General features: G+C 41.6%; 3 protein-coding genes across 5 annotated transcripts; 1 reads left to right on the top strand and 2 right to left on the bottom strand.

Moving 5' to 3' along the window:
- Positions 1 to 30,701: 30,701 nt before the first annotated feature.
- On the bottom strand, positions 30,702 to 43,758 carry FAM76B (family with sequence similarity 76 member B). 2 transcript variants are annotated; one of them, XM_039380039.1, is made up of 9 exons: positions 43,589 to 43,758; positions 43,424 to 43,488; positions 42,839 to 42,893; positions 41,161 to 41,316; positions 40,060 to 40,256; positions 38,025 to 38,072; positions 36,943 to 37,075; positions 33,919 to 34,020; positions 30,702 to 33,270 (listed from the first exon to the last, which is right to left on the bottom strand). In XM_039380039.1, exons 1-9 carry the CDS (start codon positions 43,691 to 43,693, stop codon positions 33,181 to 33,183), a joined length of 951 nt encoding a protein of 316 aa, XP_039235973.1. In that variant the 5' UTR covers positions 43,694 to 43,758; the 3' UTR covers positions 30,702 to 33,180. The 2 variants fall into 2 exon arrangements, with proteins under 2 accessions (XP_039235973.1, XP_039235972.1); XM_039380038.1 differs by lacking the exon at positions 38,025 to 38,072 and adding an exon at positions 37,745 to 37,825.
- A 357-nt stretch (positions 43,759 to 44,115) lies between these two features.
- CEP57 (centrosomal protein 57) lies at positions 44,116 to 68,110 on the top strand. Of its 2 annotated transcripts, XM_027735625.2 has the most exons (11): positions 44,116 to 44,444; positions 49,601 to 49,757; positions 52,794 to 52,973; positions 53,288 to 53,409; positions 54,300 to 54,416; positions 59,840 to 59,917; positions 61,043 to 61,147; positions 61,304 to 61,384; positions 61,746 to 61,990; positions 65,369 to 65,513; positions 66,899 to 68,110. In XM_027735625.2, the coding sequence occupies exons 1-11, from the start codon at positions 44,334 to 44,336 to the stop codon at positions 67,133 to 67,135; spliced, it is 1,578 nt and encodes a 525-aa protein (XP_027591426.1). In that variant the 5' UTR covers positions 44,116 to 44,333; the 3' UTR covers positions 67,136 to 68,110. The 2 variants fall into 2 exon arrangements, with proteins under 2 accessions (XP_027591426.1, XP_027591427.1); XM_027735626.2 differs by lacking the exon at positions 54,300 to 54,416.
- Positions 68,111 to 69,530: 1,420 nt separating this feature from the next.
- On the bottom strand, positions 69,531 to 134,057 carry MTMR2 (myotubularin related protein 2). Its single transcript, XM_027735624.2, has 15 exons — positions 133,896 to 134,057; positions 111,466 to 111,571; positions 95,661 to 95,736; positions 92,318 to 92,412; positions 92,030 to 92,140; positions 89,857 to 89,958; positions 89,075 to 89,158; positions 81,840 to 81,989; positions 80,865 to 81,053; positions 78,504 to 78,689; positions 77,417 to 77,623; positions 75,755 to 75,847; positions 74,099 to 74,212; positions 72,528 to 72,704; positions 69,531 to 71,544 (listed from the first exon to the last, which is right to left on the bottom strand). The coding sequence occupies exons 1-15, from the start codon at positions 133,976 to 133,978 to the stop codon at positions 71,383 to 71,385; spliced, it is 1,935 nt and encodes a 644-aa protein (XP_027591425.2). The 5' UTR covers positions 133,979 to 134,057; the 3' UTR covers positions 69,531 to 71,382.
- Between the last annotated feature and the right edge of the window lie 10,122 nt (positions 134,058 to 144,179).

The raw sequence follows: 144,179 nt of genomic DNA, 5'->3' as shown, positions 1-144,179 counted from the left end.
GAGAATGGAGAAACAGCTCCTGGAGGTGGGTGCAGGCCTGATGGGATAAAGGACTGTCCTGTAACCCAGGTGAGGCCCTGGTCTTAAAGAACCACCACTGGTGTCCCCTTGCCATTTGGTCAGTCCCAAAACCTCCCAGATTCCAAAGATTCCAAAGGAGACTGGAGCATCCCCCAGCCCCCCCCCCCATCTGTCAGTGGGCAGCCTGGGTACAATGGGGTGTGGGTGGAAATCTGCAGCCTCCAACCTGTGCTTGCCACCTATGGGGTCAATGTCTCAAATGTCAGTCCAGCAGCAGAAGGATGGGGTCCAACTCCAGACCAATGAGAGAGGTGGGGTCCAGCCTCTTCACCCTGATCCTTCTAGAAGGAATGACCCAGGAGAGAAGCTGCAAAGACCAAAGGAAAAGGGGGTGTGTGGCTGGAGCACGTCTAGAGGTTCAGGTTTTGCAGATGACTCAGGCAAGGGAATATCTAATGTGATGGTCTTAATGTAATTACAAATTCCTTGGTGCCCAACTGAGGCATATCCCACATATGAAAAAAAGTCCTGTGTAGATGCATAAATTAATTTATATTTTCTCTTTCATCCTAGAACACTTAAAGATACATACTACACAGCAGATTGGCCATTATCTTCTGGAGAAGAATTAGAAATCCAGAAGAGGACTCAGAGTTCGTTTAGACTCTATTTTTCCAAACACAAAGGTTAGCTGTAAGCTTTGAGTTCGATCTGCAGTTGCTATCAATTGGCACAATTCTATTTACTTGATGTTATATCAGCAGAGGATGACAATCTTCACCTCATGAGGACAAGAACTCTAGGTACAAGAGTATGGGATGATCCTCCTGCTCATTGCAAGGCCCAACTAAACCCACTACGAAGTGGTGACTCTCTCCGATACGCTTGTAGAAACACGAGGAAGAGGAAAACCAAAACATACCCTGCAAAGGCACAACACTATCAGTTCTAAGACACAATCCAGGTACCATTTTCCCTCACTGCAAAGGCTATCAGTGCTTAGTACCCAAAGACTTACACTTACATGGGGGTGGGAGTTGAACGAGCTTCTTCTTCCCCTTCCTGATGCTGAGGTAGCTCTCCTAGGCCTTTAGTGAACCTGCCTCCCTGAGGAGAGGAGCATCATTATAATGGAGGTATAGTGAGGAAATGGGCAGACACGTCTTCACATCCTGATCAGAGCACTCTGAAGTTTGATAAACAGTTTTAATTTTAAGCATTTTGCTTTGTATTCTGCTTTTGGCTCAGCTATTGTGTTGGTAAAGTAATTAGTGGATTACCTCACTCTTGGCTCTCAGCCTTGTGTTATCATGCTGAGCAAATCTTTGGGAACATCTTTAGTAGGGTAGCTTTTTACAGCTTCACTAGAGTTGGAGCATTCTGTGGGAGATCATTTTTGCACTCTGAGACCACCTCTTCCTTCTATGCTTGTTGCTGTACAGCAAGGAAGCTCTTATGGAGAATTATTTAGAGGAAGAGGGAAAAAGGTGCACACTGGCTAGAAACCAAAGAGACAAAAGCATGAGAAGGATGGATGCAAAAGACAAAGTAGTGCCCAGTTTCTTGTAGGAACATGGGAGACACACAGTTATAGTCTGGCCAGAGGGAAGGTAGCACGTACATATAAAAAATCATTAAATCATTTTAATGATGTTTACTGCTTTTTAGAACACACTGTACTGGTTTGCAAAACTTGGCTTTCCTGTCTCAGAACTCTCACTATCTCTTTGTTCAAAAACAACTCTACAACCTGCCTCCGTGTGCTCATTCAGGCAAGGCTGCCAGGCTGCTGCTGCTGTTTGCTTTGCACACTGCTGCCCAGAGGGACCTCAGTACTGGCTCCTGCCTCAGTATATTGTTGGAATTGCACCTCTGGTAGACGATAGCATCCCACAAGCCTGCCAGAGAGGATTTTATGATGGAGAATAACTCCTGGCTCTGGATCACTTCACATTCTACCATAGTTTTCCTGGTTACCAGTAGTATAGCATAACAGTCATCTTTCATTTAAACAGTAATGAGATCGTGCTGTCAAAAGCAGACAGGCATCTGTGATCAGTACAAAGTGCAGCACTCGCTCATAAATCAGAGTTGCATACTGACCACACATGAAAGCATGCTGCAGGATCTTGACTGGCTGCCTGGCTCATGAGAGGGTGGTATTTCAAGGTGTGGTTGTTAATATGAATCCCAAAATGCCTGAAGAGATGACATCTTCTTATGCCACACTGCTGCAACTTTGACAGACCAGGGTATGTGAACAAGAGGTACCTTAATACACACATGTGTGAGTCCCTGGCAGGTATTTCCTGCAGGTTTTGATTACAAATAGCTAAAAAATAAATTAAAAAAATGGTAGAGATTTTATTGTATATTAGATAGCCAAAAAAACCCAACTGAGTCATTTCAAATATGCTGGCATATCCAGAATAAATCCATGGCAATCAATACTTGAGTGGAATTTGGGCTTTTCCTTATCAGTTGTGCCTTTGTAACTTTATTATCAGTGATAATATTGATATCCTGCTACATAGCAGGATTTGTCTGACAGTGCTCTCAGGTTTTGTAACAATGAGGTATTACACTGTACTTTTAAAAAAAAAAGAATTTGGATCCTAATCTCAGAAGCACAGATGAACTTTTATCTGGGCTTTGCTTTGACATTACAGTGCAGGTCACAGTCTGGCCCCAGCATCGCTTCTGCTATAGGTATTTCTTCATTGATCAGAGGGAAAAATGCAGGTTAGGAGGGACCCCTGCAGATATTCCGGTCCCACCTCCTGACTAAGTCAGGGCCAGCTTCAGAGTCTGGACTGTGCTGTGCTCATGTGGCAACCACTGAGATGCTTGAGATGGGCTCCAAGGAAGAGACCAGCAGTGTTTAAGAGGAACTCAAGGGAATACAAAATATTGTCCTGAGTTCCCTATCCACTGAGGAGACAGGCTGATGGGGAGAGAGCTGGTATTGGGGATAGGTCTCTGTTTGTACCTCATGTAAAAGTCGTTCAAGGTAAATGTCTGTGGCAGCAATAAAGCTTTAAGCATCCAAGTGATATCTAGAGCTGACATAGGCACCCCAGTTTATGAATGTATATTTATGACTCTTCCCTATACATGAAAGGGAGATGCTAAAGCTCAGCAGCTCCAGAGTTGACACATTGAGCAGAGATTCAGGCCATCACCACTGCTGAGGAGTGGGTTGTCTCTGAAATCTCACCTTTCCTTGGGTTCAGATTTGTTGATGAGGCTGAGACTCTTAATTTCATACATTCCCTGTGAGGGCATGGAGACAGGCATCTTTCACAGTATGGGTTACAAAACATGCCCAGGAAGCAGGTGACATAAACTCTAGGCTTCCTGAGGACTTTGAACCCACAGCTTCCCCATCTTATGGCACACTGACTGCTGGGGAAAGGCAACCCAGGGTGCTCGGGCCAGACTGGGATTAAACAAGAGGGAACCCAAGACAGCAGACCAGCAATGGACTGGACAGAAGTGGGGTTTCTCATGAGAAGAGAGTCCAGGAGCTTCTTCTTAGTCAGAATTAAAGAGCCTGTGCATAAGCAGTGCCTGGAAACTGGATGGAGGACAGTCATGGTGCTTGCCATGGTGGTGCTGCTTTTCCTGTTGCAACGCTGCCTGCGGAGAGCTCTGCTGCTGGGGACAAGCTATTAGCTCCTCCTGGCACCTGCTTCACCTTGACCAGAGGTGGCTGGAGGATTCTGCCCCAGGCTGACCTTTGCTACATGCACACAACCCTGCAGACTAACTCTGCGTTGTGTCTCTGGAACATGGGAGACCGTACATAGACAGCGGGGGGGATTTCCAGGACAGTGCAGTAAATAAAGCCAAGTGAAACTTATTTTACCCACCAAAAGCAAGTAGGTAAGCACAAAAGGTTTATGTGAGTGCTAATAGGACAACTGTTGAGCAAACATTGAAACATGTTGACAGATATAGAGAGTTTATCTGAAACATCTGTGACAAGAGCATCCCCATCCTAGGGCAAGCTGGGTCACCCTTCATGGTATGTTCACTTTTAATGAGCTGCTACTGGTGTTTTTTTACAAAGACTAGCAGTCCAATAGGTTACCTATAGCAATGGCTTGCATCTATCTATAATACTATCTGTAATATATGTAACATGTTTAACATATCCCTGCATGTTTATAACAGACAATAATCATCAGATAAGCTTCTATAAACTACCCGTGCACAGAGCCCTAAAATGAAGCATGACGGCAAACTGTTCCAGCACAGCCTAACGTGGAGTGCCTATGATCAATTTAAGTCATGTTCACACTTCTCAAGTGTGTCATCCATATTAGGGATCAGGTCTTCAGGGCTTCAGTCCTCACAAGGCAAAAGAAATGTCTAATTTTCTGAGGTTTTAAAGATTAAATAAAGGGTCACCTTGGCTTCTCTGCAGAGACTGCATCCCATTATTCCTGTATCTGTTTTGAATTAAGTTTCTTGTTCTGTGGGGAGGAAACTCACACAAAGAAAAAAGGTCTTATAAAATGTCTATGCAGGGAAACACAGGTGCATTTATTGATAATGTTGTTGTAGCCTTCATAGCTTAAGGACCTAGACAAGATGTGCTTTATAGGTAGAGGCAATACTTACTTATTGGGTCAACTTCCTTGTCTTTACATCTTTTTCTGCAGTTGGAAAAGTGAATCAGTTTGCAGACACAAAAACCTTTCTCCGGGTCCCTGTTTGCTTTGCTCCTCTGGGTCAGGACACATCAGGGACTGCTGCCAGGCACCTGGGTTCACACTGCAGTCATGTCTGCAGCACAGCATTGGTTTTCACCCACACCTGCTCAGCAAGCTCACAAGGAATTATCCTTGTGTTTTAAAAAAGGATATGGCAGAGTGTGCCCACCAGACTGCACTTTGACAGGTGAGGGCAGGTGAGCTGAGGGTCCAGGGTGATGGTGAGGGACAGGGCAGTGCCCTCCCCAACATGGCACTATCCTACAGTGCCCAGCAAGAAGAGCAGAGCAGGGACAGGGATGGTGGCCAGTTGGGCACAGCCCAGCAATGTCTGTCCCCAGCTGCGTGATGCTGGTGGAAATACGACCACAACTCCTGTTCCTGTTTGTCAGTGGGTGACTTCCCATCACAGTTTGCTGTCAGCTCATGTAATGCTGAGTCTGATCATGCAGAGGTGCTTTGACAGGTCTGTACAATGTTATTTTTCAGCTCATTATTCAATGCTGCAGCTGAATCCATCAAACCAAAGGTGATTTTACTGCCTTTTGGATAAGCAAGTCAGTGTTTATTCAAAAGGCAGGCTCTTCAGTACGGCTGCTATCAGCCTTTTCACTTAGACTCAAAAATGAAATGCTTCTTCTCAGCAAAGACAGTATTTCCCCCGAGGATCTAGAGCTCAGCTCCAGGAGTTTGCTTCATTATGGTACTGCAAACAGATTCCAAGGCACGCATGTCTGTGTGTGTGCGCCTGCCTGTATGCCCACACACACAGATCAAATTTTGCTTTTATCCTTCCAATACACTTGATAAACAAAATGAGTATTTAGGGAACAGTTCTTCCACACTTTTTGAAAATTTCAGCCTAGGTATACAAAGCAACCAGCGAGTCAAAATACCCACCTGTTCTCACCTCTTCATTACATTACTGTTCTCTTTGCCAGGCTGTCAGAAGCAGCACTAATAACAATCTCCTGCCTTGTGGCTGGGCTGGGGCAGGCTTTTGTTAGATTAGTTTGTAAGAAAATGCCTTGAATAGTGGATGATCTAAAAGACAAAATAGGAATGAAAGGTCCCCTATTTTCCAGATGTTCAGCTGTGGTTTAGATACACAGAAAGTAAAATTCTATCTGTGCCAAAATTAATGCTGAAGCCTCAGGATGACTGCAGGTTTTATCCCAGCTGCTGAAACAAAACATTAAAAAATACTGAGGACCTGAACACTTTTCTCCTTAAAAAGTTTGAAGGAAATCTGCACAGAGGCAGACACTGAACATGTTTCTTGGATCCCACATTTGTATCTTACACCCCTGAATACTTTTTGGTTACTAACTCCCAATGCTAAAAATATAAGGGGCAAAAAACCAGTGGCCATGACATTGGGTTGAGCAGCGAAATGAAAAAAGCCTAGTTGCTGGTTCGTTGGTAAACTGTTCTGAGCAAGTAACAAATGCCTGGTCTTTACAAAGGAGAGTAGTACCTCTTGCTGTGCTGTGATGAAATGTCTGCAAGCCCTGTACCATTTCAATGCTTTTCATATCCTTGTCTATGAATCCATTGCTTTCAGAGTGCTGTGGCTGGTACCTTCTCTCTCCTTTCTCTAGATGGCTGCAGGAGTCAGTCGTTTCAGCTTCCTTGAGAGTTGATGCAGAAGGATAGGCACTACTGAGGCACAGTACATCTCATCCAAAAGTTGGCAGTGCAAGTGAGAGGTTTGCATGACAGTGAGCTGGAAGAACATAAGGCTTAGAGTTTGGAATGAAGTAAAAGTAAAGGAGGCACAGGATGAAGACTAGGGGGAAGGACTTGACTTAGCCATGACAAGATTCACAAGGCACCAACTGGATCTCTTCCAGCTCCTGTTCTCTCCTCATGAAGAGAGCTGTATAAACTATCTCACACACACACATAATGAATGCTCCTTCATATAAGCCAGCTGCAAATGTCTTGCCTGCATTTGGATTATTTTTTGAGGGCTGCTTTAAAGGAAGGCTGTATGTGAAAGAGGACGCTTGGAAATGGTTTGACCTTTCACCAGAGTCCAGCCCCAACATAGAATGGAAGGACTGCCATTTGATGACTGTCTAATTGTTTTCAGGAGATAAAATGAGGCAAAACCTATCAGCAATAAAAAAAGAGAAAGGCAGAAGGGAAGGTGCTTGCCAGCTGGACTAGGGAGAGGCAGCTGTTGGTTGTAAAATGGCTGCTTTGGGTCTGGAAATGTTTCATCTTGCCAAACTCGGAGAAAAATTGAAAAGTGTGCAGGGAAAATAGTCTCATACTTCAAATAATGAAGTAGAAAGTACTCTCAGGTTATGATCTTCTTTAGAGTGTGCTTTCTGCAATTTTACAACTGAAAAAATCTGCAAATTTACAACTGAAGTATGCTGCCTAGAAGTGGAAAGGTAAAATTAAACCTTTCTCCAAAATTATTCATGGCTGCTGATTTTTTGGTTGCATTAGCTTCAACATTGATAACACAGATAAATCCATCACAGTACATCAAGAAGATCATTGTTTACCTCTGGCCTATCCTCAATCAATCTCTTCAGTTTATCAACCATGAGACTGGATTCCCAGTTTTAAGATCTATTACAAACTATTACCCTACCTCCTGCAAGTTTCTATTTTAATAAAGCTCCACATAAGTCCAGCAATAACAGCAACATTCTCAATTCTAACTTTGAGATAAATCCAAAAGTCACCACTAAAAACACAAACTGCAATTTAGTCCCCCCCCAAAAATCTAAAAAATCCAGTTCAAGTCCTACTGTATAACATGTCAAAGCCTCAAAGAATATCCTGTTCCCCATATTAAAACAAAACAAAACAAACAAACAAACAAAACCTATCAAGCAGGACAATTTAATTTTTTTTGTATGATGCTCACTGCTGGAGAAAATTTTATCGGGAATCTGTAGTATCCTAAATTCATTTTCACCACTCAAGTCCATAGTTTTTTATTGCATATGACATGCTGACTCAAGATATCTCACTGTTCAACATAAAGCTTGCTCTGTCTTATTAGCTACTCAGCCCATAGGGAAAGCATTCAGTGTGATGGGCACCATGTGGCACAGAAATGTCTCGAATGAACAGAAACATCAGGAGGTGCATTCTTCTGCTCAGAATGAGTCTGAACAACAGCTGTTCACAGTTTTATGACAAACTTCTTCCAGTTTTGGGCAATTATAGCACCCCTTCCCTCCCACACGCACTTTTGTGTTGTTATCTGTTGCTGTCTACTCAGAAGCTGTGAGTAGTGAACTTAACACAGTTTGTCTTTAAAATATATGTTTGATGGGAGCATGTATTAAATTAAAACCAATGTGAACTAGTTATTGATTTTGAGGGGGGAGGGCAGGAGAAAGCACTCAAATACATCTTCTTATTTGTAGTTCTCTACCAGAGTCAACTAAATCAAAATTTGACACAAGTCAGAATGCCCGCACACCTGGGTTATAAAAGAAAACAATACCAGAAATGCAGATAATTGCTTTTGATCTTGGGTAGAAAAAAAGTTTAAAATCTCTGTGGTATGAAATCTGAACTAAGGCTTTTGAATACCATGTATTCCAGTAGGAGAGAATTCATTGCAGAAAAGTCTTAGAGAAAAACAACTCAACTTCCACCACCATCAGCTCTAAGACTCTCTATTAATGTGCATCTAACAAGGTCACAATGATGAAGGCATTTTTGCTCTAGGGAATGTTACCTGTTACCTCTTCATAGACAAGTCATAGTACATTTGATGACTCAGTGTAGACTTTAGTGAGAAAAGTGCTGTTCATTTTCTGTGGCCCTCTACGATGTTATTAATTCTCTATCCTTGCACTGGTTCATATACATATGAATTTGAGATTTGTGCACTGAATGTGAAAGCAACATTGTTTTCACATGGAGTACAGTTGTGGGGACATTTAAACAAGAACAGGCTGCTCTAAACAGAAAACATACTGAAAGAATCAGCTCTAAAACCAATATGAGACAGAAAAGTGCATCTTAATATAAAGGGACATTGTTTATAATTTGTATGGCTAAAAAGAGAATGGAGAGCAACATCTGTGTCCTCTTTGCTAATTTTGTTTTACAAATGCACTCCAGCAGCACACACCACAAAAGAGTCTTATGGAATAAGAACTGCTGCAGATTAAAAAAAGAATAAACACTCTTCTATAATTGCAAGGTAGAAGGAAGGTAGTAAACAGGTAAGTTCTTCCCTATAATTATCCCTAAGGTTTCTGTCATTTCAACAATGCTATTTATTGCTGATATACATGTTATTTACACAGGAAAAGACATCAGATATATTTCACAAGAGTCAGTAAAGGCTGACTTGGATTCTACTAACACTGCTTCAGAGCAGCAGTACCTCTGCTTAACTGTGTGGACCTGCATGGCAAGGGCCAGGAGCTCTCCCTAAGATGGTCAAGGATCAGGGTGATGTCATAGGACCATCCTGCTTGAGAAAACTATGTGGCCTGATGGTAATGGCTCAAGTTGCTCAGTGCTAGTTGGCATATTAATATACTTATAAAAACATATGAAGAGTCCTAATGAAGTAGATGGGAGGCTTATCTAGCTAAGTTTCCTGTCCTTGAGATTGCTCAGGACCAAACAGAGAGGGATGAATTAAAACACTGGGGGAGTAAAGGCGGCCACTGCCTCACCAGAACCTCCCCACTCCTGGCACTCAAACCAGGCAAGAAGGCCATGGCAAGAAGGGCTCAGGATTATCTTTCCCAGATGGGGGACTATCATAAAACAAGAGAAGTAAGAGCTTCAGGGGAGGATGCACTGCTGGAAACTAGGTGATTGCTCATGGCCTGTTTCTGGTGCTGAGTGGCACCCACAGAGACTGGCAGCCAGTTGCAGCCAGTGGTACAGCCAGTACTACAACAGTGGACTTCAGTTCCCCATTGGGATTGTCCTGGCTGATCTCACTCCTTTGTGATTATGGCTTGGCACATCCATAAGGGATAGACAGAAAGGGAAAATTCAGATGAAATGGGTTGATGGTACAGTCAAGCTGCCCAGCCCCAGTACCCAGTATGCTAATCCTAATCAGACACACCTACTTCACAACTAAACAAAAGATGGCTTCCACATCTGAAACCAGCCTTCATCCAGTTCTGTGATGTTGCATGGTTCAACAACAAAACTAAACGTGAAGTCTCACACTCTCCCTGATCCTATACTTTTCTCTCTGTGTTAACTCCAGTCTTCATTACAGTCTTAATGGTCTTCCAAACCCGGAACAATTACTTAACAGCCTCTACTTTTTCCTTGTGCATCTTCTAGGACTAGGTAGCAAACATGCTCTTTTGCCCCTTTGTCCCAAACCTTCATCCTAACCCAGTACAGAGGACCAGATCTCAACCACAGTGTCCAGAAGCTGTTTTTGTTTACCAACACAAGCTCCAACTTAGCCCTCTGATCCTTGAGGGACCTCATTATAAAGGTGGATCTCCTTTCTCTCCCAAACTGTAGCACTTCTCCCCGCCTCAGTCACACCACTATCACACTTCAACAAGTCCCTTCAGCCATCATGGACTCAAATAAACCCATCTCTTTAGCTCTGCTGGTGCCATACCCACCCCTGCTGACATATTCCAGAAGCAAACTAAGTCTCCAGCCACCCTATTCTGGTAACTCACCTAACCTTCAACCTGGAGACCCAGCCCAGTGTGAAGCCTGAGCCAGCAACCGCCACTGACTGCCCAGTGACCTCGGCTGCGCCGCTCTCCTGAGCCGAGGGATGGATGGGCATTGCAGTCCGCATAGGGAAGTCTGCTACGCTCTGCACCACAGGGAAATTGCACGCCATGTCTGCGTGTGTGTACAAGCTCTGTGAGCACAGAAGGGAGATCTGAACACCATTGATCCCCTTTACTGACTTCTCTTCATAGCTACGACAAGTTAGCAACGTGCTTAACTGGAAGCCAAAGGACTTCTCCCTCCATCCTGCCCAATATTAACAAATAGCTCGTGGCATCAAAGTTAAACAAAAGGTTTGCATTTACTTTCTCTGTTATTGCAGTAAATCACGCTGTCTTGTTGCCATAGAAACAGCAGCTACCACAAACAGTACTACACAGTGGCATCAGACCAGCTCCAACAGCCAGGTCTTCTATTTTCATTCTGATGCCAGTCCTCCCTTCCCTCATCCAGCCCTGTGTTTTCAACTCTTCTACAACATGCTGCAATTTTTTATGAAAAAATAAAAATCAAAGTTCTATCCTTTTTAGTGGAAAGTTTTATCAGAGAGGATTAATTGTAAAAACCTACACTTTTGTTAGCTCTGAAATACCCAGGCAGAGTTGAACAACTGACTATGGAGAGTTGAGACTTTGGTGATACAAACTCTTAAGTCTAGTCAGATTTGAAAAAGACAGTGAAGAGCAAACAAATCAATCACAAGCTGATTTGAAATACTCTGTAAACAGCTTTAGCAGAAAAGATAGAGGGTTTTTTCCTCAAATATTTATGAATCTAAAGATACAGATGGGTAGTGGGTGAGATTTTTAAGAGCCGTGTTATGCTAATTTATATTCACCAAGGATTTTGGAATTTTCTGTAGCAGAATTGCAAAACATTAGAACCTTCCCCTCTGATCCTCAAGCTCCTCCTTGGACAAATATCCATTACTTTCACAGAAAACCTAGTATAATCTCAGTATTACACACATAAAGGGCACAGGAGGAATCCTTTAACTAAAATGAGCAGGTTGCTCTGCTCTAGTGTAATGAAGAGTATCTGCTGGGATAGATTTGAAATCTCACCCGTTTTCACTGACAAGAAAGGTTTGCAGCCAATTCAATATGTGTTTCATGCACTGAGTAGAAAAGACAATTTTAACATTTTTTTTTCAGGGAGCAGTAACATGAGTTTTCAAAGACTGGGTTCTTTATTATTAAAATGCCTGTCTTTTATTTCATTTATTCTGCTTTTGCTAGCCACATGGTTAAAGTTAGGAAAACAAACAGCAGATACTTTCCAGTCAGGACTGTTTACATTAGGTCTAGCTTATCTGTGCAAAGAATAATCTATGAACTCTCTCTGGCCTTTTGGATAAGCAAACGTAAACCTCATTTCCCTTTATTGTCCACTCCACATAATAACTAGCCTTTCCAAAAGGCTTCACAGAGGTTATTCCATTCAGGGTGGCTCCTGGGGATTTCCCTTAATTGAAGGGATCACTGTATGTGTTATTGAGTAGTAATATTGGAGTTGTGATGGTCTAAGGATAAAGCAGGCAAGTTTGTAGAGAGAGGTATCACCTTATCTCAAACTAATCAATAGAGCTGGAAAAAGAGAAGCCTTCAAGGAGTCTTTTCTCATATCTCTGAAGGCAAACTGATGTGCCTCACAGGTTCATGCAAGCAACCACACAGTCCTGTCTCTTTTTTGCGAGCATCTGTACAAATCCTCTGTGAGCTAAACCAGCTCAGTAAACTAGTAGAGGACTAATCCAGCAAAAACCAGTGGATTTTTGGGGGTGGTCAAGAGTTTCACTTGGCCCCTTGCAAGGTCACAGTTGGTGCCATAGATGCCAGGAGCAAGGGAGAAGAGGAAAAGAGGCAGGGTCCCCTTTCTGGTGACCATGAGATGTATTATTGTTGCAGTTCTCTGGTGGTGCGTAGGCTCTGGTTTGGACCTTTCAAAGGGCTTCTTTAATTCTGCTCACTTGAAATGCTTCAAAAAACAGCAATCAGACTAACCATCATAAGGGTAGACTTGAACTTTCAATAGCAGTCAAGTGGCAGACGATGCTGTTAACATCTTTCATTAGAGGCTTTGCAGCACTTCCCACAGCCCCTGCTCTTTTTGGCAGGTAGGCACTTAGACTGTGGCTTTCTCAAGGCACTCACGTAGCTGGTGCCAACATGAGGCTGAGTAAGACCCCTTGTTACTGATCATGCCTTTATCTCTATAAAGACACAAAAGATTAAACAGCTTGAGCATCATATGCTTGCTGAAAGGACCTCTTCTTTAGCATGTCGAAGTTATTGAAAGTGCTCTCACTAATTTCAGTGAGATTTGGATTTGGTCACATACAGGCTGGCAATTCCAAGTATGCTGAGAAATTTTGTCCTGCTGTAGAGATTATAGGATCTAAAAGGCAAGGTAAAGCTACCAAGTCTAAGCTGCAAGCTAAAACATGGCAAAGGGCTTTATTTATTATTTATTTATTATAGATTGTGGTATAAATCTTCATTGGCGTAATTAGATAATTTGTTTCAAGGAGATGTACAGTTCTGATACAAAAAATACAAAAAAGAAGAATTGCCACACTTATTCACATTCAGTTAGTGACCCAAACTGCAAAAAATTATAAATATATTTTTTCTTAAATTTGTGCAAAATAGTAATGTATATTTTGAAAAAGCCAGTTTGTAATCATGTGCTTTAAAAAAGAAATACCTTTGAAGGAAATAAAGTTATGAGATAAGAGACTTAGAGTCCATGTGTAGTTCTGAGGGCTCCTGTTTTATTCAGTCCATAAAACCCCACCATGTTTTATGGTCTCCTACATGAATACAACCTGTACATGAGCTGACAGAAGTTCTTGACTGTGTTATGAACACAAAATGCCTCACCCTTATCTCATTTTTTGGCTCCTTTCACCTGCTGCAAACTTCATGGTGGTTCCTTTAAAGCTGCTCTGTTCCAGTGACTCACTTGGAAATTATGGGTTTTCGTGCCTAAATGTTGTTATGAAAGAGAGGAAAATAAAGATGCTTCACTGTTTTCTCATTTAAGTAGATTTACACAGCTACTATCAGCAGTTGAGATTGTTTTTCAGTAAAGGCACTACTCTGGGGCTTTACCTTCATCTTTCTCCGTCAGAAACCTTCCAGAAAAATCTCTTCCTTATGAAACCTTTTTTTGTTCACTCAGGTTTCCAACGTGAGCTTTGTACTACAGCAAGACAGGTTGCTGTCTTCCTGGGCAAGAAGAAGCTATGAAGATGTTCAGGAAGAAGTAGCAGCAGCCCAAGTTTCTCACGTGGCGTGTGCACAGATCACCCACGTGGCCCGTTACAGAGCTCAGCTCTATGTGGTGGCTCTTATATCGGTGTAATCAGACCAGACCGATCCATCAATCACGGATGCTGCATGCCCCCACGCTATAGGACACTTCTACCAAATTTTAGTCCTAGTGGAAGATCAAAAGCTGCCACTGTAATGGTCATAGTAAAGCAGCAGGAGAAATGAATGGCAGGATCAATATGCTGTGTCCCTCCCAAGGCAGGGGTATGTTACATAAAAATCAGGCCAGCCCTATGAAGCGAACAATGCCTCACACGACAAAGAAAAGCAACTCTTCTCCACCCAGTCATTGCCAATCTGGGCTGAAAGAAAATTCCTGATCCCAAATCATAATATTGCACAAGTAGCAAAACCAGGCTCTTGACATACAGCAAAATACCTGCACTGAAACACAGCACCAAACCATCACCGATATCCAGGGAAGGAAAACCCTGCTCCCTACTCTTCCTGGAGACATATTAAACACTAAGAAGAGAAAAGATACTCTCTGGAGGGCTTGCTCTACATGAAGGAAATCTTCACCATAATTGGCAGCAACTGGGAAGGAATTTTCAGATGCCTAGAGTCGAACTAAGTCAATCAGGGTCGCAGATTGGCTGGCTTACCTTGGCCCCAATTCGTTAGCATACTCAGTTTTTCAGACCTTTCAAATTTTATTCTGATCCAATCCAGAAAGCCAAACCGTCATGTCTTGGGGAAGGTCTGTGTTGGGTCAATGTTTTGGAGGGACATCATAGCAGAAGTGTGCTCTGTGTCTCCTAAATAAAAGTATACACTTTTCCAGCTTCAGTGAATCACCACACCAATCTCTGGTACAGACCTCCCCAGCACTCCTAAATCTGAACACAGTATGGGGAAGGTTGAATGTCACCTTAGAAGATCTCTTGGAATTAGCACTCTTGTATCAGAGAATTTAAAAATTACTTTTTCCTAGTTTTAATGCCTAATTCTGCACCTTTGCTGAATTATACAATTTAAACTCTTCTTGAACATCTTCTTCATTATTTCTGTGACTGAAAGCTGCTTAGTTACCTCTATCGCCAGACCTTTTGTACATAATTTACCCACATTTTCTACAAGAATATAATTTAAAGAACTATAGGGAAAAGTGATGCTTCCTAGGTAATAAAATACAGAAATCCCATAATTTATTTCTTGTCCACAGATTCCCTTTAGGGTCTGCAGGCACTCATAACACCAAGAGAGTCATTGCATTGCCTTCCATAAACACGCTACCAAGTACTGCCACCATTCCTATCACACCACCACATATTGCTCTAGGCAACCACCACCACAGAAAAGTAGCTGCTGGGATTCAGCGTCTGTAATAATTATAAAATTACTTCTTTTTTTTCTCCTGCATTTGAGGTTTGCACTTGCTTGCCTTAGTTTGCATGCCCAGGGGATTCCTGTTTCCATTTGTTATTTTGGGGACGATAATATTCTCAATGACACTGCACTACTTTCCTTCTATTGATTTCTTTCCCATGCACTGGGGAACATAATCTTAGGATGAGCATTTTGCATATGCCATTCACTTAGAGCATTGGTTGTTGAAGCAAAGATCAATGATGGACAAAAATATCTGTGTTCCTCCGCAGAGCACTGAAACATGTAGTCTGAGATAGAGGAATGGTCCCAAGAATCATAGAATCATAGAATCATAGCTCATTTGGAAAAGAAAATACTCCATATTGGTACATTAATGACTGTCTAATAGTCAAATTCTTTGCATATTATTGTTCTAATTTTACCCAGCAAGACACAGAAATTGCTTGGCAAAGCAAGCATCAACGCACATAAGCATATGTCCTGAATAGATGCTTTAAGTTAGTCATATGGTCAAGTACTTTGCTGAACTGGGAGCTCTACGTTATACAGGGGCTGCTTCCAGAAGTCTGGCCCACTAAAAAGTACAGACTAACAGACAAGGAAGCATAAGGCTGACAAAAGGAAAAGCAAACTTGAAATTAAATGATGACTACTTCTGCTTCAGATAATACATGATCTTAGTGACATAATGAAGCATGAATTAAAATAAAAAATAAAATTATTTTACTAGTCAAGACCTATCCACATCCTTGTCCTCAGCCCATAATTGTGGAAGGACATCTATGAAAAACAGGCAGAGGCCACATGGATAGAAAGAGTGTAGGGACAGGCAAAGGTGATTTTTAGGAGATGAGGACAAACGACATGTCAAAGCTGATGCCACTGGCAAACCATAAAGGACTGTTGCTGTAAAAAGATGAGAGGCCTGGATGAAGCAGAAGTACAATACTGGAAGAAATAGAAGCTTTAAGTGATACAGAGTGAAACAGTAAAGACCTACACGCAAGACTTCTGATTTGACCTGCTATAAGCATGGTTTGACATAAATATGCTGTCATCATAGCAGTCAATGAGAGAAATCTGTCTCCATCCCATTCCACAATTCATCACCTTAACATAATCATCTCTACATGGTTTGTGAACATCTATGAATAGGCATTTTGCTTCATTTCCATACACACATGTACTTTTTAATTCTGTTCTGTGCATTGTTCAAAACTGATTCTTTAGCCTACCAGCCTAGCCTGAAATGCTATTATCACAACAGTTTTTGAAGTGTTTTTCCAGATAAAAGATAGACACAGACTTCTAGAAACACTTTAAGGACTATAGTTCCATGAAACCTGAAGTCTTAAGATAACAAAGTGATAAGGCACTGATCAGAATATTCTTCTGCACTTTCTGATAGGGAGTGTCAGAAAGAACTTAGTTCTAAAATAGCTTTTAATGCCAATGTACTTTCCAAGAAAACAAACATTGTTTTCCACACAAAGTTCAAGGTATGCAGGTTTGTAGTGGAAGTCAACTTTTTGTTAGCATGCAAACAAAGAACTTAGTAAATATCAGCATCTAATCATGCTATTTTACAATAAGAAAATTCCTGCTATTATGGCTCCCCTGACAGAGATGCATTATGAGAAAGAAATAAATTGGAGACAAATTATCATCTCCAAAAAAACATAATAAAAAGAGACAGGACTGCTTTTGTTCAAATGAATTTTCTGTTTTGGGATGCATGAGTTATTAATCCACTGCACAGGGAAGTGACTTCTTCCACTCCAAGAAATGAAGACTAAAGTTAAAACAAGGTGGGTCAAGATTTTTATCCTAAACACAGGAATCAAACAGGAAGGTGTCTCCTCTGCCTTAGCATAGTCTTTCTGTATTTAAACAGGTATAAATGAGATCAGAATATGATAACCTTTCAGATACCTACAGGGAAAACACTCAAACAGCAAAACACCATTTCTAGACAGTTTCAGTAAATGCATTGCGCTGGTAATTTAATGACTAATTGCGAAATCTGTTATCTTGGAGATGAAAAGATTTTTGAAGATTTAAGATCAGATTTCAAGTTCAAGAAAAGCAGGAAACAAAAAAGGAATGATAAACTAAATACTGGAAAACGCATGCATGACTCAAAGTCCTACAATAGAAACTGCTGTAAATTCCATACACATTAATATGATTAAAAACAATTACACAATATGCTTTGTATCGAACGTGAATTAGAAAATTTCAGAGAACTATTGAAATGAAAAGGACAAAGAAGCATGAATCTTGCTTTGCCAAAACTAATCAGCAAATGACTAGGAGGCCAGAACAGTAATGCTTACCAGGCAAGACACAACACCTGGACAAAGCTTAGGAGGTCACCATCTTCAAAAGCCAACCATTAAAACTGCCAGGTGTACGAAGCATCTGAGGCATTGAAATGTCTAAGGCAACTTATTCAGCAGCGTACAGCTAAAGAAAGAGGGGCACAACAACCCAGAAAAATGTGGAGAGCAAAATCTTTTGTTAGATATGAAGGAGCTTCTAAATATTGTTACAAGGACCTGGCTGTCTGAGCCTCACTATGGTTACATAGCGAGACAAGACAATTACTCTCACCGGATAAAATTAGCCTCTGTAGGAAAGGTCAGTTTTGAAGACTCAAGTGGGACATAAGTAATGCAAAAACCTTATGATGACTCCTCTCAATGGACCCTTCCTAGAAGGAGAAATAGAATATTTGGGGCAAGAAAAATAGGGCTGAGTTAATTAAGAGTTGTTTTTCACATAAGCTTCTGGACCAGAGTCTGGCGTTGGACACGATGATCCTTGTGGGTCCCTTCCAACTCAGGAGATTCTGTGATTCTAGATTTCATGCATATTTTGGTAAGTTTTGGATTATTTTCCCTGTCTTTTATCTCAGTCCCTGAAATGAAAACAATCTTCAATTTTCAAAACTATACTTCAGAGCTTCAAGTGCACAGAAGGCATAGAAACAGGCAAATCCTTGGCTAACCTGGGAAAAAGAGAGTACTGAGAGTAGTCAGTGAAGTGCTGGAAACTATGAGCCATTAGTTGGTGTAGACAGACATAATGTAAACTGACAGCACAAACTCAAAACATTAATTGCCAAGCAAAACGAACTCTGCATACTTGTACGTACAAGAAAATGCTAAGTAACTGCTTTGCAAAGAATGGTAAAATATGGTGCAATGGAGAAAAGCAAATGATAAACACTTTAAAGGAAAGAAAAGTTATGAGACGAATCTTTTGGTGCTTCCATTTTCTTCTGATCTTGTTGACCTGCTTCTAGCCATGTACACATTTTATATACACAGCTTATGTACACAGCTTATCCCCTGTAATATATCACTGCATTAACTTAAGTAATGCAAGTGCTTTGGAATGAGAAAATCAAGGTTGACAGCAGATCAGTTGTGTAGTACTGATAAGCAAGTGGAGGTTGCATACCAGCTAATTCAAGAAGATCACAGGGATCTGGCACAAGGAAAGTACATCTGACTTTGAATCAGGACATGAAGCAGATTCCACAACCACTCTTACTTACATCACTACCAGTGGGAGACAAATTTCAGACAGGACCAACATTTACACATACACAGATAATAAAAACAGGAAAGATCTGCACGTGCAAATCTTACCTCTATGTAATAGACTCCAGGGCATGACATCAGTCATCCTTGCAGTAAACTCTAATCATTCACGGCTATAATTAGACAATAAGGCGAAGGTTGGCCAACTATGCTTTTTAAGAAAATCAAACCCAATCTTTCAATCATTCAGGTCAACAGGAGCCAGGGTGGGAGGCAGTGGGAAGGGAAGAAATGAGACTGTAGGGCAGAGGTGCACTGAGAAATCCGTGTGCAGAAAAAGAGAATGGGGGACCCTCAATACCCCTCACTCCTATGTAGTCACTGACATGTGCTGGAAAGCATAAGATTCTTTCTGCTTCTTATCTTCTTTCTACCCCAGCCCCTTTGTAACCATCTAATGCCTCCCCAGCCATAATCCCACCTCCATAGGACCGTACACCTACTATCTTGCTCTCAGAGGCTTCTTGGAAACGCCTCCTCCCACATGCACCGTGAGCGAGGAGGGGACAGGCATCCTCCTCTTACTCTCCACAATAGACAGGAGAAAACCAGAAGGAAAAGAAGAACATAAAATAAGTGCAAGCATCTCTAGTCTAAACAGAAAAAGGGACCATGGGAAGAATCTGTAGAAAGGAAACTAAAAGGAGAGGCAAAGTCCAGAGAAGGTTGGCAGAACCAGAAGAGCAATCCATCTCTCCTAAAACTGATGTAGTATCAAGCTCAAATCTTCCTTGCATTACTTTAGATTGAATACAAGGAAATTTAGTATATGTCTAATAACCAGCATTCAGCAGATAGTTCAGCCATGTTTTAAAAGCGTCTATAATTTCCTATCTTTATCAGATTTCCTACCTCTAATGTCAGATACTTACTGAGACCTACTCCTTCTCCTTGCTATGCTTCTCTGTCCATGTATCTATCATGTATAAGAAACTGCATTTTACTAAAATATCTGTATTTCCTGTATTTTTTTCCAATATCGTCTGTTCTCTTTAACTTATCCTTGTCCTTCATTATGTGAAAGCAGAAACAAAATTAATGTCCACAGACAAACTGAGGTGCAATTCATGGATACAAACTGAGAGAAGGATAAGCAGAAACCCCCTCTGCTGTCATGCATGACATTCATTCCTCCCTTAATTAATGCCTCTTATTCCCTTGGTATTGCTTTGTCCATTGATAATTTCTCAAAACAGCTCATTATTTTAGCTAACTGATTATATTCTTTCTTTATAAAATGCATTTATTATTCGCCATTTTAAGAATTATTTCTACAGCCTCAGTTTAGAGACAAGATGTTTTGCTTTCGTTCTTTGTCAAAGGCTTGTATTTTAATCGTCACAGCATAATTACAGTATTTTACATAAATATCAACATAAAATCTGGATCTTAACTACAATATTCTCCATTTAGCTAGTTAAGTGCTTCTGTGTTCCCCATTACTTTTGTGTTTGACCATCTCATGTTGCTTAATGTGTTTTCATAGGGCCCAGATATTTGTCTGGATAGAGAACTGAAGAAAGGATGGAAAGTTTGGGGCACGGCTTCATCAAAAGAATAAACAGATCCAGATCTGCACTACTGATGGGGATGTTGGGTTTGTCTGCCCACATGCCCAGCCCAGCACGCTCTCAGGCTCCTTGTACAGGCACCAGCTCTGACACAGCAGTGCAGTCAGCCAGGCTCATCAGCCAGAATTACAGCTGCTTTTCTCTGGGCATCAGGGCTGTGTACTTCTGCCTAATAAAACCTTTCATTGCATAAAACATGGATGGGGTTTTAAGCAAACTGACATACTGAAAGGTGTCCCTCCCTTCCCATGGCAGGTGACTGGAATTAGGTGATCTTTAAGGTCCTCTTCCAACCCAAGCCATTCTCTGACTCTATGAAAACAGCTTCTAAAATGAGGTCTTGTGAAGTGGTTGTAATTTGACAAGGAGTAATTTTTTTCCCATAGAATTTAATTCAACCTGCAAGATATGGCATGCAACAACATTCCTCCTCTACAACTGTGCAGGGTGCTCTACTGAGGAAGCCTGCCAACTCATTTTAGATATTGGCAACAAGCTGGACCTTTCTCTCAATGCCAGGACACAGATCAAACAGGAAGCGCAAGCAGCAATAGACTTCCTCTTTGTCATGAACAGGTACTATAAATCCTTAATCAAGTTACTAAGCCTCTTTGCACTCTTTGACATAACCAGTTGTGGACTTCACTATTTATTCTATTGCCAGAAGTGGGAAAGAGAAGCAGGATTACACAGCAGTGATTTCATCCTGTTCTCTCAGGATACCCCAGGACAGCAGTTCTGATTATGTAGCTGGCATGTCGGCCTTCTGCAATCTCATCACTACAGGAACAGTAGTGGAAGAGTTTATGCAGCTGCATAGACTGTCAGGAATAGATCAACTATTACAAAATGGTATAGGTTGAAAGAATAGGGAAATTATAAAAAAGTAATTTAGAGTGAAAGAAAGTTCTTTTAAAAAGCTTCATGCTATCAAACTGTGAGGGAGAAAAGATCCTTAAATACCTAAGATGGTCTGCAGCCTGACATTTTTCACTGCTCTGGGATTTCCAGATAGTTGTGATTAAGGAAAGAGTACCTTGGCTATCAGTACCTGATCCCTCTTCTGGGATCCTGTCTTGGCTAGAAGTAAGACAACCTTCCAAGATGTGTTCTCCCTTCCCAAATACAATGAATTTTTGTTCTAAGACTAATATCATCCCCATTTCATCCCTATTTCAGGATAAAACTGCCCATTTCTAAGTGTTGTTTGGAATCCCGGGAAGCCATCTGTTCAGGAGACATAGGCTTCCCAAAGTACCCCAACCTGGCATTTAACTTCACCTCAGACTCATAGACAAGATCACAATAGACAATCAATTTTGGTTCCAGCTGGTGATGGGAGGGGAGGCGTAAGTACACCTTTGAATATTATGTGATTTTGATAAGTATTAACCTAGCAATAGCATGAAGGGTCATGAAGGGTTTTATTAAAAATACAGGGGAAGTAAAAGAGTTATCAAATTGTGTTGGTTTGGAGTATTCCTGTGATGTTATTTCAGCTCTAACAATAATAAATTTGTTATTTTTTTCATACTAGCATGTTTTCATTTACTTGGCAAAACTGATGACAAAAAAATGTATCAAAATGTCACTGTATCATATGAGAAAGTAAGTACTTACAACAATGGTTTGGTTAAATTATCTCCTCTGGCCTCCTTGGAGGTAAATTGGGATTACTGGGCTCTAATCTTGTGAAAAAGAGCCTTCGCAGAATACCATAGGGGTAAAAACATAATGAGCTTTACTAAAGTTCAGCAGAAGGTGTATGTTTGTATGCAGTGACTAAGCATATGCAAGTAGGAGGCAATTACAGATGGCTGGAAATATGCTACTACTGCAAAACACATATGATGTTTTGTATCCCAGAGAAGAGAGCAGAAATGCTCTAAAGTACCAAGCTTGGCTACTAGCTAATACAGTGATGCTGAATTTGTGTTATTTGGGGCCACAGCATCACACACAGCACCTGCAGATCAGCAACGAAAGGTTGCTCATTTCTGTCTCTTAAATTGAAAACAAGTTAATGCAATCACGAAGAATATGCAGAGATAAGAGGAATGTACCAAGTGGAAAACAATATCCAGATACATCCAGTAAAAGCTCCATTAAAAACAAAAGTATGAGTAAACTGTGACACAGTCATGCTTAGGGCATACAGGAAATAAAATCTCTTAACTACATGAGCCAGAGAGGTTAGCCTGCCTTCTCTCCTCCATTAGGGGTTGTCTTATCTACTTCTTTGCTATTCTACTGTTCTCAGATTGTTGTGGGCTGCTGCTGACTGTAAAACATTAATTTGAAGTGTATTAATTCTCTTAGATATACTTTACATGTGTATTTGTGACTTTACCTAAGCAGTCACTGATACACTGAGACATCAGCCTTCACAAGACTTACCAATTTGCATCTTAACTGGGCAGGTGTCCTGGAGAGGCTTATCAAGGAATGGCTTTGGAGGTGTTGAGTGGGAACTGTCATTAATGTGAGGTTTGTTGGAGAGGTCAGGGAAATAAACAAGTCACAGTCACTTCCCGCCTACGAGAAGGAACAGAGACCTGGCATTGGATGACAGGTTTGTATTTGGAAAAGAGATGTTTACAAAATAAACCCAAACCAACAACTTCAAAACCAAACCACAAACCACTCCCTATTCCACCCATTTAGATTTCAAACCAAAGAATGATCCTACTGATGTCTACCAACTGACTTGAGGTGGGCTAACTGGAAAGAGACACCCTGATTTTAAGAGAAAACAAGTCTATAAAAGGATAGAATGCATGACTAGGATTCACGCTACTAATCCCATCAGCTTTGCACTAGGTGAGAGAAAAGACAGGTAACCAGGCATTTTATATAGATATAAAAATATATTTATATTATACAATAATATATATACATATATTATTATATTACATATATACATATATATATTATAATATTATACAATAATATATATACAATAATACTATACAATAAATCATGTTGTATATTATAGTACATGATACATAATTATGTTTTATATAAATTATATGTATAATTTATATAAATTAGAGCTACTCATTACTTTCTTCTTTATTTTTTTCCCTTCTAATGTCTGTTCAGCAACCTTATTGCAGGGTCAGCAGGGCATAGAATTCTGCCTTTAAGCCTTGAAATTGCATCAACGAGTGCAATTGCATTTTGAAAGACTGGAAAAAAGAAAAGAAGCAAGGATTTCCTGCTTGAATACAGGAGGTAATACACATTAGTACACCCTGGCCAGAATTTGCATGTGCAGCAAAGCTCTAAGAAATAAGTCAAACTGAGGCCTCTTTTGCTAAGAGCATTCATACTTCCTCTGTTAGGAAGTTAAGACCCATATACAATGATGCGAAATAGGCTCATTGAGAGGACAAAAATGAGTGTTCATTTTTTTACTCTAAATTGTCCACTCATGACTTAACAGGAAACCTAGACTGACTATCCTTGTAGGGAGTGTGAATGGCCCTAAGAACGTGCTAGAGATGTTTAGTCTATTCTGGTGGAACTGGTCACTGAAAACATCTCAACTTGATCTTAAACAAGGTAACAAAGGTGTAATTTGAACAAGTTCTGCTCTCACCCTCAGGGGTCTACCATGTTCATTGCCTCTTCCTTCTCCAATGAGCCTCATGTATTTGCTTCCTCAAAGTTTCCATCTTCAGACTATCAGTAAAGGTTGCTGTTAGGTTGACAGTATGCCTTTTAACACCCTTTCAAAGGGACTGAGAGAGAAAATCCTCACCAGGATAAGTACCCAGCAATTCTAACTCCCTCTCCCATGCTTAAGAAAACAGAGCTCTTATTGACGCAGTATTTCAAATTTTCTGGACTTTGCAGTACTGTCAATCATTAAGACCTATACTCCACTGTGAAGTAAAATGTGGTGGCTTGATGTGCACAACCCCTGCTGGCCTCTTGGGGAATGACTGTAGGTGGACGTGGGCTGGACCTCAGCCATTCCAGTGGGTGGAATGAATTGGAGAGTAGAGTCACTCCAGGAAGGGCCAGAAGAGCTTTTTCACTAGCTCCAGCACCCAAAACTGGGCATTTTTACTGTTGGTAAAAAATAGCTCTAGAACAACAGGTGGAAGTGTACTTACATTAAGAAGCTGATGGTCCCTTTTTTCCATTATTTTTCAGATGCACAATGGCTAACCAATTGACGCCTGTAAGAACAAATCTTACCACAAAGAGGAAAAGTCAATGATGCTAATTAGCAACACAGTAGTTTAATTGAATAAAAATGTTAGGACAATCTCTGAATACACTTATCCTTGAGGGCAGAGTCACAGCCTTTAAATTCTAAGCCAATTACTGTATTAAGAAAGAAAGAACCATCATGGAAGTTGTGATAAAATTGACTGATTTTTGCCAGAAAATACAACTAAGATTACAAAGTTAGTAAGATTTAAGAAACAGAACTTAGGCTACAGAAAGCTCCCAATGGGGTTAAAAAGAAAACTTATCTGTCAAGAGGTTGTTTTCCATAAACTAACAAAAAAAATTCTTTCATGTTCTACCAAGTAGCAGAGATATTTTTAGACTACATAAATTACTAGTTTTATAAGCTCCAATGCTATTTTGGTAAATAATATATCAATATCTGTATTCCTAATTATAGTCCAAGAATGAAAAGCATGTTTTTTTGCTGTTTTGTAAAACATACTCATTTTTTGATAAAGCATGTTTATCAGCCTGATAGCAATCTTGACAGTAGAACCAAGTTTATGAGTGCACTCTGAATCACTATAAAATTCCTATTTTTTGCTTTTCAAAAGTTCCTCAATTACTCATCTTTCCCCCCCCCCCACTATCACCTAGTTTACTCAACCTAAAACGTTAACTATGACAGCATTATGAATGGATTAAGATGCCATTTGACTCCTGTATGCCTCAGGATCAATGTTCTGGGAGTTGTTGCAAGGGTACTTTTCAGACAAAAAAATGCATCTGTCCACATGACAGCAACAAAATATAGAGGAAATTATATTCCTTATTCAACAGCAGGACTCTATTGTCCTGACACAAGGAAAGACGTGAAAACCACATTGTACTTTGAGTTTGGTTTTTTAACTGAATTCATAAACTAAAAATACATATTATATAAATATTGTACAAAAAAACTTAATAAATCCCAACAGTTTCAAAATACTGCTTTTCTGACTCTTGACTTAACAGTTTTGATACACATCCAAAACCTCTTTTAAGAAAACAGAAGTTGTTTTAAAAGTACAGTGCTTGGGCCTTTACTGAAAATGAGATACATACTGAATGTGATATAAAACTGTACTTCAACCATAGCTATTTAACAAAAGGGAAGACATATCTATGGATAAAGGGAGAACACAACACTACAAATGTTCTTGAGGTCCTACACACTTCAGACCAAACTTAGTTAGAATGCTGTCACTAAACATAAAACAAAATAATGCAAAAGGGCTTTAAAGATTTGGCCAGCAAGATAAGTACTCTTGGGAACTTTGCTATTTTCAAACAGACTTGTTTCTGATTGTGCATAGTATAAGAATTATATCATGCTGGCAACAGATTAATAGGAAAGAAATAGATGGGAAGTTACTCCTGCTCTGCTTACTTGAAATTTGCTACCAAAACCAGCTTTTAGAAATGCTTCTTCATGCAAAATTATTTATTTTACAAGCTCACTAAACTATCTTGGTGCTTATGTAACAATCATTCACACAGTCTGAAATGTTTCCCTAAAGCAGCACGTTGCCTAACAGGAGAATTGCTATTATAAAAAATGTTGTGGTTTTTTTTTTCAGTTCCATTCAAATGAACCCCCTCACAGCGAGGGAAAAACTGAACACAGCAAAACATTGCTTATCTAATTTTTTGTAACAAAATACTGCATTTTAATAGATGAAGAAAAAAAAAATTATTGACTTGTTTAGGTTTTAGAGTTACAGGACACCTGAGGTTAGAAGTGGCTTCTGTAGGTCATCTGGTGCAATCCCCATTGCTCATGCATGGCCACCTGGAGCCAGTTGCCCAGAACTATGTCCTTTGAGCTTTTGACTTCCTCCAAGGATGGAGTCTCTACTACCAACCTAAGCAACCTGTGCCAGTGCACAGTCATCCTTAGAGTAGAAAAAGTATTTCCTGGTGATCAGAGGAAACCCCCTGTGTTTCGGTTTGTGCCTATTGCCCCTGGTTCTGGCAGTGAACACCACTGAAAAGAGCCTGGATCTGTCCTCTATGCACCTCCTTTCACGTATTTGTATTGGTGAGATCCCTCCAAGTGTTCTCTTCTCCCAGCTAAACAGTACCAGCTCTCTCAGACTTCCCACACAGGAGAGATGTTCTAGTCCCTTCATGATCCTTGCGCCACTCCATTGGACTCCATCCAGTATGTCCACGACTCTCTTGTACTAAGGAGCTGACTGGCCTATAGTTCCCCGTGTCTTTCTCTTTAAGATTGCTTATAGAATATATAAATACAATACACAACACGACTATAGAGTATACAAATGAAAACACTTTCCCCTTCTACTACAATTACATCTTTTTGAATCCAAGACTTGTTAAAAACAGCCTGGACTTTTTAAATGTTGATGAGAACTCTCTCTTTCACTATAAAGTCACAAGATTTCAAATACATCTACTAACAGAATCAGACAGGGAAAAATCTGAATTAGAAGTATATCAGACTCAAAGAAAGCAGAACACTAAGTCTTAAGCCTTATTGTTCCAAGTCAAAGTATAATCTCACCTTTGTATTCTTTTCTATACTATGAAGAAATCAGTTACATTTAATAATTGTTTCTAAGGTATAGGTGAAAAGTCAGCCAACTAATGCTACAGATTCACTACACATCTATGGTAACCGAATAAAACTTTAACTTATTCATAGCAACTCTCTTCAAAGGGAAAAGATAGTCAGTTTCCACACTGTCTGGGGAGTCCCGGATTCTGCTTTGAATTCTACCATTGTGTTTTGTGTGGCAGCATTTAAGCTGCATTGTTTCATGGATCAGCCTCCTGACTTGTAAAATGGAGATTTTTCTTTCTTAAGCTAAAACAATCAGAGAAAACACAATACAGTTCCATTTTTTTTTCTATATTTAACTATATTAAATATGCTTAATACCACTGGGGGGGTTGGAAGTAGATGAGCTTTAAGTTCCCTTCCAACCCAGACCATCCTATGATTCTATGATCCTATGTCAAATTTTCCAAAATAAATTTCCAATTTTTAAAAATATATTACAAAGTACTATATTTCAGTATTTAGGACATTGTCATTTTAGCATCAGTGTTGCATTTGAACAGGAACAGCTATCCACTGTGGGTGCTGGCTGGTGCACAGAAAGCACACACAACCACATACAGTGGGGTTTAAGCAGCATCTAGTGGCTAGCCTTATGTAGGCAGCCATCCTATTTAGCTCTATTTTCTCTTACTGTATTTAGCATTCAGGAAGGGAAAAGGTGCATTCCATCCGTTTCGGTAAACATGGTCCAAAGAATCTTTACATGTCACTACCTTTAAGGCAAAATAAGAGGAAAAAAAGCACTGTAGACTACTAATCACACCCTAAAAACTGGACCATATTTATCATTGGAGAAAGACTGAACTATCTTCAACCAAAGAATGCAGAAATTAAGTTTCAAATTCACCTTGCACAGTAATTTGTTTTTTATGCAAAATAGCAACATGCCATTCAAGTAATAGGAGGTACTGAGTGCTCACTCCACTCTTGCAGATGTTATAAGACAGTTGGAGGCTGTCTTGAGCACGGTGATCATGAAATTTACCTCAGTGATGGAGAAGGTCATAGAGCAGATCATTCTGTGTCCTATCAGATGGCACATGCTGGACGACCAGGGGACCAGGCCCAGCCAGCATGGGTTTATGAAAGGCAGGTTCTACTTGACCAACCTGATCTCCTTCTATGACAACATGACCCACTTAGTAGATGAGGGAAAAGCTGTGGATGTTGTCTACCTGGACTTTAGTAAAGTCTTTGACACTGTTTTCCACAGCATTCACCTGGTAAAACTAGCTGTTCATGGTGTGGACAGGTGCCCTCTTTGCTGGGTCAAGTCCAGAGAGTGGTGGTGAACGGAGTCACATCCAGTTGGTAGCTGTTCACGAGGGCTGTTCCCCAGGGCTCAGTACTGGGGCCAGTTCTGTTTAATATCTTTATTCATGACCTAAGAGAGGGGATCGAGTGCACCTTCAGTCAATTTGCAGATGACACTAAGTTGGGTGGGAGTGTTTATCTGTTGGAGAGCAGGAAGGCTGGATTGATGGGCTGAGGCCAATTGTATGAGGTGCAACAAGGTCAAGTACCAGATCCTGCACTTGTGTCACAGCAGAAAAGGACCTGGGGGTGCTGGTCAACAGCAGCTGAACATGAGCCAGCAGTGTGCCCAGGTAGCTAAGAAGGCCAATGGCATTCTGGTCTGTATCAGCAATAGTGTGGCCAGCAGGACCAGGGCTGTGATTGTCCTTCTGTACTTGGCACTGGCAAGGCCCTGTCTCAAATCCTGTATCCAGTTTTGGATCCCTCACTTCAGGAAAGGCATTGAGACACTGTAACACTGTAACCCAATGGAGCTGTTGGAGGGTTTGGAACATTATGAGGAGCGGCTGAGGGAGCTGGAGATATTTAGCTTGGAGAAAAGGAGGATCGGGGAAGCAATATTACTTTCTACAACTACCTGAAAGAAGGTTGTAGCCAGGTGGAGGTCAGCCTCTTCTGCCAAATAACAAGCAATAGGATGAGAGGAAACGGCCTCAAATTGCACCAGGGGAGGTTTATGTTGGATGTTAGGAAACATTTCTTCATGGAGAGTCTTGACAAGCATTGGAACAGGCAAAACAAAAGACTCCCTTAAGCAATGCTGCATTTCACACACATGAAAAATATGTAACTTTAAAAAAACCCCAACCGTGTGATTCAGTACATCACACAAGTAACATGGTATCTCAGAGGTCTCTGTTCCCCATTAGCCCTCTCATCTCCATTACCCTCCTTCTTTCCCAAGGAGCACCACAAACATTTCCTCCTTCCACCTCTAAAATCCCCTTGTCTGATAGCCCTGACTTCTTCTGTGGGATTCAACAGAAGTAATTCCATATATCTGTACCTCTTCCATGAGGACAGCTAGAGCAATTGCACATAATATATGAGAAAATGTATCTTCTATTGCAGTATCAATGTTTAGTAACTCATTTGAAGGAATAAAAACAAATGAACAGGTTTTACTCCATTTCAAAAAGTTAAAGATTATAGTTTCTCATCATAAACATCACTGTTTTCAAAAAAATCAGTGTTGGATTCAAAGCTTTTGAAGCTACTGAAGACCATTAAGAACTGCCTGAATGCCCACACAAAAGTTATGTAAATTTAAATTTTCTTTAAAGAAATTTGCTTCAAATGATGCAAACCTCTTTTCAGGATTCAGTCAGTTGCATGGCCAGTTACACACATTTGCATGTGTCACATGAAAGCCATGCCTAAACTAGGTACCACACATGGTTTTGACTTGCACTCAGCTTTAGAAATAAGTGGCTTCAAAGTTGCTGTTTCAAGTTTGCATTAAAACGAGGCTAAGAACAATCCAATATTAGACTAGCATATTGTTCATTACTATAACTACTATAAAATAATAACTGTTTCAAGACGCTTTGAAACAAAGATTCCCCCTTTCTAGACCAAATAGATACAGAATCTTACTCTCTTATTGGTATGGGGATTTTTTTTTTAATTATTTTTTACTTTCAACTTTAATTCCTGAATGAGAAGTATTCTTCTGGCTTGTGGAAAGATGAAGATTGATCGTTGAGGAAAATTTAAAATGAGACCTACAAATTGCAGCACAATTTGTGCTGCACTAGAAGCCACTGTGACTGACAGCCAGCAGGGTGTTGCTTTGGGCACCTAACTCCTCCTGACACAAGAAAGGGAACACACAAAGAAATTACAAATGTCGTTTCAAATCTCAGAATCATCCAACTCGTACAGCGAATGTAAAGGAAGAACAACTTTATAGTTAACAGAATAAGACTGAAATTCAGGTACTTTTAAACACAAATGCTGATGCTAATCAGTATGCAAAAAGCTTGTTGAAGGCATTTCAGTCAAACCTTCACGTTTTTTTCTTCTTCTCTACAAGAAAATATTTCTATGTATTATATATAATTCTGTTGTAGAAAACAAAAATATTTTCATGAGACAAAGTAATCCGAAGCCTAATTTGTTACAAGTTGTAGACAATCCAAGATGTCTAATCTTCACAGAAACCTAAATATTAAATTCTGCCCCTTTTTTGGCCACAGATTTTTAGTGAGTGACATAGCATGAAAGATTAACACAAAATATGGATTTATGAATAATTTTAAAGGGAGAGATCAATGTTTTGACAAGATTTTATTGTGAAACATTGGATTTAGAAAAGGTACAAAATGTCAACGGTCAGATGTGTGCCAGTACAGTATTTCAATAGTCTATACATGTGGACAGCTGAATAGCTTCACTGCAGAACAAGTATTTAGACATACTATCTAAAAGGGGGTCGCAATATTCACAGGCTTAAAATACATAAATAACCTGACCCAAAATGGCCATTACTGGTCAATGCTAATCAACATCTGGAAACAGGCTAAAAAGCACAATACAGTACAACAATCTCCTTGCAGATCCACGTTTCAAGAACATCTGTTTATTATGTCAGTAATCTACAGCTCCAGGACATGATTCTCAGGACCAGGATTCACTTGGCTAGTTAACAACTTTAAAAAATTAATGTTAAAAATTAGATTATGGAAGAATACCCACAGGTATTTAATAAGAACTAAACACTGTGAAGCTCCTAAAAATTTTTCTGAGATTTATGAAGTCGATTACTTCTAATACAGAACTTCAGTTTGTTTATTTAAAATGTCCTGACTGCGGCTTGAACTGATATCATTAAGTAACCTTAATTCGAACATTTCATTTTGCTATGCATTTTTGTATTTTAAAACCAATTTCATCAAACCTGGGTCACCACTCAACTGGAAAAAAATGACCCAAATACTAATTCTGAATTAATAAAAGTCATAAATTTGTATATTTAAAAAATTAATAACAACCCCAAAGAATAGTAGCATTCTCTACCCTAGTTCAGTAAGTTTAAAGAAGAGCATTTATAAACATACAAAGTTGATTTTAGGGTATAAAAATACACATATACCATATGAAACAAGGTAGCTTGAGTTTTTCATATTTTTCAGTAGTCTGTCACTGCTGGAACTCATTTAAGCTATTGAAAAGGTGTTCATAGTTCAGTACCTGGGTGAAAAGCCAAAGGACTATAGATTTTAGTTCTTTAATTAAAAATGTGTAGCTGCTTTTACACAATTAAGCTTACTGAAATATCAACAGCTACCCTGTTACCAGCCAGTACCCAGAGCTGACCTAAACCTTCACCCACCTAAGTCTACTTCCCTTTATGCTGATTCATAACTTACCTTCCTGAACAGAGACCTTGGGGTATACTAAATTATTGTTTAATAGAAATTTCTGAATATGACTAATGTCCGTTGGGAGCAGAGCTAAATTTAAATTGATATAATTTAGAATCAAAATCCACCCAAAACATTAGAACAACCCACCCTTTGACGCTACGTCCACTCAATTAATTTAAAGGCCACTGGTTTTGGCTACTCTTTTCTCATTGTGTATCTTTACTGGCAGATGTGAACCTTGCAATTTATTAAGGAGAATCACCATAAGTTACAACTAAGTACATTAACTCAGACAACAATGGGAAATAAACGTTTTTAAAACTTTGAGTGTATATCCCTAGTTAAGGATGTAACATTGGGAGTACAATGCCTGCTGTGGAATTAAAATTGGTGCTGTGCCAAATGGGGAAAATTTATAAACAAAACACAAAATTCCAGCGTGGAAAAAAAAATAATTTGGTTTTTTTGTTCAGGAAATGTTCGGCATGAGCAGCACTAACAAAATTCTACACCTCACAGACACAAGCTACGACAGTTATCTAAAGCCAAATTCACTGTCCATCAATTAGCTAGCTAGCTCTTAATGCTGCTTTGAGCACTGCACTAGCCACTTTGATCTTTGTTTCAGATTCCTCTGTACACACATTTATATTTACATAAAACATTTATTAAACATGATTTTAAAACATAAAAACCTTATGTACAAAATACCAACATTCCTATAAATAAACAGTTGGAGAAAGGCACTTGCAAGAAAAATCTACAGTAAATCTTACAAAAACCACACTGCCTCTGTTACTGTACAATAGATAATCTTTCTGTCAATCCCTATCACAAGAATGTAAAACACTAATTACTTGTTATAACTAAGAATATAACCATTACAGTCGTATTTACACATACATAAATGCCTCTTTTGAGTTTGAGAGCACCATGATTTCCATTCTAAATTTATATTTTGATACAAAGTAAAAGAACAGTTGCCAGAAACCAGTGTTCAGTGTCACTGCAGATTCATAAACGTTTGGCTGACATCAGTGTAGTTTAAAAGACTCAGTTGCTACTTTGTAAAAAGTACACCTAGTTTGTTATTGCATGTTGTCCTTTTAGAGAAAGCACTGCAATGTTCTCTATGCAATTGTTTAATACTATTGCTGGCAGAAAGTTTCCAATATCAAAAAAATAAAAACATTCTTCAATCCAGTTGAAGTATTTCATCTGAACAGGAACTAAAAAAAGCTGCATATTAATTATAAAAACATGTAGGAAACATGCCAACTAATCTGGTGTGCAAAAATATTTTTTCCACTACACAGGATTTTAAGGGCTTCACAGAATTACTCAAATGTACATTGAGCAGCAAACCCCACGAATAACCAGTTCCTCAAGGAGATGTAAGGATACTTCCACTTTTATCAAACTTTTTACCCTTTGACAATGCTGCAACCTGTTTGAGCAGTTCTCTGTTTTTGGCCTGCAATACAGACAAAAAAAAGTATGAATTACTGAAACATTTCCTATAGTAGTGTCATGTACCGATTTTCTATTGCATTTATGAACAAATTCTCAAAATGTACATGCTGAGAATATTCAAAAAAGGTAATGATCACTCTCCAAAGATCTGTATATGTTTTTTGATATGCATATTCCATCTTTAACAGAAAAAGTAACTACATTTTCTGTACTGCAAAATTTAGTATATCCAGTATTGCATCAAGTCAGTGATTTATCAGGCAACTAATTCAGACTTTCTTCTTGGTAAGGTATGCTCTACCAACAGACATCTAACTGTCAATGTGTTAATGCTGAGCCCTTAATTTGGATCCATAGCCCAACGACAACTGATAAATTGTCAGAGAAAAAAATAACATAACCTTTGAGAAAGCCTTTACCTCTTGAAGTGAAAAAGAGATTCCTAGAATGAGTTTAATTCATATGGACATTGTCTTTTGACTGCAGAACTGCTGTACAATGCATCCAAAGTTAAACATGGCAACGACCACTCAAGTACTTGGAACTACTGTATTGTAGTGAAAAATGCCGAGTGAACAAGCTGACTGAACAGCTTGAATATATAACTCCACATGAAGTATTTCTCAAGTATTGATAAGCAATTACTCACCTGCAACTGTTCCACAGTTTCCTTGTGAGCTTTCTCCATACTGTTCATCTTTGTCCTCAAGTTAGACTCTTGGTACTGGAAGTCTGCCTTCAGTTCTGTCAACTGAAAACACAAATGCTATGAAGATTCCTTGAACTGCTACAGTACATGGCTTCTGATCAGTCTGTGAAATATTTATGGAAGCCTCAGGAATCTCAGGAAACACTGTATTTATTTACTATTGCAGTATTAACAGCTCAACACTTCAGAAGCACTTTGAAAAGTATCTATATATATTTTAAATGAAGAAAACAACTGTACTTATGTAACCATGCTATTTGCTCAAGATTTTGTATACAGAAGGCTAAACCTCAGCAAAATCTTCAGTTACGTGTCTCATTTATATGGTATGGTAACATAGGAAAAATCTTCCATACAAAGACAGTATAAAGGATTCTTTTGTGTCATTTTATGCTACAATGTGTCCTAGACAGAAGTTTACATTCCCAAGTTTCACTGCTTCTCGATCCATAACAATGAATTAAACTGCATTATTGGTAACATGTAATTTCAACTTAACTTTTGTGTACGATGTAGTATGGCTGCCACTGGGTCTCTGCTGAGAGAGACAGAGATTCAGGTGACATACACTGAGGCATGTGTTTCTAAAGTGTGATATATGCTTCTATCCAAGTGCTGAATGCTTCTTCTAGAAGCACGTGCAGCTGGGTGAACTACTAACAGTTTGCTGTATATGGACTTAGAAGTTTTAGGAATCACTTCTTTAAAAAGTTTAGTTCTTCAAAGCATCCCAACTCACGGGGCTCTTCTGAACCTCTCTGGTCAATTTGGATTTATCAGGAAATGAAGCCTCTTTGCTAGCAAAGATGCATGCCATAACAAACCAGAGTATGCACTCCTGAACTAATGCACTGAGACTGCTATTACCAACCTCAGTACCTGTCAAACCACATATAGTGAAACAAGGTATTCAAAAGAACTGTCAATCAAATGGTCAAGTGCAGGTATGTTGATAGAATGGTATATTATAGCTCCCTGTACCCAGACTGCTGCTCTAGGTATGCACTTTATGGCTGTTGTAAATTGCAGGGGATCCAATGCAAAGCCACACACCACACACTACATATCAAAAAAACCTAGTGGTAGTGTTGCACCACAGCAAAGTATGCAACCAGATGAGTAAGCACACTACCTGTGAACATTCAGCAAACTGTAATCTTTTCCTAATAATCAAGTCTCAGGGCTCCATGGTAATGCTTTGTTGTCTCACTAACATTTTGTGCAGAAAGACAAACAAGGCTAGTACTGCAAACAATAAGCACCGATAATGACATGGCTGACATCCTGACTCATAACAAAAAATGATGAATGAGGATTGTCTGCAAAGCTGGTGTACGGAGTTGTTTTTGTTGCTACGTTATACATTTCAGAAGTTTTCCTTTTGGAGCATTCCAAACCGTTCAAATGCTGTCCCTAAACAAATCTTGAAACACAACCTTAACAGGAATCTCCCACAGGTCTGGCTCAGGCTTTTACACAGTACATGTCTCCAAACTGAACCTGCACTGCATTCATTTGTTGTAAATTTTTCAGCTACGCAAACATTGTACAATATGTTCAGCTTTTCTCCTCCTCGTAGCAGCTGCAGAAAGTGACATTTTAAAAGTGAGGAACTCATGCCTGAAGGAGTCTTTAAGTTCAAAGAACTCCGAGGTGAAATAAACAGTTTTAGCAGTGGGGATATTAAAATTATTAGATGCTCTCCCTATGGGAACAGCACAAAACAAGTCACTGCAGTGGTTATGCAGAAGCTGGTTACATTTTCTTACCTATCCTTTTTGTTAGCTTTGCCCCATAGATTAAAACTAAAAAGAGACAACTGAATTTCCTACTGACTCATGATCTTCTCCTGGCTTTATAAGAAACAGATCAGGGCCTAACGTCTGTCCTTTGAAGAAAATATGTAAAGAGAACCCATGACAGACTGCTCAGCTCTTTCACGTTAAACAGTTAAAGACTTGAAATAGCAAGTACTTCCAACCCTAGGTATACTGCAAGTGATATAAACGAAAATAGGTTCAATATCCTTTACAAAACACATCTAAGCGTAGAAATGAAGATACTGAACTATGGTTTAAAAGTGGAAGCACTTTTCCTTTCAGGAGGCTTTCCTAACCATCAATGTCTTGACAGGCCACCACGCCCTGAAAATCAAAATTTTATCTGAAAATATAGTAAATTTATTTTTAATACAATTCCATAACCTACTCAATCCTGAACAGATATTCTAGAGCCACTGTTACAGCGTCTTAAAAGCATCTAGTTATTCAGATGGCAGAGAAATAAGCACTAAGAAGCGCAAAGCAAAGTGCACATTTGTAGTTATTTCTCTTTTCTTGTTAGTCATTAGTTTGTTTGAAGGGTGAATCTTTTCTAAGAGTTTCACTGCAGCCATTTGGGCCTGACTATTTCACTTAACTTTTGTTGACTGACATCTATTTAATCCAAGCTTTTCTTTTAGTCTCCGACCACCACAAAGACTGGACATCCTACACTACATATGCTATCACTGTTATAAAAACAAAACATTTAATATTAATACAATACAATGTAAATTTGGACATTGACTTGCTGTGGCTATAGTTGCTTTAGTTTAAAACTAAATAAAAACTATGCTAAACTCAGAATGGTCACTGCTTTTTGTCATGACTCAGTTTAGAACATGTAAAGCAGGCAAACCACTGTCTGGCATTTTATCCATCGCCTATGGCATGCAGCTTGAGAAACAGGCAAACTTCTGGGTGGCTGAAGTGAGGCAAGATGAATTCCTCTTTGACTTAGAGCTAAAATATATTCATGACACAGAAGTCTCAAACTTGTTCTTTAAATGGTAAGATCTGATTAGCTGCTATACAGAACAACTGCATCTGATTTTTGGTTTATGTCACTGTTTTGACATTGTTAGGAGTCTACAAAATAGAAAACAAAATTATGAAGTTCTTATTAAGCAGGTGCAACTTTTACCTTTTTATCTTTCTCTAAAATAGTCTGATCTCTTTGCTGCAGAAGACGTTTAAGTGACATTACTTCTTCTTTCAGCTGACTTATGAGGACAAAGTTGTCAGTCCCTCCACTGTCTGCAGACTGATTTATAGAGCTATCAAAAGTAAAAGACAATAGTTACTTACAACATCAATAGCAAAAGAACCCAGTTTATTTTTTTTTATTTCAAATTGGATAATTAATAATTCCACAAACATCCTTAAGGACTAATGCAAAAAAAGTATGTACCTGACAGAAATGGATGCAACTGGCAAATTACCTTACTAATGGCACACATTACATACACCTGCAGAAATATAATTCAGTATTAGCTTTGAGGGGGACAAACACTTTTTGACTGAAGCAGCCACTTTTATTCCAACTATTTGGTCAGAGACAGAATGAAGATTCAGTCTCCCACATTAAGGTCCAAAAGAATTCCCTAGATACTGGGTCAGCTTAAAGCAGCAGGTTCAACCCTGCCATCTAATTGACAAAACACTGATGTCAAGGAATACCATTTGGTTGATAACTGTTGCCTTGTATACAAACTTTGTTTAATTTTGCTCCAAACAGCTTAAAAGCAGGAAAACAGTGCTAGTTTTCTGCTAATAAAGTAATTTAATTGACTGACAGCACTCAGATGCCACCCAATAATCCATCTGGCTAGACAATAGTTTCACCTCCCTCATTCTTCAGACAAAAAAAAAAAAAAAGGCAACTGGCCACAAATCAGTGCTTTATTTGGTAGAAATGGCTCAGCTTTACAAAAATATAACTTTACCTATCTCCATTTGATGGCTTGGATTCCAGTTTGGGTTTTTTCTTTGGAGTTTCATTCTGAATAGCTGCAGAGGATTTATGGCTGAAATCAAACAAAATGTAAACCTAAAGCCTCATACTATGTAACTCTCTAATATCACCATTTGGTACATATAAAATAACTAACTCATGCTCCTAGCTGGAATGCTAGAGACTAGCCAGAAATGCAAGAAAAAAGAAATTCTTTAAATGAAAACTGCAAGATAAATGAAAAGAAAATTAATAAATAATATCATATTTACCTCTGTTTCCATAGTCCCTGATCTTGTTCTGGACTCAGATTGCTGATTCTGAAATATGTGAAATGTACTTGGTAACTGACCAAACATGCCATTATTTCTACGTTTATGTGAATGGTATCTGTACTTGAGAAAAAACCTCCCACCTTTTTTTTCCTAATAAAGAAGTGAACATTTATGAATTTTCAGCTAGACATTGATACTATCTGTCGTATTCCTGATCACGCTTTACTACGTCAGGATGTTATGAAGGTATTTCTTGGCTAAATATCTATACTATTGTAAGTCACAAGGGGTACACTTCAACACTGATGGCTAAACTTTTTTGCTGATACCTCCTGATTCTTGTGAACTCTGTATTGCTAATGTCATACTCGGCAAGCCAGTCTAAAGCAGCACTCCTGGGATTTCCATACTGCCATATGAACACTGCACGAAGCAGCGCTCGTGTGGTGGCGTAAGAGCAAAATTAAGTTTTGGATCCCTGAAAATAACTACTTCTCATGTGTAACAATTTGCTTTCAATCATCTCAAAAGCAACTAATGAAGAGCATTGATATAGGAATGTAGAAGATTGCACTGAGTGAAACAGTTCAAAGAATCTGTATTTCTACCTCACTGTCTCTATTGCCTGAAATTAGCAATAACTGAAACGGACAGGGAAAAAGAGTCATATTGACTGGACCAGAAGCAATAGACCCATGGCAGCCTACAGAAAAAAAAAAGGTGGGAAGCCAGGAACATTATGATCTGTATAGAGATATGCTTACTGTTACAACTCTTGAGTATATCAGAAGCTCTATTCTGTAGTAAAGAGCTAACTATTTTTTTATTTAATCCTTACTATACCTCTGCCACATGCATTAAACTAGATTTAACTTGCTATAACTTAATTTTCAGCAGATTTGAAAGAACAGGAACAGTACAATAACTCTCTGCATGACAAGAATAATTTTCATCTTCAAATTCCTAAAAACCCAAATCACATTTTTCTCTTTTTTAAAGTGAAAGTATATGCATTTCCCTTTTCCTCATTCCAAATATGATTCCAGTTTATTTTGCTTCTATCTTTAAGTCACACTTAGGCAAGTTTCAGTCAAGATGAAAAACTATAAGCACTGGAAACATGGAGTTTAGAAGCAAAGTCTGTGTGTCTGAGGTTAGGGTCATTACCATTGCAGCCACTGCATTTACTGTCCAGCACAAAAAATAAGTAGTTCTAAAGTTATGCTGTCATAAGCCTACCAATGAAAATAAGAATTGTGACTACTACTATGGCAGTATAAAACCAAAAATGAATTCTAGGGTTTACAGCTAAATAAATTGGTTATGTAGGTTAAGGTTGGTATGCTGTTGATGCCATGGCCACAGATGACATATTGAGAAAAGATGCAGAAGATGGGACAATACTACATCAAAGGTTATCAGAGTGACACTAACTGAACTAACAGTCTTATGACCCTATGTCATTATCACAGCCACCCACAAACTGCCTATTCCAGCAAGATTTGATTATAAAAACTAGCAAAGAGATACAAACTGGTCCCAGACTGAAGATAATCCCACAGTACTGCTTCTGCTTCTCCATTTACCTGCGAGTATTTGTGCACAAATCAGTCAGGGTGAAGTAAGTCAGGGTGGGCATTCTGAATGAAGCAGCTGTACTGTACTTACTGCAAATACACACCTTTTATCCCATGGTAAATGCGTGCAAAATAGCAGTTATCACACAGCAGTTACTGCTTAGAAAACTAAATCCAGTCTACCACTAAGTAACTTGTTTCTGTAGCCATTCCGTGAGCTTTTTTCTAGACTTGCTACCAATTTTAACCAATTTTCAACTGCTTTTTGCTAAACTCCCTTCACTCAAACGGTAAGAATACAAGGATTTTGACAGGCCACGGAAGAGCAACATTCCGCTACTGCTTTTGACACCATGTTTCAAACAGCTTTTTATACTAACTTTGATTTTATCTCAGTACAAACAGAACACAGATGAAGAGCTACCAACAGCTACTTTAACTTTTGAAATACTTACTTATGATGACTGCTGCTGTGGCGATGATGATGGTGGTGATGGTGGTGGTGTTTTGAATGATGCTGGTCTTTCTCAGTAAGAGATGAGGATGAGGAGTTAGAATGTGAAGATCCTAGGCTCTTCCTCTGTTCTTTCGTCTTCTGCAGCACTCTCTTGTAGGACAGCGTGCAGAGCCAGCACAACAACTTTCCATCAACCTTTTGGGAAATAATTCATAGAGGGGTTTATTTCCAAGTACACTTGCACTAGACATGTGCTCAATATTTGCAAGAAAAAATTGTTTCATCTGTTATCTTTGGGAAAAACACAGACATCTTTTTGGTATGAAACATCACTACTATACCTCCAATGTCTGCAAGTTATCTTTTAGTAAAGATTCTACTGAATCTTACCCCATTTCTGTTTGTCATTTAAAGTTATGCTACAAAGAGTCCTAGCAAATATTGGACTTGCTCTATGTCGCATAAATGACAGTAACTTTTTAAAAGGACAAATCTTTTTTAGACACCATGCACCTTCTCTCAACCCATCGTACTGTAGGCAGAAACAAGATGTCCAGCCAACGTTTGACAGGTACCAAGTAAACTCTTCTGTAAAAGCAGTATTATCCTTGAGTTCAGTCAAGAGGCTTTTGAGGTCATTTCCTCAGCACCTTCTGGAATGAGAAAGTGGCACTCACCAAAGCTATTTAACAAAACAGAACACAAAGGGCTACTCAGAGCAGTCTACGCCTCTGGTGCTGTACTTTAAGGCAAGGCAAGCAAATCAGAAGAGGTAAAGAGACAGATTCAAGTTATGGACATAGATAAGATCCAATGGCTGAGAAAATAAAAATAAAATAAATATCAAAGCATCAGGAACTGTTCAGCCACTTAATTTCTGTTCCCCAGCTACAACTGTCTGCTTACACTTAAGCCTATTTTTAGAAAGTGATTTAATTTAAAGTAAGTTAGCTCAGTACCTCACATAACAATTGCCAAGATATGAAATTTAAATCTAATATTAGAGAACTTAAATACATTCCTGTTAGTCTTTCCCTTACGAACCAGAAATACTGTCTATTGTCAGCCTAAGCCACTACAAATGTGGAACAAAGCCTACCTTCCTTCTTCCCTCCTCTTTTCGATCAAAAGCACACTGCTGTTTGCACTGCTCACATGTCTGAGGTGGGCCATACTTCTTCTCCGAGTTGGTGCAACGCTGACATTTTGTGCCAATAAATGCTGCAATAATGTTACAATACTGACAAGGCTTGGGCTGAAAAAAAGATAAGTTGAACTGAAATCAATACATTTGCATTTTCTGTAATGAAGACAGGTATTTCAAACCACAAAATGATGCTTTGAAACTACTAAGGCTTCATATAACCTATCTTAAAGAACTTTTTTCCTACCATTTCTATCTTCAGTACTAAACCTTTCCCCTAAAATGATGCTTCTTCAGTGGTTAAAACCAGTCTGGACTTTTCATGAAAATCCAGATGCATACTAAATAAAAGAAACACACACAACTATCTGATTACTCACCTCTACACCTGATGTTTTATTTTTTTAAATACGATGACATTTCCTCTCAGCTTTACTACATTCCTAGAGAAATTACTTACAGAAACTTTAAAAGAAGAGTAATCAAGTCATTTTTTTAGACTGGAAGTTTCTGAAGGCATCCCTCTCCCTTTCACACTCAGGGATTCAATAACACTACAGTTCCAAGATTAGTATCCTGATCCCTGCAATTCTGCAGGAAACTTAAAAAAACAAAACAAACAAAAAACCACCAACAACAATCAAAAACCAACTTCAGATACCACCAGGTCAGGTTATCAACTTTTATATCATATGTTCAACTAGACTAATATGCTGCTGGAAAATGAAATTGCTGTCAGTTTTCATAGGTTAGAAATGGCTGATTATCCTCAATGCAGTTCTGTTTTTTTGACGAACTACTGAAAAAATCATTGTTGGATCTGTCCTGCAATTCATTTTGCTACACTTTAAGCTTTTCCAAAGTATTTCTTTGTTCAGTTTACATATATATTCACAAAGTGCCTGACTACATAACAACAGCTGTTACATTTCTCAAATAAGTTGAATTTCATCTATTATGGTTTATGTCAAGCCTGGAGAAATTACGCCCTTTTGTTCCACAACAAGATTATCTTGATACCTCCTACAAACTCGTATCTGCAGGGTGGCTCAGATACAATGTGGGTATTCACATAACAGAAAAATTCATTTTTCCAGCAGAACTGAAGTTGAAATTCAACATGAGAAACCACAAAGTAACATGAATGCAGATAATACTCAAAATCTTTTCTACTTAATAGCTTAACACGATTAACATGCCTTTTTTCAAGACTTACACAATATAAAGTATGCAGCATTACTCGATTTTCACATTTACATCCCCTTAAGGACAGAGAGGGCTAACGGTCTCCCTGTCATCAAGCATGTGCTTATGAGAATACACAGGGAATAACTTCACATGTGTGAGGTGAAATAACTTTGCTTTGTTACAAGTCGCTACATTGAAATTATTCCTAATCTTTAAGCTACATATAACCCCAATGGATTTCAAGTTGAAAAAAGGAACTGTAACCCACAGAGGAAATCAAGAGACAGAAATGACATTTCCATCACCTTTCTGAATGGCAATCTCTGGGTTTATTTTTTTTTCCCAGAAGAAAATAAGAAGATTAGTTGCATGAGAACTTTTTTTTTTTTTCAGTTTAAAGCACAAATGAATTAACTTCAGTACTTAGAACCGAGAACCTACTTACCGTTCCAAACTGCTTCACATTTTGGGCACATTTCTTGCATATTGTGTTGGTTTTGCTAAAAAGATGAAACGGTACAAAGGTGAATGTGGCAACAAACACACAAACCTTAACATTCTTTTCCACGCAATTACCAGCAAACAGAACCACGTAACGGTTTGGGTTGGAAGGGACAGAATCATAGAATAGTTCGGGTTGGAAGGGACCTCTGGAGATCATCCAGTCCAACCCCCCCAGCCAAGGCGGGGTCACCTGGAGCAGGTGACACAGGAACGTGTCCTCGCGGGTTTTGAATGTCTCCAGAGAGGGATACTCCATGACCTCCCCGGGCAGCCTGTTCCAGTGCTGTGCCACCCTTAGTGTAAAGAAGTTCTACGTCGTGTTGAGATGAAACTTCTTGTGGTTTAGTTTACGGCCGTTGCTCCCTGTCCTGTCGCCGGACAGCACTGAAAAGTGTCTGGCACCACCCTCCTGACACCCGCCTCTCAGATATCGGTGTGCATTGACGAGATCCCCTCTCGGTCTTCTCTGCTCCCAACAGGCCCAGCTCCCGCAAACTCGCTCGCACACCGCCTGACCCCGCCGTACCTCTCCTGCTGGAACTCGGAGCGGCAGTAGGTGCACTTCACGATGGGGTGGGCGATGCGACACTCCTGCGGAGGAAAGAGCCGCGTTACTGCCCGGCCGGGCCGGCCCCGCACCGCCCCCGCCCGCCGCCCCGAACAGCCCCGGCCGGGCCGCTCCACCCCGAACCTTGCACAGCTGCTGGCCCTGCGAGAGCTCCTCGAACGGGTACCGCTGGTTGCACTTGGTGCACGCATAAAGCGCCGGGGCGGCCGCCGCGCCCGCCGCCGCCATCCGGCGGGGCGGACACGGGCGGGCCGAGGGAGGGGAATGGGGAGGTGCCGCCGGAGCGAGGGACGGAGCGGCCGCAGGGGCCGCCGAGGAGGAGCCGCCGCCCCCGCCCCGCTCCCGGTGCCGGTGCCGCGCTGGGCCCCGCGCGCCGCCCGCGTCCCCCTTGTGTCGGCGGCGGCGTCACCCCGCGCGCGCCCCCCGCCCTTCCCTCCCTCCGCCCGCCCCGGGCCCGGGCTCGCGCTGCGCCCGCGCAGCCAATCGCCGCCCCGCGCCAAACCTGCCTTCGAACGCCGCCGCCCAATCACCGCCCCCGCCGGCCCCGCCGCCGCCAATCGCGCCGCGGGCGCCCCGCACTGCGCCGGGCGGAGGCGCGGCCCCGTGCTCTGATTGGTCGGGCCGCGGGGGCTCCCCTGACAAAGACCGGCCTCTTCCGCCCGCCCCCCTCCGCGCGGGCCCACGCGCCGCCCCCCTGCCCCAGAGACTGAGTGCGGGGGTAGCACCGCCCTCATCGGCTTCTACTCTTCCATTGGCTGAACAGTGCCCTTGCTCTTTTCTTATTGGGCAACTGACACATCACTCATTTCTGAGCGGATGGTGGGGCGGGGCTTACCCCCTGCTTCTCCGTTCTCATTGGCAGACTGGGATGTCAATCAAGCGAGGCGCCGCGCGGGTGCCGTGCCTTAAAGGGACATGGGCTAGCGCGGGCTCACTTACGGCCGACATGGCGGCGGCGGCGCACGGCCACCAGCGCACGGTGAAGCTCGGGGGGAGCACTGGATCGGGGGGAGGCCCGCGGGGAGGGGCAGAACGGGCCGCTTGGGGGTTCTGGGGGGAGCAGCCGGGCCGTGCGGGACTGGCGGCTTGCCCAACCGCGGCGTGCCGGGAGCCGTAAGGGCGGTGGAAGCTGGCTTGTCTGTTAAAGACTATATATGTATGTGTGTATATATACATATATGTATATGTATATATGTGTATGTTTACGTATATATATGTGTATATTTATCTATGTGTATGTATATGTGTGTGCATGGTATATGCGCGTACGTTTTCTAAACAGACAAATACTCTGCTATTGAAACCAGCCTTCTTGCTGTCCCCGTACCAGTGTCTGGAGGTGCTGTCTGTAAGTGAATGGGAATAAAATTTTGAATTCGGTTTATTCTTAGTAATAGCTTGGGATCATGCCTTTGAAAACTCCTGTTCCAAGGCCAGGCGGGGCTCAGTTAAACCCGTGGTGGTGCAGCCCTCGGTCAGCCGGGTGAGCACAGCGAGCCCAGGTTTCCCAGCAGAAAGCTGGGAGAGCTGGATTGAGCCTCTGGTGGTTTCTCTTTGTAAGTCGAAAACGTTACCTGAAGCCGAGGCTCAGCTTTGGTGTGTTCTGTGCCCTCAGGCGCATGTGGGAGCACCTGGCAGCTTGGGAGGTGACGTGCAGGTGGTTGCACACAGGGGACCGGAATTTCTTCGTCCGTATCCCTCTGAAGATGCGGAGTGTAGAGGAGCAGTGGCAAAATTTGTGAGAAGCTGTGTCTTTATACGTGCTTTGGAGGAGCAGAGATGGTGAAAAGGGTGCAGCATGATGGCGTGTGAGGCTGTCTTATGAGGACTCACAGTTTGGGGGTCTCACTGCCTGCGTGGTGAGCTCCCGTCTCGGGTTTCTCTGTTGTGTGTCTCCTCTCCTGCGCTGGGAGCCTGCAGTTACACCTGTACCAGCAAGAGTAATTTGAGGGCTGCTGTGTTCCTTCCTGACTGGTATTTTTTTCTAGGATGCCTAGAGGAGGATGTCAGAAGACTAATTTTAGTATTCAGTAGGTAAATGTAGGCCTTTTAATTAATTTAGTTAGCAAAACAAAACTTTTGGGGAAAAAAAACTTGCCCACTGCAGACTTCTTGGATGTGTTGAAAAAAAAGAAGCAGAAACAAATTTAATGTTTTCCAAACTTGGAAAACAGTTGCTTTTAATACATCTGGCACTCTACAGCAGACACTTTACAAAAAATGCTGTGTTGTGCCAACATTTCCCCCCCATTTGATGTAATTGCTTAACCAAGTGAACTTTTTTATGTCTGCATTTAACTAGAGATGTTATTAAAATGTAGAGTGCTCCTGACTCCGTCTGTGTCAGGGAGGCACAGACAGCACTTAAGTTGGCCTCTGGGTGATAGGGCCTGTCCTTCCTTCTTCACTTTCCTAGTTATGTAGTACTAAGGGAAGATGGCAGGCGGTTAATTGAAATTGCCTCTCCAAAATGACTACTTTGAAAGTTCTAATAACGGGGTTCTTAGATATTTTATGCTTAGTAAACTTGGTACCTTGTTATTCTTTTTTTTTTCTAAATCCCTACATAGTTTTCCTGGATTTGCTTTTTTTTTTTTTTTTTTTTAGCCAAGTGTGTCATTTAAGGCATTACCAAGCATCAGTCTCTTTTTCTCTTTATTTTTTTTTTTTTGGGTTCTGAGCACCCACAGAAAAACTTGCTATTGCCACTCTAATTTAGTCCCTTTTTCCAGTGGCAGTGGTGCTGACTTTGTGCCTTCGTGCTTCCTTGCTGCAGTTATTGCCTGAAAGATGTTGTGTCCTTCTCTCTTGAGTTCTACAGTTTGTTTATAAAGCATTGTTATTTTTACTGCCCATGGATCTAGTAAATTTGTGTAAGATAACAAGAAAAACAGGTGGTTTTTTCCTTACTGAAAAGATTGATACACCACTGCCTTCTGCATAGTTTTTTGTGGTGTGTTATATCTCTTTATTGTGGCAGGAAAGTAACAACATTATGGTGGGTCATTTTTACTATCTATACAAGTTGTTTGCTTTGAAAAGTGTCCCCCCCAGTCCCAAATTGCTGATTCTTTTTGGAAAACTTTCCATATGAGGTTGTGTCCTTTTTTTTTTTTCCCTATTGTGTTCAACCTTTGAGAGCTTGAGGAGGTTGCTGTGTGCTGGTGGTGTGTTCAGCTATCGCTGCTCTGTGTTTTTAATGTTCCCTTCTGCATGCTTGAGTAGGCAGTTGATAGGCAGTCGTAGAAGCAATGAATTTTGGAAGGTTATGTCTGCAGGCCTGTGGAGATTAAATGTGCTCAGCTCACTACTGTTATGTAATACTGGTGCACTTGGCTCCTTCTGGGACTGTTAAGCCTCTTCATTTACTATTCTGAGGCTTTAGCGTGGCATAAGGAAGGAAAGACTATAGGGAGTACCCTGAAAGAGGGAGAGGAGATGTAGTGAGCAAATGTGGCCTAGCTGAGATTCAGAGCAAATTATATAGAGTTTCCTGAATTATGTGTTGTTTTTTTTTTTAATGTTTCATGATCTTCCTGAGCACTGGAGCATGATGCTCCCCCATGAGATTTTCCAAGAGCAGGAACAGACTTGGAGGATTTTTAATGACTTGAGAAAAACCAGAGAGAAGAGCAGAGAATTGCTGTGATGTTGGAGTTTGAACTTTCTGATGGGGAAATTCCTTGATGCTGTTTCATAAACTTTCCCAAAGTATTCAGTCGACTTATTTAAAGTCCCTTTTTGTGAAACTGAATATAAGATAGTCTTTTGCTTAAATATATAAGGAAAATATATTTGGTAGCAAATGCTTATTTAGACTGAAGTAAAGAATGATTGCCTGTACAATATATCATATTCCAGCAAAATTTTTTCAGTATTTATTTCAAGCAGATATCTGTACTATTACACTATTCGAATTAGTGCCTGTTCCCTGCATCCAGGTGGATTTTGGAAGACATACAACTAGTCAAAAGCCTCTTTTTTCTTTGCTTTGTGTGACTTGGTGTTCAAGTGTTCTGAGTATGCCAGCTTTTTCTTTCAAATTGGTCTGCTGTTGGCTAGGAAAATGTTACTTGTGCCAATTAAAAACAAACAAAGGAACTCATGTAGTTTGGTGGTTTTATGTAGTTGTATTTAATAAGACTTTACCTATAAAGACATAAAAGATGGTAGAGACATCTAGGAAGATTGTGATGCTGTCAGCCCTACTTTGGTTTCAGATTCCCCTTTTTCTTTTGACTGTTTCATGGGATACCTTTGATTTGAATCCATAGCAGACAGTATATTGATATTTGAATCAATTGTGACTGTTGTTTGGGTTGTTGAGGCTTATGTCGCTGCTGTTCTTTTATTGCCTGCTGCAAGTACTGTGTTTTGCTTTTCATTTTTAATTCATCATTTGGTCAGTATTCTGTGTTCATCAGTGCAATTTCCTGTAACACTGATGGTATTTTTGCAGGAGTGAGATTTAGGTCTTCATGTTAGCACCTAACAAGCTTTCAGTCTTAAATTCACATGTTCTGATTGGACCAGTGAGGCTGCTGAGCATAAAACACTGTGTATTTGCATGCATACAACACTTCTTCAAAATATTTGTAATAAGATATTCTTAATTAGGGATTAGTGTTTTAATTGATTTTCTGTGGTAGCAAAACTTCTTGTGCAAATGCGGTTATTTTGAGAAAAGTCATTATGTTGCGTAGGAAAATATTATAAACACAAACTGCAAAACATTCATAAAACTGTGCTTAGAAACACCAATTGATGCATTCGGAGTTCTTAAGATCCTAATTTCTTGTCCATGACAAATCACTTTCTTTATAAGTGGAAATTAGCTGTGTATGGGTTTTAAGTAACTTACAAATTTTCTTATATTTTTTTCCTGTATTATTTTTCCTCCTCATAGTGCATTTTGGGCTGTTGTCTAATTTGTTATGAGATACTTAATACTTTCTGTATTTTAATTTAGGTCATGATATGCTCCCAATGATTGGTATTTGCAAAAGCTTAAATCAGCCTGCCAAGATCAGTAGTTCCTCAGTTGACATACTAGTGGAGGGGGAAAGCAGTAGGAGCTTCACATCTGCCTGCATCCCACTTCTCTTCTAGGCTGCCTTCAGATTCTGCCACTGACATGTTTAGTGTTGGGCACAGTGGAGAGGAATTACTCTTGCACATTAAAAACAAGCATTCATCTTCCATTTAATTCATGTACACAGATCAGAAAGCTTAGGCCAGGTAGCCAGTTTGAGTCAAACCCATAAACATGGTAATCCAAGTGCTGTGTCCCATTTGCTTAGAAGAATCACGTTAGAAAGCACATGGCTTAATGGTATTCCGTCTGCATAGAGTCTTCACATCCAGGGGGTCCCCTCTGGTCATTGCAACATCCAAAACACAGCAGTTGTTTGGAGAGTTGGTGTAGACTGCTTGGAAGACCGTGGTCTCTGTGGTCATGTTTTTGAGAGCAGTCTCAAGCTGATCAAAGGGCGTATTGCTGCTTAGAGGCAGGAGTACCTTCCTGGCCGTGATCTGCTCTGCTTTTCCTGAGCTGATTTCACTAACCAGGTGTCGCGTAAAGTCATCTGAATGTGTCTTGGGAGGTTCAGTATATTAATGGAAAGATAGAAAAGATGAATTGAAGCCAGTGGAAGAGAGGGGTTGGGACTCTGCAGTTGAGAGGGTGAGGTGAGAGTGTCCTGTGCCCCATCTGCAGTCAGTGAGCTGTTGTGTTGGATGAGGGGATGTATAACTGTGGTCCTGGGTGTGCCTTGTCAGCTTTGGCCACCTTAGTGCAGTACCTCATGTGCAGTGAATACAAGCAGTAATTAACAAGGCAGTTGTTTTCCAACTTACTGTATTGCCTTCTCCCAGTAAGTGACAGTATCAGTAAATGCAAAATAAAAGTGGAAATCGGAAACTCGTACGAGAGACATTTTTCTTTTAGATAGTGTTTTTAATTGAGGGGGAGTTGGATGTAAAAATGACACAGCCTAAGAAAGGAAATACAGCTTTTGTGGTATAAGAGTCTCCTGCAGTAGTACTTCCACACATCATCTGATAGAATTCTGCTTTTCTTTATTTTTGTTATTGTGACAAGGAAAAATGTGAATAACATCTTTTTTTTATTTTCAGGATGATCTGCACAAAGCTCATAACTCTACATCAGTCACAGATGGACTCTCTGCAACTTCATTTATAGAATATCCAAATTACAAACCATTTATTAATTCTGATTTGCAGCGCTCCCCATGGAAACCAGTAATTCCATATCCTGAAAGTCATAGCAGAGGTAATAGTTCATCAAAGTTGTTTTCTTCCTGTTTCCAAATCATGTGGTAAAATAAATACATGTATGTCCTCCACATCTACAAAGGTTGCAGTCTTTTTATCCTTTTATCACTTCCCAGTGATGTCCAGGTCACCTGTTTTGTAGGCCCTTTGCTCTTCTCTTTCTGAAGAACACCTGATGAGAAAGGTCATCTTATAGCTGGAGAAAGATGCTGCTCTTTGGTAGTAGAGAACTGTAAAAGTGTCTGAGTGCTTTCTGAAGTTGTACTGACGTGTTTTCTTTGCCCCTTCTTCAGTCCTCCTCTCTTTTAATCTTTCCTCTCCCGATTTCACAGCTGAGTTAGAAATAAGGAGACTTAAGTCCTCAGAATGGTTTGGACCAAAGGAAGAGGTTTGGTCTGACAGAAATCGTAAGGCTTGTCGTGGTCAAAGGGTGTGTCAAGTATTTATCATGTCAGCGAAGATTTAGAGGATACAGAGAGGAGCACAATGCTGAACTGAGAGCTCAGCACACCAAAAAGGGAGGCAATTTTTCTCCCATTTATTCTTTCTTGTTTCTAGGCTATTTTTTCTCCCTCCTTTCCCACTCTGGTCCTGGTGTTTATCTCCAGATAAACAGATACGTCTTACCTGACAGGACAAAAACCATTCTTGTTTAGTTTTCTGTTATTTTAGTGAATTGGCTTGTCATGCAGTGAGATGTATTCCAAAGCTGCCTTGTGGGGGGTAGGTACAGGAGGCAGCATAAAGAGTTGGGAGACTGGAGCAGGACTGATCCTTTGATAAGATGTTTGGCTCGGGTTCATTGCAATAATGTTCCTTTGAGGCTGGAGTGGCATGGAGGCTTAAAGTTATGAACAACTTTGTATTTTTTCCTTATAGGGGAAAAAAGTGAGAAATACTTACGATGAATCCGAATATTACTTAAACTAAGTAAAAAATCAGAATGATACCCTTAAGTCCCTGTTCCAATAACACAGTTCACGTCTGAATTACTAGAGACTTATATGTTAGTTACCTAGTAGGTGAAATCTTAATTCTTGAAGTGCTATTTAAATTCCAGTATATACTCTCAATGCCATCAGTTCTGAGAGTGCTGTTGACAGAAAACTGAAAGAATCTTGTAACAGATGAAAAAGTGGATGTGCAGAAAAGAGCTTCCTTATGAATTACTGATGTAGATGTATTTTTGTAGATTGTGTAGGTTGCATTAGCAACAAACCTTTGACTCTTAAGTTTCCACTTGGCAACTTAGTTTCAAACAGGGAATCTACCAACTGGAAAGTAAGTACAGATGATGGAAGACAATTGGATAAATTATATCCCTTTTTAAAAATTAACAAATATTTTTATTTTCAAAAAATGTTGAAGTGTAAGTAAATATGAATACACACTGAAAATCAAATCGAGCCTGGATATGATCCAATGTATTTCTCTTTTTGCATAGCCTATAAAAATACAGAAATGATCTGGAGTGTATACTTTAGTAAGTGTAAGAATATGGTAATTAACTTCAAATGGGAAAATTGATTTGATTGTTATTGAGGGTCCTTATTGCTCCTTCCACCCTCCCATGTTAAAAAAAATCATATTGAAAAATCCTGAAATTGAGTATGGTAAATTCTGTTTATTCTGGTTTTAATTTCTTTGTGTTGTATCTGTGTGTGTCTCAGCGTGCATAGTTGGCTTTAATACTCTAATAGAAATGGCTGAATGATACTTGCCATCTTCTTGGGTTTCACCTTTATCTATTCATTGCTTGAGTTGCTTTATTGCTGTATTTTGTTAGTCATTGTTGTGAATATACAGGGGTTTCAATTTAGCTTTTAAGGATAATAGTAACAAATATGTTTATAGTTTCAGCTATGCCCATTTCAACTGAATTCTAGGAACAGTATTATAAAGAGAGAACAGGGTGCAGTTGGTGACTGATATAGCAAATAGGGCCAAATTATTAATAACTTCCCCTTAACTGTGACTGCTGTCACTACTTATGTACTTAACAGTTACCTTAAAGCAGGTAGTTCTTACTGATGTGATACTCTCATGCTATTCTGCATTTCAAGATTTGATAAATTTTTACTCCGGAAAACTTGTTCTGATAAATATTTTTCCCCCCTTTTTTTTATTTTTGGTAATCTGATGCAATCCCAACTTCTGTAGTGCTCATGCATTCTGTAAAAAAGGTATATTCTTTCTCTGGAGTGGATTTAAGCACAAAGGAGTGGGCTAATGCTACCTTGCAGATTAGTCTGCTATATGAGCTGTATGTACAGATGTTCTTGTGTTTTACTTTAGCACACCTATATAGGGGAAGGGACTTATGGTTATGGATCCCTTTACAGAATGAAACAATACAGCTGAGAGACGCAATGCCTCAGGTTACCAGCAGATGGTCTAATTGCAAGGTGATGTGAATTCTATTACATCTGCTTTTCTTTTTGTGGTGATAAATATATAAAGGCTTTGTTTAGTAATTGCTAAAGCTGGGAATGCAACAGAAAGGGAAGGTGGTTCAGCACAAAGGAGATGCATGTTTTTGGGGAGAGGAGGGAAACACGAGCAAAACCAGAAGAATTAAAAAAAGAATTCCACTTATAAATAAACACTTCTATAGCCCTTCTGATAGCTAACCTTTATTATACTCTGTGGCTATGAGTAATTATACAGAGAATTGCCACTATTTTGACTATCTAGTTGTAACTTTTTTTTCCTTTCGATAAAGAGTCAGGGCATGCACTGTTTGCACTTAACCAACATAATATTTACATGCCTTGTTCTGGGATATAGTTGTATATTTCCTAAACGTATCAGGTGAAAGGTGTGCACCAAGGGCATCTATTTGTTTGAGACTAGTTTTAGAATCAGTTATGGTTTAAAGGGAAGCAGGTCTTAACTCCTGGAAGGAGTGTTGGATGCTTGTAAGGAACATTCTGGCTTTGTTACATAACATGCTTTTATAAAAACATTTCAAGTTCAATGTTGCCTTGAAGTGGCGATTTAATGATATCTAACAAAGAGTACTTGTTCATTACAGCCATATTTTCTGCTCTGAAGAATCTCCAGGAAAAAATTCATCGGCTGGAGTTGGAAAGGTTTCAGGCGGAGGAGAATGTAAAACACCTCAGCAGGGAAACAGCAGACTATAAAAAAGTACTGAGTGAACAAATGGAACATAAAGAGCATGACAAGACTGAAGTGTCAAAGAAAAATCAAGGTTGTTTGCAAAACTTTGTATAGATACTACAGAACACTGATGTGGATGAAACCTTATTTCTATTGATACGTGAAGTAATTTCAGTTTACTTTCAGCATCTCTTAATTTGCAATGACACGTGGAGTTATAAAAAATAATTTAAAAACATACTTTGTTTTAAGGATTTATGTGCATACGGAAGTTAATTAGGCATAATATGTGAGTTTGTTGAGATGGTCCTTTTCTTGTTTGTTTTGGAACTGTCTTGAAAACAGAAAAAAATCCCAGAACCAAACAGTACATGATTTCAGTTTTCTGCCTTCTGTTATCTTCAGAACTGGCTTCTCAGCTGGCAGCTGCAGAGTCTCGGTGCAGTCTTCTAGAGAAACAGCTGGACTACATGAGAAAAATGATCCAGCATGCAGAAAATGAGAAGTCTCATCTCTTGGAGAAACAGGTGTGTTCTCAAAATTATCTCAGAGCTAAATCATAATCATTAACTATGTCATGATTTTTCATAGTTTCTGTAATATTCATACTTTGAAGTGTGGATGTCTATTTCAGCTGGCCTTTATATACTTATAAAGTTGTGGATAGTTTCCCTACTTACATGTCCTAGTCTTCTCATTACCCTGGTATTTTCTTTGTGCACCTGTTTCTAAGGCAGTATCAGGCTCTGGTATTAATAAGAATTGTTTGCTTCTGTATGATTGGCTTACTGCCATAGCTCATACTTATCCCTCAGTGTTATACCCATGTACCACTGGAAAAAAACTCCCTTTTGTGTTCACACTCTTCAGATCTTTGGGGGTATTCTTTGCTAGCACTGCTTTTGATAACCTAGTGGTGAAATACTCATTATGTAGAAATAGCAGTAAAATTTGTTTCCCACCATGAGTGACTAGGATTTGGCCTATATCTAAAATGAACTTGAATTTTATAAGTGTATGGATCACCTAGAATTCTCTGTTCATTGGTCTCTATGGCTGTTCTACTTCTGTCTGTTAAATATTTGCTAAAGGAAAAAAAAAAATATAAGAAAGCTATCTCTAGTAGCTGCATAATGAATTTGGTTTTGTTTTTTTACCAAACCTTGGTTTGGAGGAAGGAGAGACTGCAGAATCTTCTCTCATCAGACTGTGGTTGAGTATGCAGTTCCCCAGCATTGGTGGGGCAGTAGTGGAGTTTTCTCCCTGATTGTAGCACCATCTAAAATTGCACAGAGGAAGTAGAAGTTCCTTTGCACTGTTTATGGGCCTCCTTTGTGCTCCAGACACAAGGCTTACTATAGATGGTCTTATATTATTGTACTTATAAATTGTTTTCCTTTTCAATTCTCCCTTCAAGGGTTCATTGGAGAGAGATCGGCTTCTTAATCAGTCACATGTTCAGTCTAAATTGGAAAAGCTGGATATGCTGGAAAAAGAGTATAGGAGACTTACTACGATGCAGTCCATAGCAGAGGTCTGTCATTTGTGTTGGATACTATATCAGATTTGTCTTGTTTGTTGTAATCAGCACTTGATAGCTATATGTCAATTAAAGAGCTGAGCAAAACTTTGTGCTGTAGAGAAAGACAGTGACTAAAGTTCTTTTTAAAGCTGAAGTGTTGTAAAAATTTAAAGTTATTGCTGAAAGTCTACATGGCTAGATGGGCTCTGGGTCACTGTATACTGCAAGAGTTGGTGTTTTGTTAAGCCTTAACAGTATCTGTTCCTGTTCCTCTTTTGTGCTTAGTTGGTGCCTAGGCACGTAACTTTGCAGGCATTCCTAAGATCTCAACTTCTGAGTTGCCTTGCTACTGAATGATTTGCAGTTACTTTCTGTTATGACCCAGATTTAACTTGATTTGTGTGAATTTGGTGTGTGTGTTTTGTTTTTTTTTTTTCTTTTAGCCCTCTTTCTTAAGAAACACAATTATTGCTAGTTACTTTGCGTGCAGGTTTCTGGAGTGTGACATTGCAGGGCCTCTAGCACGGGATGGCTGTCAGTGGGTTTGAACCAGGCTGCCATTTCAGGACTCCTTTTGAATCAGTAGCTTTTACGAGTTCAACATGATTCTGTTTGGTCATATGCTGTTGTGGTGGGTTGACTCTTGAATTTTTATAATTTTTGTAATTTTATAATGAGAAATAAAACCAAATCTCACCATGGGCTGCAGTAGAATCTCTGCTTTGGCACCTGGAGTATCTCCTCTGTCTCATTCATTGACTTTGGGGTCTGCAGGGCCGTTGCTTTCACATATCCTCTGTCCTCTCTTCTGGCTGCTGCTCCCCAGCAGGTTTTCTTCTGCTTCTTACCTCTTTTATTCTAGAGGTGCTGCCCCCTGCTGTTGGGCTCAGCCTTTGGCCAGTGGTGGGTCTGTCTTGGTTTCAGACAGAGGAAAGGCTTCCAGCAGCTCCTCACAGAAGCCACCCCTGTAGCTCCTCACTACCAAAACTTTGCCACGCAAACTGTGCTTTTGGCTTTTGAGGTCCCGTGCACTTACCTCTTTCTGCTGCTGTAGAGACCACAGGTCTCCCAAGCCTGGAAACTACAGAGAACTTAACCAGGGAGAGGCTTCCACCTGCAAGTTTCTTCCCTGCTCCCCCAAAAGGACCAGATAGTACGTGATTAGATGGTGGTATTGAGGATGGTAGGTCCGGGTCCTGTCAAAATCACAGGTTTGCCACCCTGCATACCAGCATTTACCAGGTGCTGAAGTAGATGGTATATCTCCAGGAGTATGTAAGGAGATGTTTGGTAGTAAATCTTTAGCTACTTGGTTTGCTGCAGGACCTTTAGACATCACAACTATTCTTGGAAGTCCCTGAGCCAAGGCAGCTGTAATAAGCTGTTTAAGATCCTGACACCCCATTGTGGTGAGCTGCAGTTGTGGAGTACAAGTGTCTCCATTGTTGACTTTGGCCAAACACTTGTGCAAAGAAATGTGTCTTCTGGGTCTTGTTCAGTGAAAGAAGCAGTAGTTTCCTCCAGGGTCAAAGTTGTAATAACTGGTTCAGCAACTAGAATTCCCTCTGAAGGGCTTTTACCAAGTTTTTGTCTGGTAGCAACTGAAGTTTAGTAAGGCTGGGTTGTTTGCCTTTTTGTGTGCGGCTAGTGAAAATTATTTCAGCCTTATTTGTTTTTTTTTCTGGATTTAGCTAGATGTCTTTGCTTCTTTATCTTTATGAATTAGCAGCTGTTGCAGTTAAATCTGTTTTAGTGGAATCAGGTGTTCACACAATTTTGAAGCAATTCTGGGAACTGAAAAAGATATGGATCTAGCTATGACTAAAGGTCATTTTCCTTGTGATGATGAGCCATTTTCTGGTTCACAGGTCTGTCTGCGTCTCTGGTTATGGGATATGTTCCTATGTGAGCATCTGTGTGCTAGGTGTTACCTTATAGTCCTGAAGGAGTGACTGTACTCCCTGATCAGAACAGTTGCATCTGTTTCATCTTTGATCTGTAGTTATGACCATGGGACCACAGGACTGTTTTCAAGTTGAATTTGAAGCAAGAAATAAAGACTGTTTCATACATGGTGCATTGAAATGGATGGAAAGTGGTGAGGTGACTGCTCATGAGCAAGCACTGATTTAACTGCCTCGGATTTCAGGCACTGCCAGAGCACAAGTTGTGGGTTGGTCTTACTGAGAGCATTTCATCTCTGCAGAGCCACTATCTGGCCCTATAAGTGTATTATCTTCAAGCAATTTGCTAATGTTAATATTGCCTGTGGAAAAGGAAAAGCTGAGATTCCTGTTTCTGTGAAGTACCTGTAATAGGAGTACTTACCCTAGAAATGCTTTCGAGGCATGTTTATTGCAACTGTAGTCCTGCAGTGCAGTCTCTGGATAGCTGGCTGAAAAGATCTGAACATATCTCTGTCTGAGAATGGAGTAAGGACAGGGTTGTTTCCTAAAAATGCAGTTTGGGCTTTGGTCTTGTATGTAGACAAGTGACCAGAATTTGAATGTATGTGTGGATGATGCTTTTTGAACAACTGTGGTTCACAGTAATTGATTTTAATGCTAACAATGAAACTTAATAAACCCCCACCATTTCTGCAAACAGAAGTGATGAAACTTCACATCCTGTTGTGGCTGTACACTACCCACACCTCTAGCTTTTCCTCTGCCCTCTCATTGCCAGGTGGTGAGAAGCAGCAGCTTCCCTGTTTCAGCTGGGTGACACTGACTGCTCAGCTGCCCAGCAGATGCTAATTTGCAAGGCAGCGAAGCACAGAGGTAAAAGCTGTCTTTAGTCTGGAGACATTTCCTCTCTGGTGGAACTAATTTGGATGCTTATCCCAGCAGCCAATTTTATGACATTTAGGTGTTCTTTGTCTGTGAGGTCTCATAACTTTCTGTCTTTGGTTGAAGTTTTTTGAGGGATGGAATGCCATCCAGAGGGTCCTGGACAAGCTCAGGAAGCCTGCCCACAGGAACCTCATGAGGGTCAATGAGGCCAAGTGCAAGGTGCTACTTGTGGGTCAGGGCAACTTCCCCCCAGGCTGGAGAGTAAAAGGATTGAGAACAGCCCTGACAAGAAGGACTTGTGGGCTCTTGTGCATAAAAAACTGGACATGAGCCAACAGTGTGCACTCACAGCCCAGAATGCCCACCATATCCTGGGCTGCATCAGGAGCAGTGTGCCAACAGGCCAAGGGAGGTGATTGTCCCCCCTCTACTATGCCCTTGTGAGACTCTGCCTGGAGTGCTGCATCCAGCTATGGGGTCCCCAGAACAGGAAAAACATGGACCTCTTGGATCAGGTCCAGAGGAGGCCTCAAAAATGGTCAGAGGGCTGGAACATCTCTCCTATGAAGACAGGCTGAGAGGGTTGGGGTTGTTTAGCCTGGAGAAAAGAAGGCTGCAGGGAGATCTTGTTGTGGCCTTTCAGTACTTAAAGTTCTTAAAGGGGCTTATGAGAAAAATGGGGACAGATGTTTTAGCAGGGCCTGTAGCAGTAGGACAAGGGGCAATAGTTTTAAACTGGAAGAGGATAGACTTAGACTAAATACAAGGAAGAAATGTTTTACAATGAGGGTGGCAAAATGCTGGAACAGGTTGTCCAGAGAGGTTGTAGATGCCCCCATTCCTGGAAATATTCAAAATCAGGTTGGACAGGGCTCTGAGAAACATGGTCTAGTGGAAGGTGTTCCTGCCCATGGCAGGGGGCTTGGGCTTAAGTGACCTTTAAGGATCCCTTTAAAACCAAACCATCCTATGATTCTGTGATTCTCTGAGTGAGGTGATTGCATGAGACTTAATATCTATTTTTGCCCGTTTTCTAAGAGAAATTGAAATACTTTGTTTCTATGTTTTTCATTTAAATTCTTTGCAGTGGCTACTGGTGATCAAGCAGACTGTTTAGGCAGCCAGCTTGCTTTGTAGTGCCATCTTAGATGATGGGCAGTACTAGCAGGGAGGGTCTGTTTGCTTGCCTCTGTGGCCTCTCTTTATTGAAGATAGTTGAGTGATCTGTGCAATACTTCTTCTATAAACAAGAAAACAAAATTATTTTAGGAATCTAACTTGAGTATATAATTTCTAATAGGGTCTATCACGGATGATACAGTAAGATATACACTTGCTGTGCAGCTGGACAGCTAGCTGAGGGAATACTTATTCATTTCAGAATAAAAGCCTTGGCCCAGCTTCATGACGATCTTCACTTTAAACAGAATATTTTTCATACTGAAAATTCTGTCAAGACTTCACAGGTTAATAAAAGATCCTTATAGACTGAACACGAGGAAATCAAGAGCTATGCCAGTAAGTGGGCACAAGGTCAGAAAACAGATTACCTGGAGTACATCTGTTTTGAATGGAAAAAACAATCATCAGGAGGGTTCTTGTATTCAACAGGAAAAGTTGATTCCTTTATATAGTGCCTTTGTCCTGAACGTTTGTCCAGGCTTTTGCCTTTTAACACCTTTGTATAACAGCTTGTTACATTATTCTTGCAGTTAATGCTTAAGAAGAACTGAAATTATTGTTCAGTGTAGTGCATTTATAAACAGAAGTGTACAAATACAGCTGTTGCTCTGTATTTCATGCTTTTCTGCCTTAAGTTTCATTAGTGGCTTTGAGTTATCAGTCTTTGTGGGGAGAGAGGGGAAGTTGTTTTGTGTACTGGAGCTCAGGATTATTTTTTCTCTCTACTGTATAAAGTCAGCTATTTGATAACTTTCACATTGGGAATTTCAGTGTATCCTGAAATTTAAACAAGGTTTTCATCTTGTTGGAGGGTTTACAAAGAAATGTGTGGTTTTGCCCTTAAACCTTTTCTTTGAAAAGGGGTTTCAGAAGAGTTCTTACATGCTTTTGCAATGAAAACATGAAATTACTTCAGTTTTGTTTAAAGGCATCATACAAACTTTCCTCCCTCTTCTTTATTAGGATGGTGGCTAGATGTTCAAAAATTCTTTTCTTGTAAGACTGTAAGTTACAGATTTTAGCAAAAATACCATTAGTGATCTAAGTGAAGCATGTCTTCTCTCGCCTTAGGATGACACATGATATGTCTTTGTTAGCTCTTTTGTAGTGCAGAATCTTGGAGGATAATGTACACAAAGCAACTTACTTTCTAGAGTGTTTTTACAGCTGGAGAGGAAGATAGCTTTGTGTATTGCTGTCAGCTGTGACTTAAATTCAGATATCAATTATGGAAGTAACAATAGAAAAATCAAGTTTTAAGCATAAGATTTTTGACTGCTGTATTTATGCCTATACAGACAAAGCATCAGCAATTGTTCTAATGCTAAATTACCTTTGTTTCACTTACCTCTAAGTCATAAGCTGAACTCATAGTTTTGCTCAAGCTCTTAGTATTGTAGACTTCAAGATGAAAAAATGGTTTCATTAGTAATGCTATTATTTTTATTCAACTTTGACTAGAAAAAAATGAAAGAGCTGGAACAGAAGCTTTGGGAGGAAGAACATGCAAGGAAGCTTGTTCAGGAAAAAGCAGCTGAGGTAACCAACAGGAAATTTCTTTTGCACTGCTATGCACTGTAATTAGCTCTTCCTTTTTATCAGATTTTCAGCTAAGCTTACTGAAAGTGCTTCCCATGTGCATCAAAGAATAATGAAATCCTGGGTTTAGTCTTTTTTTTTTCCCTTATTTCTTTTTCCTCCTGTTTGGGGTACCAAATGTTCTGAAGTTCTCTGAGCTTTTTCTAACAGCACCTGTGCACTGAAGCTTTGATTTCTCCACTAAATAAGTTAGTTGGAAAAGAGGAGTAAAAATTCAGACTAATTAAGAATTGAGCGTGCATGAGGATCTCTAAGTAGATCAAGGTCAACAAGTGTGCTCCCTGTTCATAATTGTAATTAAAATAGAAGAAGGCAAAAAAGAGATGATGCACTCTTGGTTATGAGCCCATAAGGATGCTGGTCTTCTCCTAACCTGGATGTGCAGTGTTTGTTAAATGCTTATTGTTTGCTGAAGAATTATGGAGGTAATGTGTTAGGCTCTAACCTTTGCCATGAGTTTGCTGTGATGGGGAAAGGGGTATCTCAAATTCATCATGGAAAACTGTGCTGTGAATGCTTCTAGATGAGATTGGTTATGACATGATTTGTAAAGCCATGCCATGTGTTGGCAACATGCTGTTAATCAAGCCAACAGCAAAGCATAAAGGATTCACTGTCAACAGAGAGTTCTAAACTTAACTCTTTCAAAAGATGGTTTGGTGGTTGGGTGTTTATTGTGTTTGTTTGGAGTTCTGTCAATAAAACAGAAGTAGTTGCCTGTTAACTATATGCCATGGGATCAATTGAGCAGGGTTGGGTGGCTTGGATTTCCCTACTACTTTGTCAAGTATAAAGCACAGCCGATGTTTTGGCACTTGCCTGTGTGGGGCTAATGCAGTAAGGCTAATTCTCTAATTTACTAGGATTACTGATGAGTAGTGCTACCAGAGGAAGTATTTAATGTTTAAATGGACCTTGGAAAGAAAAGGTATCCTAAAAATTTACAGCCCTTGCTTTCAGAGAGCCTGTATTTTAAAAACTCTTGATTTGCAATTCTCTGCTTATTCTCTCTCTGATTATTTATTAATATAATTTCAGTAACTCCTCTTATTCCCTCAATTAAAGCTTCAGACAGGCCTGGAAACCAACAGACTACTGATTCAAGCAGCATCACCATTGCTTTCTCCAAAAGCAAAACAACCCAGGAAAAAAGCTAAGCAGACAGAGAAGGTAAGATGGGGAGAAGAGAAAGGCAGTTACTGAGGACTTAAGTAAGGATGTGTGCATGTGATCAAGAAGCAGGTTTCTTCCTTTATTACATAGTAAAGGGAAAATGGGTTTGCTGTAGTCTAATCTTTGCTAAATATTTCTCTTCTTCCTTTCCAGAAATGCCCTATTGGAAGCCGTTCCACTGTGCAGCCCCATTACAGACTGTGTCTGGGTGATGTACCCTTTGTGGCTGGGAAGGTGAGCTGATAAGCTTAATGCTCAGTAGCTGCAGCTCCTTAAGTGACTTTGATTGGTGCACTCCTGACACCCAGTGGTCACATAATTTAATTTTCTTTGATGCTTTTGTTCAGTTAGTCTTCAAAATACTTGTTGGATATTGATAACTTGCTGAGCTGGCATTTCCAAAAACAGGTCTGCATTATGCTGCTTGACAAGCTGTCCTTGTTAGTGCTTATTAATTCAAACAAATGTTAATTCAAACAAAAAATACATTCTTGGCAGTAAAACAAAAGTGTTACTGTTTTTCAATATTCTTCGCTGTTATCAATTATCATTATCAGTGCCATTTAAAAGAAGTCTCTTTCACTTTTCCTTCCAGTCTACCAGTCCCAGTCATTCAGTTGCTGCCAATGTGCAACACGTGCTACACCTGATGAAACAACATACAAAAGCTTTGTGTAACAGACATGTGGTAAATGATACTCCACTGGCAAAACCCATCAGCACTGCTTGTCCTGCCAGCAAAAGCAGAAGGCCATCCCTGCCAATGGAATCGTCTTCATCTCAGGAAGAGCTCTCAGAAGTGTTGCTGACTTTACAAGATGAATTTGGACAGATGAGTTTGTGAGTTTGATATATTCTCCACTGCAGATTATGAATATGTTTTATATTTTGCTGGAGAAAGGTGTTAGTTTAGGAAATCTTTGTTCTGCTGGCTACAGAGGCTGTCATTTCTTCTTGCAGTTAGAGAGAGATTCTGCTAAACAATCTGGACACCATGCCTGTGTTTATATGCAGCAATATTGAATTCAGAAGAGTCAGTGAAGTGTGGCAGCAGCCCTGATGTAGTGGATTATTGTGGTTTAAACCCAGACAGCAGCTAAGTACCACACAGCCACTTACTCTCCCCTCCCCACACCCCCATCCCCTCCACCCTGTTGGGATGGGCACTATACACCCTTATACTGTATCATTTATGTCCTGCCCAAGCTACACACTCTCCAATACATCCAAGTTAACCACCATCACCTTTTCAGTCTTTTGATGCGTGCACACACACATATCATCCCCACAGTCTGCGGACCATTCCTGTACTAGTCTATCAAGTTCATTTAGTCCATGACTTTGGACTCATCTGTCAGAAGTCTTTCGGGGCAGGAAAAGGTAGTGTATGGATAGCTGCATGCTGAAGTCACTTGGAGGTTGTGGTGGATGAGAGGGTGGACATGAGCTGGCAGTGTGCATTTGCAGCCCAGAAAGCTAACCCTATCCTGGGCTACATCAAAAGCAGCATGGCCAGCAGGTTGAGGGAGTGAATTTTGCCCCTCTACCCTGCACTGGTGAGACCTCACCTGGAGTGCTGTGTCCAGCTCTGGCACTCTGTTTGAGTAGGTCCAGAGGAGACTACAAAGATGATCAGAGAGCTGGAGCACCTCTCCTGTGAAGACAGACTGAAAGAGCTGGGGTTGTTCAGCTTGGAGAAAAGAAGGCTCCAGGGAGACCTCATTGTGGCCTTTTAGTGCTCAAAGGAGGCTATAAGAGAGCTAGAGAGGGACTTTTTACAATGATGAGGGTGTAATGGCTTCAAACTGAAAGAGAGCAGGTTTAGGTTAGATATTAGGAAGAAATTCTTTACTGTGAGGATGATGAGGCACTAGAACAGGTTGTCCAGAGAAGATGTGGGTGCCCCATTCCTGGAAATATTCAAGGTCAGGCTTAATGGGGCTCTGAGCAACTTAGTCTAGTGGAAAGTGTCTCTGCCTGTGGTAGGGGGTTTGGAACTAGGTGATCTTTTAAGGTCCCTTCCAACCCAAATCATTCTATTACCTGTTGTTCTTTGACCTTCCTCAACAGAAGGGTACTCCTGAGAGACCGGGCAGGGTAGAGAGCTGCTTCATTTCCTTTGTCTCCAAGGCAGCTATACTGAAAGCCCACCAGTAGCCTTTTGGGTCCTTAAAATGCCCCCTTCTGAGACGGTCTGTTCCAAGGGTGCACAGAGCCTCTGGGCCAGTTGCACTGGGGTGCTTTTGCCAATCACTCTGGCTGATTTCAGCCTCCAAGACTGTCAGCTGTTGGGATCCCCCTGTCACTCCAGAAATACAAATGGGTTCTGCCCCTGTACAGCTTGATGGCATTAGATGCACTGTGGACCAGGGTCTACTAGTACTCCCATGGGGCTGATGTGCCAGGCCATCTGATCCACACAGTCCAGTAAAGCCGTTTGTCCCTCTCCTGCACTGGCTGGAGACAAGGCTTCTCTAATATCGGTCCTAGGATTCTCCATTTCTGTAAAAACAAATTAGAATTCCTTTTCACAGGATCAGGAATAAGATCAGCCCTGCCACTCTGTCTGGGGAACTGGCCACTGGAGACTTAAACACAAATGGGGATTCTTCAGGAAAGTTGCTGTTTGTTTTTTCCCTGCCTCTATGATTGAGATAGTTATTCCATGCCACTTCCTCATGTCCTCCTTATGGTCCCACAACTAAAAGTCAGGGTTCCCTATGGTGTGTATTCTCCATATACTGTCTTTTGTGCAAAAGGAAGCTTACTGTTTGTGGGGTTTAAACAGCAACTCAGTCCCACTCAGCTCACTGCTCCCAGAGACACACCCTCCCCTGATCTGAACCACATTCAGCACCATGCTGCTTCCTAGCAGTAAGACTGTGCTGGTTTTAACATCTTAAGGATATTTAGAGTTCTCAAGCACTGTTGTAATTATCCTGGAGAAGAAGCGGAAGGCGTGGGAGGATATCTCCTCCGCAGGTTGGCTCTCCAAGGAGCAAAGGTGAAAGGTGTAATTACAAAAATTCCCCAGTAGGAGGCTCCCGCAGTGCGGAGGGACGGCGGTGCTGAGGACACACCACCCCGCCCCTTGCGAGGAATTTCACGGCAGGGGTTCCATCGTACTATAAATCAGCATTGTGACCAGCCACTATCAAGCCAATACAATGAATGTCTATAAAAAAAAAAAAATCTGTTTTCACACACTCTGGTCAGATCTGTCATTACCTCAACCTCTTGTGCCCCACACTGGGTGCCAAAAAGGAGTGTCGAAGTTTAATCCCAGCCAGTAGCTAAGTACCATGCAGCTGCTTGCTCATTCCACTGTGGTGGGATGGGGAGGAAAACTGGGAAAAGGTAAAACCCATTGGTATAAATAAGGGCAGTTTAATAATTGAAATGAAGTAAAATGTAATGATAATAGTTATCAAAAAGGAAGAGAAGAATAAAACCCAAGGAGAAAAACTATGCAGTGCACAGTACAATTGCTCACCACCTTTTGATTGATGCCCAGCCTGTCCCCAGCAGCAATGGGCCCCTCCTAGCCAGCTCCCCCCAGCTTACATATTGAGGATGATGTTCTGTGGTATGGAATCCCTTTGGCCAATATGGATCGGCTGTCCCGGCTATCCCCCCTCCCCAGCTTCTTGTCTACCTCCTCACTGGCAGAGCAGGAGATGCTGAAAAGCCCATGGCACTGCTCAGCAATAACGAAAACGTCAGGGTGTTACCAACATTATTTTCATATCAAATCCAAAGCACAGCACTGTACCAGCTACTACAGAGAAAATTGACTCTGTCCTAGCCAAAACCAGGATGTGGACAGATACTCCATTAAAGGACAGCTTTACTAGGCGTTTTGCTTGTCCTGGTGAACAGACCATAATTGATACTGTACTGGACGACTGCAGTAGGTACAGATACACAAAACTGAATGAGTGCTGAGATCATGCTCTCAAAGGGTTATTTGGTCACTTTGAATGTGTGATTTGAAGTTGGAAACTACTTATGTTATTAAGACTTAACATTGGAGCAGCCTGCCACCAGGATGTGCTACAAACCAGCAAAACTGTTCTTACTGGTTTGTTACGGTGTGTCGGTCATATCTGGCTGTTGATGCTCTGGTTTCCTAAAAATGTTATTTCTGAACTGGGAGTGCAAACAGTAGAAGCCAAGGGAGCTTAATGTAAGCCTTGTTCTGTCTGAATTCTATGCTAGTGATCACCAGCAGCTGTCAAAGCTCATCCAGGAAGCCCCCACCACTGCAGTCAAGGAAGATCTGGAGAGGGAACTTGAGGCACTGGTGGGAAAGATGGAAGCAAAGGCAGACCAGATCAGCAAAGTTCAGAGGCATCGGTTGCAGGTGAGTTTCTTTTGACTGTGTTCATTCTCATGTAGAGTTGCTGACTTAAGTGGCTTTTTTAGTGTTAAATACTAATCTAGCAGCAGTTGAATAAAGCAGAAATAACTACTTTGGAGTAGTATTGCATAGCTCTAGCTTTGACGTCCCAAAGTTAGTCTGCATACTTCCATCCTTCTGTCCCAGTATTTTTGCAGAAATATCCTTTCTGTCACCCTTGTGCCCACTCTTCATCCTTTCCTGGGCAGAGCTTTCATGTATGTTCTCGCATTGCATTTTACACCTCTTGTCTCTTGAACATCGTTTAACAGTTTTCCTTTACTTTGAGTAAATGACCTATTTATGTTTTGATTTGCATTTTAAAAGACCCCAAATGCCTGTTTTGCTTATTTTATAACTTTCAAAATGTTTTGAATAGTGTAGCTTGTTTGTTCAAAACTATAAAACGTATTTTCTGTTTTCTTTCATCTTCATCAATTTTAGTGAATTCCTTTCAAAGAGCTTAACCCCATGTGTTTAATCTGGTTCAGTTCATATGAACAGAGACTTGCCCTTACCTGACATAACTGATACATAAAATATGCGCTGAGAGCTCTGCTGCTGACGTCCAGAATGGACATATGAAATGTTTGCATTACTCACTTTTGATCTCTTATCTTCAGAGGAACTGCTGCAGAGAAGCAGATGTGCTGTAGTTCCCAGTAGTCATGATGCTGCATATGCTATTGGCAAAAGTTTAGGAGCCAGGATTTAGGAAAACTGCTGCAAGCTGTAAAATGGGAGGAGGAAGCACCTCTGCCTGAAGAGAGGGGAGCTATAGAAGCCACCTGTGTTGCAGTTTGGGCATATGAATGTGTCTGCACCTCAGACTGCCCAGTTCCCCACTCAGCCTTGTGCCAGCTCAATCTTTGCTGGGGAGTATGGAGTCTTATTTACAGTGCTGTGTGTGGATACTGCCTCTTCACTCCAGCAGGGTGCTGGTATTCTTTATAAAGCTACATCTCTGACAGTGAATAGCTATTAAAATCACTAGTATGTATGTAGAAAAACTTTTTCTACCTTTTTTTTTTTTTGATCACTAGTTGGTAACAGTGACAAGTCAACTTTTCTCATCTGTAACTTTTACATTCCTGATAGAGATATTTCCCCATAATGAACTTGTCAGTTTTTAAAGAGATAACCTAGTAGTTCAGACTATAAGCTAACCGTAGGTGTAAATATAACAATGCTTTGTTAGGAAAATATTTATTATTCAGGGTGACTTGGAAGCATCCATTTGCTTAGCTGGGTGAAATAAGTGGTGGGATATTTCAGCTGTTTGGAAGAATTGCCGAATATAAAATGAAACAAGGTCACTCCTTAATAGTTTTTTTGGGCTTCTCTTTCAGCTAGAGAGACTTAAGAGAGAATGCAAGTCCAAAAAGACTTCTGCTAAACCAATGAAAGACAGCAGGTTCCCTGTTAGTGAGGTTAAAGTAACAACTACAGTAACCACAAAAGGAAAGAATGCTGGTCCCATCAAAGTGAAACCTGGAGAGAAGAGTCGCAAGAATCTTCAGTTGTTGAGAGACATGCAGACCATACAGACTTCACTACAGAAAGATGATATCAGCTGGGACTACTGACTGTTCTGCAGAGGTGTTCTTGAACTGTCCCAAACTGGCCAAACTTTCTCACATTCTGGATATAAAGCAGCTGCCTTTCTTGCTGTGTGGAAGAGACTACCATACGCTAAGCGCACTTTTGAAATACAGGCTCTTAGTTCTCCATCACTGCATTTGATTGTATATATTATGGTCTAGCTTAAAACACATTCCATTTTTAAGCACCCAGCCACTGAGTCGAATAGTAGGGTCCCTTATGTTATGATTCCAGCATTCCCTCCATTTTCCTTCAGCACACCAAGCACCGCACATTTATGCGGGTTGGTGTGTGTGTGATGTGCCAGTGCGATTTCACACTGCTGTTGAACTGGGAGGCTGCTCAGGATGAATCTTCTTTGAAATCGATGCTGCAGCCCTGAGTCTTAAGGGCTTTTTGTCAGTTCTGTGTGCAGCTGCAGTGACTCCATCTCTCGGAGAACATCTTTTAAAGGTGTTCTGTGGAGCTTTCTTCAAAATGCTTTCCTAGTTCCCCATCTGCTACATTGCATTAGTCAGCATGAATGGCAGAGGATGTTTGAGTACTCAAAAAAGGAGCAGAATAATTTATGAATTATGTTGCTTAATGATCAAAGGATATTTTTCTACAGAAATCCTACTTTAGGGAAAAGGTATAGGATAGGGGATAACACCCTGTTTCTCGTTCACAGCTTTGTGTGGTAAAGGAGTGAGATAAACCACAGGTATTTTAAACTGCAAGTGCCTCAATCATGCCTTTCAGTCCTGGCATCTTGCTTTTAACTTGAAATATGTGCTTTGATGAGCTATCTACTTTGGTAGTGGTGCAATTAATTTTGTGCTCTGACTTGCACAGCTGAGTAAATTTTATTTATTATGTTAATAATTTAAAGAATTTCCTATTAATGGAATGTACAGAAGACCTAGATTACTTGTATATACAGTGGAAAAATAATAAAGCCAGCTTGCCTGTTGAGTGAATTGTGGGAAACCTGCACTTCCTCTACATTAGCTTGGTGTTTGCTGCAGCACTGCGCCTCATCCAGTGCCCTTTTTGTGGTGAGCTGACTTCTCCCTGGTCAGGGTAACACAAGTAAGGTGAGGGTCACAGTTGTCCACCCTTGCCTGGAGCTGAACAGGGAGGGAGCTCTACAGAGTCAACACAGGTACAAGGGATTTGAGTTTTAGTTATGTGTAGGTGATCCACCCTGCTTGTCTCCTTGCACTGAAGGCACAGAAAGTGTTAGCTGTGATGGGAGAAGTCAGATGCTGTTAGCCAAGTATAGTGGGAGTAACCACTTGGAGAGCAGTTCATCCCAGAGGTCTTGAAAAATCAGTAGCTGAAACTTACACTTGGTCATTTTGCTTAGGAAGGACCTCTGGAGATCAGCTTGCTCAGCTGATCGCTGTGGTTAACTTCAGCACAACCTCAGGCTGTCCTCGTGCAGCTCCTTACTGATGGAGGGCTTAGGAGTATTTTAGGCTCCATATGTGCTGCCTACAGTGTATGAGATACCCAAGTTGGAAGCCTGCTAGGTGTGAGAGCATCAGGGAGCATCCAGAGTAGATCCCAAATCATCTCAGTGAATTTGGGTTTGCATAAGTTACATACAAAAATGCGAATGCTCCTTTTACACAGAAGTTACTCTGCCAATGCACTCTAAAGTGCAGAAATGGTGGAGGTTTTTTTAGTTCTGAAAGTATTTCAGAATACTTTGTGTGAAATACTTTCACAATTAAAAAATCAATTTCTGCACTTCACAGTGTATTAGGACAGTAGGTTCTGAGAGAGTTGGAGTTGTTCAGGCTGGGGAAGAGGAGGCTCTGGGGAGATCTTACAGCACCTTCCAGTACCTAAAAGCTGTAGCGGGCATGTAGTGATAGGACAAGAGGAAGTGGCTTTCAAGTGAAAGAGGGCAGGTTTAGATTAGGTATTAGGAAGAAATTGATTACTGTGAGGGTTGTGAGGCACTAGCACAGGTTGCTCAGAGAAGTTGTGGATGCCCCATCCCTGGAAGTGTTTAAGTCATGTTGGATGGGGCTCTGCGCAACATGGTCTAGTGGAAAGTGTCTCTGCCCATGGCAGAGGGTTAGAAACTAGATGGTCTTTAAAGGTCCCTTCCAGCCCAAACCATTCTGTGATTCTATTTTTATAATAGTGAGCAGCTAAGCACTGTATCTGTATTAATGCTGGTCTGTGTCGGATAATCTTGTCCAAAGATTAATTTTGTTTTCCTGTCATTCTAGATTTTAGAGTTTGAAAATTAGCATCTTGCAAGACCACCTGCAGAAAAATGAGGGAGATTTGGATTTCACATACTAAACTTGCAATGCTATTTTGTTTGCATGTTCTTCAAGTCCTTTGGAGGACCACACTGTTGAAAGTAAGAGCACAGGAACGTTACCCTTTTATCAGTTTTTATTAGTGTTAACGAAACCAAACAGCCTTCATCAAGAAACAAAATATACACACATAGTCAGTTTGCTAATATGGAAGAATGCTATGAACCATCTTGTATAGTGATTGTACGTAAGAGCAGATCTGCCCTTTTACCTTAAAAACAAATCCAAGTCCTTCAGAAGTATTTTGTGTGGATTCTTTTGCACTATTGAACCATAATGTCTCAGGCCACCCTATAACAAATGTGCTGATGCTGTACAGCTGTTTTCATCTTGTCAAAAGGTGGCTGTGGATTTCTCTGTAAAGCATGGAGATGGTGATTGCAGTAGTATAGCAGGCAAAAGTGGAGGCTGCAGGGGGAAATTACTGTTACTGCCTGGGAAGGAATGTGGCTTTTGAAAGGCAGTATCTTATGTGGAAATTGGTCCACTCTTGTACTCTCTTGGAAAGTCCCTCTCTATAGTGGAAGAGCAGCTGAGTGAAGCAGCATGCTGACAGGTGACCACAGGATAGGATCCTGTCATAAAAGAGCAACACAAGAACCCCCACCAAGCAGTGCCCTCCTCCTTAGCATGGAAGTGAGAAGCAGCCTTGCACATAGCTAAGTGCCTTCCCTGTAAGCCCAATCTTCTACAGCCCTGTGTTTACCTGTTTGGAAGAACAATGGGGAAGTCATGGTTTTACCAAGTGTGTATTTTATCCCCCGTTTTGCAGTAAAATTTTATATTAAAACTGAATTTCAACTTGAGTTTAGTCAAGTGATGCTAATTCTTGAAGCAGACTATGCTGAAAAAGGCCTAAATGTAGAGCTCAGAAACTGGCTAAGATGTTAGGTCTGCCAGAATAACCTTAAGCAGCAGTTGGAATGCAGGCAAGAAGGCGTCTTTGGTTGATGTACAGTTGTTTTCATTAGTTAACAACACCAAAATACTGTAAGTACACCACTATGATCCTGCACAGAAGCATTAAAGTCACTAATTATGCTTACCCAAGCAAAATGTAATGGCTGATCCCAGCAGTTCACACATGCCCTGTGGAATTCCACTACCGTTTCCCCTGGTGACTATTAGGCACAGGAGGCCAGAGGAGCTGTGGAAAGCACGTTGTGCTCCTCCCTCCCAAAGAAATAAAGGTGCTTAAGTTGCATCCTGGCACACCCACTGTAAACTGTGAGATTCTAGAGTTGCAGGGATGGAAGTAAACATCCTACAAAATCAGGTCCTGTAGGTTTCTCCTCTACCATTGTGTTTATTGGGAGGAGCTGCCCTTTCTTTAAGTAAGGCATCATTTGCATGGCTTCCTATGATCTAGATCAAGGTGAAGGGAGTGATGTGTTTCAGACACTATCACTGCTTGTCTCCAAGTGTGCTGGCAAATGCCCTCATTCACACTGCTGTGCAGACATTAATAGCAGAGGGTTTGTGCTGTTACAGCTGCATTTCAGGCTCCAACACAAAGTCAGATTTAGTCTTTCCTTTTAGCAAAGGGGAGACCTTTCAAACTTCTGAGCTGATGTTTTTCCTCCTTAGTACTTCATTCTAGTGCAGTGTCTCTCTTTAAAGCCAAGTGATTTCCAGCACATCAGTGAGCAAAGAGCAAGCTCTAGTTTTCTTTTAGGTGGCAAGTGCAATTGGCTTGTATTATAAGCTAGCCACTGAGAAGATTAATTGCATAGGGGGCCTTGTCTGTTGTTTTTTGCTTAAACTTTCTCTAGTGCTACAGTACTAATAAATTACCCTGGAGAGAAATAAATAAATAGGTTGGCATCCCCCAGGTACCATGCTGGAAATCCAGAGGGCTTCAGAAAAGTTGCCCCCATAGTCCTGGGAAGGTACTCAGCAAGAAGTCCATATTATACAACTGTCTGTACAGGAGCAACACACTGTGCAGGAGAGCCGGCTCTCTCTGAGGATGAGGTGGAACGGTTGGTGATTTCTCTCTGCAGTTCCTCTACTTTCTTCTGCAGCTCGGCCCGCTTGGCCAGAAGCTCCTTGTAGCGATTATGGACAGGTTCCTGTAAGAAAACGTGTAGCTGAGTGCTGGGAGGTAAGTGTGGAAGTGGAAGCCTGAACCACAAAACACTGTTGCTGACCTTACACACAGCTCAGAGAAGGGGGGGTCATACACGAGTATTATGAGTCGCACGCCTGGGGTACAGCGTAGTTGCTCTGGCTTTGAGATGCTCATTTTAATCCAATGTGCATAGTGCAATGGTGGCTAAACAAAACAGTGTATATTTTGAAAGATGACAATTGCCAAATTGACGTTTCTGGGGGATGCTGGCCATGGCATATTGGCCTGAACATTATTTCAGAGTTTTAGGGGGAAAAAAAAAATACAGATTCATCGAAATGTTTTTGCATGGTTCTGACTGTAAAGTGGTTGTTTGGTTCCTGTATCTAACACCCCAGAATTGCAAAGCTGTCAACTGCAGTTGGGCACAGAGGCAATCTGGGAAATTTTGTCCCTTCCTCCTAAAAAGTGATGTCAGCCTTCAGGGCCATGCTCAGTGTGCTTGTTTGAGGTGCCTGCCCTGGGGTGAGCCAGTGTCCCTGCTGGCTGGGGTCAGGGGTGTAACAGGGCTGCAGCCAGACCCCTGTGCCTCAGGCAGCCAAAGCAAAGCACCAGGCTCTTGTTGCTAGTAGTCTAAATAGAGTCCCAAAAATCCTATCTAGAACCCTACATCCAAGGAAGTCTTGGGATTCTTTTGCTCTTTTGTGAAGAGAATTCAGAGGTTTTTCCCACATTCTAAGTGAGAAATTTTCCAAATTGCTGAGTATATCTAGCTCCTGCAGATTTCACAAGCTGAGCACCTACACCAGCCAGCTGTAGGTGCTGCTCACTCCTGCTGGCATTTGAATTTAGGCTTTTGTTTTCAAATTTAAGCAGTGGCAGCATAAGTTTGTGCATCTCGTGCTTCAAAGATCTTGAACTCCAAAATAACAATATCAGTACTAGCACAGAGGGGAACAGATGTAGGATTCGTGGAAGACACACCTGAGGCTTCATCCTGGGGTTCCAGCGGATGTAGTAGCCGACCCACAGCTCGAGGTGGCGCATGCTGGCCACAGGATACAGGACATGGTTGGAGTAGCTCACGTACAGGGGGTTAGTAAAGTCTTCCAGTTGGCTGTTGATGTAAGACCAAAGTGATACGGTCTTTTTTGGAAGGCTCTGTAAGGGAAGGGGGTGGAGGAAGCTTTATTTGCCATACAAATTCCAGTTATCTACAAACTGTAGCAGCATAGACATATGCCTGTCATTAATACAGAGCTGGTTGCTTTTTTGTAGCTTAAAAACCCCCAAAACTGTTCTTCTGATGTGGTTATTGTACTAAAAGCACATGGATGCAGGCAGGCATACACATGCCCTGGCACAGAACAACCACTCTTACCCACCTAGCTGCCAACACAGACCAGGAATTGCCATTGGCCATAGCAAGGGGACACTGGCGTGTGAACCCTCAATGCTTTAGTTAAACTTCACTTCTTTAAAGTGCTCCTCAAGGACTTGCTGGAGTATTTAATTGCAAAGGAAATAAAGAAAACATTTGACTTAAGCTCTGATCGAGTGGAATAATTAGACCTGTGAATAGCCCCACTGAAACCACTGTTGAAGTACCTCCTAGATTAAGTACTTCACTAGGCTGAGGCCTTTAAAAAAAAAAAAGCCACATGCAAACAGCATGGAAATTACAATTATTCAATCACTGCTGATTTCAGAGAAACAGGGATCCTGATTTCACTACAGTAAAATGCTATCATTTTTATATTACAGTTAGGTTTTATTGTTTGGGTTTTTTTAACAGAAGTGCTATCAAATATGATCATATCAGGTCCACACAGCACTGCCCTAACATACCTCTGTGCTGTTAGGCTGCAGCACTTTGGTGACAGAATGCCTCATCTCTAGGTAGGTGAGACTGAATGAGTGTCACGGCTTTTCCTTCTGATTCCAGACTGGGTCTGAATGTACACATCTATATGCTCCTCCCTTGGCAAATAAACCTCAACCAGACTGCAGGGCAGAGCTGACTTGTGGCAGGACATAGAGGCACATCCTTACTAATACTAGGAGCATTGTCATCTCCAGGAAAAATGCAAGCACGGCAAAGACACACATTAAGACCAGTTATGTGCAGTTATGTGTGCAGAATGACAGCACACTCTTTGTAGTTAAAAGCACCTGAAAGGAACCACTTCAAGGAAAAGAAGACGACAAAAAGGTACCAGTTTCCACAGAAAAGGCTACATTAAACTAAAGTTCAAAGCAAAAGTGCATTTCCACTACCTGGGAGACACTAGGAGCTCTTCAACCATAGTGAGCAACTGAAAGTGGAAGCACTGTGCAGAAGGGAGATGGTGTTGCTCTGAAATGTGAAGTTTCCAACAGACAGCAGGCTGTGCAAACAGGAAAACCCCAGGTCCCAGCTGTTGAGACAGGGCTTGGCATTTCCCAGACCCACATCTACCACTATCTTTGAGTGAGGAACCAACTTCCCTAGCAATATGTGGTGAGCTAAAGCCATCCCAGGAACAGGCTTTCACCTTGGAGAAAAGCCGTCTTACCTCTTTCACTCTCTGCTGCTCACTGCTGCACAGGAAGGTCCCAAACAAACAGCTGTACAGGTGATCCAGGATGGTGATTAGGAAGTACTCATTGAATTCAAATGCTGTAGGAAACTTCAGTCAGAAACAGAAAATTAGGTTGGGATTTTAAAACAGAAAAATAAACTTTTTTCCCACTCTGTAGTCTTGGTAAGGAGTTGGCCTCTTGATTTGTCCCTGTTCCCTGCCTGGCTGGATATTCAGGGTCATATTTGCTCCTTCTAGAAGCAAGAGTTTCTCTCTTGGAAAGCTGCTTTGCAGTTGCAGAGAGGAATTTTGAGCAAAAGCCAGAGGTCTGAAGGGTTAGACCATTGTGTTTATACACACTCAAATTGAAGCTTGCCCTGCTACGTCTGCCCCTCATGACAGACCATGCAACCAGACTGTGAATGAAAGGCACATGTCAAATAACGCATTAAAAAAGTGGAAATTTCCCAGGGCCAAAGGGAAATAACTCGTGTGTGTAACGCAGCACTTCCCAGAGGGAACAGCAGGGAGGAATCTTGCAATACAGGTCAGCAGGAATAACAGGTGTATGAGCACAGGCCATGTTGTTGAAGTTCCATGCAGAAACAATCAGACCCGAGACAGGGAGAACTGAAGCTCCACAAAGGGTCACTAAGAATACATGCACTGAACTGCAAACACATGCTGGGGCAATGAAGAGGAGAGAAGGAGGCCGCCTTCTCTCACAACCATCCTCTTCCCAGGCCGCCCCAGTTGCAACATCCTGACCTCACCAGCTGCAGGTCAGGATGCCTGCTTTTAGGAGCAATGAAGAAGAGCAGGATGAAAGTGACTTCAATGATGGTAAAGCCTCTTTTTCTCTCTGTGTGCGTATGATATGCTTCATATATAGTGGCATCCTTCTTTCCTATTTCTCCTGGTTTAATCCACGATAAGCCTAATTTTTTTTCACTAAACTGCCTGACCACAGCTGACATTTGTGCCACAGAAGACACAAAAAACCTTCCAGGTCCCATATACCTGGGGAAAAACCTCCCAAACATAGGAGAACTCTCCTGGACTGTACCTTTGCCACACCCAGCCTGAAGTGAGGCACTCAGCTCTGTACATCATGTATGAATTGGGAGCAGTACGTCTGCCTTCAGAGGAAGCTAAAATAGAGCATGTATTGCTGCAGGTTTGGTTATGGGATCAGCTTGAGCAGAGGCAACAGGGATCTGTCTGCACCCACCCTGCTCAGGACTTATATTAGCAAGACAAGTCACTTATGCTTCTGAAGGCACAGTGGGCTACTGAGGATGGCTGGGATGTCTGTTCCTGCCTATGCTAAGTGTGAGGCAGCTGTCACCTTTTTCAGGATGATGCAAGCCTCTCCCAAGCTCACATTTATTCTAGCAGCATGTGGGTAAGCAGCACCCACTGACAAAGTCATATGATGCAAGCCAACATTGTGGTCTTCCAGTGCACTTGTGCATTCAGGCCCTTTGCTAAACAGACTCCCAAAAAACTTGTTGCCAGAGTCAAAACAAGAGTACAAGTCCAGGAAGGAGAGCCTGTAATGGTCAGTTTGGAAATCATTCCTGTGTCCAGACACCGTGCCATGTCTTGGTACACTGGCTTTGTAGACACATGTGCCACCCAGCAATTTACCTGTCTTGTCATTTGCCAGACACAGTCGATGAACTGGAGGAAGACAGGAGAGCGATCAGCGTCTGCATGATTCTTATCTCCATGGCCAACCCTCTGAAACAGAGCAGGACAAAGAACAGGAGTTGCACAGGGCTTCACAGGGAAGCTGCTGGGATCTCCTGCCAGTCACCCAAACCTTTACCAACATCTTTAAAAAGCTTCAAACAAGTCTTGATTTTGCTTTGTCCATATCAGTGAGTAAAGGAGGAAAGGACAACTACTCCCTTCATCTCTGAAGTGAAAATTCTTTATGGGGATATTTTCATGCTAAATTAAAACAAGAGCTGTTTGAGTAGAGGCTCCAGATGCTGTGCTGGCACTGATTTCAGTTAAAAGCTAAAGTTCAGAAGGAAAAAAAATGAGAATGCTTTTTGCTTCAGTTGCAGCTGTCGTCCTGGCTACTTCAGTAGTACATTGTGCTCGATCTAAACACTACCTACAGGCACGGCATGTGGCGATAACTGTCACGCAACACCTCGCAGCTTCCAAGTGCTGTACAAACACTAGCCCAGCCCATCTCCAGCCACCTCGAGAGAGGCAGTGATGACACTATTCCCAGAAGTAGGCCTCCAACCCTGACCATGCTGTGTGGCCAAGACGTGAGGCAGGATTCCTCATAACTACTATAGTACATTAATGGTTATGTATTACCAGGAGCCCCAAGTACCGTACAAAGAACAAGAACATGTATGTAACAGAGATCTCTACCTCTTCCTTAATGCTGTTCGCCCCTCACCAAAGGAAATCACTATCATTATCTTCCTTGTCTAGACAGGGAAGAAGCTAAAACAGTTGTTCAAACATCAGATAACAAGTTTTGCTGCAGCAGAACCTCAGTTGCTTTAGTGCCTCAGTTTCCCCACCTTCCTCAGAGCATTTGACAATGCAACTCATCACTGCAAGTGCTGTAAAAAGACCTTGCTCTAGCCCTTGCCAAAATTAAACAACCACTAGAAAACAGCTACAAGCAAAACACAATAGGAACAAAGACTGAAAGAATACTACTGAAAGGCTCTCTCAGTTCCCATCAGTGCAAACCATAACAAATTGCTGTGTCACAAGCCCACAAAGCTGCCTCTCTGCCAGCTACAGGGACACAACCACAAGCTACTCTTGGTCCAGGCTCAAACTGCTGATCAAACCTAGGCAATTAGAAGCCTCCACAAAAATAAAGTGTGCCTGAAGAAAACGTGAGGTCAAGGTCATAACCAAATTCTCCAAACTCTTCAATACCAAGGCGTTTCTGATGACAGTGGCCTAACAGTCTCAAAAAATGGAATGAACTGTAAAGGAGGAAAAAAATACCCCAGTGGTCTCAGCCAACTCCCAGCAGAAATGCCAACCCTGCACCCAAAGCACACTGTTAGCTCAAGCCTAATCATGGAAACATGACATGTCAGTCAAGACACCCGAGAGATTTAATACCTCCTGTGCCTCCTACCTAACCAATGCAGTCCCCAAGGAAGTTAAAAGATTACTGGAATTATAGGCAGAAAACAGCAGCAGCATCTTTCACCTGTCTTCAGCCAGGAAACTTTTCACAAGAACGGCTAAACTCCTTTGAAATCCTTCAAGGGGGACAATAACTTTCCATATAGTGCCTTCCAAGGGCTAGTGACTCACCATCTGAAATCTGTGGCCAAAGCTTAGCCACTCCTTCTCCACCAGGACTTCAAAGCCCCTGATAGTTCGGTAGTAGCCATCCAACATGAGCAGAGAGAGAGAGGTGAGCTGGGCTGTCCGGTCCCAACCATCACTGCAATGTACAACCACAGATGTCTTCCCTGACTCTACTTTGTCAGCAATCCGGAGGGCTCCAGCAAGAATGAGCTAGGACAAGGAAAAAAACAAATTACAAAACCTCTTTGGAACAGAAACTATGAATGAAAAATGCCTAGTGACAACACAGGACAAACCAAGGGCTCTGTTTGCCTCAAGCAGAATGGTAAATCAGTTCCAACTACTTTGTAACTAGGACAGCAAACTGTGAACACATGTTTTAGTCAAACAAGATGACAACACAACTATACTGTAGTTTAAGCACAACTCTAGAAGAGCCTTTGCTTAAGCTCAGTCCTTGGACAGGTCAGGATTTAAACATAGGAGTATTCTGTGTGTGACATGAATACAAAATGGCCATCACCTTGCAGCTGCTCCAGGAGCAGATCTGCCCCTGTCTGCTTTAGCAGAGCAACAATGTAAACTGGACATTTTTAGAAGAGAAAGAACTTAATTTGAAAACCAACATCTGCAGAAGCTGAAACATTTTGCCTCCTCATTCTGACTCTGCTTGGATTCCTGAAAGGTTGACAGGGCACAAACTCCCAGCATTTGCTGGTCTGGACCAGGCAGTAACACTAGGATGACAAGGATCCCTGAGTCAAGACCTTGGAAACTCTGGGACTCCTGAGCTCTAACCAAAATTTTCACAGGAACACACTACCCAGGAACACTTCATTTTGGAATACTTCATTTCCAAAACACCATCTTTCAGTATTTCAGGCCCCTCTCTTGTCCCTATTCCATTCTCAAGATTCCTCACTCCAAGAAACTATGGTTTTAGTTGTTCACAAATAGAAAACAAATTCTAAGTCTTTAAATTTACCATGAATTGAAAATCCTGGAGTTAGCTCTGGATATCTTTCCAGTGAGCAGACTGGTAAGGACTTGTGGTTTCTCAGCCACATGCACTGGATGCAGACATGCATACCTTGATATGCTCTAGCCAGTGAGTTGACTCTAAATTAGACAGCCAGTGAGTCTCCTCGATATTGGGATACACAATTTCTTTCAGTTTTCTCAGCGACTCTCTCATAACATGAATATTGTGAATGTCCAGGAACACTAATTCTGCATTCTGATAGGCATCCTCGCTCTCATAGCCCCCTCCTTTAGCCTGAAGAACAAAATCCACAGACAAATCATTAAGCAAAAAAATATTTTATACTTTATCCCGGTCATTTGTCCTGAGCAAACAGCAGCTGACAAAATACCACAGGCTACCTAAAGCAGGCAGAAAACACTGGCTTTATCTTACAACTGGGACCAAACATGTACACGTGCACACTTTGTGTCTCTTTCCTGCAATAGCTAATGAATGCTATAATTTTTACCAAGGAATACCACATTACAAGCCTTCTTTTCCTCTGTAATTATCATTTATCTCCATTCAAGTTGCTAGCTCATTACATTCGTTATTCTATCATTTAAAAATTTAACATACTATTATAGAGGAGTATAACCCACACACTAATTGCCTTTCCTAAGCAGTGGGAAAGGCAGATTTAAAAAAAAAAAAAAGAGAAAAAATGAGCTTTAGTGCAACAAAGCAGTTCTACCATTAATACAGAGCTTAAAGTGATGGCATGAAACACAATTTTTAAAAGGGTAGAAAGATGGACCCTGAAACTACTGACCTGTCCGCCTCACCTCTGTGCCTGGCAAGATCATGGAACAGATCCTCCTGGAAGCTATGCTATAACACATGGAGGACCAGGGGGTGATTTGAGACAGCCAGCACAGCTTCAGCAAGGGCAAGTCCTGCGTGGCCAACAGTTGGGTGGATGAGGAATTGGATGGTCACAGCCAGAGGGTAGTCGTCAATGGCTCAATGTCCAGTGAGTGACAAGTGGTGTCCCTGAGGGGACATCACTGGTATGTGGACCAGTGTTATTTAATACCTTCATCAATGACGTAGACAAAGGGATCAAGTGCACGTCTCAGGAATTTTGCAGATGACACCAATATGAGTGGTGACGTTGACATAACTGAAGGATAGGATGCCATCCAGAGGGACCTGGAGAGGCTCGAGAAGTGGGTCCATGGGAACCTCATGAGGTTTAACAAGTCCAGGTGCAAGGTGTCACCTGTGTCAGGGCAGCCCCTGGTATCAACACAGGCTGGCGGATGAGCAAAATGAGAGCAGCCCTGCAGAGAAGGACTGAGGGGTGCTGCTGGATGAGAGGCTGGGCATGAGCTGGCAATGTGTGCTTGCAGCCCAGGAAGCCAATTGTATCCTGGGCTGCATAAAAACCCAAATGGCCAGCAGGTGATTGTGCTCTGAGGGTGGTGATTCTGCCCCTCTACTGTGCCCTTGTGAGACCTCACCTGGTGTACTGCATTCAGCTCTGGAGTCCTCAGCACAGGAAAGACATGGCATTGTTGGAGTGAGTCCAGAGGAGGATCACAAAAATGACCAGAGAGCTTAAGCACCTCTCCTATGAGAAAGGTTGAGAAGTCTCCGGGGAGACCTTATGGCAGCCTTCCAGTGCTTAAAGGGGGCTTACAAGAAAGATGGGGACAGATGTTTTAGTAGGGCCTGGTGTGACAGGACAAGGGCTAATGGTTTAAAACTAAAAGAGGGTAGATTCAGACTAGATATAAAGAAGTTTTTTACACTGAGGGTGCTAAAACACTAAAGGAGGTTTCCCAGAACAGTGGCAGATGCCTCATTCCTGGAAGCATTCAAGGTCAGGAAGGACAAGGCTCTGAGCAACCTGGTCTAGTGGAAGATGCCCTTGCCCATGGCAGGGGAGGGTTGGACTAGATGACCTTTAAAGGTTTTTTCCAACCCAAGGAATTCTATGATTCTACAACAGCAGAAGGAACAGAGGAACATTCCTAGACATTAGCTATCCCCAGCTATATTTTGAAATAAAAATCATGATGCCTGATTTTCAGAAGTACTGAGTATCCCCTGCTCCCATCACAGTTAACAGGGACAGAGTGCTGGTGCTTTTAAGAGGAAGCAGTCTTCCAACCACGTGAAGTGGAAAATGGTGATACACAAGATCCAGAGGGTTAGTTTGACCTCAGTATTACTTCATTTTTTGTCCCCCTTGCAATTTCATTTCCCATCCAAGATTAATATAATGGATCTTTAGTAGTCACATTGATATCTTACAAATACCAGTGCAGGTATAAAAGTCTGTCTAGAGAATCAGCTCATTGCATGCAGATTTGCCCAAGGGAAAACCCTCTTGTGATCCTTAAGAATAATATGAGGTTGAGGTGGGAAACGTGCTCTAAATTATTATATTCCCAGTTTTAGACAGAGGAAAAAGCACCCGACCTTATTGGCTACAGCATTCACACTAGGCCTTGCATCAAATATGAAGATTTTATGAGACTGAGCATTAGAATCCATGATGGCTTGAAGGTACTTTTCATCTTCCTTGCTTCGCTTGCCGCTCACTCCCACCATTGGCTGGCTACAGCGAGTGATCGTCGCTTGACTTTCTGGGTGAATCCATGACAAGACCTTTGAAAACAAATGGGAAATAAATGAAGGAAAAATGGGACTCATTAAACTAGTGAAGTGTTTCACCTGTAATGGCTTGGTCTGGGATCCCATCATGTATTAGCTGGTTCCAGAAGGCTGGATTCTACTAAATCACGACTGAATGAAAGAACGAACTCTTCTGTCCTTATTCATTCTTGTGGCATTCCCAAAGTTTGAACAAACAAAAGGTGACCAAATAATTTAAGTTTGACTTTTAAATATGATGCAAACTGTTTTTCTGGCTGTTGTGTGAGTCACTGTGTGGGCTATGTCTTACTTTATGTTATACCATGTCAAAGTTAAGTACTTTAGGAACAGATAGAATTTTCTACAAACTTTAGAAGTAAACCAGTACATTTTCAGTTACTGCTGAAATAATCATCATAATAACGTATTTTGTCTTAATTTCATTTAACAAGCATTCTCATCAAGAGTATCACTAAGTATTCCTCTATCCGGCCAGACAGTTGTAAGGAGCCCAATAGGGCTGCTTTGTGTTCCTCAGGAATTGAACGGAGATTTGGTCTGAGTTGAGCTAAATTATCTTATCTTCTCATTTTGGTTTAGTCTACATCTCTTTCACAACAGTAGTTCCAGCAGATACTGCTGCTTTTCTAAGTCCTCAAACGTGTTGCTGCGACTTTTATTATCCACTGACCATTTACTGGCTCCCTGCAATCTACAAAGCCTGATCTTGGTATTATTTATTGCCCAAAGGTATGTGTAACAAAACCATATCAAAGTGGCTTCCTTTGTCCCACTCACTGGTATGCGTCCTCTTGATCTGAAAGATGCTACTCTCTTTAATTCTTCATCGGGAATGTTTACAGGCACAGCTAGAATGGCAGGGTACGTATCACAAAGCTCATAGCGCTCATTAATCTTGGTCAGCCTCCAGCTTTCATTGGGAATTCCCTAAAGAGGAAACAACAGCACGTTAGCAAATGAATTGCTCTGAGACCTTAGCACAGTCAAATCCCCAGACCTGAAATTCAAGGCAATTTTTGTTAATGAAGGACATTTAGGGCTGGCACCTGGGAATGCATTATCTCGGTAACTTGCATTTCATGCCTCTTCCCAGAGAGGTGGATTATTTTGCTCAGGTCACTGAAGAACAGGGAAACTAGAATACTCCAGGCTGGGTCACCTTGGCAAAAGATCTGTGGAGGTTACAGATGTAGCAACACAGGTGATCCCCCTGAGTGTATCTTTAAGATACCTCCTGGTCTCACCATGGGCTCACAGGAGAGCCAGGAGCAGGACAGAATGTGTGACCAATTTACCTCTCTCTTGGCACTTAGCTCAAACGTGGTGGGTGGAAACTGGGGATGCAAAATGGAGATACCAGATAGGATGGAGGGGAGGGGAAGAAGGGAGAACAGACAGTAAAACACTCCCAAAAAATCAGTCTGGTTTGGGCCTTGTTGAGTGTTTGTGGCACAACTGTGGAATCCTCTAAAAACACCAAAAACTTAATAATTTTATGTCTCTGGCTGCATGACTGTATGTGATGTGCAAGTCCCATGTTTCTGTCAGACTAAGTTCTCCTTTTGTACTAGTATGGCTTGGGCTGGGAGAGCAGGGAAGCTACGTACACACACATATCACTGAGCTCAGTGTGCCCTGATGAGGAAGCCACTCAACAGCTTCCCAGACAACAACCTTCAGGTAACATCTGAAGCACAATGGGGAGGATCCTGACAACCTGCAGACTTGGTTTGGCTGATGCTGGAAATGAACAGATCAACATGGAGTGGCTGGTACAGCGTGCCTGCAAGGAGAGATTTAAACAGACACTTGCTGCAGCAGGGGTGAGCACCGACACAAAGCATCTCTGTGGGGAAGACACATCTGCTCTCTGAACATGGCCAGACTGTTAAGCACAGAGTGTGTTTTAGGGGAACATCAACTCTTAAAACAATACATGCTTCTGTTCTAATAAACAGTACTTCATTTTAAGGAGGGTGGTGGGACAGTGATTACCACTGTCGTGGCTCGCACAGGAAATAAATGACAAATCTAACACAAGTCAGACGAGCTGTGGTAATTATGGCTGACCCACACAGACTGCAGCCGGTTCACCATCACAGCAGTGAGTCATGCTGTCAAAAGAGGTCATGGTTAAAAATCTGAAGGGAGGACAGACCTTCTGTCTAATACCAGTCACACACCCTGCTTGTGAACTACCCCTCTGCTGGGGCCCTCCCAGGGAAGGAAATGTTACTACAAGGAATCAGCAGAGCTGCCAGGATCATGAATACCCCAAAACCCTAAAGGAAAGCTATTTTTGGCAGCCTGAAGCCAAAGAATTGGCAGAAACAGGCATCAAGCAATGTGTATACACAGTCCAAGCTTATTGACGGGTGGAACATGCTCAGTCTACCTGCTGGGTCCACCAGCTCTGCTGTCAACCAGGGAATAAATAGCAAGACTCTTGCTCTTAGCTGTGCATCAGCTGTAAACAAGCCGGTTACTACCTGGAAGTGGACTAATGGCAAATTAGTTTCCAGTCCTGTCCTAGTAAGTACATGCAACAGATCCATCAGCAAGACTTAGGGATTTCACCTCCCCCAAATCTGAATGAAAAGTACACTGTCAGCACAGTCTTGGCAAGGAAAATGGGAGCTGACAAGCAGCTACATGGAAAAAAGGCTCCTTTTCATTCTGCCCCGCAACTCTACCAGTGCTCACAGAGAAGATTAAGCAGTGGGCACTGCAAAGCACCCTCTGCACAGTGCTGGGCAGAATAGCTTCAGCACACAGTGCTTGGGCCAGAACTGAGCTCTAAAGCTCTCCAAAGCTCTAAGACTTTCATCTGTCACACTGACAAATTTGCAGGAAATCTTTCCTCTGCAATAGCCCAGACCAGAAAAATCCATGACAAGCCCCCAAAGAAAGAAAAAGACGCCATGTGTCAGCATTCAGATTTCCTTTGAATCATGGGGAATGTCTGTTTTCCCCCAGCACAGGAGCCTTGAATCACAGCACCACCCAAAACACTTTGGATTCGGATCGTGACTTTCTCTAAGGATTGGAAGCAAACAGAAATAAGCCAAGTAGGCTAGAAGAGAAGCTGAATTTGCATGTTCCCAGGACGTTTGCCATAATGCAGAGTAGCTTCTGCATTTATTCGTGCTCCTTCAGATTTGCCCTTTCTCCAGCTGGAATCAATAGAGACAGATAAACGTGATATAAAGCACACTAGTATTTCCTCATCTAAGATGCATTTCACTGCTTCCTGGTAAGTTTTAAGCACCCAAAAGCCTACTATCAAACCACACTGTTACAGATATAACTCAAGAAGCCTCTGCAGGCTAAGGAATGGCTCTGGGAGCTGCTTGCCTGTGCACCTGCAGGAGGAACCCAGGTGTGCCTCGCTAACAGCAGGTTGTGATCATTCTGAAGCTGCCAGGGCACACGGCTGTTGGGTGTCCACATTAGTGACCAAAGGCCGCTGCAAAAGGTCTGTCTTCCTCAGGTAAAATAATGCTGCTAGCAGACCCTGATTTTAGGGGAATTCACATGTTTGGTGGCTGCGAGAGGGCACACCAAGGAAGGCAGCACAGCCACATCCACAGTCATAAATTAAACGTCCCACGAACATTCTCACTGAGACCAGCTGAAACAATGCACCTCACACCCGTGCTATTCAACTCATTTATTCCCCAAACAGGATATAGTTTGTCCAAACTGCCTCCTGGTGATCTTCGGCTTGTGTCAGCCTCTGACACATGGCTAGGTTTAAGAGCAGGCTTTGCAGCCCTCCCTCTTGGCTTGCCTGGCCAGGAAAGTCTCTACAGAAGCATTCTCTGAGGCAGTGAGCACTAATGTTCAGCCTAGTAGCTAGTTAAATCTCAGCTATCTTTTTTTCTGTGTTAGTCAGTAAATAACTGGTTTGTACTCTCGATTTGCATACATTTTGCTGGAAGAGTATCTTTGTGCATGGCTAAAGGTGCTCAAACACACCCAGTCAAAAGAGGGATGGTAACAGCCTGGACTGAAGCTATGCGTGGAACTTGCAATGAAGGTGCCCAAGTGCTTGGGAACACTCCTTACAACTGTATCATCTAACCATAAAGACACAGCCCTTGTGTCATCTCCACACACAAACTAGACTTAGTTTCCCTCTGGATAGTCATTCGTGCCTTACTTTAATGACCTGTGCTCAGTTATCACTTAATTTACACACATTGTAGAAGATGGAGTGTCTTCGTTTGCAGGGAAAAACTGCTGAAGCCACATCGGCATGGCACTGAAACCACTACCTTGCAAAGCACATGTTTAAGGTTAAGCACATGAGGATCTTCCACTGACAGGAAAAAAAATTATTTCCTTGCTGGAATTACACACAGTCACATCTCTCTATGGGATCCAGCAGATCAACTCTGAGTTTAGCAATGTAGGTGCACCTTGATCTGCAGCAGGCAAGGCAGGAAGGGGCCTGAGTTACACACCAGCAGTGTCTCTCTCAAACCAGGAAGCTGAGCACATTGGCTGAGGCGCATCCCTACACCAACACAGGACATAGCTGCACAGCCAAGCTGGTCCCTCTGCCATGTACTCAGCCCATGTTGTGTCCACTTAGCACAAGAGAGCTCTGCAGTAGGGACATACCTAGCATAAGCAAGACCTCAGTTAGACCATGGGACATTTAATAGTTCAATTCTCACTTTACTCCGCTATGTTACACCCAGCAATCCTCTGTAGGATGCTGTTCTCATGCTCTACCTTTCCCACTCTGCTTGTATACTAATGCTGGGCATTTCTTTTACCCTCAAAATAGGTCAGTTCTTCTGAATTACTAGTTTCTACATGTTTTCTCTGAAAGCAGCAATCACAAGCCTATACTGTGGTTACCTGGTAGATATGACCAGAGCATAGGATTGGACCAGAATGACTTCTGTAGGGAAACGTTACATACTTCCTGCCTCACAACCCCTTGTAATATTTTCCAAATGCTCCCCACCTTGTTAAGGAAAATAAAGCTTTAAGTTACTCCAAAGGCATCTCAAGGCCTTTTGGTTTCAACTGCGTCTTATTCACTTTGCAATTCTGTTTTAAACTCTGCCAGCCTGCATGTAATAAAAATCAGGGAGCAATTTCAGTTTTAAATTTCATTTGCCACATGTGATTCTATTTACCAACTAAATCTCAAACCTCTCCAAGTTCCTTTTGTTCTCTACAGGTTGTTTATTACTCCTCATAGTTTTACACAATCACGGATTTTTAATAAGTTACATATTTCCATCTTTCCCAAGAATGCTAACAGAGAAGTCAGGAGTTTACTGAGTATCTTCCCTAATTGCTACAGTTGCTATCATATCAACACACTTCTATTAATCTTAATGAAAATTATAATAAATAAATCATACCACACACAAGCTTGCCACATGTACCAGTGTAGACCACAGATCCTAGTATATATGTCTTTTCTGAATGGCTGGTAGTTGGAGTTTACTTTTGATCCACTCCCCTCTCTCTATGACCCTGCTTCCACAGGAAAAGACTGACCTGGCCTAAGATATACCAAGTTAACATCTGGCCATACTGCTGGGCTGCTTATGCCCTAGGCCAGCTCTTCTGTAACAGTTTTTAAACCAATTCCAAAAAGTCCTGCTGACTGTGCATATGTCCTGCTTTTCTATTTCTGATCACAATTCACAGAGTCAGTGACATTATCTGATTTGATGATGCCAGTTTTGTTTCACTGTTAATGAACGCCTGCTGCCATTTCAGGACATAATCCTGATTTACTGTAGTATTTGTTATTGCTTTAGCAGAATCTGGTTGGATTAAGAAAAAAGGCTAAGACATTCACACAGATAAATTGAACATCCATAGTTATAAATGCTAGAATTAAATAAACAGACTGAAATACCTAAAAGTTTTGGAGGGGACATAAAGCATCATGCTGCAGGACCCAAATCAATCTAACAAAAGGGATGAAATTCTCCTCCTGGCCACATCATAACACAAACATCTACTGCAGTACGGTTTGTCTCTTCTTTGGCAGCTGGCGTTAGTCACTTTTGAAGATAAGCTACTGGAACAGATGGATTGCGTGATCTGGAATGGTAGTGACTGTGGCCCATCATGGGTAAAATTCAGATAGGCTGTGGCTGCAAAATGTCCTGACTGGGTTCACTTTTGCAGTTACCATTGTAAAGAAATGACCAAGGGCTTCAGCACCGGGACATTAGTTTGGTTTCTTGACATAAAAGCAGTCAAGCAAAGTTTTTCCTTTCTACTCAAAAATGATACAAAAGCAGCATAGCACAACTACACATTGCAGTAATGTCTTGAGTTGTCATGTTTTGCACACAGCAGTGCTACCTCGTGTGACAAGAAACAAAGACGCCATGGCCCGGTCTCATTTTCTTTACAGAAAGGCCACAAAGAGATGCTAATTACGTGCATGCAAATTCACCACGAAACCAAACTCCTGCCAAATTTAAGGTACACCAGATCACAGTACAAAAACACTAATATGGACAGATAAGCTTCTATTATAAAAAAATGACATGGCAGGATTAAGAAAGTAGAATAATTTACTTGGAAATTCACAGGGGTCACCCTTCCTCCTTTCCAGGTATTGCAAGAATCTCTTTGGTACATCTGTTTTAACTGAAGCTTGGCTAAGTGAATACTGTGCTTTTCAGTGGAGATCTTTAGTTGTTACTCCAAAGTTCTCAGACCTATGAAGAAGCATCTTGCTTAAATAGCTTGGACTGCAGATCCTTCTCTATGAACAGATCTTTCCATAAAATAACCACCAAGAAAGAGGTAAATTCTAAACGAAGCAATAATCACTGCATTATCTGGTCTTGTAGCCAAAGTTGACCTTAGATACAATATGATTACAAACGACTGGATTTTGTCTCTACTAGGATTTTGGATTGTGGCACCTCATAGCAAAACATACTTCTTGCAATGAAGGCAGCGTACAGTAAGATACATCTCACTTTCAATTAGCAGCCTAGAAGCCAGCGATCTATCTTAGGCAGCTATTTTAGGAGAGAACAAATCACCCCCTACAGTGAAGAGCTCTCTCCCCATCTGTTAATGACAGGCCTAGATAACCAATTTAGAAGGCATGCCCAGCTTTTAGAAGACTAGAGCTAGAAAAATGAATCCTTACATTTTGGATGCCAGAAATCAGATGAACAGCTAGGCTAGGACAGAGGTCTGGGTTTGTTTCATTGTAAGAGAAAGACACAAATCTTTAAATTACATGGCTTAACATCTCTTAATTTAACAAAGGAAAATTGCTTTTATTGGCAGATCTAGATGAGACAGATGTTTACTGTGTCCAGGGCGAGCGTGTCACCAAATTGAGCTCTTTCCTCTACTTGAGAATTTTATGATAGGAGCAATTCCATTATAAAAACCAAAATTCTCTCATCTTGTCCCCCAGGGAGGACCACTCAAGCTCTTACCACAGTGTTCCTAATTGACAGCCTGTCACTTCACGATCATAAATACATTTTGACCAGTCTACTCTGGACACACTACAACTGTGTGTTCTAAGCTATGGTAAATCGCAAAACTCTCTAGGTTGATTCCTGTGCTGATTCCCTATGATAATAAAGGCATTCTACTCTTAATTTTTTCCTCCCAAGGTCATGTTTAAGACAGGAAAAACTGGAAAATATTAAAACTGATACAAGCAAACACTGAGGTGTGAAACTCAGCAATGAGGTGTGAAACTCAGCAATGTACCTACAATGTTCCTCACCGCCAGCAGCAGCTGATGACCAAGCCAGAGCATTAGCTTCTTCTACTGAAGGCTGAAGTCAGCTCTCTGCAGCCTGAGCCAATCTCCATCAGTGGATGCTACTACCTCTAGTACTGCTGTCATCCATCACTGCAGTGTGGAGAACAAAATCCAGCCTGCACAACATTTGTCAGTAGCATCATTATCCGCTCCACGTGACCTGTAACTGTATTACTGCACAGAGCCTCACTTCTGAAGAGTAGAGAGGATGTGGCACAATACCCACCTGTCTTCTGTACTCCCAAGTTGGGTCATACACTTTCCATCCATTTTCTGGGAAAACCTCTTTGTACTCAAATGCAAAAAGTGGCTGAAAGAAAGAAAATTTACCATTAAGAGCCCACTCAGAGCCTATTTAAGGATGTTTGATATCTCAAATACTAATTCATGACTGACCCTTCCTTTTTCCCCACTGAACTAACTTTTTTTTTAGGGCTTTGTGAAAAAGATTAACCCTCTTGCTGTATCAGATAACTCGTACAACAATGTACTTTCCAGTACACCCCTGATCTTGCTTGTCTGTTACCTAGTACTTTATGGACAAAAGGAGTTTATTATTAAAGAAAGAAAGAAAAAAAACTACTTGGACAAGAATTCTCTTACATATTAACAAACAGTTCCTTTCAACCAGCAGTTGAAACAACAATTGCAGTGACATAACATTACAGAGCAGAGGAATTGCACTTCAGATTTGGGGCAGTGCAGTCACCATTAGTTATAAACCTCTGACGGATGTCACTGCGCTTTGACAACTTTCCCTCTGTTGCAAGGCTTCATCACTAAGTCATACTCCACACATGAAAGAATCCAGCCCATGGTAGTAGACTTTTCCTGTTTTCTATATGATTTAAACTCCTACCAACTTCAGTTAAAAACAGACGTAAAACCCACTTCTCCTCCTTCAAGAAAATGTACCCCATGTGAATGCTGTACCAAGTAGAAGGACAGAACGAAACAGTTTACTGCCACTCTGTGTCTTTTGGTAAAAACTGAAGAGCAAACACTTACCAGGTTATTTGAAACCGGGAAAGCATATTTCATTAGGTTCTCAAATATGGACCGTCTAGTTCTCCCTTCAGGCTTATGAGCAAATCGCAAGTTTCGAATATCCTAGGATAAAAAAAAAGAGGGACATCAAGTTGCAAATTTCTGAACCACTTCAAAATTCAAAGAAAATCCAAAAGCCAGAATTCAAAATAGGGTCACATCATAATGCTCCTTCTAGTACTGATTTAATACTGTACTTGGAACACTTGTACTGCAACGCTGGGCTTGGCTCAGTGGTTGTCTGCAGACTCCAACAAAGCCTGCCCCAACTGCAGAGGAGCCAAGGAAGTGCACAGGTGTGCCTGACCGCAGCACCTTGCCTTCACATGAAGCTCTATACCTGCTGAAAGTCTAGGGGAGAGCCCTGCTCAGGGATAAGTTGTCTCTGATCAGCAGGACTTTGTGAGACAGATCTCCTAGCTCTCACCGAGCTCTCATGCCAAGTTGTGCCAAAGGACCACTGGAAGGGTCTGCCTCACAAAGTACCTCCACAGAGCTACTGCATGTAGGTAGCCCAAGCCCAAGCCCAGCCAGCTGGGTGCAAAGCATTCAACATCATCTCCCTTTAAAGCTTCCGTCTCTCAGAGCACTCAAGAAGATGTCTTGAAACCGAGAACTCCTCCTTCACATAGCAGTAGTTTCCTCAAAGAGTTGTAACCCAGGACCTCCTTTCCACACTCATCTACAAAATCAAATGCCAAAACTAAATAAAGCATCTCTAAGGTGCCAAGTTCTTCCAGCTAAGCCCACAACTCAAACACTTGCAGTAAGCAGTTTAAAAACCATCAGCAGGAAATGAGCTATCAAGTTCAAGCATATGAAGGTTGTAGAGCAAATTAGAGAATGAGATAAACAGATGAAGACTTTGCATCCTCACAAAAAGAGATTACGCGATTGGTCTCAGACAGAGAACATTTCAGGATGTATAAGCTATATCTGCACCTCTCTGTTATTGCACTGAACTGCTCTGCATACCCTAGGCCAAGCAGGCTGGCATATATATATGCTACAAAGGGCCAAAACACTCATCATACAGTTTGTGCCCAAGTTTCCCACCCAGGCAAACAATGCAGTTCATTCAAACTTGACCATGTGTACAAATCTGCATATAAACAAAATGGCTGAGGACTAGGAATGCAGATCAAAACAGGGAACAAATCAGCTTGCCAGCAAAAGCACCCCATCCCTACGCTAGCCAGGGTGGATTACGACTGCAATAGGACAAGGGAGCAGCTGGATGATTTGGTACAGACTGCATTGGCTGGTCTTGACTCAGTACACCCACAGCCTGCTTAGCTTCCTGGTGCCTCCAAGTCACAGCAGTGACTGGAGTAGTTTGGGACTCCTTTTCATTCTGCTTTCAACCAGCAAGTGGCATTCATTCCTCTTAGCCTTCGAGGGCTCTGACAAGAGCTTTAAGCAGCCCAGGACCTGCAAGGTTCTGAATTCAGCTTGTCCTGTGTGGCCAGTGAGGCAGGCAGAGGGGCCATGCCCTGGTGAACAGCAGTGGTATGGATTTAGGAGGGAAGATGGGGGCATTACCTGCTTCGTGGGTATACAGTGAGCAGACACAAGAGGCAAATTGTTAATTTTTACTGAAGTTTGTATTACCAGTTATTCCAAGGGCTCTTGAGAGGCACAAGTGAAATATGTACTACCTCGAAAGAAATGAAAGCACAGCCGCGAGGAGGACTGAAGGCTACTTGCGAGTCCCTCACCACAAAGCACAGCAGCAGGTGGACGTGAGCTAATGATTTAGGAGGAAACGTGCTCCTTTCTTGCTCTTGAAATGCAAACGAGAGAAAGGCATACATACTGTATTCCACAATAATTGGAGTCTACCTGGAACAGTATGATGGGCAACCCTGAGAACTGCATTAGTAGGATGCAGGCCTAGGCTTCCCCTAGAAAGAAAAGCCACTGCCCAGCACAAAGCCTGAATAAAGGTTTGTATCTTGTCTTGAATGACTGGTACTGGACATACTGAAAAGTACTTTTAAAATCAGATGGTTTTTGATGCCTATGAAGTCATACTGACTGAAACATTTTGCAGAACTTCCTACAGTACTACAGAGAAAACCTGTAAAAATATATGTTCCCCTTCCCCTGATGTAAAACACAGGTAAGAGTTTACCTTGCATACAATCTCCAGCCCATAGGAATTCTCACCACGACTGGAAGCACCTCCAATTTTCTCCACTCTGTTGATTACACCTAAAGATGCATCTAGGACAAAAGGAGGGTCCTGTAGACAGTTGAAATTTGTGAGTTTAAAAAGGGGAGGGGGGAAAATCCCCAGCTCCTGCTCCCTTATGTCTATATTTTCAAACATACAGCTACATTTCACACAGAATTGCTCTCAAAGAACACCTATGTCTAAAGATTAAACAGCTAACAAAAGCAGATTATTTCAAAAGCTTACCCGTTCCATGCTTTTAAAATACAGTCTATAATTGGTAACAGTAAGGGTTCCTCTGATTGCTCCAGTGAAGGGGCAGATGTAAGTAACATCCTTAGCTTAAAAAAAAAAAAAAAGAAAAAAAGTTGTTGATTTCATGGTTTAAATTATGGGAGAAAAATTATAACAGCAACCATAATTACTTTTCAGATCATGACATTAAAACAAGCTTCATCTGGGGTCCTAGCCTAGAGCCTGAGCTAATATGCAAGTTTTGGTTCTGTGGAGAAGGTAAGAGTTTGAGTAAAGTAGTATCATCACCCAGAATCCTACATTTGCACAGAACTGCTACCCTGTAAAAAAGCCAGTGCTTGGCTGCAAATTGTTAACTCTTACTGCCAGTAGCTGAGAACACCATGCATGAAAAGAGGAGATGACTTCTGCCTGGACGCATGCCTCTGAAGCTGACAACAATCTGCATAAAAGCTAAGGATTGTCCCCAAGCTGGTTTGTGCCACCTAGGACAGAAGGTAGTTCTCCCATGTGTGGTTTTTAGGGTGCTTGGGTCCTTCTGCACACTCTTGCATGCAGAGTCAGCCCTGGGATGAAGGCCCTCCTGCTGAAAGCCAGCAGAGCTACAGTGATTTGCAGCAACCATGAATCTGTACAACACCCAACTGCTGGTGATTTTAGGTCTGAAGTCAGCGATCAAGTTACTCTGCAACAATTCAATTATTTTTGAAGCTGAGTGATGGTGACTCAAAACAGTCCCCTTCTTAAAAGGCTTCAAATGTTTCTCACTTGTTTCAGCAAAAGGCTGGTTTTTCACAGCAAACACCCCTCCTAACTGCCTTTCTGTTTTACATCAATTAAAAATGCCAAGATTTAAGTTGTTCCCTCCCCACCTCTGCCACCTATCACGTCTCCTGCCACTAAAGCAGTTGGCTGGCTGTGTCGTGGCAATGGTTTACGCTGTCACCAAGAAGTAATGACACCCCTCAAAAACACAGAAGAGATCCACTGACCAGAGCTGCCAGATCCATGAAAGAACTCCCTGGATCATCCTAATAACCTCAAGCCTCTGGACCCCATGGGACCCACTGTGCAAGGGCTGTGTCAGGAGGACAGCTCGCCTACCCTCCAGGTGACAGCCACCACGCACATGAGGTGTGAGGCTACTGGGGCATCAGGATGGGGACCTTAATTTCTTCTACCTTTATCTCAAGAGATTTAGCCTGGAGGGAGAGAAAGAGGGAGTCTGCCTTACTCCAGGGCTCTGGCAACTCATATAACTAAATCATCCTCACATCAGCTCTGCTTCAGCATAGTCTTCAACAACTCTCGAGATCTGGATGTGGAGAAGGATCCTTAAAATATCAAAAGTGACTACGAGCAAAATATGTAGCACACAATATCTGGTTAAAAAGAAATAATATATATATACATGCTAGTAATTCCATTATTTATTTATTTATTTATTTATTTATTTATATAAATTTACATGCATTTGTTTGAAGGACAGTTAAACACAAAATGCTTCTAGCCAGTCCTAATTAAACCAACTGTTTCATTAGTAGCTGATTATTAATCACTTCTTTTCAAGGACGAGTTTGACAGAGATTTGAAAGCAGACTTGTGACACATAATAAGGGTAAGGGCAGCCTGCCTGGTTTTTCCACAAGAGATCCCATTATTCAAAATGTAATTCAAAATGTTTAAAAAACCCCCAACAAAATCTACTAATAAGAAAAGCATGCATTTACATCTGAAAAAGAACAGGATTTCTGAGTAAATAGAAAAGGTGCTAGAAAAATGTTTTGCAGGTAAGGAACCCCAGGCATGATCTCAAACACTGGCCTTGCCAGCTTGTAAGCCACATCACCTTTCACATTTGCATTTTATTAGCTTGGTTTCCTAAGGAAACAATTTTACTTAATTACACTGTGCATGTACCTACACACATGGCTTGTCTGACCTTAACCCCTTCACAGCTGTATGATTTCAGCAGTCTCTACCTGATAAATAGGGATCTCCAAGGCATTAAAATGCTTCACTGTTTGTGAGAATGGATGCCAGCTATAACAGAGGGTTGTAGTAGTGCTAGCATCAAGGGAAAGTCTATTAAGCTCAGTCTTTGGTATATATAAGAGAACACCTATGGGAGAAAGAAACTGAAAACCAGATCTACTAATTCCCTTGCTTGTGGAATCCCTGTCTTTTACAGGCCAATCTTACCCTACATTATTGGGTTAGCTGAAAATATTTTTTTCTTCCCTTCCCTGTAAAATACAAAAATAATTACATTCGCCTTTCTTGACACTTTTAACAGGAAACAATTATTGCTGATGAATAACAAATATTTCCTTTTTGCTGCCTTTAACTTTTTGCTGGACCAGGCAGCTGCTGTCTGGGCTACTCCAAAAGCCACCCAGTTTTACAGATTTATATGGCTCATCTCATCATTTGTCAACAGATAAAACACTGGAAACTCTGATCTCTTAAACTATTCCCTAGGAACCCCTCAAAATATAGTCCTGCTGTCAGAGCTAACTGTGTCTGTGGAGTGTTAGACATCAGTCTGCAGTGTTTGGTTGGAGTACGAGTTCAAAGTCCTTAAGAAAGAGGTAGAGAAAAAGAGGTAGAGAAAAATCCACTGAGGTGGATTTTTTTGGGTTTGGGTTTGTTTGGGTGTTTTTTGCTTGTCTTTATTGTGGTGTTGGATGTGGGGTTTTTTTGTGAGGTATTTTCAGTGGTTTTGAATTTTTATGTTTAGGACTGAAGTTGCACTCTTCCATATCATTTAAAGAGGAAAGCAACATGGCAAAGAAGTGAATGAAAAATCTTTCCCAGAAAATTAATCAAGAGGCTTACTCAAGCTTTCAGACTGGAGAGCATCAGCAAACCTGATGCATGTCAGAACATCTGGATAAAAAAAAAAAGAAAAAGAAAAAAACCATCCCCATATCACAGCAAGTACCCCACAAAAGCACCATATCCTTTCCTGGAGTCCATGACAGAGATTTGACACAAATTGTGCTGTGTCAACCTAAGAAGTTACCCCGTGGTAAGGACAACTTAAAACAGTGAATCCATGTCCTCTCAGGAGGCAGGAAATGCAAGGCTGTACAACCTACCTCATCACTCATGCTAAGGTGCCTTGAATTGCTTTGTATTTGCTACGTGCTAAAAGGAGACACATAGTTACCTTGGTCCCTGTGATGTGTAATAGCTCGACTAATGAAACAACCTGACCACGGCTTTCAAAACATCAGCAATTTGCTCTTGTTGGTCAATGACTGCCAAGGTATTTTGCTCTATGGATATTCTATTTGGTCAGAAAACAACAAGGAATTTCCTCTTCACGTACCCATGTCTTTAATGGTTTCCCCTGGTAGCAAAGGTGGCTCTTCCATTTCAGCCAATTTATTAGTCTCTCTCAGGACCTAGGCAAAAGACAGAAGTACAAACAGAAATTCATTATGTTTTCATAAACCAAGAAGTTTACACTTACCTGCAAGGGGCCAATGATATCAATGACAATAAATTATTCAAAGATCTTGAGGTAATGCCTAGTGTTTGACCCTCCTCAGAGGTCAACACCAGGCTCTGTGCTTTGGCAGCATACTTCCCAGGTGTCCTTCATGCTTCAGCCTTCTCCTGCCCAGCCCACTATCACAAGTTGAATTCTCTCACAGTTACGTACAGAGCCAAAGGAACCAGTTCCTTTCCTAGCTGAAGTGATCAACTATTACCATGATGCTATCAACTGTTCAGCAGAACAATTTCTAGTTTACACTGAGGAAAGTTGAAAAGGACACATTGTCACACCACTGTTTTCAGTGAGGGTCTGAAAACTGTGTAAGTCCTGACTTGGATCAGTTTAGAAAGGTTCTGTTTTGATAGGCATGTATAGGAGGTACGGTTTTAATTTTTGGGGAGATTTTTGGCTGCCAAATGACCCCTTCTCCACCTTCCTTTGGATCCAAGTTATTCCACAGGGCATGACTTCTCACACAATTGATCGCATTTACACAAAGGTTTTCACAAGAACAGCTGCTATCATGAACAGATGGACATTTTAGGAAAGCACAGCTGTAACTATGAAAGTATAACCTGAGGTCTAAATCTATGGTAAGAACTAGGGGAGAAAAGCAAATATAAGTGACCAAGATTAAGGCTAAGTCTATGTGGCCCAAATGCAGATGGATTTAATCATATTCTCCATGCCTCAAACTGGCCAAATGACCACAAACACAGCAGCACACTGCTCAACCTCTTAACACAGACAGAGCAGGTAAGTTAGTTTAGACTTCTCCTCGTGCTATAGAAACCACAAAACTTGGAATTCAAAGCTGGCATGTGTCCCACCTCGAGAATACAGGCAGAAGGAGCTGATTGCTGCTTACAACTGAATGTGCAGGCTTATTCTCAATCTCTTTAACATTATGCAAGGAAACACAAAGCATTGTTTCAATTTGATATCAGGAGATCCCTGCAAAGAAAATTCAAAGACATAGCCCAAAGTGGCATTCTAGAACCTGACACATCTGTGGTCAACTTTCATGTAGGATCAAGCCAGAGGGAGAGCCTCTGGAAATAAAAATTCTCTCAACTATGCAAAAAAAGTGGAAACAAAACCCTAGGAAAGCCCGCCACAATAAGAGCACGTTCCAGCATTTTCACACAACAGATTGATGCATAGATGAAAAGATTAACAAGATCAAAGCCTTCTTGAGAACAAGATATACATTTTAAAAAATGCATTCAAAAGACTCTTGGAAAAAATTAATAATTAAAGTGAGTGCAGTCCCAGTTTCCTAACAGGAACCTCACAACTGCACCAGCTTAGGCCAGCTTTACCAGGGAGGCTGCCAGAGCAGTCATACTGGGGTCCACAGGATGAGTAAGGAGAGGTCACCATTGTCAGAGCTCACTCTGGCAGCAATTTGCAGGAAAGCTTCTCCTCCCCCACATCAGCAATACTAGTAAAAACAAGGTTTTGATGGTATAACGAGCAGAAGTCAATGTTGAGGACTTCTTGTCAGCACAGCTGTGTTGGCCAAAGATCACACAACCCATCAAAGCCTTGACTGAGGGCCTCCCCAACAAAAGTCTGTGATGTAGATCTACTCTCAACGCCTGTGTGTCTAATTTTCCACTTGAGTAACTGCCTTGAAATTAGCAGGATAACATCTGGATTATGATAAATGAGATGGAGGCTTCTGGCTAATTAGTCCATAAGTGGTGGTCATCTTTTTGGCTTTTTATCTTGGAAGGACATTAGTGAAAATACACTCTGCATTCAGAACATGATCACAGCTTCTTCGTGAAGGTCCATACCCCACACGGGCAGCAGCTGCTGCGAGGAACACTTCGGTCAACAGCTGGACTTGCTGCTCTTCTGCAGATGTCAGTGGGAGTATGTCCAGCAGTAAACATTTGGGGGACTGGATTATATCTTAAGCCGAAACAAATATGAGGTAAGATACATAGAAAGCACTTAGTATGACAAACATCTGCCATGATGGCATAGGTGGGCAGTGCTCAGGTGAGTTTTAAACACTGTACTGCAGGTGGAGGATAGATGGAGGGAATAGGCAAGCAGTATGAAAGACAAGGACCTCCATGTCAACATTCTTTAAACACAAGGTTGAAAGGCTTTTCAATCTAAAAACTAGTTCTTCTAAAATCCATCTGCTCATTCACACTCTCTGAAATGTGGAGTCCCCAAGGTGACAGGAAAGGGTTAGTGATCCACACCTACACTCACTTCAACACAGGGCAGCAGCAGACAGATAGCTTCCTGGAAGCACAGCACTTCAAGGTCAGCCTCCTTGTCTCCCCATCCCTTTTATTTTTCTTTCTTTTATTTTTGCTACAGACTTGAGGACTAAACTGATTTTCACCATCCCGTAACTGGCCTCAGCCACATGACCTATCTCAGGTAACAAAGCACTGCCTGTCTCCATGATGATTTCAAAGTTGGTGCAAGCATATCACACCTGGATAACAGTATCCTTCCCAAGAGATTGAGACAGACATGGTCAGAAAGTCAAGGACAAACACTTCTCTGTCGTGTTGGTCTTTGCACTATCTGCTCAGCTCTAGACCTTGAATGAGCCTCCAGTTGGAACATGAACACTTGAAACCCATCCTGTCAGAAACCAAGAAATGAATGGTAGGCATTTTTCCTGAAGTCCACCTCCTTAAAATTAGTTCGGGGAAATACAATCTGTGTAGGGCTGAAAATGCAGGAAGCAGGCACAGCAGAAGATATCTGCAGCAGCACTGAAGGATGGAGGCTGGCAGGAGGGAAGAAAAGTGGGTGGCTAAGAAAAAAGGAGTTTTGGAAACAGATCAAGGGGAAAGAATGGTATGGGACAATGCACATGAAGCTCTGAGATGATGTCAATATCATAGATGGACCCCTTGCTCCTTATATGACTAAAGAGATGACATGAAAAGCCCTTCCATCTTACTGCCATCCTCCTCTCCCCCTCAAAATCCAAAAATGGTTCATTAAACTGTGAGCAAAATCTTTTTTTGTACATTAGCCTCTTTTCAAGACTCTAAAAATAACACTCCTGGGCCCAAATTTAGCCCTCTGCAAACCTTGCAAAATTAAATTAGGAGCGTCAGTAAGGCAAGGAAGCAGGGAAGGGAGCCAGGGACACGACTGCAGCAGCCTGGCTGCAGGAGAGTGATGGCTGGCTGCTGATACATTAACGCTATTGAGGCAGGTACCATATACATCTGCAATAGAAATGTGCCACCTCTGTGTTGCCTCAGGTTTTTAAATTGTTCTGTGGGAACAAAACCAAAGAGTTCTTAGAGATCTGCAATGAAGGTCACAGCCAGAGCTGGGCAGAATCATCATTACTTAGGAATAGGACCACAATGACGTAGAGCCACACACTGGCTGTATCTGTCACAATCATCACTAGATGGTTTCTGTAAGAAACAGATACAACCACCAAAAACTGGTAGACTACTCTGCCTTGCCTCTAAGCTGACCAAGGTCTTTGTTACCTTTTTCCCACAGAAATGTTATGCTTGGTAATTGAATTTCCAGGGGAACAAAGAGTCTAGTTACACACCAGAAGAACCTTTATTTCTGTCTTCTTTTATCAAGTAACATCATCTATCCATCCCACCCGTCAGCAGCTCTCCCTCTAGATAAAACAGCCCTCTGGGATCCTGAGACTGGGAGTACCTTAGCACCTAAACAAAAGTCCTGCCTTGCCTTAGAGGGTGTGAGGATTTCATGCTACCACCTACCTTTGTTCTCTGCTCAAGAAGCGACTTGGCAGAACAAACCCACACTGCTACACTTAACAACCACTTCTCTTACCCCAGGATCCCACCTCGTGTTAGCTCCAGCACACTCACCCATGGCCGAAGGTGCAGAGCTCTCTCATGCCCTCCCAGCTACTGCACCCGACACAGGGAAATCCTGATGCTGTTTTGCTGATGCAACCTTCAGATTTGAACAACAAAATGATCATCTCCTTTACTTGCATGTATGGGGTCAGGGAAAGAGGTTTAGATCCTGCTAAAAAGGTAAGACTGCTGCAATTCAGGGTACTGCAATTCTGGCAAGCCTCTCCAACCATGTGTTCACACTACCTCCTAACACAACAGCCAGCATGCTGCTCCAAAAATCCCTCTCCTGACTGATGTCCCTGCAAGACTCCTGCATTCAGCTCACCCTGAGCAGCTGCAGCCAACTCAGGGTAGTACAGAGTTAAATTACAAGCAAACTCCACACACAGAGTCTCAGAGGTCTGTGCATCGTTGAACACTGTTCCAGAAGGATCTGAGAAGGTGCATGAGACTCTAAATTCAAGGTTTGCTTTTTGCCTGCGAATGAAACAACTGATGTGTTTTCCTCTTGTACTGCCTGGTGAGGCGCTTTCCTACCAGCGTAGCTGCACAGCCAGGATGACAACCACATCCTGCGCTGGCTGAGGCCAAGCCAGGATTGCCTCCTCCTACCCACCCTGCCACTGCTGTAATTGCCCCTGGGTCCAGTGCAGTCAAGGTGCCAGAGTGCTCTTAATGGCTTTTATAATGGAAGTTTTTCCATAACCTGGATCATTTTGCCAGGACTGGCTTAAGGTGTGACTACAGGAATGAAGGCATATAAAAGCCATAGTGAGGGAGAGAGAGCAGCTGGGACCGATAAGGGAGATTAGCTTTGTCCCTGGACACCACACATGCCTGCAGATAACAAAAATGCATGAGGAGAGCACCCGAGGTCCCTCCTAGCCATTTTTCAGTTACTCTCTTCTACTTTCTCCTGAATATTTGAGTCCTGAAACCCACAGACAAAGGTCAGATTGTTTGGCTTCACACAACTCAAGGGGAGACTACAGGTTTGTGCTACCAAACTGCTGTGTAAGAGTTTTCCTAAGTCTGCAGGGATTCTTCTATCCTCAATCACAAACAAAATGAGCAAAAAGAATCTTTTTTGCTTAGACAAAATTAAAATGTACCCTTTTTGTGATTCTTTTTTTCCCTCTGAGTTCATCTCTCCTTGGCAACCTCCTACACACTCCAAATCATTTTGCACATTTTGAACAGATCTGTTACATGCAAAGCCTCAACACTGGTACAACATGTTCGACCCAACTGCATGACCACCTTGCTCCTGTATTAGTCCTATCCCCAAAACCACGTCTGCCCCATTTACTGTGAAGATAAGCTCTCCAGGCTGGGAGCTGCTTTTGTTCCAGCTACACACAGTCCTGTTTTATGTTTCCTACAGCAGGAAGGCAGTCTCTTAACTGGTCCCTTGACATAAACATATATACCTGTCTGTACAGACAAACATTATACACACACACAGAGCCCCTGTACTCACAGATTTGGCATGCCTATGTCTGCCTCGTGAGCACGCACTGGTCAGCAGCAACATGCAAAATATATGCTGCAGGGACAAGAATGTGCATGTGCATTGTACACACGCAATAATATACACACAGAATGAGTAGAATTTAAAATATGCATTTTTTCAAATTATGTGTGAAATATGGAATTGAAAGTCAACAGTCAAGTGAAAGGTTTTATCTCCTACAGGAAAATATCTGTCTGATACTTCACATTTTAATGGACTACCTGGGAATATTCTGCTTGTACTTAACATATCTAAACTTTCCTTCTTCCCTTGCTTGTTTTTTTTAAATTTCTTTCTCTCAAGAAGTGGTAAATTATTAAATACCCTCCTTAATCAGCATTTTTGCCACTTTGTAGGCAGGGTAGTCAGTAAGCTGCAGGAATATTCATTTCATCTAAAACTGGAGATCAACATCTCAGCAGGTCACCCTGTACTAGTCGGTGGAAAGTAGAATACCTAGGAGATGCACCTTTAGGATGAGTGCCCTTCTTCCCACTGAAGACTAAGAACTAGGGCAAAGGAATATCAATGTAGATCTGGTACAGCAAATCCCAACCCTGGTGCTTCCTTGTGGCCAGCATAGCAATGCCCAATCTCCTGGACACCCATATACAACTGAGCAGTTACAACTTCTATTTTGCAGAGAAGCAAAAACGTCCTCTGTGCAGAAAGGCAGCAGGAAATGAGCCAAGCCAGATCCAAAACCTGAATGAATTTAATTTAAAGAGGCATGACTCCAAAGCTTGTAGGATAGGTCATCTTAGCTGTAGCATAAAAGACAGCTTTTGGGTCAGAGCTGGCTCTTGTCTGCTGTCTCAAAGAACTATGAGAGAAGTCAGCCTTCCTGCAAAGACTTAGCCATAGGATTACTTTTACATATTTCATTCATTCATTCATTTATTTTGTTTGTAAATCCACAGCAAAACATATACACTTACATAACCAATGCTTCTCTCCTTTAAATGCCTTTTGGAGGGGGGTCTCAAACCACGTTCACCTATTCCTTCCTCTGAACTGCCTCCCACTCCAGCCCTTTCCTGATAGCTGTTTTCATCAATCAACAAAGGACAACGCCACTATGGCAGGTGTATCAAAATTTATCATTATCCCAATGACACTGTAAAAATGAAACAAACAGATGCAGAACCTCTTTGCATTCACGTCAGAAAAAAATCCCCACAGAGGTCCAATTCTGTCCAACTGACATTGACAGAAGCTGCAGAACTGACACAAATCTGTGCAGAAACAAGATTAGTATGCTTCTTTAGGTCAGTTTTTCATATGTGCATTGGTTTCTTCTATAAATGGAACATTTCTTAGAACAGGAAAAAGGGCACATTTTACTGCTTAGATGCGTCTGTCTTCTCAATGCTCAATTAGCAGGACCGCAGAACAGAAGCCATACTTACTTGACTGAAAATACTGTGCTACTTTGAGGAGATTTTCAGCTGCCATTTATGGCTATTTCAAGTGTACTTTGAGAAGATTTATGTGCTAAGTATTCTACTGGAAATGCAATAAAACATAAATTGAGCAAGTAAATGGACTTTGTTGATTATTTTCAAATCATTAAGAATACCACAGCAGAAAGATTAGAGGAAAAAACAGTAGTATCTGCCTGGCTGAGGCACAGGGACTTTTCTGAGGATTATGACCAGATGAGTTGAAAAACTATGTTAGAGGCATTCAGAGCCTCGAGACATTAATTGCAGGGAAATGCTTTGTGTCTTATTCTTTTGGGATATTAGAAGTTCAAAGGGGAAAAGACAAAACACCATGGACAAATGGATCATTTCAGAATAGTACACAAAGAATCAAATGTACTGTCCAAAGACCACATCAAGCCCATTCAGCTCCTAAGAGAGCAACTGGCCAAAGAAGGCTTCTTAGCTCGGTTAAAAAACAACACAAGAGGTATTTAAGTTATCAAAAAATGTTCTGACGTCAAATCACCTATTACACTACTCTAAAGACAATAATAACATACAATGTACACTGCAACTGCCTTTTAACTATGCTTTCCTGAAACAACTAAAAAAACCAAACCACAAACTGTGATCTCTACCTATCATATATGGAGAAAGTATAAAAAAGCTTGAGAAATCACTTGCTTACTTACCACTGTCCTGAAAATCTTTAAAAAGAAGCTGAAGATTGGTGTATTTAAAAAAAAAATACAGTCACCAGAGTAATATAAAGGGACTCCTCTGCAGGAGGAAGTAGCCCCCATGTAGTGTTTCCCCGGGGTTTTCTGCTTTATTTTTTCCACAATGTACTTCTCCACTCAGATCCGAATATCCAGTGATGAAGAACAGCCTCTCTGGGCTGGCGAATCTCCTGGGCCCTCACTGCACAAGTACAAGGCAAGGCTTAGAAGCTCAAAGGAACACATTGTTGAGGGCCACTCATTTAACCATGGCTGGTTTGTCTCTTCAAGTTTGTATGGCTTGGTGGTTCAAGAGAATTCTCTCATTAGGCTCTGACAGAAGGTTGTCATTGACTCAACACATCAACACTCTCTGGCACAGTGTTGCAGACATCATCTATTCAGACAAGTCCAACATTTTTTAACACAGAATTTTCTTCAGTGCCAAGGGTTCTACATACATCTCAAACCGTAATGCCTCTGTTCTCCACAGGCTGCTCAAAAACTTTGGACAGCACATTAGCCTGACTCTACCCTTTATTTTTACTGAATTTTGCTTAGCAAACAATTTATACATGAAAAAAAGACTAAAAGTTTCAAGAAAACCATTAAACTACTTCAATGAAGTTAATATCATCACTCTTAAGTAACAGAAAAACACTCTGACTAAAGACAGAGTTATAAATTCTACCAACTAAAATAAGTCACAGAATACTGTCTCCATTACCAGGAATTTCACTTTGGAGTTTTGTGATATGTACGATAAGGATTCAAGATACAGGTAATTATATATTTATAATAAACAAAAATCATACAGAGGGGAACAAGGATATTTCATTCCATGCAAAAATATCTACAGAAAATCAAATCTTGGTGGATATTGCACGCAGTCACAAATCCTTCTGCTCCTTTTAAATACCATGCTTGTTCATTCCTGCCTGACTTGTCCTTCAATCTACAAAACTGTAACTAACAGAAGGGAGGGAAGCCACCTCTTACCTGGTTTTACTCAACAAAAGGAAAATTCTTGCACTTTGTAGCTAGGAGAAACATTGCAGTTGATTAGGAAGAGATGAAAATATTTTTGAGGAACATATGAAGGCCATTTGCTTATTCTCTTAGTTTCACCGTTTCTAATAGATGGCAATCATAAATGCTTCCAGAGATTTCTTTCACTGTGCATTACTCCATATTCAAGCATTTAGGTACCTCTGCCTAAGAAAAACTAGCAACGTTTGCCGTCTCTGCTCTCTTCTAAATAGATGAGCAATTAAGGAGTATTATTCCCACATAAAGGAGACAGAAAACTGACTGCATTGGGCTTTTCCCCCCTATCTAACTTGTATGAAATCAATATTTTGCAACCCAGAGGTTGGCTACTCTGTGGGTTTGTTTCCTTGAAAGGGGTAGGTGAAGAAAGGACTTACTGGTGCAAGGATGGGACCAAGATTTTCCATCTCTTGGGACATTTTAAAATGAAAATTATTGCAATTCTTATGAAATATATAGCATTTACTATAAACTGGAGTCTTAGAAAAGCATCGCAATGGCAGGGGCTAAATTGCAGTCACTGACAGGGCTGTCCTGGTATGACCACACTTGTGGACAAGAGTATCATTCATTTTCCAGAACCAGCCATTTGTGCCTTTGTTCATCAACAGCTTAATGCTCCAAACAAAGGAAGCCCACTTCCCACAGGCACGCATGCACAACTCATACAATCAAAATCGGAATTTCAAGATAGTTAAAATATTTGTCCCTATAAGACTTTCTTACTTCTCTTCTGCTGCCCTTTAAATCCTTCTGCTTGATACCTTCAATAGTGTAAAGCAGTGTAAAGAGGTACTATTGCCTGTTCTTGGATTTGTCCCTTGGATTTCATTTCTGTGTGCAAAGGGACCTGTGGAAATACTACAGCAGAACAGGTAAGGGCTTCTGCCTGCATAGGTTCTACTCCAGTACACCTACAAAAACGTGAAGTGCACCTCCACATGTGAATATAACTAAGCCCAAAGCAATGGTGCAGAGAAAGATACAGCCAAATCTTCACATAGTGACAGTAAAAAGATGAACTGTTTATTTAATTTCGCTGCTGTATCACCAGTTCACATCTAGCCAAGTCTTTTGCGACCACAGGTCAATTATCTTCACCATCTGGTGGCTTGTGCAATATGGTCTGTAACTTAATAGCAGTCACAGTCCAGTGCACTGGGAAGGAAAGCTCACAATGCAGAAGACATCTTTGCATTTGCTATGAACTAGTCTGCTAACCGGCAGTCCCAGGCAAAGAGACAAGGGCCAGTCTGAAATAGGAATATTTATCCCCATGTATCATTAAGAAAGGGATGGAGCTGACTGGCAGGGCAGAAAATCTTCAACTACCATGGAGGTGCTTCAGCAGAGGTTTTGTCATGATTTAGTGCTTCCAAGCTAGCATCATTCACTAACTGAAAAGTCCCTTAAAAGCAAAACTAAAAAACATTGCTTAAACGAGTGCTTAGAGTTTAAAACGTTATGTCACTCTCTAAACCCAGCTCTTGTTGAACATGTGTTACACATAACCAAAGCCTGACACACTTCCTGCGTTGGCAGGGAGATAGTAATGGAAAAGCTCTCTGAGGCTACTTTTAGTGATTTACAGCAAAGGATGGAGGGGGGGATCACATCTTTCTTCAATATGTTTTTTTACTAACAATATACATGTTCTACACAAAACTAGTCTAAGCTACTTTGCACTAAAACTAGAACAAAGTAACACAAAGGTGTCAAGGTCAGTGACTGGCATTTCAGTTAATCCTGCCCAACATCACCTGAGGGACAGGATTTACCTCAATTTTAGAAGTCAGAGAATCTGAGAGACATTACCCTGAACTCTCTCCATAAACAGAAGAGAAACACAGTAGGTTTTCAAAACAGACAAAACTGCATCTTTACTGGTGCACAGCTAAAGCTGAGAAATCACTTGTTGCCCCTCTAATAATGTTCCCAACATCTGCACCAAGGACTTCTCTAGCTCAGCTCCATGACATTCTCACCTAGCATGGGCAATTCCTTAAAGTTGAAACAAATCAGATCATAAATGACCTACTTCCTTCCATTCAGTACAAAGGAATTGTGGTTGGCTAGCTTGAATGCATACTTGCCTAAAGAGATTTCATCCATGAAACCTAAGGAGATGACAATGGCATCTATTTACTATCTTGGAAGGAAAATACTCCTTCATATACCTTTTGTCATGCATCAATTATGTATCTTACAAAATAAACCATATGGGCATGCTGTGTGACCATATATACAACAGATAACAAATTAAGGTTACACCAGCCAGTCTGTTTCTTCCCATTTCTAACCTTCAAGTCCTGGGAATGCTACAATAATGCTCCTGCATGTCTTATATAAACCCACTGCAAATCCACCGATTGTTCATACGTTAAAGAAGAAAATTACTATAGAGGGAGCAAACAGTCATGAAGGATGGGTCATGTGCTTGTACAGCATTTTTTCTGAACTTCAGAGGAACATAAGGAATTGTGGATCTTAATGTTGCCCTCAAAGGGGAGAATGTTTTAGTGGTCCCAAACAGCACAGCTAAGAACAAATATTTGAACCACTTTTTCTGAAGGCTACAAACTAAGCAGGTGACATACGGGTCTGCTGTACTGATTTCCCCTGTCCAGAGAATGGACTAGATGCAAAAAGCAATATAAAAAAAACCCATACAAGTTTCTCTCCTCCGGTTTAAGCTTTTGCTGTATACAATCCAAAAGCAAACACATGGGCCTTAACAAATTATCAGGCAAAGGTACTGTTCATAAGGGAAGTGGCAGCAGGCTCTGCTGGCCACATCCACTGCTTCTCCACTGCAAATGAGGAGGATCCAACCCTTTCATGAGGACTACGCCGAAGACTTGACCGTAGTAAACCTCAGGCATTATCCTATAAAGCAACAACTAATTCAAAATGAAAATCCCTATGGATAGGAGCTAGAACATCAGCAAGAAGACTTAAGTACTATAAAATGCATGGACACATCTCCCCATATGCACAGGAGAAAATACTACCTTATAGGACTTAGGAGCAAGAAACTCACTGTATTTTATTAACCATCAAGTTCCCAGATCTGTAATAGCTATTTATACACCTCAATCCTTTTGGTAATATTGGCTTTAAGGTGTTTTTAACATCTCAGCCCAAATTACAAAGTATCTATGAATTTCCAACTCCATTTTCAATTCCAACTACTTCAGTTCTGTTCTTGCCTGATCTATAACTTATGTTAAAACATATGGCAGTATATTTGCTAAAAATTCCCTCAAAAAGTATATTCCCTAAATCAATCCTAAAGAGCTTCAGATTTGAGATCAGGAAAGGAGGGAGAACCTAATAATGCTTTGTTGTTTTTCTGCTAGGGGTTGGGGATTTTTTTCCATTCTTTTTTTTTCCTATGAAACTAACTGAAGGAGACAAAAGTTACATAGAGTTAGTTTATGAAGTGAAAATTCTATAAATTTTCTAGTGGAAAGGCAATTTAATCTTAGTTCCAGATACTGAAATGCTCAATATACATTAAAAAACAAACAAACAAACAAACCACAAAAACCTTCATAAAGGTTATTATTAAATACTTTGGAAAAAAGTTTAGGAAAAATACTGCTCATGTATTCAGTAGGAATCCCCCGTGGTTGCCTCATTTACCTCATTACACACATGCATGCACACACACAGAGTGTTAATTGCACTCCAAAAGAAAACTGCAGGCACAGACTGCAAGAAATTAGGTGGGTCCTTCCCCTGGTTCTCTCCTCCCAATGGACGCCTACTGTTCTTCTAAAAATTCCCCACAGAAAAAGAGAGTGCTAATTGTAGCCATGACAAAGTGTTTTTCCATTGTCACAGAAATTTAATTCCTAAATTTGAGCCAATGCACACGCAGAGGCAGAGACCAAATAGAGGTAGGAGTGATGATGGATCCATGTAGCAATTCATTCTAGCAGGAAAAAATTTAATATACATCGAGAGCATAGTCCCATAACTGGTAGATCCACGTCAAAATCTTGAAAACCTTATTTTCAGCCCCTTAAAGCTAACTGATGCAACACCTTCCTGTGAGAACAACGTGTAGCCCAGGCACTTGCCTGCCATGCCACAGAGTTACCACAAAATGCATTAGTTCCCTCTTCAGGGATTATTCTCTTACATTCTTCCAGGAACAATGTGGGACTTCTTTTTGTCCCACAGTAATGAGGTGCTTAGCTCAAATCTCAGTACCTGTCAAGAGTTGGGAGTTCGTGCTGTCTTGTGACAATCAAATCTACACAAGACATTCAGGTATGTAAGGAGAGAGCTGTAACAGAGAACAAGCTCGAGCCGCTGTATCAGTTATTGGTATGACCTCATCTGTAATATCAAAGGCAAGGCCACATCTCATAAAGAACAAAGAAAATAGTAAGAACAACCAGGACCTTGAAAAATCTTTCACAGAACTGACTTTAAAATCTTGCAGAACTGTCACAGGACAGAGATGTTAATTCGCAGAAAGTCGGACAAAGAATGATAAGCCCAGGGAAAGGACATCCATCGTCCTCGACTCAAGACGTGAAAGAAATCAGCGTCAGCTGACCACCACTCATACGAACTGTTCCATATCAGAGGTGGCAATAGCCTCCAAGAGGAAGCCCAGGGGACAAACAGTAACACATTAGCACCGACAGTGACTGATTTGAGGACAGACTGTGAGTCTGCAGTTGCACTGGCAATACCAACACAGGAGGCTGTCCACAGGTACAGAATTGATCTCATCTCCCAGGCTTGTTCTCCAGCATGAGACACTCTCAGGAACGAAGAGCGCAATGATGAATGCACAAATTCCTCTAGGAGAGGTAAGGTCAACATGTAGTAGTGGAAACTGCCCCTTTCTCCCTATACCCTAATACAAGCAGGAGCATGGGAATTCATCTTCTCTAGGTCTATCACTGACAAACAGCCACTTGAGTGTAAAGGTAAGAACCAGCTTTACACCTACACACAACTGCATCACAGCCACTCACATCACCTCTGCAAGAATAAGTTTCAGGTGAAGCACAGGAAGCTTGTGTTGAATTCAGGGCACACAGAATTGATGCAGGTGAAGAACAATAAGCATTTTGCCAGCAGAAGCAGGTGCTCACACTTGGCCTGCAGTGCCTTTATTCTAAATAAGTAATTCTCTGCTTTACCATCTCTTCTGAAACACTATTCTAAACAAAAGAGGAGCAGCATTTGCAGAACTTCAGTTTGCTTAGAAATAAAAAAAAAGGAGGGCAGGCTGTGAAGAAATCACTCTGCAAATTATGGGAACTGTGGCACAGTATGGAATTATGGGCTTCTAATGGCCTCCAGTAACCAGTACATAGGCATCTTCTCCTTGAAGAATCTATCATGCAGCTAAGTGAACATTCCTCTGTGGACATTGTTTTTGATTTCTAATGGGTACAGAGGCCCTGTTGGATGGGGAATCAGACAAGCTCAGGAGAGCTGGAATCCCTGCCCAGCCAGATTACAGTACACACAGATAAAGTGACAAAAGGGGGGAAAAGAGTCACAAGCGGCAATCACAGTTAGAAGGAAAACATGTTGAGCCATCTTAACTACCAGGAGGGAAAGACAACCTTGGTCTTAAAAAGGAAATATTGCTTAGTTCTCTACTTCTAAAGGTAGGCCTCAAGTGTCACAAAAACTGTGAAAAGGCACATCAGTTGTGCATCAAAACTAGAAAAGGAAAACCAAATTTGCAAATTTCAGTAAAAAATTAAGAAATTAAAATGAGTTTAATTTTTTATAATATTATATAATATATATAACACATTATACAATTAAGAACTGTAGCAGTATTTGAATCTTATTTGTATCAATGAATCACTTAGCCTCAGTCTAAAAATTATGTTTTCTGTATGTTGGAGTAACTAACACCCCAACTTCACAGTGGGAAAAATTTTAGACATATAACAAACTTCCATACCCAGGCATGCTCACAGACCACAGAGTAGTCTGAGTTGGAAGGGACCCACAAGGATCATCAAGTCCAACTCTTAAGTGAATGGCCCATACAGGGACCAAACTCACAACCTTGACATTATAAGCACAATGCTGTAACCAGCTGAGCTAATCTCAGAAGTTTAGCTTTTTGTATCCATAGGTAAAAGGGGTAAACTGTCACAGACTGCACATAAACTACTGTTTAAAATCCTAGTTTAAAATTGGCTAATAAGCTGCCTTTAGAAAGAAACATTCATATTCTTGTAATTTATGAACTTTCTGTTATTAATTATGGATGACTGAGACAAAACACACAGGAAAAAAATCATCATGGTTGTCAAAGGAATTAGCTTTGTATTCAGATATTTTTATGCAATTTTACTGTGTTTAAATTTTACAAAGATTCTCAACCACAGTCGAGAAATGCTCGGATTGTTACTAGAATGTGCCAGTATCAACAGTTTTATACTCAGGGATGTTTTTTTCAAAGCAAAGATATATCATCAAACCCCTTGGTTTCATAAAAGGAACATACAGATAGCTTTCAAAACTCCTGTGACACTGAACTAGAACTCTGAATTTATAATTAACTACTCTAATAACAGACTTAAAAGAGCCCTGTTTGGACCTTTTTAATGTCAGATCAATTAATTGTGACAGAAGATTATTTTTATCAGCTTGGAGATAGCAATCTTTCTCTGAAAGAAGATACTCCAAGGACTCAGTGTTTACAAACAAGCAGGAGTTCTCAAGAGAGGACATCTCTTACATATACACACAACAGGAAAAAAACTATATACAACTGACAGGTTGAGAATTTCACTTACTTAAAGTACCTAAAACAAAATGGGAGTTCCTTTGAAAATTCATCTCCAAGTGAGGGTTGCAGAGTCAGCTCTTTGAAGATTAAATAACTTTATAAAGGAGATAATATGGTAGAGATTAAACTTCAATGTCACCTGTTTGACTTCAGGTCCTTTCATGATTTGGCTACATAAATTTTGGCATTAATGAAAGCTGACATTATTTTACCATATCCAACCCACAGAAGCAAGACATCCTCTGAAGGAGGTTACAACTTTTTTTTTTCCTTTTTTTAAGACAAAACATACATACCCTTAAATCTGGAGAGAAGTTGTCTGCTGAGGTGGAGATCGAGTCGGATGATATAGCAGAAACAGATTTGGTGTGAGTAGAATGGTCCGAGTGTGAAGTGGAAGCGCTATAAAGAGAAACACCACAGTGTATCAAAACTCTGCTGAAGAAGGCTCAAAAGCTCACAAGTTCAGCCACTCACAGTCATATCAAGCATTTTTTGCTATTTCCACCCTTTCCAATCTCAGTTATTCAGCCCTCAGTAGTGCTTTAAGAGAATCTGTTTTACTCGCTGTTACCAGGGATTACCAAAGAGTAGACAATTCATGACCAAATCTCAGCTCAGACTGAGCCAATGTTAACCACAGGTTAGTGCTGAGGAATACATTCAGAGCAGGCAACTGGGTGTGCAGCTGCAGTGCCAGCTTCAGGTTGAGCTCTGGGTGGAGGGAGCCCCAGGCAAGAGGCTGTGAACTGCGGACTCTTTGCACAACGAAGGGTACAGGGACCTGTGGCCCAGCCAGGTGACCAGACACTCAGAGATGAGGCAGGAGCCCAGGACGCCAGACTCTTGTGCACTTAAGACTGTTAGGGTATAAAAGCCCAGAGTTTCCTTTGTTTGGGTCCATCCTCAAAGGCACTCAGGTCGAGCTGCTGTTTTATTATTGCATCATGATTATACTATTTTAAGGATTGAGATGACTGAGGCTCTGCTGTTGCAAACCCAGAAGCCTTGTCTGACTGTGTGAGTGTGGGTGTGTAGGGAGTCAAGCAGGGCACCCATCTGCTCACTGGACCCACCCACTGCAGAGGGGCTTCGGGCTCAGCTCAGGTAGTGCAAGCGCCAGAGTGGCTCCTGGATGGTCAGACAGAAAAGTTTCCTTAACACTTGATCAAATCCCAAATCACAGAAACTAAGGGCCTCCATTTCAGGCTTTCAGATGGGAGATATTAGCGTGCTGCAAGGGGATGAAAACAGACAGACTCCTGAACGCATGCCAGCACAGCTCCAACCACAGCTTTACAGCAGTGGAAGAAATTCAGAATAAAAACTCTTCATCACACACAACTTTTCTCCTTCAAGTATACATATAACCCTTAGGAGAATTAAAAAGCCTCTCCCAGCATACTTCTCTGGTGATACAAAGTGTGATTTGCTAAATAACAAAGCAAAACAGCAATTTTCTTTTTTTATACAGTTTTCCTAATATAGCTCTATGCAATTAAAGTCAGCCTATATTTTATAGCATTTTTATGCTGCAACCTCTCCTAGAACCTTAATTGCTTAAAATTAGGATTCGATACTAAGGCTTTTAAGACCCCAGATGACTGTAAAGAAAGATCCTCTGTAGTACAACGTCACTCCCTGAAGCCACTGTACAGCAATAAATGCTACCTGTGCCAATTAATTCCCACACCCTTACCAAACCCAAAAAGGTTTTACCTGGCTTTAAAGACACACTTAAGGATTAGCTCTCAGACTTGCAAGCCTAGCCATGGCAAAAGCAGAATACCAACAGGAGTATTACCTTTACTACTTGTATTAATTAGATGCGACAACCTAGAAATAGCTATAATCTGAGATTCCAAAGGGCCTGGAGATTTGTTAATTGTCTGAAAATTGTTTTGCTGCTGATTAACAGCCACCAAAAGGCCAGAATGTTCCACTTTTATTTCTATTCTCTGGAGTTTGGCAAAGTATTGCACAGTGTTAAAAACATGAAGGACTACAGCAAAACTGTGCTCTTGCTGGGACTCAGTCTTCTCTCTCTGAGGATTAAAGAGTATTGGCAACCCTTTCATCCTATGAAGTAGAAACTTCAAAATGGAACCTCTAGGAACAGTAAAAATTATTTAAAATAAAGGACACTGGTTTGCCAATCAAATAGCATAATTCCACCGAATACACTTGTTGTACAAGGTTCAACAGCTATTCACCTAGCTTTTCAATGTGCTAAACTCCTGCAGTGTTGCCAGGTAAACTCACATAATTTTGGGTGGCCAGTGGCACTCGTGCAAACAACACTGTTCACGCCACTGCAGCCCCACAGCTTCTGTTCCAGGCAGAAAATAATCTCACACTAAAAATCTATGAAACCTTCCATTCTTATGAATGAAAAGGCCTCATATATGCACTGAATTTGTGTTCAGTTTTGCATTACAATAAAGCTGATATAAAGTGTACGCTGCTGCTGAATGGGCTGCTCATGTTCCTGTCTCTTCTTCCTCCTCTCAACCCAGACTGCACACTGCTGCCATCTCCATTCTGCTGGATGGGCATCATGGGATGCACGGCTCAATCTGCTGATCTGATGGGGCAGTCATGTCATGTCATGTCATGTCATGGCTGGGCTTCGCAAATGAAGATTTGGGAAGGGCTCTACCCACGTTTGTTGCAAGCGCGCTGGTGGCTAAAAAGGCCAATACGAGACAGTGATGGGGCAGTAAACTATTAATAAATATTAATAAATATGGAGAGAGTCTTCTGGTGGGTAACAGGGATGATTGGATTCATTACATGGCTACATAAATCATCAGATGCAGCACACACAGAGGGAAGGAATCCGGATCTGGAGATGATGGGGAAGGCTGAGAGCACTTTGTGTACAGCAGCCTGCAGGCATGCTAAATCAGGCTTAGCTCTAAACCACATTTTACATTACTTAAATGAGCTCAGACCCCTGATGTGTTCCCTTGCAACTCCTTTCAGCCTGGCTTCTGCGTGGCCAGTCTTCATCTTCCAAGTGTTCACCCTCACGTTTGCAACTGCTTAATTAATTTAATTTTTTATAAGCATGCAAAAAAAAAAAAGAATCACACAATTTAATCATTCTACAGAGCAGCACCTGTTTACTGTACAGCAACCTATAAGGAGATGGTACTTATAAGGTACTTAGAGGTACTTAGTTATCAATGAAGAGCGAGCAGATACTGTAGAAGCCTTTATTGCTGGGTGACAACTTTGACTCCTGACCCTGGGTCCCCACCGTGCCTTCTCGCACACTGGCTCCAGCCGGGGGAGCCAGAGTCTGAGAGTAAGCCTCCAGAAGCCATGCATTCTAGCTCCCTCCCCTTTCTGGTCCCAGACTTTTGTGTATTTAAATGCATTGTAAATGTTAGAAACTCTGCTGAGTTTACAAATCCTTTAGCACAGGTGTTAAGTATCTAAACCAGGGCATACCAGCAGCTGATATGGCCCTGTGCACCATGCCAGACAGCTTACTCAACCAAATATTTTTTGCATCAAAAAATTCACATCCTTTATTGATAGAAAAGGGAGCTAGAAAGGCTGGAAAGGTTTAGTGGAGCATGCTAGTCTCTCTGCCCCCAAGGTAGGACAAGCTACACCCAAACAGCTCCCAAGAGCTGTCTGTCCACCCTGCTCTGAACAGCTCCCAGGGAGAGAGAGTGCTAACAAAAGGATCAAAATTTCACCAGTTTTTGTGCTGACACAACTTGTCTGCCCACGTACATTCCCAGTGTCTACTTAATACACAAGCAGCAATTATCCAACCATTGAAGACCAAAGATTTTTATGAAATTGTTAATTAATTTCTCTATGGCAAACTAAGGGGCAAATCGCTTTATGCAAAGGAAACAAAAAGAAAAAAAAAGGGGAGTGAGAACCAAAATCCACAGTGTGTCTGAGCTGTGAAAGTGTTTTGTGTTTGTTTGGGTGTTAAAGAAGGAAAGTATTTGCGTTTTAGAACTGGATTTTCAAAAGCTCCCTGCACCAATGTCCCTCTGCTTCCGCAGAAACCACCAGTGAAGCCTCCCTTCAGTGTCAGCCGTGGGAGCATTTGGGAAGCGCTGCCTGCACAGGCAGCGAACAATACCCCTGGATTATACAGCTCGGCACAGTATATGCATAGGTTGCATATGTTTGGCTCACTACCTCTGTTCTTCTCATCTGTCATTTACAGGGAGCTGAGATGGAAAGAAGGAGCAGACAACCAAAAGACCACTGGTTTCAGGCTCCCTCCTCTTATCATTGTCAGACAGTTGGCACAGCTCCAGCTCCGCTGCTCAGCAAACTAATTAATCTAATGCCCCTCCATGCACACGAGAAGTTTATTAGTTTCAGTGGTTTAGTCAATCTTGAGCTCTTCTCTGCTGCCAATGCAAAAGCAAAGATCCTCAAACCACACAATTTCATATGCCTTTGGGTGGGAGAGAGCAGGAGAACATCCTGGGGCCAATACACAAACTCAGAGAAGACTAGAGCTCCCTCCACGTTTTGCCACCAGCCCTTCTGCATCATCTCAGGCAAATCATTTACTCGTGCTTCTGCCACGGCTTCTGCACATTATCCCAGCCTTTGCCAATGTAAAGTTAAAGCTGTCTCTTACAATACTTTTGGCAACATGACAGGTACATCTGGCACCAGTCTAACATGCTGAGGACCCCACTGAGGATGCTCTGTGCTCACAGCAACAACCCCCTAACAGCTGTGTGTCACCAGTAAGGCAATGCAGACTAAACCTGAGGGACAGCCAAAGCACCATGGTCACATGTAACTGCTGGGCTGGGGTGCACCTGACAAACATCTGAGAACACGGGTAGGTTTGGACAGATTTCAGCAAGGGTTCAAAATCACTAGCAATGTTGCCAGTCACTGCCAGCTGAAGGTCTAGTTCAACACTACTTAAACATGCAAAAGTACAGTATTATCTCTGAATCTCATTAAGGTTCTAGGAAACAACATATACTCAGGTTCACAAAATACTCTGAGCTCTTCCTACAGGAAAATAAGCAAGTTCCTGTGAGGAACCAGGGAAGACCAAGGTCCTTCTGGAGCATTTTTCTTTCTATGCTTCAGGCCCAGGTAGCTCTGCATTGTCCTTGCTGATGGATGTCTGTGTTAAGTATGAAAAGAGACCCCTTCAACAGGTCAAAAGCACCTTCAGGGAAAGCACCTTACTCCTGTGACTGCCATTCCCATTTACTCCTTTCCTCATTCCTCTCCCATGCAGAAGCAGGAAACAGGTCTAGGATGCAATTAACACTGATCTATGTCTTTCATCTTGGTAATTATTTTTATTATTTAAATTTGTTTCTTTATAGCCAGATTTTGAATGATGAATGAGTCCAAATGTGAGCTGTCGGCACAACGGTCTTATACAGTATCTGCACGCAGCATTAACCCCTTGGCTATATGGAATATATATATGCAACTAATAAGAGAATTATACTGGAAACCAAGCACAGTGACTCAACTCCTGATAAAGTGTTCATTGTTATTATTAGGACTATCTCACAACATGCCAGATGGTTTTTAAACATAATTTAGACTCAGACAGATGCCCTCCGGTGATTCCTGTTTAGGCAATTGAAAGGTATTACAGTATCCGTAGCAGAATTGAAGGTATGCCAGTGTGCTGAGCTGAAGCTGTCAACAAAAGTGTAAAGAAGTTGCAAACAGAAATGTCTGAGACAGGCAAACTCTATCTGTTAAACTATGAACGTGCAGGGAAAATATTTTGGGTGAAACCAGTGATAAGGTCTTAAGCCACTTCAAAGAGTATCATTAAATGGCATTTCCCATAATGATACAAGGCAATCTCTACCCTCAGATCCCTGCAATGTAAAAAATGTGACATATAAGAAAGCCTAGGAAAAGACATAAAACTTCTAGTTGCCATTTTTTTTGGCAACTGTTACAGTAAGAGTTTGACTATGAAATTATTTCTTTTCTAGTGCAGGGAAGCAACAGTTTCCCCAGGAAGCAGAAAGCACAAGTACAGCTTCTGAAGAGGGCGATTTGACCTCACCGAGGACAGTGAACCCAGGACAGGTAAAAGATAACCACAAAGATGCAAAGAAAGTGCCAGAATCAAACTGTAAAGCCCTGAAGCTCTAACCCGATGCAGACAAATACGCTATTTATGCAGGACTGAGCTCTCCTACCTGTATCCTTACCCTTGTTGTAGGGAATTTAATACAACATTCTTTGTACTTCAAACCCAGGACACTTCACTTTGCTGTTTCCACCCTCCAGAGGAAAAAAAACCTCCTAGTAGATCTCTATGAAGTACATATCTATGAAGATATTCTGTGAATATCAGGCCTAAGGATGATCATGTTATATAATGTCTTCTCTTAAGTCGTGTTACTCAAGAAGAGAATCACAATTTCTGGCAAAACCTTAGACAAAAGTCATAAAATTAATGAGGTGTTAGCTGGCTAAACCATTTCAGCCTGTAACTGCTGAGAATTATTTCTGAGCAAGCTCTTAGAAGTGTGCCTCTAAGTTCAGCAAAAACATCAAAAATACATATATTCCTTCTACGATACTTCTGATCAGCAAGAATGTAAATTATATACACCTTCACAAAGACAAGTAAATCCTATGCAGAAAGGGACTGGGTATGATGAAGGGGGTGAGACACCAGAACAGGTTGCCTCACATAACCTGTGGATGCCTCATTCTAGAAGTGTTCGAGGCCACACTGGATCAGGTCCTGGGCAACCTGGTCTAGTGGAATGTGCCCCGGCCCATGGCAGGAGGACTGAAACTGGGTGATCTGTAAGGTCCCTTCCAACCAAAACCATTCTGTGGTTCTCTGACACTTGTTCAGACTTTGAAAAGTAAGAAAGAGACTTTTGTCCTGCTTCAAAATAGGATACTGTCTAAAACAACCAACCAAACAAAAATCTCAAACAAAATAAAACAAAAACAAAACAGACCACAAGAAGGGAAAAAAAAAAAAAAGATCAGGTTCTGATTCCTAAAGTTCCCCTCCTAAATCAATGAGCAGGAATGTGCATATGAATTTAACAACCATAATTCTATGAAAAATTGATGGAACAGAAGGGAAACACATTTCTGAAAAATATGCCATTTTTATTTACAGTATATGCACAAGGCTTAAGGACACCTATTTTTTGTACCAGTGTCTTAAAATACTAACCCTATAACACAACCAAAACATAGTCAGTGATGATAAAGTCACCTTTCCAGCACCTTCTTTATGAATATTCTTTCCCTGTCAGTAAAAGTAGCTGCTTCATTGCTTGCAAAGGTGTGCCTATTACTCAGATGCTAATTAGCATGTGCTGCTCACACCATTTCTTCTGTATCAAACAGAATATTTTGCTTCAATAGTCACTGAACTGACATGGAAAACAAGTGACAAAATGCACCACTGAGAGACACAGTTTCAGACACGGAGGTCATAAATGAGAAAAACACTGTAGAGGGCACATTTCCATTTCCTCTCTTCCTGTTTTTTTAAGAAGTTTCTCATTATGTGCATTCCTAAAACGTAATCAAGGTGAAAACTGCAAATTAATGATGACTAATGGCAAATACAATTGAATTTGGAAGCTTCGAATGCTAAGAGAGCAGGGTCCAATTGGTTCGAATTTACAGCAGAGCCATGAATAGAAGCACTTGCAGCACTTTGGCACTTCTCTTAGAAGTACAGTGCTGCAAAGATATTGAGCGCTGCCCGCTCACTTCCCAAACTCAAGTTGACCACACTCCCTCCTCAACAGTTTCAACACACCTGTTTCTTTCAGAGAAGAAAAAAGTAATACTGAAATACCTCTAGGGTCACATCAGAGCAGAGGGAGACAAACTGGTACTTGTTCCCCATGAATATGACTCTGTCCTAGCTAGTCCTGGCTGAACTGGCCTGGGACATCCAGCTGTTGCCCACATCAGACTCTCCCATTTACAGCAGCTCTCTGTGGATCTCTGCTAAGGCTAAGTGGTCCCCATAGTCCTTATCTGTATATACATATAGACACTGAAGGGTCCTCAGAAGTCCCTCATACACACCTCTTCAGGCAAGCACTTCAAAGCTCAGCCAGCATCTAATGGAACCAGGGCCTTGAAGCAGGAGCTGGGCACTCCGTGCTGGCTTCCGCTCTGCCAAGGAGCCAGAACAGGCTCTGCTGCTGTAAATTAAGTTTTAGCATTTCGGCACCATCTCTCCCAGGACAGGACTCCCACAGTGATCAGTACCATGTGTGCCCATAATAACAGGCACACACCTTTCCTGAAGAGATTTCACAGACAGACAAAGGAGTATTATCTCCACAAAGGAGTATTATCTCCAGGGAGCAGTGACCCCACCTTAATTCTTCACAGTAAATTGCAAAATCAAAATAGACTAATTCTACCTAGACAGCAAGTGCCACAGGAAACTACCTATAGCATACATGAGATGCAGCATTACCCCTCTGAACACCCAGCACCCTCTTTTTATGCACATACAAGAGAGACAGTTGCTACGTTTCCGGTACATGGAACTCATGATTCCTCAAAACATTTGAAGATCCCACTTTAACCTCTGCTTGACCTGCAACAATCACAGGGGAAAAACTAAAAGCCATAAACAAATATGCTTTTGAAGGAAAGAAAAGCACCAACTGCCAGGTTGCCTCTGGTATTCAGAGGAGGCAGACAGTTATATTATATAACCATGTACCCTTACTATTCAAAAGGGTCGGCAATGTCAGAGTTCAACATCATCTTAAAAAGAAGCCATTTCAACAAACAAATCATGGTGCATGTATGTGACAGACCTAAAATAGCCCCCCCCATGCCACTTGCCTGAATGAAAAAGATTCACATCTGTTGCCAAGCAAAGCTGGGTCTCAGTCTGACTTCACTGTTCCAAGAGAAGAAAATGACATTTTTTAAAAGTTGATCCTTCCAAATAGCGTCCAGAGCTGAATATATAGTACATGTTTTCCCATGAGCCATAAAGAGAATGTCCTATATTTTGACCGTGAACAAGCTTTTCTAGGAATGCAAATTCTGCTCTCAGTAGTTACACAATGGACTACAGTGTCACAAGCACCGTTCGTGCTCCATTAGTCATTCTTTTATTATTTTTTTAACTCGAATTCACAAAAGGCCTACAGTGCATGCACTTGCTAAACAATAGGCTGATTGTTTAAAATATCTGCAAGATTCCAAGAATAGAAGACCAACGCCCAAAGACAAACCAATATGCAGCATGTAATTAATAACAGCAAGCAGCCCACAGTATCATGCTTTCATGAGTCAACAATCCAGAAGGTAAAAAACAAGAAGAACAGGAGCTATCAGAGGTCTCAAACAATATTGTCTGATCAGCACATGGAAGATAACTACAAAATTTTCTATATTCACAAGAGAAACAAAAGGGAAGTTAGGTTTCTAGCAAGCTCCTATACTCAGGTACAAGAGAACATAAGAAAAAAAATTCAAGAAGTCCTCAGACCTCTGCAAGGAACTGACATTTTGTCTTTGTTTCACCACTTCAATTTCAGCCCATATCCACAGAGTCCAAAATAAGTTACTACCTTCTAAAAGCAGACTGGTAGTCCAATATTTTGATCTGATTCCTGTTCCTAATGGAAATGTTTGGATTGCAAAATCCACCAGTAGGAGAAGCACATTTGCTTGCAGCATTAGGAGTTTGAGCAGTTGGCAAGGCAGGCAACACACCTGTTGCAGGTGAGACTCAACAGAAAGGCAGCCCCGTCGGTCTGGCTCTGCCCCAGCCCTTGGGAGGAAGGTTTGACAGACTTCCTAGAGGTGGTGCATACATCTGGGTCTGTACTCCAAAGCTCAGGGGTTTCCAATCGCTCCTACAGACCCTTAGCACTGAAAATAAATTACGACTATAAGGCGAAGTTCAAATCACAACCCTGTCTGCTGTCAACACAAACAGGGTTGCCTGCTAAAACAGTGCTCCCACCCCCTCTTCACTGTGTCTTCCTACTTTCTTATTGCTATACTTTTGGGGATCTTTGGTGTTGTTCAGAAGGAGTTAGACCCTTTGTTTTCAAAGATGCTACAGAGGGTAGGACTGAACTAGAAGTGAAGAAGATCTTGCCCCCACCCCCCAAGAAAACAGTATTTCTGTGTCAAAAAAACATGGCTGAGGTAGAGATGATTCAGCACCTCACGCTTCAGATGGTTGAGGCACTGCTGCACAGGGACAGACAGAAAGCCATCAGGGAGATCACTGACTGACAGGATGTCTGACAAGTGATCTCTTGGGCAACGATGAATCAGTATATGTCCTGACCTGCAGCCCTCTTCCCCAAACACTCCAGGCAGCAGTCTCAGCAGACCACAGCCAAGGGAATCTCCATGCTGCATGACTGCTCTGGCAAAAAGTCAACTCAAGAATCCAACTTCTAGTGTTTCCTGGTGCTATGAGAACACCCATGGCCCTTAGCCCTGCCTGCAGAAGGTGTTGACTCCAGGGCTCAGGATGTTCTGTGGCAGAGAACTAAGAGACCTGGGTGGTGCTGCTATCTCCTACATCAGAGCAACCCTGGATTTACCATTGCACCCCACAGGAGAAAGAGGGATGGCAACATCTAACTGTCTCCACAAGCGCTTTGAATGAAGACAAAAGCCATGATGGAAATCCTACATACAATTCAAAATCACTCCTGCAGTTAATTAATATTTATATTTACCATATAAACTTCCACAACCTTCCTTTAAAATATATCAAGCCAGAGAAAGACATACAAGTAAAAAACTATTAGGATTTTGATGCAAATTCAGATATTCCCATAATAAGTTGCAAAAACTAGTCCAGAACCTGAGAGCAAGGAGAAGCAGAAAAAATAGAACCAAACATAGGATATAAAATATTTTGTTTGCTTATAAATTTATTTTTATTTTTAGGAAAAAGCTATTAACTTGATCAAGGAAAGAAATAGAAACAAAAATTATATTAATAACTACTCACCTTAGGACAGAAAGGAGAACTGAATAAAAAGACAGATATAACTTTTCTTTTACTATTTGTATTCTGGCAATGCCTTAATTTTTAGTTTCATACTAAGAACCAGTTGAATATAGATTAACCAAATATACATGTATTTCTCACAGTTCATGTGCTGTCTCAGTTTTTCTTTAGATTCCTTCCTATGTCCCTATTTAAAAAACACCTTAGTTAGAACGAAATACATTGTTAAATGTTCCGATTTTCTTCTAAACACATACCACGCAACCCCCTCGCCCCAATAAACCGAACACCCACAGGAATTAAAAATACCAGTGATTTACTGATCAATTACATTACTTATTCCATCCTGGGAAAAATCAAAAGAAGGAGGAAAGGATATATAAGTATAGCCAATCTGGAGAGTCTTGTATCACCTAGCAAAACTGACGTGGTGTAACACCTTGATAAGCTTTCGCAGACAATACGCAGCCATGTGCTCTGCCACAATCAGCGCAAAAAAAAAGATTGAGAACAACTTTATTCCACTGACAACCCAGCCCCTGCATGAAATTGTTCCCTAGCAAAATCTCAAGGCTAAAGTCAGACAAGTATTCAATAACTTGGGGGCTATATTTCCAGAAATTCAACATAGGATAATACAGGATGTTTTCAGAAACGCTGAACACCTGTGTGAGAAGACTGAGAGGGGATCTTATTAATATCCAAAAGGCAGGTGTCCAGAGGGTGGTGCCACACACTTTTCAGTGGTGTCCAGTGATAGGACAGGGAGCAGTGGCCATAAACTAAACAAGAAGGTTCACCTCAACATAAGGAAGTACTTCTTTACACTGAGGGTGGCACAGCACTGCCACTTCTTTACACTGAGGGTGGAACAGGCTGCCCAGGGAGGTCATGGAGTCTCCCTCTCTGGAGACATTCAAAACCCACATGGATGTGTTCCTGTGTCACCTGCTCTAGGTGACCCTGCCTTGGCAGGGAGTTGGACTACATCTCCAGAGGTCCCTTCCACCTCTAACAATTCTGTAATTCTGTATCTTGTCTCAACTCTCAGAGAGCCCAGCATCATTGAAGATGATGGTCAGTGAGTTAAAGTTTCCAGGTTCAACACTCATAACTGGTGCCAGGTCACTCCACAAGCTCAGTCCCATTTACTGCCTAATAAAAAGCCCAGTTTATAAGTGTTCAGCAGCCATTCATTTCTTGACATATGGCCCAGATTAGGCAAAGGGCTCTGCATACTCATGCACCCCACTGGTCAGTTGTAGGGTACGTGATGAAAATAAAAGTCTTTCAAATTCTTCCAACTTGCAATGAAATGAGGCACACAAAGTTTGCAGGCCATCTGAGTATTTTCTGTACATCAGTTCTCATTCATCTGAAATGAGGGCTAATCGAAGATCACCCACAGCCACATCCTTCTGTCACTTCTGCTTCCTCAAGCAGAAATCAACATATGTGAAAAGCAAAGTAACTCAAAAAGGAGTAGGATCAAAAAGGTCAGAATGGTTTGCCTCTGCTTGGTAGATACCACAGGTATCCCACTTACCCAATGGAAACCCAGGCAGTGGAGTCTAGATGACAACTCAGCTCAGAGTGGACACTTATCTTTGTTCTACTGAATTACTTGTGGAGTGTATTGACTTTGTCAAGGGTAAGGAGGTTTTAGATAATCCACTTCACAAGGAGATATGGCAATCGGAACCAGATCCTACCCTGGTTTTCTGAAGACAAGTGTCTTGCAGCAGAGTAGTTTGTATTTGCTTTGTGCTTTCAACAGAACACAGCCTTTTGCAGACATCTTTTTGCAGCACAGGAAAATAAGCAAATACAAAAATTAGAGAATAAAATGTATTTCTCTAACTTGACTAGGTATTTCCATGTTGGAAAAGAAACAACTTATTCCATAAAGGAAGAACTGCTGTGCCCTCCCTTGCCATTTCCGTCTTTGTTTAAATGCAAAACTTGTTCTAAGTTACTATTTCCACTCCTCTGTCAAACATGGTTAAAATTGCCCACATGTTACAAAAACTATTAGCAGACAAACTAGACACATACACACACACACATATACATGAAGAAATGGGGCTTAGGAAACCAAACTACAAATCTCTGCTCTCTTCTCTGTTGTGAACAGATTTAGCCAACATAAAAAAGAGGAAAGCTGTGAATTAAGAAATAGCTCCTTCCTTTTTTGGAGTGGAGAACAACCCAAATTCAATGCACTTTTTGCCCTTACCACAATGATGGGGAGGGAGCTCTGTGGAGGTGGTCACATCTGAATTATTCACTGTAGGCTATACTTAAGAGTCACTGTGGAGAAACTGAGATGACTCACTCTTCACCAGTGTCTACAAAAACCACCCAGAGACTACCAGAACTCTGTATCAGCCCAATGAGATGAGAAAAATCTCATGCAGGATGCCTGTATTTTTCTTTATGCAAAGTGGAAGCAGAAAGTGGAATCTAGAATCACAGTATGTTTTAGCAAAAAAAAGAGAAACTACGTCTCTCCGTGGTGCTGGAGGCAGCAGTGATCAGCACAAGCTATACCCCAGCAGGTGGTAATAAGTGAAGGCTCAAGACTACTCTGCTGGTAGAAGTCCAGAGCACATCCACAAACAGTCCCAACACATCCTTCTTCTCAAACCCCAGTGTTTAATGACCACTCTGTTAGCATGTTGCTTCACCTTTGAGGAAAAAGACTTGAGAAGTACTCTCTTACAAGGTATGGGGTTCATTTTCAGTGTGGGAGTGGGATATCCATTCTTAGACTGGAAGACACAGCCTGAATTTTCAAGAACAGTCTACTCCAAAAGTCAACTTGGGTAAAACGAGCAGAATATCTCATAATTTTCATTTATTTTCAGAGAGGTTCTATTTACAAATGAGATTGCTGACCAGTTTTGATTTACTAAAGGTATCTCATCTACTGGTTTAACCAATCTCTACTGTGATGATTGATTTTGACAGTCATCCTTCAGCAGTTCATCTCTGGTACTACAGGCCTCACACTCTGAGATTAGTTCAGTTGGTTATAGCAAGGGGCTAATAATGTCAAGCTTGTTGGTTCAATCCCTGTATGGGCCATTCACTTAAGAGTTGGACTAAATGATCCATGTGGGTCCCTTCCCACTCAGAATATTCTGTGATGCTGTGATTCTATTCTCTCACATGACGTGCCTGTGGATAGAGCTTGGAGGCCCTCCTGCACAGTGGCTCCCATCTAATGACCTGTTCTCTGTGACCTGTCCCTGCCTTCAGCATCTGCTCTCCACAGCAGCCAGACAGGCCCTTCAGTCTTTGAATTGTAACCAAGTTGTTGACAGCCTTCAGCTCTTTCATGGGCAGATTTAGCTGAACCCATTGATGAGGGTAATCCTACTACTGATCTGTGCAACCTTACTCTTCGAGAAGACCATTCATCAGTGGTATCAACTGAAATCAACAATAGGATTTATTAACGCAGCAATAAAAAGCACAAATGCTTTATTTTCACTAAAGGCAAAATGTAGGAATGAGGTTGTGGTTCAGCTCAGTGCATTTTGTACTGGGGTAAAAAACCCACCAAACACTTTGATCACAAAACACCAAGCAATGATCAGATGTATACTCACTCTATCAGTTACTCTTTGTACAGAAAAAAATAGTTAACTTTTAGCCCTGTCATTCAGTACTGCCATTGCTCCTCATAGGCCACAAACTTTGCAGTGAATTTTCAAGGCCTCAGGCCACTCTTGCTTTGCCTGAACTTTTCTTGGCCTGCCTGCAGCTTTGTTTTAACTGGTTTAGGTGTGACTGCAATTTCTGTAACTGGCCAGGTGCGTGTATCTACTTTGTTTTATTTTTGTTTGTGTGAGGTACAACCATAGTTTTGCACAGACAACAGCTGCAAGTAGCTATTCTACGCAGATTAAAACACTCACCAGTAATGTAGTAACTTTGTATAGAGAAATACAACAGCCTGTTATCACAGCAGAGGTCTGGAGAAGTAGAGACACGGGATGTGGCATGGAGGAGTACAGGCACAAGAGGAGAAATTGGGCTCAAGCTTGGCACTGGAGACCATGGCTATAAACAACTCACCAACAGTCAGACAAAGAAATGCAGACCTGGAGCTGGACAAAACTGGGTTTAGGGGTAACAAACAGAACAAAGAAACAGTATCTAATACCCATAAAAGCAACTATATATGGGGGAAAAAAAAATCAGATGTGGAACCGCAGAGCAATGAAGAAAGAGACAGGTGTAGTTGTTTTACCAAACATACTAAAATGATCCCAGGTGGATCCTATAGTAAAGAAGAAAAAAATCATCAAGATGAACCTCATACTTCTGCTAGCAAAGGACTCCAGATGTTGACAACTTGCTGCAACACCCACCACCGCCAGAATAAAATCAGCAACCTTGGAGCTGAGAGGAGTAAGAGAGGGATGAACATCACACCAAGATGAGAGGTAGAAACCAAGAACTGAATGTATGACATTTTAACAGCATCATAATCCTTTCTTTTCCTGTAATAATTGCACCTGGACTAATAATGGTTAAACTTGCAAAAATTCAGTTACACTAAGAATAAATTCTTTGCTATATAAAGACATGCTGCCTTTTTGCCCTTAAACAAGGTTTTGAGTGTAACACTTTGTATGGGCATGTAGTCCCTACATCACAGTAAATAAATCCAGATAAACACGTTGTTTCATTCTAAACAGGTGTTGCCAGTCTTCCCAGAACAAAGGAAAAAAAAATCCATAAGCTCGTGTTTTTCTAAAAAGTTAGCAGAAATATGATCACAGCCCCACACCTGACCCAGATCAAATTTGAATCACTGGGCGACCCAGCATTAACGATTCTGAAGCAATGGCCAGAAGACTACAAAGGCCAGATCCGTAAAGTGGAAGCATTTGTACAGAGCTAACTAAATTACTAGAACATCACCTTGAAGGGATTATGTACTCAAAAACTGCTAACACTTTTCTCCTCATCAAATATATCAGGATTTAGAAAGCAATGGAAAAGAATCCATGGAATAGAGAATCAAGAGAGAAACAAAGAAAAGAGCTACCTTGAAATCACTGGAAAATTACTGAGTGAGAACATTCTCTGGCAAAAGTAACTACAGATGGTAGGAAAGGGAAAAGCAAATACTTGAAAAGTTCCACTGATTTTTTTTGTTGTTGTCTTTCACAGATTTTTTTTCCTCAATTAGCTTCCAGTTACTAGGGCAATAAAAGAGCCAGATGTTTTTTCAGTTAAAAACGAAGATGGGGTAACTACTGTGACAGTGTCTCTCCTGTTCTCTGCCTTCCCCGGGTTATCCCAGACACCTCTACAAACTAAGCACTTCATTCCCTTCCTGTCACCCTCTTCCTCATGGTGGAATGGGCTTCCCATGGACAAATAAAAAGACTTTTTCATGTACTGTATTACAAATACACTTGTATGTAACACCTATATATCAAAGTGACCTCTGTTTCTGATACATTTCTAATGAATGCTTGTTTTTTTGTTTTCCTTGACTAAGCCTTCTGGTAAAACAGAAAATTCCGAGTTGGAAGGGACCCACAAGGATCACAGAGTCCAACTCCTGAGTCAACATAAGCCCTCCGGTGTATGGATCAGGTCTCTTTTTACACTGGCTGATACCCTCAACACTGAAAAACCAGTAACAGTAAAGCAGGTCATCAGGAAAAGATTAATGAAAAAGAAGATGTGGACTATTGATTTGCTGAGCCATTCAAGAGGTATTATGACCTTTCCAAATGCAGTTATTGCCTTTGTACGTGAGGTATAAAAGAATTAGCAAAGGAAGGGAGACGATAAAACATCTGAAATAGGTGACAAAATATGTTTGAGACGGGTGTTAACCTATAACTGAAGTCATAGCAGGAGTACAATCTTGCACCAGATAGGAGCTGTGTAATCTGACATTGTCAGGTCATCCTCAATCTTAAAATTCAGGTTCTGTAACTGCGTCTCTGTAGTAAATAGCCTGTAGTTAAGGAACTCCTATGTGTACAACTCAGAACTGTCTAGCAAATAGACTGTTAGTCAACATAGCATTAGCATCTCTCTTCAGAAAAGGCAGTGCTTGCTGGGACCCAAGAGAGTCGTGTTCTGAGCCTAACTTTACTCCTCACCAGCTGCCAGATCTTGCCTCATGTCTCCACTGCAGTTTTTCATCTCATCCTTAGACTTTCTCGCTCTTCGTCCAGTCTCTCAGCAAGGAGTCTCAGCACTCGACTGCAAATCCAAGAGCTTAGTAAAATTATTCACCAGGCATTATTAAAAATAGAGTAGTCCTGGCTTAGGCACATTTAAATAGTTGGTCCCTGTCTGTTCAGCACAGAAATCATCACCATCTGTACAGGAGCTAAAACCATGGCACCGCAAATTCCCATGTAGCCTTTAAACAGCAATGTAACATTAATTACAACAATGAACAGGTGAGTGTCAGTTTTATTTTATATTCTCAAATGAAAAATATACTTAAAACCAAACATTTTTGTCATAAATAAAAAATGTTTTATGGAACAGTCAGGGCTGAGACAAAGAGACGTGCACGTGTCTAACAGAGGAAAATGTTTAAGACTGAAGGTCTCGCACTCTGAGACAAGTAGGAATAGTTTCCGCTGAATGAAGGAACAGAAACTTGCATGGCAAAGACTGCTACTTAAAATAGTTCCCCAATTCTTCAGAGGTAATGGTTTCTCTTCATAAGCACACTGTGTAAATTAAAAGCTCTAAACTCTTTCTTACTGAATGTTATTTTCATTATTTTCTGCCCCAAATCCTGAGACTCTAAAAAGATTCTTCTTGCTCTGCAAATCTATATGCAGGCAAAACTACTAGTTAGCTTCACAACATACAGTACACAAAAAAACCCCAAAACCTATCTCAGAATGGGCTTCAGTTGCAACTGTTATAAATTATCACTTACATATTAAAATCAATGACAATGAGCCCATTTGGAGTCGCTAATTAGTTCTAGGCATAGTGTTAAGTTTCTTAGATGCAAAAACCAGTTTATTATCAATGCTCAGCCAGCAATGCACTTGTCTTTACTGGTAACAACTCTTGAGAAATCCTGCTTCACACATACAAGAAATCAAATGCAAGCAATATTCTCAAAGCCCACAAGGAAAACGATAGCTACTCGCATTTCACCAAACACCAGAACTGGCAAAAATCTTCCCTTTCAAACTCTAACTTCAATGACTCATCACAAAACAACTCAATCAGCAAAGCTCATACATCTGGTAGCAATGTGGTGCTACAGCAAAAGCCCTCCTTAGCCAACAGCTCACAGACTCAACTCCTTCCAGCATCACTCTGACCCGTGGGGAAAGAATTCCTTCAACATAGCCCTAAATCAGACCACGTATTGACAGGGCCTTTTTTGAGACAAGGGGGAGTTTATACCTCATGGAGTTATTGCTTCAACAGACCTTGCTGCACTGATTTACACAGAGTTTATGTTTTCAGAGTTATTCCTGAAAACATAAAGACAAGGAGCATGATTGTTCTCATATGCTTCAGTAAAAGTGCAATGTATAGGATCCATAATGTCTGCAGACCTCTCTGGATGATAACCACCAGCACAGAAGTGGTAACGAGCAACCAAGACAGTGATAACATCAAACATTGCTACAGTCATGCTGATGGTAAACATCTGCCCACTGCCTTACCTCTTCTTCTCATTTTATACCAAGGTAGAAATATCACTGACATCTCCTATAGCAGTTTCTTTACAGTACAATCACCTCCACACTTTTGCACAGGCAATATAAATTTACCTTCAGCAGATCTAACAGAAAGCATCTCAGGTATCTTATTGGACTGTGATATGCTTTTTCAGATAACATTTCTGAGGAATATAAAGAGAACTATGTTAAATCAGAAACTACAGTACATAAGCACACAGACTACATGGACAAAATGCCTAATCACTTTTAATGAAAAGTAAATATCTGAAGTTTGACATCACTTCTTTCCTACAGTCATATGTTCTGCTAAAGTCATACATGGCTCTATCTGACTTTCCTTTCACAAAAGGAAAAGATTATGATAGAATTCTGTTGGCTGTTCCTTTGAATTCCAAAGGTCAAAGGGTCCATATGCAACTTCAAATTTGAAAAAGAGAACAATACAAAAAATCCACCCACAAATTCATCTTAAGAGTGGTCTCGGAAGAAGTCTGAATAACTAGCACAGCTGAAATGCGTTTATTACTTACTCACCCAGGATCCTCAGGCCATTTTAGAGATATAAAAGCAGTCCATAACATTGAGTAAAGCTTACTCTTCTGGACATAACTGTACTGTAGCTCATCCAACATTAGAATCAGTGTTTCACCTCACTCCTTCTTCTGTCTCATGGGTTGTTCCTGGACTGACAACTGCAGATACACACAAACGCTTCTTTCAAGCTGCTAGTTAAATACCACCACAGCTCTTTTTAAGTAGTTGGCTCATGGTCATGCGTCTTCCATGAGAACAGGACGTAAGAGGAAAGTCCATCCTAAATACTGACCTTTGGAAACCACAGAGAGCTGCAGAACCCAGTGCTGTGCCACCCAAACCTAGCACTGGGTGAGACAGCTGAGACTTGAAAAGCAGAATGGCTGTTTCAGCAGAACTATGAGGGCAGCTGAGTTAATTAGCTGTGACCTGCTCATCTGAAACTAACTTGTATTTTCACACAGAGCTGCGGATTTTTTACTCTGTGCTATACTTTAAGTTTTTCAAACATTTTCCAGTTGGGAGAGAAAGTAGATAACACTTGTTTAGTTATTCTCATATCTTCCTCAAGGCCCACAGGTATTGCACATTACTAGGGTCTATTAAAATATCAAAGCAACTTTCACGGTCGAATGCCATTACTGCTGTATCTTATGTGCATTATTAAAAGACAAATAAACCTATATATGTTCTTTAAGGCACTTATTCAAATGTGAGCAACCTTAAGTATAAGTAAACTCTATCAAGCATGTCTTCTCAAGATCTTAAATATCTCTAGAAATATAACACTTAACTTCCAAGCTGGAGCTGAGAGAATCTAAGGAATGCACTGCTGCATGTATTTCATAGTAGCACCCTTCCAAGTCTTCTAAATCTTGTATAAAACAATTCAGTAACTACAACTCAGTAAGGTTTCACGTGGCTGGGTAACTGTGATTTCTGGGATGAGTGACCTTCTACTCATTTCTTGGGTTTTGTTCCTTTTAAATAAAAATGGATTATAAAAACTGATGACAGCATCCTCATGATTCACTGTGTTCCTCACATCATCCCCAAGGCTAACTTCTTCTTTTTAAACAAAATCACTTGGTGAAAATATGTCCCAGACACAGGTTACAATTTGAAGTTGGTCAAGCTATTAGATCACAAACACAGTATGAAAATAACTATATTTCAGTGCATACAAATAGTCCCATTAGCTTCAGAGGAACTGTTCTGATGCATAAAATCAGACTGCAGTACGGCTTTAATGAAAAAAAAAGATGAAAATCGATCTACTGTCCAATTCACATAAAATTATTTATTTGTGCATAAGCATCACTAGATTTGCACAGGAATCTGATAATAAACATTCTGAAGGTCACCAGGCATCTCTCATTATAAGAACCTTATTTTACTTTTTTATAATTTTGCCCTAATCTTCAACAAAATTTGCCCTAATCTTTCAACTAAAAAGTTTCACAGCATATGCCAACTCGAGATGAGAGTTTTTTATTAATAATTACAGATGAAAAACATTCATCTATTTCAAACACCTGGCTAGAAAAAAACAGAATTTGTTTAGAATACATAAAAAAAATTTGACCAGCTTTCTTCTATGGGTTCTAGATGTTCGAGCAGAGACTTGAAATTCTGAAAGCTTTTGAGTAAGCTTTTTTATATCCCAAGAAATCTGTTAAAGTCTGGGCCTTTTCAGAGCTTGGAGGACACAGCCTTGTGCGTGCTCAACAGAAACATTTATCATCTCAATTTCCCAACAGTTCCATCTGTGCAGGGCATGCTGCTGAGAGGCTGAACAGGAGCTTCCTTGTAGCCACTGGCTCTTCTGAGTTAAGCTCTCTCTAGTGTCCACAGGCCTCTTACAGTGACTGACCTCCACATGGCTCCAAGTTGCCTGAGCTGATGCAGAGGGAAAAAGAAGAATATATTGGGTCAGTCAGGTAAGGGAGAAAGAGGCCTGTAGGCATCTGGCAGGGCACTGGTAAACTGCAGAAAGAAACCAATACAGAGAGCAGGGAACAGAAGAACTTGATGAAGGGCGAAATAAGGATGAGGATTCATAAAGGACTCAAGGACGAAGGAATCCAAGTGCAAGCTGGGCACTCCCTGTCTGAGGAGCAGCTGGGTAAAAGCCAAGCATGGAAGTACGGAGATGCTGGCAGCAAAGTGGCCACCAGCATCATGGGCTGCAGGAACAAAGGCAGAGCCAGGAGATCTGGGGAAGGATCTCATTACAGTGCTCCTGGAACACTGCATCCAGGTCTTAGCCCCCCAGCACAGGAAAGACATTGATGAGCTGGAGGGAGTTCAGAGAAGCAACACTGGGATAGCGGGGCTAGAGCAACCTGCCTGTGAGGAGAGGTTGTGGGAGCCTGGAGCAGCCCCAGTGCCTATGTGGAAGGTATGCAGGAGATGCCGATGGGCTGCCCAGAGAGGTTCTGTGCACTTCATCTTTGTAGGTTTTCAAGACCAGACCGGGTAAAAGCCAAAACCAGCCTGATCTGATCTTAGAGCTGTCCCTGCTGTGAGCAGGAAGCTGGACTGAGGGATGCTGAGACCCTTCAGCCTGGGTTACCATGTAATCCTACAACTTGGGCATGGCAAGGACAGCCAGAATGGGACAGAACAGCCTTTAGCAGCCATCCCAGCATCCCTGCTCTACCACAACATCCAGGGCCTCTCATGCCACAATGCATACCAGTCTGTCAGTGTCCTCCCTACATGGGAGGACAAAAAATATAGCCCAAGCAAGATGCGCTTTCAAGTCACAAAATTCAAATTTCACCGATAGCCTGCAGAGGATGGGAGGAACACGAAAGTTTCCTTTTGGCTTCTGTGGCTTAAAGACTTTAAAAATTACACACATGGCATTAAAAGCCACTGAGACCACAAAATCAAGCTCTCAGAAAAAGCCATAAGGGCAAAACCACAAACGCTCAACAAACCACAGGAAATTTGTTCCTGAAGAAGCAGAGGACAAGGCCTGGCATGGGCAAGGCAGAGTGCGGGATGGCAGCTACCAACCGGGTGCCGTACCTGCCCTTCCAGCAGCGCCCACCTATACTGCCGATCTCCCAAATCCCTTCACCTCAGGTACCCAGGGCAGGAGCACCGCCTTGGCTATGCAGGGATTTACCGAGAGCCTGGTGCGGGTGGCAACTCCTGCTCTGACTAAAGGCCTGGAAGAGAAACCGGCTGTGCCGCAGTCGAGCAGTGCCCACGCCTGCCTTCCTGCACCGCCACCCCACCGCCACCTCCAGCGCAGGGACACTCCCGAGGCACCTCGCCGGGAGAGACCCGACCCCGGGGAAACGCCGGAGCCTCCGGCCTACGGAGGGAGAAAATGGCACCAGCCCCATCCCCTCGGTTTGCTTTCCCCTGCCGGCCCCTCCCTCCCCCCCCAGGCCCGGCGGTGGTCCCCGAGGGCCGAGCCCCGCGGCGCTGCGGCAGCGGCGGCGCGGCCCCGGCGCCCCGCGGGCGGGCGGCGACGGCTCTGCGGCGGCATTACCTGGACAGGGAGTCGCCGCTGGGCGGCCGCGCCGCCGCCGCCCGCCCGGCGCCGAGGCTCTCGCAGCTGGAGCTCTCCTCCATGCCGGGCGGAGCGGGGCGGCCCCGTAGCGGGCGCTGTGTGTCAGCGCAGTGCCCGGCGCCCCGCGGGCCGGCAGGCGGCCATGCTGGCCCGGCGTGCCGCGCGGGGGCGGGCGGGGCGGGGCGGGCGAGGGGCCGAGACACCGAGACACCGCCCCGCCGTGCGGGGAAGTGCCGGCACCTCCGGGGTTTGCGGTTCGCTGTGCCGCTGGGCACAGAATGGGCCAGGGTCTCCCTTTTTGTCCTCGTGAGAACCGAGGGAAGGTGGCAGGTCCCGGGTTTCATCCCCGGAGCACGGTGGTCGCTCCCAAGAGCAAGGAGACGATTTCTCTCAAGGATACCCCTTGGGAGTCACCTCACCTGTGTTAGGTTTGCTTGCGGGATGCCCTGCTGGGACCCTCTCTTGTATTGGGTTGTGTACCCACAGTCGAAAGCAGCTGTGCTGCTGAAATTGTTAATTGCCCATATCCGCTCAAGAATCCTCTTTGAGTTTATCCCTCAGCTGGATGCTATGGGAGCTGTGGAATGTGGCAGGTCAAAAAGACATGAGAATGCAGGGTGCTGGCACAGATCCTCTGTGAAGTTACCTGACTGCCAGCTCGAGTGCATACATGATGATCTGTGCCCGGGAGGCTTTGCAGGCACAGCTCGGTATAAAACGTTCTGCAGGAAGAGCCATGGTACGTTCAGTTCCCTGGAGCAATCGAGGAGCAGGAGAAAAGCTCTTGGCATTGCTTACAAAGACTGAGGAACTGCACCTTAAGCCTCCCATACCAAGCGTGCAGATGTCTTTCAAATGCTCAGCTGTTTTGTCAAGAATTCCACAAGGCAAAAAATCTGAAACACTGGGGACAGTGTTTCAGTCTCCTAATTCCTGTTAGGAGACAGGTGGGTTTCCACTAAGGCCTGGTTGTTGGTAAAAACCATCCAATGTCAGGAGCATCAGTCCAAATGGATCTTCCTGTTTTAAATACCACCTCAAAACAGGATAAACCGTGTATCTTCTAAACATCTGTACATTCTGTGGCTGTAAATGGTTACAGAAACATCATCCCATTTCATGCTCCAAGGAGTAAATTAGTTGATGTATTTCTCTCTGTTGTTTCCCATTTTGTTCCTGTCATCAGAGCGTGGCTCCAGAGCAGTTTAAGTCATGCAGAAGGTCGTGAACACGAGCAGGATGATGAAGTGGGTTTGCAGCAGCCCTGCCTGAGACTGCATGATGCAGCTGTGATATTGCCTCTATTGCTCTTTCCTTTAGTCTCTATCAGCTGCTGTTGAACAAGGTTGATGTAGGATGGTTTTGAAGCTTGTTTAAACTTGAAAATACAAGTTGAAGCAGGGTTAATTTTTGTATGTTTTATTTATTTGTCTGAACAAAAAGTAAATAAATTGACAAATGATTCAGGGGGGAGGGGAGGCTTCAGCCTAGAAAACCTCTGTTTTCAGGCAGGTTAAAAGTGAGATTCTTGTTTGAAAAATAAGCTAATTGCTAGTGGTTTATTGCAGCATTACAATCCAAACAAAATGCCTGAACATCATTACAATTAAAAGATTGATAGACCTGTGCTGATTTTGCACCAGCTGTAAAATTATTTTAAATGTTGATTTCCCCCACCCCTCTCTAGTTAGGGGCAATACACGTTTTAGAAGTACCATTTATTAATTAAAAATAAGGTACTAATGAGATACTCTCTGCCTGCCTATTTTGTTTAGCTTACCATCCACACCTATGTCTGGTGAGCCGATGGTGTCCTCTGCGGGGACATGCAGGCAGCTGTGACAGCAATACTTTTAGATCTTTGGTAAGCAGTCAGGCGGTTAGTTCCTGGTAGCCTTTTCCCACTGATGCGCTCTTTTCCCAGCCTTTCCGCTCTTTTCCCAGCCTTTCCGAGGATGGAGTTCCTGGCGGTAGTAACCCCTGGGAGAGGTCAGCGCTGGAGAACTAGCACAAAGCAGTGCATGTCTCCCTTTCAAGTCTTATCAAATAGCCTGGTGGTGAGTTGGTAATACCTCTATTCCCTCTGCTAAGCTTAATTTGATGGAGGTGCTGTTGTTTAAAAAAAGTCAAGTAGGAATAAAAACAATATATAAACCTATGTGAAAGTATTAAAGTACCTTCCTTTATTCCTAATTTACTATTGATGTGGCATCTCTAAGTAGTTTATTGATGAAGTGCTCTATTTGCTTTTCACTGCCCTGTTTTGTTCTTGGCCTTATCCCCAGGGCTTGTGAAACCCTTTAGAAATTCCCACTGGTGCTTTGTAAATGAGAACAAAGCTAATCACCTCCTGGATCTCTCCTGCTGCTGAAAGAAACTAGCAGTCTGCTCAGTGAGTCTTTCTGCTCAACAATACTGCGTTTTCAAGTCAGAATATTCTCTCTGTGAAGTGCATTACCTCAGGGCTCTTAGAAGTGATGGAGAATTAAATAAAGGCCTGACATAACCAAAACCAATTAAGGAAAATTCACAAGACTGTTTTATAACTGAGGCAAAATAAGTGTAGTTCAGTGTGTTAACCTACTTTAGCTTGCCACATCCCTTACCATTATCTTACAAGTATCATCATTTGGGATTTTTTAATGAGGGAATGTTCTGTCGTTTTGTGATTTCAACACAGGAAGTGGAAAAATAAAATTAACGTCACAGATAAATAATAAAATTATCTGTGTTCATCTCTAATGCCATGTGGCTGACACAGCTGAGGTGATATCCTGAAAGAGAGAATGACAAGGAACTTCCTTGAATAAAGGGAGTAAAAGATTAATTCCAAGTAAAGGACAAACAGACATCCTCCAGTACTTTCTGAAATTTTATGTGGTTGTAGCACATGCAAAATGTAGAATACATAGCCAGGCTTTCTTACGTGTTTAGAGGCTGTCAAAGTTGTGGCAAATAAGCACAAAGAGGGTAATTTTATGTACCGTGTAAAACATGATTAAGTGAGGGAAGCAAGACATTTGCTTCAGTCCTTCTGTGTGAAAATGAAATAGTATTTGTGTCCATCATATTTAAACTATGTGTCTGTTAGCTTAGAGGCTTTCTAGCTCTGTATGCATGTGTATCCGTACATCTGGTATATGAATTTGTCAGATATTACAAATCCAGATGTTCTCATCTCAGGTCTAACTCCTCAGCTTTGCTGCTGCACAGCCAAATACAGGTCTGTCATGTCTCACACTGTGAGCACAGGGCTCGCCAAAGCTAGGGACAGTCACAAGTGCCAGGCATCCTGGCATAACGTCTCATAGGGGGTCTAGTGGGGATGTTTGGTCATTGTCTGTGACTCCTTAACTAAATGTCCCTGGAGCAGAGGAGGAATCATGCTCTACAGTGGTCAAAGGCTAGACCGTGAAAGCAGGACCATGTGCTTGAATGATCCTCTCTAAGAAAGCTTGCTCACCTGCTGCAGTCTTTGTCATAACCTGCCTTGACATGGTACAGCGCCCCTCTCTCCCCCTCTTCTCATCACACAACCCAACACGGGGTTTAAAGGCCTATAAATAACAAGGGAGCGAGAGCCTAATCCCTTCTGAAAATGATCGCTCTGTCCCCTTCGGTCCTGCCCCAACATTAAAATCATTCCATCCTAAAACTAGCTCTCTTTGCTGGAGCTCTATGAATCTCCCATATTCTCCCCACTATACTCATACAGTCCTGTGCCCTCATAGCCAGCACATTAAATGGTTTATGGCAAAGGCAGTTTCACACACTGTGCCTTCCTTAGTAGTCCACATCAGTGAGTCCAACAAATTTGCAGCATGACCCAGTCCCATAATTGTTCTGAAAACCACACAACCAGAGACACCCTCATCTCTCCCTTTGATTCACTAAAATCGTTCTCAGATTTATTATATTTTCTTGTCTCCTTGATGTACAGCTTAAGGGCAGTGGGCAACCAATAAAAGACTCTCAGTGCCTTGGGAAGGGCGGATTGTTACTGGTGAGATCCCACTGTGACGTACGATCATCAAATCACACGGGAGGTGGCATGTGTTCCTTTGATCAAGCACCATCAGCTGATAAAATATGAGGTCAGAAACAGTGAGAGCTTTGGCACAGGCAGAGAGGTTGGTGAAGAACAACTTACTGTGGCTGTGATTTGGAGCTAGAGCTGCAAAGATGTTCTTGCAAGAACATCTGTTACAAGATGATCAAAGGGGGCATGCACGGATTTGGTCCTGCTGAGGCATGATGCTTATGCTGTTGAAGTTGGAAACTTGTCAAAACAAAGAGAGGAACTTATAGCTACACTTAAATTGTCACTGTGTCTCCAAGGTTGCTGTACTTGAGGTTAACCTGTTCAGAGTGGTCACCTTAGCTCACCCATAATGTGATTTTTTACTGGCTATGATGGCACCCCAACAATGCTTTTGCCTTGCACCCCCTCCATGTCTGATAGAAGCAGAAGGTAATGATCAACAGTCCTCTGAGACTTGTTTTGGTCACTTAGTTTTTTATTTTTATGCAGTCATGCATATATTGGTGCAAGGTGCTACAGACATGGAGTTCTGGACTCAACCTGGACCTAAACCTGTATGCTATAGCTTGCTACCTCTGAGCACTTCTGATGGGCAGACTATTTATTCTCCTTGCTACTCTGTGTAGTGCTTTCTAGCGCTCACTTCCGCCACCAGCTCATGGCTGCTCACACAGCAGTCAGGCATTGCATATCACACAGGTTAATGAGTATGTCAGGATACATCCCCTTGTGTGCTCAGTGAGTACAGACCGAGGCCTGGAGTCGGGCAATTCACCCGGCTTTTCATTGCCTCATGCTCCTCATTCTCAATGGCCTCTGCAGATACTGATTTATTGCAATGCCCTGCAGCCTGTGTTTGCTCACAGCCAGGTGAGGTACTAGTGCAATCCAAGGTATGGACTGCAGTGCTGAGCAGACTGTGAAGGTGCAGGCACTTGGAGGGCCAGCAGGCCTTGGGCTCTATGGGCAGGACTTCCGTTACACGCTGCAAAACACAAAGATCAATTTTTTGTGTCAATTCAAATAAAGTAGTGTAGTATCTTTTCTCCTGAAAGACTAAATACATCACAGCAGCTGTCTGGCTGTCTACAGGTTTGGACTGCAACACTCCAGCAGCTCCTTGCCATCTGTGTAATGGTCTCCAATCTGGCAAACATGAAGTAAGAAAGAATTATTCATAGGAGTTAAATTTGAAATTTCTGGTGCTTGTTAAACCACTGCTGCTGGAAATAAATGTATTTCCATAAGTTGTAGGGTGATCAGGAAGGAAAGGCATGGGGGAAAGAATTGGTTTGATACTGTCAGTCATTAGGAGCATGTCTGAAGTCTCAGCACTTGCAGTCTCTGGGAGGAGGTTAGGTGTTCGTACGCAGGATAAGTCTCTACGTCTTGGATCTCAGATCTGAATTTTACAATCCTGATTTATACACCAATTTTCAAGCAAACAGTCATTTTAAATACAGGTAATTTTATGTCTACATTGTCTTTGTATTGTCTGTGTGCACACAGACTTCTCAAAGTGAGATCTTAATATGCAGCTGGTGTATTTAATAGCTACAATTAGGGAAATGGTTAAGAATAACTGATTTTATCTCATTTATGCTTCCTTTTCTGTTAAGGAAGATGCACATTGTGGTAGTGTTTCAATAAAACACAATAAAATGTTAATGGTAAGATCTGGAGATAACATTAAAATGAGAAGGACGCTTCTAGAATATAAAACACAGTAGAAATTAAATTTTTTTTGTTTCCCTTTTATTTACCTCGAAGGCTCAAATTTCCACATGGAAGGCTCATACCGTTGTCTGACTTTCTTTTAGAAGCAACAGGGTGTTAACCTCTAGTGATGAAAGGGCTGGAGAATTGCAAGCTTAACAGTAAGTGTAATAAAAATGAAGTATTTGAGAGTGTTTGATTATCTGCTCTGTGTAGGTTACTTGTCTGCAGTGCATAGCTGTGGAGAACGTTCAGGAAGCTACTGAAGACACACTAAGCCCCTGAATACAATAAGGGAAGAAGCTTACTGCAATTTCTAATGGAACTATAATTTGGAAAAGACAGATCACAAAGTTGTTAATAATGCCAAATAAGAGGGGCAAGGAGCAAATTTAAGTGCTGGTGCCTTGATTAATCGTACTACTTAATTGTTCACTTACCACCTGGGGTGGCAAGACTGCTTCAATCTGCTACCTTCAAGACGCTCACATTGCTTTTTCAGATTTACCCCTGGGTGAACAATCTTTGAGATGGAGCAGACCGCGGTAATGGCTCTCAGACGGTGGGATGGGATGGGGGTGCATCAAGTTGGGCTCCTGCACTCTATGCAGCCTCTAGCACAGTGTCAGCAAGCTGTGCCTTCTCAAACAGCCTAGTGCTCTTGTCCTTTCCTGCCATGCAAATATCTGCATAGTGGGTTTCCCTTTGCAACAGAAATGCTGATTTGAAATAGCCTCCAAAATAAAAATGACAACTTAATGCCATATTGGGACCAGAGGGGAATCAGGCTAAATATTGCAGGGATGTGGCAAGAGCGCTCCAGAAGGAACTGGGTCCAGTGTGAGCAGAAGCCAATTTGCTCCACTTGGTTTCATGGCCAGCATCTCCCTGATGCCTTATTATTTAGCAATGTGAACCTACCCAGGGAGTTGTTTCTCATTGACTCCAGGGCCATTACATACCCAGTATGAGGATGCTGGGCAATGCTTCTAGGAGCACTAGGCAGCTGAAAGGGAAGTGTGTGCTTCTACCAAGAAGGTGGTAGTGAGTGACTAGTCAGGGAAGTGCACAACTGCAGGAGTGTGCAATGTTCTACAAGTGGTCTCAGACTCTAAAATTTTGCATGAGCTGTAAGGACCCATTACTGTTACCATTCTTCTAGGCATGAACACCACTTCCCTCCTCTTGAAGTTGGTTTTAGATCATGAAAGAAGCAACTGATTTGTGTCCATCTTGCCACTTGTTTGATTGTTGAATACACCAATCTATGTTGTATTCATCAAATTAATGCATGAAAGAAATATTTAGGATGGAATGCCATGTGTACAAAAAGTTAGGAATTGCTTGGTTCTTAAATTTCCTGATATAATCTAAAGGGATCCCACTCAAACATCCCATCTCAGTGCTGGATGCACTGAAGGTTCAGGGCAAAAAGCATAAGGGGACTGTATAATTAAAAATCAGTTTAATGCCTGCACGTAAGTGTGGCTGAATTCAGGCTTCACAAGCAACACCAAATTTTGCCATTTCTGGTCATAGTTCAGCATTTAGATGTCAATTGCTTTTACCCTGCATAGCAAGACACAGTGCTGATATGTAAACTCCTGCAGTTTGTGAGGGCCAAAATTAAGCATTAATTATCTATATGAGTGTAATAAGTTACCTTACTGTCATCTACAGTGAGTCATCTCTGAGCCTTCGGTACTCTAACTCAGACGCTTTGGTGGTCCTGATACCCTCATTCCTCCATGCATGCGTGTGTGGTTGGGGTCTGGGATGTTTAAAAAAGATTATTATCTCATGTGTTTGGCTCAAAAGATAAGGAGAAGGAGCACAATACCATATCCTCTTTCCTGCCCTGAAAGGCAAGGGCCTCATGTCCCTGCAATTTGTTTGGGAGATTGAGAGGGACATACGTTGCTGGTGGTGAGTTTCTGAAGGAAGATGCTAGCCCTCATTTCTTAGCTGGGGAATTTTTGACCCTGACAAGGAAGGAGAAGGATGAGAAGTGAGTTTTAGTGCTGGATATGTTGTCTCTATCGTGGAGGGAGAATAAAGGAGCTTAAGGCACTGTTCTTTTTTCTTTTTTTTTTGCCTGCCCAGGGATGACACTTCTCAGTCCATCATGGGGGTTCCAGAGTGGTGTGACAGGATGGTGATGTGAAGCACAGTCTTCCACCATGTCCCATCTGCAACTGCTCTGGCAGCTCATCAGTGCCTCTGGGCAATATCTGCTGCTGCTCTACCAACAGGTTCAGCCCATCCTCAGCGTGCTGATAGACAAGCTCAGGTGGTTCATGAGCAGAGACAGTTTGGAGGCTGATGCTTTGGCTGGGAAACGTTTGCTTTGGCCAACTCTGCTACAGAAACAACTGCAGAGAGCAGAGGTGCTTTGCAGCATTGGCAGTGCCTGAAGTCAGCAGGAATTCAGAATGAGCCCTGGCTTGAACCATCAGCATGTGCCTCACAGCTCCCTCAATGCTTCAGTCATGCTGGAGTATTGCCAACATGCTTTCCAGCCTAAGGAAACTGAGAAGTGAAATAACAGAGGTTTAAAATTCAATGTCTCAACCAAAGCAGAGTGGAATTTCCAAGGCAAAGATACTTCTCTGTCCCAAGGGCATTCCCTCTGCAGAGTATGAATACCTGCTTCCAAAAATGGAGGTCTGATCCTTCCCAGAGACGGATTACAAGAATCCATTTTAAAGGCAAGACTTACGTAACCCTAATGTAGGATGGACCAGTGTCCCTAGTAAGAGATTCTTTTAGAAAGGAAAAGAAGGAAAGGAAAGAAATGTCCTTGTTCTACTACAACATTCTTCATGGACAAGATTTAAAGCCTTTGGCTTTATGAATATATTGCTCAATAACCTGAATATACGTTAGCTCAGTGCACATTGTAAAAATACTTGGATAATATTCTATAGAGCACATTCTCACTCTCATTAAACCTAAGACAAAACCGAATACATTTAAAATTTATACTATGGTGACAGTGAAGATGAATAAAGTTAGTTTCTTCACTGTAGGGCCTATGAAGTCACAAGTAATGCAACTGTGTTAGGTGATGGGCAGCATAGGAAGTCAGGCTGTGTTTGCTCAGAATGACCCCTTTAGCCCTATTCCTGGAGCTGCAAGTTTCTCAGTTCAGTAAAAATCTAATTTAATGTCATAACGTCTCTGAGAAAGACTCTCCCCATCCCTCTTGCCACCTAAGGCACTGAATTTACTTGAATCCTTAACTAAAGCCTTCCCCCAGAAAGCACATGCTGGCCTGAGAATCTCTCCGAGGGCAGCTCTCTCCCAGATTTGCTTTTTCCTAAAAGGTTACAGAGAAAGTTTCCTGGAACTTAAGAGCTCTGATTCTAGGTACAAGGCAGATTTAACAGCAGCAGATGAACTGGTAACCACCCTGGGGTGCCCAAGAGAACTGCTCTGAGGAGAGACCATGGGAAGCATCACTCTGCTATTGGCCAGATAACACACAGCCCAACACAGAAGGATGAATTGAAACCACCAGCCAGGATGCTTGCCTTCTGTTTCCCAGAGAGGAATCCTGAGCTGGAGTTTTTGTCCATGCTAGGGATTGTTCATTGGTATTTTAAAATGTTAACTTTATGTCACCATTTTATACTGCAGAATAGCAGGCTCTTCACCCATCTAATAAGAATCGTTCAGCATCATTGTGTATAAATCTGTTAGGTCATGCCTACATTTTCCAGCTATTGTTTTAGGAGTCTCCTTCCGGTATTTAAAAGAAGGGAAATATCTTCTTTAATATCTGTCGTCTTCCAGCTTTGAAGCTGTGCTGAACAACAAAGACAGACAAACATTTAATTCTCCGCTAATCCTTTAAATATCTTTACAAGCACATGGCATTCACACACTGTTAAGCCCGTCTCCTGTAGCAGCTGTATGTCTTCTTTTAACTCTGCCTTGAAAGCCCACAGCTTCAACCGGGGTGGAAAGGAGCCCACAGTACTTCATCCCATGATGGCTTTCTGGGTGGTATAGAGAGGGATGGTTTTCCATAATAAAGCAATCATCTGGATTGAATTGCAGATATCTAATCCTCTCACAAGGTACTCCTATTTAGTTTTGTGAAGTGAACAAAGACATCAACTTAGACATGCTCCGAGCTGGATTCGGATATCTCTGGGACCTTCTGATCATTCCAGTGATTAGCCAGTGTGCTTTGGTTACTTCAACACAAAAGTGCAAGCAGAGGATCAAAATCTTCTTTTTCCGGAAAGGCGGCTCAAATAGATTTCCTTAACTTCACTCCCCAGGAAAACGTCTGAAGGGGCAGACATGGCAGCTGGGACAAACCCATCTCTCTTAAGCATCCTGTGTTTTTATGGTATGGGAGCAGAATGGAATTTGAGTAGCTGCATTGCAGAATGAGGGATTGAGCTGTGAGATGTTGATGTTCGTATAATTTCATGAGTATTCATTGATTTAAGCCCCATAAAACTATTTTTTTTTCCTTTTCTTCCTCAACACGA

Source organism: Pipra filicauda, unplaced genomic scaffold (genome assembly GCF_003945595.2).
Source record: "Pipra filicauda isolate LSUMZ 115617 unplaced genomic scaffold, ASM394559v2 scaffold184_size3518187_pilon, whole genome shotgun sequence".
NCBI lineage: Eukaryota > Metazoa > Chordata > Aves > Passeriformes > Pipridae > Pipra > Pipra filicauda.
This window is presented reverse-complemented; position numbering and strand designations above follow the sequence as displayed.

Coding starts and splice junctions, on each gene's coding strand:
- FAM76B (XM_039380038.1), bottom strand. CDS start 43,693: ATGGCGGCGGCGGGCGCGGCGGCCGCCCCGGCGCTTTATGCGTGCACC. Junction 41,317..42,838: donor ATGTGAAGCAGTTTGGAACG/GTAAGTAGGTTC, acceptor TCTTTTTTTCAG/CCCAAGCCTTGTCAGTATTG. Junction 33,271..33,918: donor AAACTGTGGAACAGTTGCAG/GTGAGTAATTGC, acceptor TCTGTATTGCAG/GCCAAAAACAGAGAACTGCT.
- MTMR2 (XM_027735624.2), bottom strand. CDS start 133,978: ATGGAGGAGAGCTCCAGCTGCGAGAGCCTCGGCGCCGGGCGGGCGGCG. Junction 89,159..89,856: donor TCCCGGTTTCAAATAACCTG/GTAAGTGTTTGC, acceptor TCTTTCTTTCAG/CCACTTTTTGCATTTGAGTA. Junction 72,705..74,098: donor AGCAGCAGAGAGTGAAAGAG/GTAAGACGGCTT, acceptor CTTCCCTTACAG/AGCCTTCCAAAAAAGACCGT.
- CEP57 (XM_027735625.2), top strand. CDS start 44,334: ATGTCAATCAAGCGAGGCGCCGCGCGGGTGCCGTGCCTTAAAGGGACA. Junction 61,148..61,303: donor AAGCTAAGCAGACAGAGAAG/GTAAGATGGGGA, acceptor CTTCCTTTCCAG/AAATGCCCTATTGGAAGCCG. Junction 61,991..65,368: donor GAATTTGGACAGATGAGTTT/GTGAGTTTGATA, acceptor ATTCTATGCTAG/TGATCACCAGCAGCTGTCAA.